General features: G+C 42.4%; 1 protein-coding gene, 3 long non-coding RNA genes and 1 other non-coding gene across 6 annotated transcripts; 3 read left to right on the top strand and 2 right to left on the bottom strand.

Annotated features, from left to right (window-relative positions):
* Window positions 1-39,012: 39,012 nt before the first annotated feature.
* LOC132539870 (uncharacterized) lies at window positions 39,013-60,655 on the bottom strand. Its single transcript, XR_009551136.1, has 4 exons — window positions 60,517-60,655; window positions 46,537-46,644; window positions 45,291-45,337; window positions 39,013-39,424 (listed from the first exon to the last, which is right to left on the bottom strand). It is a non-coding gene; the product is annotated as an uncharacterized LOC132539870 (long non-coding RNA).
* Window positions 59,989-60,070, top strand: TRNAS-AGA (transfer RNA serine (anticodon AGA)). Its single transcript has one exon. It is a non-coding gene; the product is annotated as a tRNA-Ser (tRNA).
* On the top strand, window positions 60,471-89,442 carry CFAP418 (cilia and flagella associated protein 418). The gene is made up of 6 exons (XM_007532211.3): window positions 60,471-60,711; window positions 69,520-69,607; window positions 72,939-73,003; window positions 73,552-73,617; window positions 79,122-79,217; window positions 86,165-89,442. The coding sequence occupies exons 1-6, from the start codon at window positions 60,563-60,565 to the stop codon at window positions 86,316-86,318; spliced, it is 618 nt and encodes a 205-aa protein (XP_007532273.1). The 5' UTR covers window positions 60,471-60,562; the 3' UTR covers window positions 86,319-89,442.
* Window positions 89,443-89,467: 25 nt separating this feature from the next.
* Window positions 89,468-91,080, top strand: LOC132539871 (uncharacterized). Its single transcript, XR_009551137.1, has 2 exons — window positions 89,468-90,249; window positions 90,907-91,080. It is a non-coding gene; the product is annotated as an uncharacterized LOC132539871 (long non-coding RNA).
* Window positions 91,081-117,710: 26,630 nt separating this feature from the next.
* Window positions 117,711-142,525, bottom strand: LOC132539761 (uncharacterized). 2 transcript variants are annotated; one of them, XR_009551060.1, is made up of 4 exons: window positions 142,408-142,525; window positions 132,809-132,959; window positions 127,821-127,897; window positions 117,711-118,333 (listed from the first exon to the last, which is right to left on the bottom strand). It is a non-coding gene; the product is annotated as an uncharacterized LOC132539761 (long non-coding RNA). The 2 variants fall into 2 exon arrangements; XR_009551061.1 differs by lacking the exon at window positions 132,809-132,959.
* Window positions 142,526-144,179: the final 1,654 nt, after the last annotated feature.

The raw sequence follows: 144,179 nt of genomic DNA, 5'->3' as shown, positions 1-144,179 counted from the left end.
TTCACTTATAAAATGTATCTTCTACCTAATTCAAGGAGAACCCTTTCTACATCTCTCCCTCCACCACTCCCTTGGTACATTCTGCATGAGAGATGACTCTTCCTTAGGTATCTGTGGGCATGTGCATTAGGATCATGTCAATGAATTAACAGAACTCATTTACTGAGGACAGAGAAGGTGCCAGGCACTGTACTTCAGTGGACTGGATCATCATCTCACCTAATCTTCCCTACGTATTCCAAGATCTGCGCTATCTCCCAATGAATGGGATGAAAACCGACTTATGGTGAGCCTCATGGAATCATGAAGAATATTCCTTTGTCTTAGGGAATGACTTGAACCAAGTAAAAAAGTAACAAAGAAGGAGATCCAGTAGTGGTGGGGAGCCTCACAAGCGATGAAGCAGTTCTGCAGCTGTCTTTCCTTCTGTTTCTCTTTATCTCTGTCTCTCTCTGGCTCACTCTCTATCAAAACATAAAAGGAAAAAAAGGCTGCCAGAGGGAATCGGGCGGTAGTGCAGCAGGTTAAGCACAGATGGCGCAAAGCACAAGGACCGGCATAAGGATCCTGGTTCTGGCTCCCCACCTGCAGAGGAGTCGCTTCACAGGCAGTGAAGCAGGTCTGCAGGTGTCTATCTTTCTCTCCCCCTCCTGTCTTCCCCTCCTCTCTCCATTGCTCTCTGCCCTATCTAACAGAGACATCAATAACAACAAAAATAACTACAACAATAAAACAAAAGGGAATAAATAAATATTTAAAAAAAAGTTTTAAGGCTGCCAGAAATGGTGGAGTTATGCAGGCACCTCTGCAATAACCTTGGTGGCAGAAAAAGGAAAAAAAAAAAGTTACAGAGTAAGAAGTAAAATGTAAGTTCTCCATGGACAGAATCTTTGCCAAAGATGAGATTCAGAGAGCCAAAAGATATCTGAAAACTGCTCAAAGAAATGTAAATAAGGGAGTCAGGCTGTAGCGCAGCGGGTTAAGCACAGGTGGCGCAAAGCACAAGGACCAGCATAAGGATTCCGGTTCGAACCCCGGCTCCCCACCTGCAGGGGAGTCACTTCACAGGCGGTGAAGCAGGTCTGCAGGTGTCTATCTTTCTCTCCTCCTCTCTGTCTTCCCCTCCTCTCTCCATTTCTCTCTGTCCTATCCAACAACGACAACAACAATAATAACTACAACAATAAAACAACAAGTGCAACAAAAGGGAATAAATAAATAAAATAAATAATTTTTTAAAAAATTAAATTAAAAAATAACAAAAATAAAAAGAAATGTAAATAAAGACAACAATAAAATACCACTTTACATTTGTGAAAATACCATACATTAGAAATGACTAGAACACCAAGAGTTGGTGAAGATATGAGGAAAAAAGAAATCCTTCTATAATGCTGGTGGAAACTGATCTAACCTCTGTGGAAAAATAGTGTAAGATTTCTCAGAACACTATAAATGGCCTATCCAGCAGTTTTTCTTCTATAGATTTATCCACAGGAAACAAAGATACCAGTCCAAAGAGATCTGTGTATACCTACATTCATAATGGACAATTTGCAATAGCTCAGACTTGGAAGCAACCCATATGCCCAACAGCAGATGAGTAACTAAGAAAATTGTGATATGTACGCTATGTAAAATGATGGAATCATCTTCTTCATCTCATCTTAGAAGGAACTTGAAGGAATCATGTTAAGTGAGATAAACCAAAAAGAGGAAGATGAATACTGTATTATCTCACTTATAGATGGAACTTCAGAAACAAAGACAGAAAGGAAAATACAAAGTGAATCTTGGACTCGATGTGGTGTTTTGCACCAAAGCAAAGGACTCCGGGAGAGAAGTATGGAAGAGATGGAGGGATTTGGAGGCTTATAGTGTATGATGATTCAAAAGGATCTTAGTTGGGGGTGAGAGTGTTTGGCAGATACAAATCATGGAGAGGAAGGAATTGTTCCCACATATCAACATACTGTAAACTGTTTTTTTTAAAAAACATTATTGGGGGAAAAATATTGTAAACAACAGAAAAAAATTAAAATGCAGGTCCTCTGGTATTCACCTAATAGCCACCTCCCTTGACACCAGGGTTACTCCTGGAATACTCTCCAACACTGAGGAAATTTTTTCAGAGTGAGAAAATTCTACATGTGTGAGAACAGATTAACACTCAAGGAGGAAAACAATGCCACTAGCCAGCCTTCTCCAGGAAACATGGACAACAATCTCCTCATCCTCCCTTTCAACTCCTCTCCCTCTCCTACCCACATCACAGCATCAAGCATCAGGGAAACCCACCCACCTGAGTTGCCTTCCATAGTGCCATGTGGATTCCAGCCCTGCCTTCTGTAGAAGAATGGGACTCTGTTTGCTTGTGTCACCTAAACACTCCACATATGTGGCTCAGTGTCATCCTGCCTGCCATATTTCCAACTTTTCCCAAGCATCTAAGGGTTGGTTTGGACAAACCTAAAAGACATTTTGCCCTGCGCTTTTCCCCCTAATTTTAAACTCAAATGTATTTTATGAGGAATCTAATCCGTATGTTTCTGATTAATTTGTAAGAGCCATTTGATGTCCAAGGGCCTTTTAAGTTTTTACAAGCCTTTTAAAGACTTTCCCTTGGAGATGCTTTGCCAAGAGAAAATAGACTTAGATTCCCATAGTTCGAGTTCAGCCCCAATCTCAATAGACATTGGACTCTCTACTGAACATCACTGTCTGCTGCTCTAAGGTGATCATCCTCAGTTACCTGTGAGTATGACTCGTCACTTAGACCTTTTCTTGAGGCTACTACTGAGACGTTGTCTCATAAATGATGGCCGTTTCATTGCCAAACACACATCTCACAGTTTATCCTATGTTTACACTCAGTCATCAGGGAGTCTCTTGTATCCGAACTTAATAGTTGATTCAGTGAAGTATTATGTGGAATTATAACCCTGAAATCTTATAATTTTATAAAACTCTGTTAAGCTGCTAATAAAAAAAAAAGGAGAAATAGGGGGCAATGGTGCACTGGGTTAAACGCACATGGCAGGAAGCGCAAGGATCCACACAAGGATCTCGGTTTGAGCCCCTAGCTCCCCACCTGCAGGGGAGACGCTTCACAAGCTGTGAAGCAGGTCTGCAAGCTTCTATCTTTCTCTTCCCCACTCTGTCTTCTCTCTGTCCTCTCTCGCTTTCTCTCTGTCCTATGCAACAACAGCAATAACAACAATACAATAATGACAACAACAACAAAATGGCCTCTAGAAGCAGCAGATTTTTCGTGCAAGCAACAAGCCCCAGTGATAAGCCTGGAGGCAGAGCAAGAGAGAGAGTGAGAGCTAGAGCGAGAGAGAGAGGAAGGGAAATAACCAATGTCAATTTTTTATCAATAGCAATTATTTAAAATAAGTAAATGTAAATAATGTTGTCTTTTAAAACATCAGTTCCCATAGAAAAGCTACCTCCTTCTTCACATAAAGAACTATTTCTGTATTGAAACTAAGGTCTCTACTCTCACCGCTACAGTTTACTAGCTAGAGAAGCAACTTATAGCATCTTGAACCACAGGTCCCAAGCGATAAAGTAGAATTTGTAATTTGTTATCATTTTAAGGATTAAAGAAAAGGTTTGTTAAGTGTCTGGCATGTAGTAGACCAGTAGTGGCTAAATTTTAGTCTGTAGAGAGTCAGATATATAAAAAGTTTCCCCAACAATAAGAATCCAGTCCCGATGGTCTTACAAATTAATTTTACAAGATCTTTAAAGAAGAATTATTACCAATACTCCTCAAACTCTTCCAATATATTGAAGACACCAAAAGTCTTCGGAACACTTTTATAAAGCCAAAATCACACTAATACAAAAACAGAGTCCACAAAAACAAAAAAAAACTACAGACCAATATCCCTGATGAACACAAATGCTACAGTATGCAACAAAATTCTAACCAATCACATAGAGCAGTACGTTAATGTTTCACTTTTGTTCAAATATGCAAACTGATTGAATTCTGAACTGGGCTTAAATTGTTAAAGCATTTCTAAAAGTAACTTTCTCTTTTTTTTTTCCAATACTGAGTTACCTACAACCTTAGACCAGATAGATCAGAATCATCTAGTCTTGTCAATATCTAAGATACAGTTATTTGTAGATAGCAACAAATGGCATAAGTCACTGTATGGTCAAGTATAGTATGGTAAATCCTAGCCATGGGATTTTTTTCAAAGTAAATGAAGCTCCCAAGTAACTTGACGGTAATAATAATTATCTAATGCCTTCTTAAACTCTAAGACTGCAAGGAACCATTCCCATTCTCTTTAAACTCTGTATTTCCCCCAATCCTGGAGCCTCTGGGATTTTGCTTGTATTTCTTGATATCTCTTCTCTTGACACCTGACCCTATTATACTGCCTCTGCTGACCTCAGCTAAATCGATGCATCCAGTGCCACCAGCCATGTTATGCTGCCACTGCCTTTGCACTTGAGATGGTATCCAGAGATGTCAAGTCTAAGATGTCAACCTTTCAACCTCAATAACCTGGTGAGACCTCACCTAACCCATAGGACTATCAAGTTCCATCCCAAATAGCACACCTTCTAACAAAGATGGGGTTTACAGTCAACAATATTTATACTCCTTTCCCATATTAGGAAGCTACTCTCTTCACTGATCCAGTGTCGTTAAAGTTCGGGCTGGCTTCTCGGGTGGGTAACAGAGACTACCAGAGACACACGGCTGAGCTGATAACGCAGTTTAATCTTTATTCATGAGGGGGCAAATCACCACACCATGTGCTTCTCCATCTTTCTCCTCCCCGCAGCTGCAAGGACTCTGGACAACCGTAGGGGCTCCAGGGTGGGGACAAGGGGGCCAGGAGCAGTGCACCGCAAAACTAGCCGGGCTAAACCACAATCTCCCAGAGGTGGGGGGAAGGAGACCAAACCAATATAAGCATACCAACAATCCAGCTTTCTGGTCCTTTTTACAACCATGACATCATCTCCCCAGACAATAACTTGGACCCACCTGCATATCAGCTTTCAGGCTCAGAGGAAAAAAGAAAAAGAAAAAAATAAATTAACTAGTATAGCCAGAGGCCCTTTGTAATATATTAAAATATGCCTACTAGCTATCCACAAAATGGAGGACCGCCCCCAATTCTTCATCTGCACTATATTCCAGCCCTTAGGTCCATGATTGGTCAACAATTTGTTTGGCTTTGTATGTTAACTCTCTCTTCAGCCACCAGGTTCCAGATGCTAGCATGATGCCGACCAGACTTCCCTGAACAGACAACTCCACCAATGTGTCCTGGAGCTCCACTTCCCCAGAGCCCTTCCCCACTAGGGAAAGAGAGAGAGAGGCTGGGAGTATGGATCGACCCATCAACACCCATGTTCAGCAGGCAAGCAATTACAGAATCCAGACCTTCCGCTTTCTGCATCCCACAATGACCCTGGGTCTATACTCCCAGAGGGTTAAAGAATAAGAAAGCTATCAGAAGAGGGAATAGGGGGAGTTGGGCTGTAGCGCGCGGGTTAAGCGCAGGTGACGCAAAGCACAAGGACCAGCATAAGGATCCCGGTTCGAACCCCAGCTCCCCACCTGCAGGGGAGTCCCTTCACAGGCGGTGAAGCAGGTCTGCAGGTGTCTATCTTTCTCTCCTCCTCTCTGTCTTCCCCTCCTCTCTCCATTTCTCTCTGTCCTATCCAACAACGACAACAACAATAATAACTACAACAATAAAACAACAAGGGCAACAAAAGGGAATAAATAAATAAAATAAATATTTTAAAAAAAAAGAAGAGGGGATGGGATACAGAGTTTTGGTGGTGGGAATTGTGTGGAGTTGTGCCCCTCTTACCCTATGGTTTAGTCAATGTTTCTTTTTTATAAATAAAAAATTTAAAAAAAAAAGAAACAGGCTTGGGATATGAATTGACCTACCAACACCCACATCCAGCAGAGAAGCAATTACAGAAGCCAGACCTTCCACTTTCTGTGCCGAATAATGACCCTGGGTCCATACTTCCAAAGGGATAAAAAATAGGAAAGCTTCCAATGGAGGGGATGGGATGTGGAACTCTGGTGGTGGGAATTGTGTGGAAGTGTACCCCTCTTATACAGTGGATTTGTTGGTCATAATTAAATCAATTAAAAAAAAAGAAAGAAAGAAGTGGGGTTAGATGGGAAACTCATCAAATTCATTTAACTTATATATAGCAAACCAACAGTCAACATCATAGTCAATGGTGAGAAACTGAAAACCTTCCCTCTGTAGTCAGGTAAGAGGCAGGGCTTCCCATTTCTTCTTCTAGCGTTTGCCCTTCTTCTGTAGCCAGTCAACAGCGTCAGGTTGAGCCTGATGTCTGCTTGTTGCTGGCTTTGAAAGTGACTGGGATCCATGTGGATTCACTCAGCTAGGAAGGATCGTCAGTTTCCCCAATAAATGGGTACTCACGGGATGCACCAGGTCGATTCAAGGCTTCCCATTATCTTCACTGCTACTCAGCATTACCTTGGAAGTCCTAGCCAAAGCAGTCAGGCATGAACAAGGAACCAAAGGGGTACAGATTGAAAGAGAAGAAGTTAAACTGTCCCTATCTACAGATGACATGAATATATATATATATATATACACATACATATACATATATATCCAAAAGAATTCAGTAAAAAAAAACTCCTGAGTATTATTGAACAATATAGTAAAGAGGCAGGCTATAAAATCAATATACAATAATCAATGACACTCCTCTGTGCAAACACCAAGTCAGAAGAGATACAGAAATTAATCCTCTTCACTATGGCAGCAAAAACAATAAAATATTTGAGAATAAAGTTGACAAAGGAAGTGAAGGAGCTTTGCATGAAAATTATGAATCATCCTTCAAGGAAATAGAAAGATATAAAGAAATGGAAAGACATGCTATGCTCATGGATCAGAAGAATTAACATCATCAAAATGACCATTCTACCCAAAGCTATATACAGATTCAATACCATTCCCATAAAGGTACAAACTTCTTTAAGGTATTAAAACAAAAATTACAAAAAAAAAAAAAAAATCCCTCGGATTACCAAAGCTATATGGAGAAAAAGGAAAAGAGTAGAGGCATTACATTATCTAACCTCAGGCTATACTACAGAGTTACTGTAATAAAAAAATTCCTGGGACTGGAACCAAAACAGACATACACCAGTGGGAAAGATCCAGAAATAGGCCCCCTCATCTAATTTTTGACAGGAAGGCGCAAACTATTAAATGGCAAAAGGAAAATCTCTTCAACAAATAGTGTTGCGGAAACTGGATTGAAACATGCAAGTGGATGAAATTCAACCACCACTTATCAGCATGCACAAAAGTCGATTCTAAATGGATCAAGGACATGGACATTAGGCCAGAAACTATCAAATACATGGAAGGAAACATTGGCAGGACACTTCATGACCTATGCTTCAAAAAAGCCTTCAAGGATTCAAATCCAACAACAAAGGAAACAAAAGCAAAAATTAACCCCTGGGACTACACCCCGAACAGAACACCCTACGGTGTGGGAGAATATCTTTATACAGCACACCTCAAACAGAGGACTAATAAGTTATATATTTATTAATGAGAGAAATAGAAGGATAGAGAGAAAGAGAAAAGCGCACGTGGTGCGAAGCGCAAGGATCTGCGTAAGGATTCCAGTTAGAGACCCCGGCTCCCCACCTGCAGGGGAGTCACTACACAGGCAGTGAAACAGGTCTGCAGGTGTCTATCTTTCTCTCCTCCTCTCTGTCTTCCCCTCCTCTCTCCATTTCTCTCTGTCCTATCTAACGATGACATCAATGGCAACAACAAAAATAACTACAACAAAAGAGAGAGAGAGAGAGAAAGAGAACCAGATATCACTCTGGTACATGTGCTACTAGGGATTGAACTCAGCACCTCAAACTCAAGAGTCCAACACCTTATCCATTCTACCACTTCCCAGATCACTCCAGTTCTGTCTTATATTGGTACTGGGGACTGACCTGGGCCCCTGGTAATTCAAATATAAAAATCTTTTTACATTGATATGCTAAAAAAATAAATAAATAACCAAAATATATATAAAAAACACTAGAAAATGAGGCAAAGATATGGACAGAAATTTCACCAAAGATGAAATTCAGAGGGCCAACAGATATATGAGGAGATGCTCAAAGTCACTGATCATCAGAGAAATGCAAATAAAGATAACAAGAAGATACCACTTTATACCTGTGACAATGTCATTTGCATCAGAAACAACAAATGTTGGAGAGAATATGAAAAAAGGTGGGGGGGGGGACACTGCTGGTGGAGGTATAAATCGTTTCAGCCATTATGAAAAGCAATCTTGGAGACTGATGAGAACACTAAGAATAGACCTACTCTGTGACCCAGCAATTCCTCTCCTGGGGGAGTTACTCATAGGAAACAGAAACACCTATCAGAAAGGGTCTACGTATATCCATGCTCATAGAAGCATAATTTGTAATCACTAGAACCTGGAAGCAACCCAAATGTCCAACATCAGACAAGCGGCTTAAAAAAATAATTAAATAAATAAACCATGGTTAAGAGGGATGAAGTTGTCTCCTTTGTAGCCCCTTGGATGGAACTGGAGGACATCATGCTGAGTGACATAAGCCGGAAAGAGAAAGACCAAATTATCTCATTCATTAGCAGGACTAACAAATAGGAATGAGGAGGGAGAGCAAAAATGAAGCATGGACTAGACATGTTTATTCTGCACGAAGCAAAGGACTCTAGGGAGGGAGAAGGAAGGGAGGAAGAAAATTGGGGGGGGGCTGGTATATAATGAAAGTGTACATATGTTTCAATGACTGCACTGTAAAACATTAACTGACTTAATAAAAAAATAAATCTTTTAAAATAAGCCACCTTTAAAAAATAAGAAACTTAAATTTAGGAAATACTATTTCGCAAAGGAATGATTAGATGTGTATAGTTCATTACACCAAGAAAGCAGTTAAAATTGGAAATATAAATTAAGCACCATAGGATTTGGAGAAATTTATGACTGACCAGTCAGAAATAACCACCAAGAAAACCTAGGTTATAACTACACTTTAAGATCACCATCAGGCCTCTGCATCAGGGAAGTTCAAGCTGGCTGGTGATCCTGTAGGGGTCAGAAGATTATCTACAATCAGAGAGACTGAACACATTATAATAAGTGTATCAAAGAAAACGGCAGCATCCAGGGAGGTTGTTAACTGGGTAAAGCACATGATTTTACAGGTGTGAGTTTGCTAGTTTCTATCACTAGCACTACATACCACATAGCTATGACGCAGTGGTGCTCTGGTGTTTCTCTCTCTCTCTCTCTCTCTCTGTCTCTGTCTCTCTCTCTCCCCATGTTAAATAAATAAATAAACATTAAAAAAAATAAAATAGAAATCAGATTACTTAATATTGGAGAAGGAAACTACAAATACAGAAAAAGGGTAAGTCAGAATGAACCCTGCAGTTTTTGACTGGAGTTGAGGGTAGCAGTATGAATCTTTCTATTTTAATTTTTATTTATAAAAAGGAAACACTGACAAAAACCATAGGATAAGAGGGGTACAACACAATTCCCACCACCAGAACTCTGTATCCCATCCCCTCCCCTGATAGCTTTCCTATTCTTTATCCCTCTGGGAGAATCATTTTTAATATAGAGGGACAGATACAGAAATAAGCGTTAAGTGTGAATATGCACAGCTGTGTCTAAATATACATAGTTTCTAGTTCTGTCTCCTGAGAGGGTCTGGGTACAACCAGTAGCACACTATCCTCTTGAACCTCAGTCTGCATCCACTTTGACTACCACAAAAATCTGGTCCAATGGCCTGATTTCTGAATTCTCTTCCTGTTGGGTGGAGGGATGTTAAGAGTCTATTATAAGTCTATATAATGAATACAGATCTTAAAAATGCAGATTGCACATTGTTTTCCACATTATTATTCAAAAACTTGAAAACCTCTGATAAACAGTATCATTCTTTTACTAGATCACTGAAGACAATGTTTCTGCCAAAAAATTCAAGATTTGTATATGTTACTTCAAATAAGGTGATAGGTGCAATCAAAAGGATGAAACTGTATCATTTGGAACAAAATGGATGGAACTGGAAGTGGTTATGCTACAAAAAATAAGCAGAGGGGGAGAATATAGGTCCTGGAAAAGGATGACAGAGGACTTAGTGGGGGTGTACTGTTATGTGGAAAACTGAGAAATGTTATACATGTACAAACTATTGTATTCACTGTCATCTATAAAACATTAATCTCCCAAAAAATAAATTAAAAAACAAATAAGCAGGGGGTCGGCGGTAGTGCAGCAGGTTAAGCGCAGGTGGCATGAAGTGCAAGGACTGGCATAAGAATCCTGGTTCAAGCCCCCGCTCCCCACCTGCAGGGGGCTAGCTTCACAGGCGGTGAAGCAGGTCTGCAGTTGTCTTTCTCTCCCCCTCTATGTCTTCCCCTTCTCTCTCCATTTCTCTCTGTTCTATCCAACAACAATGACATCAGTAACAATAATAATAACAACAACAAGGGCAACAAAAAGGGGAAAAAAATAGCCTTCAGGAGCAGTAGATTTGTGGTGCAGAACCAAGCCCCATCAATAACCCTGGAAGAAAAAAAATAATAAGCAGAGAGGTAAGGAACAACAAGCTCTTGTTCATATGTGTGATACAAGTAAGTAAAAAGAACTTGCAAAAAATCAGCTAACAACTGTTTCTTAGACTTTGGGGAAACTAAAATAGTTGGGTAGGGGGAGGACACTGAACCTTGGTGAGGGGTGTGGTGACTTACATGCCCTGTGTATGAGTGTGAAAATGCTCCTGAAATCTTACATTTTTATAAAACAATTTAAAAGAACTAATTTTAAATAAATATGGTGCCTTGGAACTTGGACTTTTTATACTAAGATTCTGCGAAGTTCAGAGTCACGAGTCAGAATTCTCTCATGTGGGAAAAAAAAATCTTAGAATGGGATAAGAAATTAAGATAGAGAAATAAAAATAGAGTTTTATGTACCAGTCTCTATGTGAATTGATATATAACTTTATATATAGCAAAATGGATGGCTTAACTAATTTGAGTTTTACCACAGCCCTAGAAAATGGGCAATATCATTCTTTCTTTTTCTTTTTTTTTCTGCCTCCAGGGTTATCTTTGGGGCTTGGTGCCTGCACCATGAATCTATTACTCCTGGTGGCCATTTTTTCCATTTTGTTGTTGTTATTGTTGTTGTCATTATTGTTATTGTTGGATAGGACAGAGAGAACTTGAGAGAGGAATGGAAGACAGAAGGGGGAGACAAAGATAGACAACCTGCAGACCTGCTTCATCGCTTGTGCAGCGACCCCCCCCTGCAGGTGGGGAGCGGGGGGGGGGGGAGGCTCAAACCGGGATCCTTACACTTCGCATTTTGTGCGTTTAACCCAGTACACTACAACCTGGTCCCCACAATATTATTCTTATTGCATTACAAATGAAGAACTGAGGTTTAGGGAAGTTAAGCAATATATTCAAGTCAAATATCTAGAGAGCATGAGATAGTCAGGATCCAGACTCCCATCAGTAGAGATTCCACCAAGAAATTAAAATCAGCCCACTTAATGGAAAAAGGCTCCTCAAAATATTAAAGACAGTAAAACTGTATGTCCCATAAATCTTATTCCTGGGAAACAAAAACATATTCCTTATATAAAATGATTTAACATTCTTTTTTTCTTAGAAACTTAGCAAGAAGAGTATATATTTTACCTATCCTTTCACAGAACCAACTTTGGTTTCATCTTGAACATGCATTGTCACCCTTGTATTTGTTACAGTATTATTTACAATAACAAAGATACAGAAACAACCATCTGTTTGTTAACAGATGGAAGAACAAACATATGTAAGGTGACGTGTCACACATACACAATCGTATTCTATTCAGCACTGAGAAAGAATTCTTCCATTTCTAACAGCATGGATATCCATGGATATTGAGAGCATTAGCCTAAGTGAAATAAGTCATAGAAAGATAAACAATGTACACTTACTTACATGTGGAATCTAGAAAACTTAACTCATAAAAACAAAAGACTGTATAGTGGAGGTTTCCAGGAGCTGAGAAGTAAAATGAATAAGCTGATAATGAACAAATTCTGAGGATTAATGTATGGCACAGTGATTATAGTTAACTTTACTATGCTGTATACTTGAAGATTGTGAAAAGAGTACATCTTAAGAGTTCTTACCATATCAGAAGTCAGGCGGTAACACAGCGGGTTAAGCGCAGGCGGCGCAAAGCACAAGGACCGACCTAAGGATCCCGGTTTGAGCCCCCGGCTTCCCACCTGCAGGGGAGTCGCTTCACAAGCAGTGAAGCAGGTCTGCAGGTTTCTGTCTTTCTCTCCCCCTCTCTGTCTTCCCCTCCTCTCTCCATTTCTCTCTGTCCTATCCAACAACAATGGCATCAATCATAACTACAACAATAAAACAACAAGGGCAACCAAAGGGAATAAATACATAATAAATATTTTTTAAAAGAGTTCTTACCATAAAAATAAGTAAGTAAATAAATAAACAGTGGGTGGGGGAGAGAGCATAAAGGCGATGCAAAACGACTTCCATGGGATCAGGTGGTCATACACCTGTTTGAGTGCACGTCACAATGTGCAAGGACCCGGGTTAAAGTCCCCAGTCCCCAACTGCAGGGTGAAAGCTTTGTGAGTGGAGAAGCAGTGCTGCAGGTGTCTCTCTGTCTCTCTTCTGCTCTATCACACCCTTCCCTCTCAACTGCTGGCTGTCTTCATCCAATAAATAAATAAAGATAATACTAAAAGAAAAAAAAAAAGATGTTCCATGCCCAAAGTTCCAAGTTCCAAAGTCCCAAGTTTAGTTCCCTGTACCACCATAGCACAGAACTGAGCAGTGCTCTGCTATCCATCCATCTATCTATCCCTTTGTATCTCATTAAAGTAAAATATATGAAAAATAAACAGTTACATGATATGAAAAAGCTGTTAGATGGTGCTCTGGTGACCATCACTTAATAATTTTCCAGTTATCTACATAAGAAGTGTATCAGACAAACACACCGCATACCTTACTTAAGCTTATACACTATATATCAAAAGATCTGTACTATCTATCATATGTTATCTCTCAAAAGAGTTGGAAATAGTTTGATTAAAAAGATTGAAATGGAAGGCCAGAGACAGTGCACCTCGTCGAAAGTGCACATGCTTTACCATGTGTGACAGCCCAGGTTTGAATCCCCAGCATCACATGGTCATACCATGTACACCACCAGTGAGGGCTTGAAGAATGGCAGTGCTGTGGTGTCTCTCACTTGCCCTCTATCTCTTTATCTCTTTTTCTGTCTCTTTTACCCTCTCTATAACTGCCTGAAATTGAAGAGGGGGAAGACAGTCCACAATGAGTAGAGTCATCATATAGGTATGAAGCACTGCCCCACATAGGAAAAAGAAAAGACAAAGACAGAAAGGAAAAGAGACTGATATTTCTTGGATTCTCATCTGGATAATCTCTTGGCTTACATTTTCACAAACACCACCTTCCCAAGGCAGGGTGACACTTCAAGGGGATGTGAAAGGTTAGCTCCAAACCCAAACTGTGACCGACATCATGCTTTCATCGTCAAAGGTAAGAGAAGCCATATCTATGATGACCAGACATAATTTTCAGACCCTCTCCCAAACTGAAGACAGGACACACAGAACAAAGAGCTATAGTTTTTTCTTAGAAGACCTGTTACAGCATCTAAGACAACAAAGCCATTTTATTATTGTCAAATAAAAGATGACTGTTTGCACAAGACTTTCATGTAAACAGGCTTTTTGGCTCAGTGGGGTATATACAGTCACTTGGTTTACCTTTGAGTAATATCCTGATGTTAAATGGTAAAAAATAAAAAAAAATTTTTAAATGGAGCAACAGTCAGACAGTGTATGAGTCATATTCTTCTCTCTCTCAGAATTTGGATGATGCTGATTTTCCTGCAGCTTCTTGTAACTGTTTTTTGCAGTCTGAAGAATCTGGTTTTTGCTGCCCTTCTGAGTGTTAAGTCCACTCATGATTAACACATCCCTACCACCCACCGTCTCTGTGCAGGTCCTATGGCTAATAAAAAAAAAAAGTGTACGTTCTTCATTTCATGCTTTCCTGTCCAAGCCCATGTTGGAAAGATGAGAGATGACAGCTAAACGGACAGAAACTCCCCTGCACAGCCGACAGAAATGTGAGTGGAAAGTGTCTAGCAGTGTGTACTAAAACCATCTACACCTCTGACTCCACAGCTCCCCTCCCAAACAGATAACAAGAAGTCAATGCTTTCTTAGCCACTTGTATGTCCTTAGACAACCGGGTTGCTTCGAAGTTTGAGTTTATAAGTTGTGCTGCTATGAATATAGATATTCTGTGAATATCTATATTCATATATAGATATAGATATTTACTATTCTGTAAACCATTATCATCCTCAATAAAGTGATGAAAGTGGATTTTTAAGTCAGTGCTTTTTTAAATATTTACTTATTCTCTTTTGTTGCCCTTGTTTTTTTATTGTTGTTGTAGTTATTGTTGTTGTTATTGATGTCGTTGTTGTTGGATAGGACAGAGAGAAATGGAGAGAGATGGGGAAGACAGAGAGGGGGAGAGAAAGATAGACACCTGCAGACCTGCTTCACCGCTTGTGAAGCGACTCCCCTGCAGGTGGGGAGCCGGTGGCTAGAACCAGGATCCTTATGCTGGTCCTTGCACTCTGTGCCACGTGTGCTTAACCCACTGCGCCACAGCCCAACTCCCTAAGTCAGTGCTTTTGAGTACAAAAGGACTTGTTTAAAAGTGTAATCTGACTTCCCTGGACAGATGACCCGACCAATGTGTCCTGGAGGCCCGCTTCCCCCAGCCCTGCACCACCAGGGAAAGAGAGAGACAGGCTGGGAGTATGGATCAACCTGTCAACACCCATGTTCATCGAGGAAGCAATTACAGAAGCCAGACCTTCCACCTTCTGCACCCCATAATGACCCTAGGGCCATACTCCCAGAGGAATAAGGAATAGGAAAGTTATCAGGGGAGGGGATGGGATACAGGGTTCTGGTGGTGGACCTGCCCCATAGGTTTTATAAATAGTTTCATTATCAATTTTTCTTTTTTAGATATTTATTTATTTATTCCCTTTTGTTGCCCTTGTTGTTTTTTATTGTAGTTGTTGTTGGATAGGACAGAGAAAAATGAAGAGAGATGTGGAAGACAGAGAGGGGGAGAGAAAGATAGACACCTGCAGACCTGCTTCACTGCTTGTGAAGAGACTCCCTGCAGGTGGGGAGCCGGGGGCTCGAACCAGGATCCTGTGCTTAACCCACTGTGCTACTGTCTGACTCGCCATTATCAGCTTTTTAAAGGCTTATTTGGTCATTTTAAAAGGAAAAAAAATAGGGAGTCGGGTGATAGCACAGCGGGTTAAGCACACGTTGTGCAAAGCACAAGGACCAGTGTAAGGATCCCAGTTTGAGCCCCCAGCTCCCCACCTGCAGGGGAGTTGCTTCACAGGCACTGAAGCAGGTCTGCAGGTGTCTATCTTTCTCTCCCCCTCTCTGTCTTCCCCTCCTCTCTCTATTTCTCTCTGACTATCCAACAACAATAATAACTACAACAATAAAACAACAAGGGCAACAAAAGGGAATAAATAAAAAATAAATTTAAAAAAAGGTAAAAAAATAATTTACAAGTTTATTTTAGTCATCTGGTATTTGTAACTTCTTCACTTATTTCATCTAGCACAATCATTTCCAATTCCATTTGTTTTGTCCTAAATAACACAATTTTATCTTTTTTTTTTTTTTTACTGTAGAGTAGTATCCCATTGACTATATTTCCCATAACTTCTTTATTCAGTCATCTGTCCTGAGGCATTTCAGTTGCTTCCATGTTTTGGCTATTGTAAATAGTGTGAATCTGCACCTAGGGTTACATAGTTGCCTATGAGTGGTATTGCTAGATTGGTAAACTATTTCTATTTTTATTTGAGAGTCGCCATATTGATTTCCATGGGAGTTGCACCAGTTTGATAGTCACACACTTTTTCCCCCATCAGTATTATCACTGGGCGGGGGGAGAGGGGCTCAGTACCTGCATGACCGTACCCCATCAGTATTATCACTGGGCGGGGGGAGAGGGGCTCAGTACCTGCGTGACCGTATTATTCCCAGTGGCTTTTTTTTTGGATACATGGTGAGAAACAGAGAAGGGGAAAGATGAGAGAAAAAGAAACACTTGCAGTACAATTCCACTACATGTAAAGGTCCCCACCCAGCCACCCCCACACAGGTGGGGATTGGGGCCTTGAACCTAGGTCCTTACATGTGGTAATATACGTGTTCTTCTGGACCACCATCATGTCATACTAATAGCCACACTTTTTAAAATTTATTTATTTATAAAATGGAAACACTGACAAGACCATAGGATAAGAGGGGTTCAGAGAAAAAAAACCAAGGTAGTTATCAAGGGCATAAAGCAGAAGACTTTGTTTTTCGTGGGGGTTTTTTGTTTGATTGTTTTCTTTTGTTTTATTTTGTTTTGCCTCCAGGATTATTGCTGGGACTTGGTGCCTGCACTACGAATCCACTGCTCCTGGAGGTTATATTTTTTTCCCTTTTTGTTGCCCTGTTGTTTTTTTTTATCATTGGTGTGTTATTATTGTTGTTGTTATTGATGTCATTATTGTTGGATAGGACAGAGAGAAATCGAGAAAGGAGGGGAAGACAGAGAGGAGGAGAGGACAGAAAGACACCTGCAGACCTGCTTCACTGCTTGTGAAGGGACCCCTCTGCAGGTGGGGAGCTGGGAGCTCAGACAGGGATCCTTAGGCTGGTCCTTGCGCTTTGTGCCATGTGCACTTAGCCCACTGCGCTACTGCCGACCCCCAGTAGAAAACTGATGGAGGGCACAGTGGTTTGCACATGCCATGCATGGGTGTGAAACTGTATCTGAAATTAAATGGTTTTGTAAAACACTGTTAAATCACTTTTTTTATTTTGGCTACAGACAGAGAAATTGAAAAAGGAGGAGGAGATTAAGAGGGAAAGAAGAAGCAAGACACCTGCAGCACTGCGTCACCACTTGTGCATCAACATCAGAAGTTATCGCTGGAGCAACCTGAGAACAGTTCTATTGCTTGTGCAAAAACAAAGTCATCTTGGCCCTCTTAAGGACGCTAAGCCCGTCCGTCACTCTGTTCTCATCCCCACTTGAAGCTCTTCATGAAAGGTGTGGCTTGGGTGAGACCTATTTTAAGGACTATTTCCTAAACTGCCAACCAAACCTGTTTTGTGTTTTGTCCTTCCTCTGTGTTTTCCATCTGCCTTACGAAGGTCTCTCTGTTCACATCCTTGTCACAGCACTTCAATACAGGAGCCTGGCAGTAGCACACCTAGCAAAGCACACTAGTTCCCATACACCAGAATGGGTTCAAATCCTGGATCCTCACCTTCAGGAAGGAAGCTTCATGAGTAGAGGAACTGGCCATAGATCAGCCTACCCACCCCCACCCCGTGTGTGTGTGTGTGTGTGTGTGTGTGTGTGTGTGTGTGTGTGTGTGTGTGTGTGTGTGTGTCATAAAAATAAATAAAGGAAAGGTTTGGAGATCAGAGCATTTTGTAGGCACCTGTCATTCAGAGCTGGAAAATTGTGCGCATGTGTAGTCAACTCTGCTATAAACCATTACTCTCTCCCATAAATTAAATAAGAAAGTAAATAGTCACCAGGAGCAGTGGAGCATTCAGGCAGGCACCAAGTCCAAGTAATAACCCTGGTGACAAAAAACAGTAATAATAATTTATGGTAAAATTTGAAAAAGCATTAATATTTGCATACTGCTCTCTCCTGAAGAGTAGTTCCACCTGACTAGTCTTCGATGAAGCCTAAATTCAGACAGAACCATTTGAATTTAAATATATATATTCTTAAAACATTATGAAGTGAAAAAAAAACATTATAGACCCAGCAAGGGTGATGGTGTACCCAGTAGAGTGAACGCACATCTTACAATGTGTAAAGACCTGAGTTCAAGCCCTTTCTCCCCACCTGCAGGGAGGACACTCACAAATGGTGAAAAGCAGGGCTGCTGGTGTCTCTCTCCTCTCTATCTCCCCCTTCTATCTCAATATCTCTGTCTTTATCCAATAAATAAGTAGATACATTAAAACTTTATGGGCCCAGAATACAAAGCTAAAGCTAAAGCAAAAAGCATAGAATATGCACACACGATATCTTTTAGTTGTCCCACTATTCTTTCTTTGCTCAACGTTCTGTTTTTATTTCAAGAGTTCTTTTCCCAAAGCACACATCAAGGCTCTTATCTTATTTGTGATTAGTGTTTGTTACTCAATAAAAAGCCTAAATGGACAAAATATCGAACTTCTTAAGATCGTACAATCTAGAGCAGCCAACATCTGAGGGAACTAGTGCTAACAACGCCAGGCACAGACTCAAAATTTATACAAATATACAGCCTGTTTCTTGTGCTAACGGCTTTCATTCCCTAACTGCAAACCTGACAACCAATTTCATTAGACAGGAAGCAAGAAAAAAAGCTATTGCTTAATTCCCTTCACAGAGTGAGCAGTAGGAAACTGTTGTAAGATCTCTGAAACACAGGTATTCGCGAGCAAAGCATTATCAGCAAGGGTAAGCCCACTTGGCTGCTGAGAAGAGGAGAGGGAGTCTTTGACTGAGGTCAAGTTCATCTGAAAAAGAGAGCCCAGCAAAAGTAAACAAACAGGCAGACATAAAAGTCACTTCTCTGAGTCAAGAAAGAGTTTAGAGAGGGCTGTCAGGTGACACATCAGTAAAAAGCACAGCTTACCATGAGCAAAGACCCAACCAGGTACCAGCCCCATTCAATACAGGGAGGTGTTGGGGGGTTGAGGGGACATGGGAAGGAGCTTCACAAGCAGTGGAGTGGTGCTGTGGTGTGTCTCCTCTCCCTGTTGGTCTCTATCTCTTACTCTCTATCTAAAGAGAAAAAATGGCATCTGGGAGCAGGGGAGTCATGTAGACTCTGAGCCCCAATAATAATCCTGGTGACAAAAAAAAAAAGGCAGAGACGCAAAAGGTTATGTGCAAAGGGCTTTTCATGCATGAGGCTCCAAAGTCCCAGGTTCAATACTCTGCACTACCACAAGCCAGAGCTGAGCTCTGGTAAAATTACATATACGTGTGTGTGTGTGTGTGTGTGTGTGTGTGTGTGTGTGTGTGTGTATGTATATGTATAGACTCTTCAAAAACTAGTAAAGTCATGGGCCCCTTGGAATAGACTTAAATTAGACCTTTTAGCTTTTTCCCAAGTGGAGACCCCAAATCTTCATTTGCAATATTTCAGCCTTTAGGTTCATGATTAGTCAACAATTTGTTCTGCTTTGTATCTTAACTCTTTTTCATCCACCAGGTTCCAGATACTATCATGATGCCAGCCTGGGAAGACAACCCCACTAATGTGTCCTGGAGCCCTGCCTCCCCAGAGCCCTGCCCTACCAGGGAAAGAGAGAGATGGGCTGGGAGTGTGGATCCACCTGCCAATGCCCATGTTCAAAGGCGAAGTAATTACAGAAGCCAGACCTTCTACCTTCTGTACCCCACAATGATCCTGGGTCCATACTCCCAGAGGGATAAAGAATAGGAAACCTATCAAGGGAGGGGATGGGATACAGAGTTCTGGTGGTGGGAACTGTGTGGGCTTGTACCCCTCTTATCCTATGGTCTTGTCAATATTTCCATTTTTATAAATTCTAAAAAAGTTAAAAAGAAAAAAAGAGGGTATTATCAGAGAGCTTCTCACTTTGCTAAAACCATTTTAGCATCTCAAAGCATAAAATGATAAGTGATCATAAATATGGCCAAATGGTTTCTTAACACACACACAAAAAAAATCACAGACATAAAACAATCAAGAAGGGAGTCTTTTTAAATGGACCTGAAGGATATATATCCAATTGTACATAAAGACACTGAAGTTGGTCACACTAACTTAGTTTCTCTACTTTTACTTCTCTCTCTCTCTTTCTCTCCGCCCCCCATTCTCTCTACTCTCGATAGTGAGAAACACTATGTGGTAACTGACTCATTGGTCCAATGATGCCCACCTGTCTTTTTTATTTTTCATTAGTGATTTAAAAAATTATAAGATAATAGGGGTATAATTCCACACCAGAGTTTGTGTCCCCACTCCCCTCCAGCAGAAGCTACAATAGTTCTCTTCAGATATCAGTTGGGATGCATTGGATCGACCTTCTCGTAGTGCATCCCGTGAGTACCCATTCATTGGGGAAACTGACGATCCTTCCTAGCCGACTGAATCCACATGGATCCCAGTCACTTTCAAAGCCAGCAACAAGCAGCTCCTGACAGCTTTCAACCTGACGCTGTTGACTGGTTACGGAAGAAGGGCAAACGCTAGAAGAAGATATCAGTTATATATATATATATATATATATATATATTCCCATTTTATTTACTTCTCTGATCCTACCTTCACTTCCTTTCTAAGTACACCTACGCCTATTACTACTCCCAAGTGTCCTTTCTACATCTTCTCTCCCAGATAAGTGAAATAGTGCCTGGCTTCCTCTCCACCTGTCTTTTTCGATCTTTATTTGATAGGACAGAGAGAAATTGAGGGGGGAGAAGGAGATAGAGAGGGAGAGAGAAAGATATCTGCAGTACCACTTCATGGCTCAAGAAACTTGGCCCCTTCAGTTGAGGACCAGGGACCTGAACCTGATTGCTTGCACATGTACGCTTAGCCAGGTGAACCACAGCCTGGCCCCTTGCCCACCTGTTGTTTCCATTCACTTGGCTTCTCAGCTGTCTTCCCACCTGGAATTACCACTCCTTACGATTTGATCCAAACTAAACTAATCTAAACTCTCTGCTGAAAACATGGTCTCGTAAAGCCTCCCCTTGAGTTTCCACGTACACCGTACCAGCTACCATCTAGACCAACTGTAAGCACATCCCTAGATACTTTATTCATCACATCATCCTTTCTGCCTCCCCCAGAACCCAGGAGGTGAGCACAGTGAATGCCTGAGAACTTCTCGGGTGATTGGAGCTGGTAGAGGTGGGATGAACTAAAGAAAATGTGGCAAGATGGTAACAACTACCTGTTAGACTGACTGTCAGAAGGATTTAGACGTTTTAATGAATGATCTACACTTGGGTAAACATTAGTCATGCTTACCCGAACAACTCAAGAGTAAATAATATATCCCTTGTACTAAATTAAAGACTATAAAACTATTAGGGTAGTTACCCCATAACAAATGCCAGAAAAGTGGATACCTTGACTTAATTTTATAGACACTTTCCAAAGTACATACTCTTGTCTTACACAACAAAACTAATTAAAAAGTATTAACAATGTTTAGACTTAGTAATCCATGACCTTTGGAAAGAAAGCCTTGGGTTTATATAATAATGGTAAATGGCCACTTTTTCTGTGGACATAAAAGGAATTCAGTTTCTCTGGGCACTTTTTTTCCCCCCTCTGCTACCAGTAAGCTCTAGGGACTGGTAAACTCCTAAAGGAAAACCATAAAAAAAAAAATCCAGCTAGTTAAACTAACACCAATAAGAAGCATAAACGGGAACAATTTTCAATTGCTTGGAATCAAAAACTTGATTTTTAAAAGCTTCAAAACAAGAGTTTACTGTTTCCTGGACATCTGCAGTTGAAAAAACACAAAAACAGTTCTGGAAAGTGCTGTGGTCTAGTTTATCTGGAGCGATGTCCAGGTGTGAAGAGGAAGACTGGGGCAGAATAGAAAATAAAACCAGCATGGACCACAGATCTTTTAGGGCATATTAATGGACACTCTAGGAGTATGGATGTAGCACTGTGTGCTACTTGTTTGAAGGAAGCCTTACCTTGGGGACAGTTTGAGGCAGAATTCCTTCTCATCCATGTCATGCAGACTTCTAGATCAGAGATGCTTGAGGAGAAAAAAAAAAAAAAAAAAAAAGGTCTGCCAGGGAATCCATGGATTCCCTCATAGATCAATATGGGCCTAGATCTCTGACAGATCTCTCTCTCTTCCATCACTGGTCACACCCACTGGGATAGGCCCTTTTATAGGCTTCTCCAGGGCCATAACCTCACTATAAAAGAACAATGGTAGGGGCAGTTGCACAGCAGTGCAGTGGGTTAAACGCACATGGCGCAAAGCACAAGGACCAACATAAGGATCCCGGTTCAAGCCCCTGGCTCCCCACCTTCAGGGGAGTTACTTCAGAGGCAGCGAAGCAGGTCTGCAGGTGTCTTTCTCTCCCCCTTTCTGTCTTCCCCTCCTCTCTCCATTTCTCTCTGTCCTATCCAACAACAACAACAACAATAAAACAACAAGGGCAATAAAAGGGAATAAATAAATATTTTAAAAAAAACAATGGTAGGGACTACCCCACTCTCTGAAGGGAGGTTGGATCAGCCTACTCTGCCACTTAAGGAAGATCAGTCTTGAAATGAGTGCAGCCTACAATGCTCCCAACTATGACTGTGGAATGTGAGCTCAGACTGACAGGGTCTTAGAGGCTGTACAGGCTCCTGTGCTAAATATGAACACATCTGGGCCCCAGGTTACATCACTCTGGTAGACATTTAATTGCATTTATAGATCGTCTTCAAGTCTGTGAGCAATTCTCTAATCATGCTCTTTAGTTCTACTTTCAACTCTGACACCATCTTCCCAGACAAGATTTCTAGTCTACCTCTGCATTAGCTATCAATCCCTAAAATAGACTTCCTAACTTCCTTCTACCTTAAGGTACCTATTTTTATCTACTCTATTTCTACTATATGCTTCTTGTTTATTAGATATTTTGTCCTGCTTTCTATCTTACTGTATTTCAGCCACCAAGTTCCAGATACTACTATGATTCCATCATGACTTCCAAGGGCAGGGGACCTCACCAATGCTTCCGGGAACCTCCTCTACTCCATTAGGGAAAAATAAAAACAGGCTGGGGGTATGGACTGACCTGCCAATGCCCATGTCCAGCAGAGAAGAAATTACAGAAGCCAGACCTTCCACCTTCTGCACCCCAAAAATAATTTTAGCCCATACTCCCAGAGGGATAAACAATAGGGAAGTTTCCAACAGAGAGGATAGAACACAGAACTCTGGTGGTAGAAAGTATATGGAATTATACTCCGGTTACAATTATACCCCTTACAATCTTGTAAATCAATGTTTAATCACTCATAAAAATAAAATATAAAAAAAGCAAAAAGGTCCGCTTTAGTATTATTTGCCATCGTCTTTATGTCTGGATCCCAGGCAGAGTCTTTGATGGTGAGTGCCACAGCTTTTGGGACAAAGCTGCCAGGCAGCTGGGTATGCTTCCCAGACTGTGGAATAAGCAATAAAAAGAAAAAAAGAAAAACAAGAACTGCCAACTTTTTACAATATGGAGACATAAGTGTAAGAGCCAAGATGGTCATTTTTCCATCCAGCCAGCCACAAGGTTGGCATTTGACATTGTGGTGAATGACACCAGAGAGTGTCCAACCACCTGCTTCACTGACAGCCTTGCTCAGAAAGTCCATGTAAGCTAGAGATTCAAGAAAGAAAGGGGTGTAGGAGAGAGAACTGATACCACCCAAAAGGCTTTCTCTTTGTTTTTATTTTGTTTTGTTTTACTTTGGCTGGTATTATGATATGAACTGAATGTTTGTGCTACTCCAAAAGCCCTATGTTGAAGTCTAGGATGGCTGCATTGGAAGACTGGAAGGAAGGAAGGAAGGAAGGAAGGAAGGAAGGAAGGAAGGAAGGAAGGAAGGGAGGGAGGGAGACAGGAAGGAAGGAAGACAGGAAGGAAGGAAGGAAGGAAGGAAGGAAGGAAGGAAGGAAGGAAGGAAGGAAGACAGGAAGGAAGGAAGGAAGGAAGGAAGGAAGGAAGGAAGGAAGGAAGGAAGGAAGGAAGACAGGAAGGAAGGAAGGAAGGAAGGAAGGAAGGAAGGAAGGAAGGAAGACAGGAAGGAAGACAGGAAGGAAGGAAGGAAGGAAGGAAGGAAGGAAGATAGGAAGGAAGATAGGAAGGAAGACAGGAAGGAAGGAAGGAAGGAAGGAAGACAGGAAGGAAGGAAGGAAGGAAGGAAGGGAGGGAGGGAGGGAGGGAGGGAGGAAGGAAGGAAGGAAAGAAAAAGAGCAGGTGAGTAAGTTCAGCATCTTTATTTTTTTGTATTGGTGGCTATCTTATTTCTTTTTTAATTTTTATTTATAAAAAGGAAACATTGACTAAACCATAGGATAAGAGGGGTACAACTTCACACAATTCCCACCACCAGAACTCCGTATCCCATCCCCTCCCCTGATAGCTTTCCTATTCTTTAACCCCTCTGGGAGCATGGACCCTGGATCATTGTGGGATGCAGAAGGTGGAAGGTCTGGTTTCTGTAATTGCTTCCCCGCTGAACATGGGCATTGTCAGGTCTATCCATACTCCCAGCCTGCCTCTCTCTTTCCCTAGTGGGGCAGGGATCTGGGGAAGCAGAGCTCCAGGACACATTGGTGGGGTTGTCTGTCCAGGGAAGTCTGGTTGGCATCATGCCAGCATCTGGAACCTGGTGGTTGAAAATAGAGTTAACATACAAAGTCAAACAAACTGTTGACCTATCATGTACCTAAAGGCTGGAATAGTGCAGATGAAGAATTGGGGGGGGGGGGGGGCCTCCATTTTGTAGATAGCTAGTAGGCATATTTTAGTTATATTCCAAAGGGCCTGTGGCTATATTAGTGGGGGGGGGGGGGTTGTTTGTTTGTTTGTTTGTTTTCTTGCCTGAGCCTGAAATCTGTTACACAGTAGGATCCAAGTTATTATCTGGGGAAATGATGCCATAGCTGCATAAAGAACCAGAAAGCTGGATCAGGGAAGAGAGTAGCTCCCTAATATGGGAAAGGGGTATATATATTGTTGGGTCCCATATTCAGCTTAGGAGTCTCTGTGACCTCTGTATCCCTCTAGATCTGAGCTCACATTCTGTCATCAGTAGGAACATTCAAAGCTGCCCCCATATGACCCATCGTCCTCAGGTGTAGCATAGAGTATGTTGTCCATCCTCCCTTCGGAGGATGGAACATTCTCTAACATTGTTGATCCAAATTGAGGGCAAGGTCCTATGGGGGGCCCACAGAGGGATCTATTGTGTTGTTTCTGATAGGAATGACCAGTAACAATGGAGAAAGGGATTTATCTGAGGTCTAAGCCCATCATGTCTGTTTGGGAATCTCAGGACTCCCCAAATAGGGCCCCAGAGTTCAGGATCTTTATAAGAAGAAACCCCAGTATGGATCAACCTTTCAACAACCATGTTCAGTGGGGAAGCAATTAAAGAAGCCAGACCTTCCACTTTCTGCACCCATAATGGCCTTGGGTCCATACTCCCAGGAGGTTAAAGAATAGGAAAGCTATCTGGGGAGGGAATGGGATACGGAGTTCTGGTGGTGAGAATTGTGCAAAGTTGTACCCCTCTTATCCTTTGGTTTTGTTAATATTTTCTTTTTATAAATAAAAAATTTAAAAGAAGAAGAAACCCCAGAGATCAAACTCATTCTGTCTCAGTGGATATACACAAAGGAAATCCTATATGAGACCAAAGCAACTGTCTGCAGAACAAGAAGTTGCACCAGAAATCAAAGCCTGCCAGGGCCTTTGGGTTCTTCTTTTCTTTTCTTTTCTTTCCTTTTCTTTTCTTTTCTTTTCACTCTCAAGATATGTGAGAAGGCAAGTGCTTGTGTAATTCACACAGTTTATGAGATCCTTATGGTAGCCTGAGACCAACACAGTTGGATGACTCCAGCCAAAGGAAATCAGGGGCTTGCTGAGCTGAACGAAGCTAAGATCCAGCCTGGAAACAGACAGGATCTAACTCTGCTCCAAAGATACCACCACTGGGATTAGGAAATTCAAACTGTCTCTTTATTTTTTCCATCCCTCACTCGGAATTCAAAGTTCCAGTAAGATATGTCTAATGATCTAAATCTAGGGTATATGTGTAATTTCTGGTTACACCAGGATAGGGATTAAGAGAATCTTCTTCTTTCCAGTTCAAAAATAGTTTGCCAACAAGTGGTTTATCCCAAGACATCATAGGCCTTAAAAAGTAAGTCAGGTTATTTCTAGAAAGGACAAATGGATGCTGGGCAACCCAAATTTTCTTGACAGAGAGGCCAGAACAGGATTTCACCATTTTATGTGATGCCAAGCATTAAACCAGAGCCTTGCATATTTAATCCTACATTCTACCACGGAACCACCTGCCAATGAACTTGGTAATATTAAAAAAAAATGCTGGAGAGGTTGTGGGGACAAAGGAACCCTCCTGTACTGCTAGTAGGAATGTAAACCCCTGTGGAGAGCAGTCTAGAGAACTCTCACAAGGCTAGAAGTGAACCTACCCTATGATCCTGCAATTCCTCTCCTAGAGATATATCCCAAGAAGTCAAAAAGATCCACCCAAAAAGATCTGTGTATACCTATGTTCATAGCAGCACAATTTGTAATAATTCAAAATTTGGAAGCCACCCAGGTGTCCAACAACAGATGAGCGGCTGAGTAAATTCTAGTCTATATACACAATGGAATACTACTCAGCTATTAAGAACGGTGACTTCATCTTCTTCACCTCATCTTAGATGAAGCTTGAAGAAATCATGTTAAGTGAGGTAAGTCAGAAAGAGAAGGATGTGAATATGGGATGATGTCGCTCACAGATAGAAGTGAAAAACAAGAACAGAAGGGAAAACACAAAACAGAACTTGGACTGGAGTTTGGTGTATTGCACCAAAGTAAAAGACTCTGGGATGGGTGGGCGGGGGGTAGGAACATGATGGTAGAGGAGGACCTAGTGGGGGTTGAATTGTTAAGTGGAAAACTGAGGAATGTTACACATGTACAAACTAGTGTATTTTACTGTTGACTATAAGCCATTAATCCCCCAATAAAGTTTTTTTTTAAGTAACCAAATTGTCTCAGACTTTGTGAGAATTATGATGGTTATGTGGGGAGGGAGACAGAACTTTTGTGGAGGGCATGGTAATTTATGGAAACATACCCCTGAGTGGATTGACCTGTCATTGCCCATGTCCAGCAGAGAAGCAGTTCCAGAAGCCAGCCCTTCCACTTTCTGCTCCCCCTAAAGAATTTTGGTCCATACACCCAGAGGGATAACAACAGGCAGCTTTCAATGGAGGGGATGGGACATGGAACTCTGGTGGCGAAAACTCTATGGAATTATATCCCTGTTATCTTACAATCTTGTTAATCATTATTAAATCACTTATAAAAATTTAAAGGGGGAGAGGGGAAGGGGAAGGCACAGAGATTTGCTGGGTGTATTCTGGAACCATACCCGCCCCCGTAATTTTATATTCTTGTAAACCACTACTAAATCACTAATAAAAAATGTTAAGCCCCCTCGAAAAAGAAAATCTACCCCTGAAATTGTATAATTTTGTAAAATACTCAAGTCATAGGGAAGTTGGGCAGTAGCTCAGCGGGTTAAGCGCACGTGGCACAAAGCGCAAGGACCAGCATAAGGATCTGGGTTCAAGCTCCGGGCTCCCCACCTGCAAGGGAGTCGCTTCACAAGTGGTGAAGCAGGTCTGCAGGTGTCTTTCTCTCCCTCTCTCTGTCTTCCCCTCCTCTCTCCATTTCTCTCTGTCCTATCCAACAATGACGACATCAATAACAACAATAATAACTACAACAATAAAACCACAAGGGCAACAAAAGGAAAAATAAATACTAAAAAAAAAAAAATTCAAATCATTAATAAAAGGAAAGCTTTTTTAATGGACTCTCAACTATATCACATCTCATTACATGTACAAAAGGTGAGTTTCTGTGGCCATGGATCCAGGAATCTTAAAGGAGTACCTGTCCATAGGTAAAGCTAAGAGGTGGGCATCTCTGTACAGGACGTTCTGAATCAGGACTACATTGGGGCGGGGGATAGTGGGGGGACCCATGGTCAAAATGTTGAAGCTAACCATGACACCAAACTGACTTGCACGGGCAGATGACCCCACCAATGTGTCCTGGAGCCCCGCTTCCCCAGAGCCCTGCCCCACTAGGGAAAGAGAGAGACAGGTTGGGAGTATGGATCCACCTGTCAACGCCTATGTTCAGCGGGGAAGCAATTGCAAAAGTCAGACCTTCCACCTTCTGCAACCTATAATGATGCTGGGTCCAATCTCCCAGAGGGATAAAGAATAAGAAAGCTATCATGGAAGGGAAGGGGATGCAGAGTCTGGTGGTGGGACTTGTGTGGAGTTGTACTCCTCTTATTCTATGGTCTTGTCCGATATTTTCATTTTCTAAATTAAAAAAGAAATGTTGAAGCTAGAAAAAAAATTGTATTACTACTCACTCATTGTTCCCAGTGTTCTACCATATCTAAATGCCTCCTGACTTGCCCAATTATGTTTACAGAGCAACTGCTATGTATCACAGCATTTACAAAGGGCTTTATCTATACTGACATATTTTTTCTGCTGCAACACAGAAATAAAAATACAAACAAAAGAATGCATCGAGACAGGACAATATAAAGAATATTAAAATGCCAAAATAAAACATTTGTCCATGTATCAAAAAGATCACATTTTTTAGGGGCTAGGTGGTGGCACACCCGATTGAACTCACATGTTACCAGGCACAAGGACCCAGGTTCAAGACCCCAGTCCCTACCTGAAGAGTGTAACTTCATAAGTGGTGAAACAGTGGTGTGGTTGTCTCTATTTCTTTATCACTCCCTTCCTTCCTCCCCTCCTTTCTCAGTTTCTCTCTGTCCTATGAAATAAATAAATGAGTCACATCTTTTACATAATCAGTCTCGTTTTGTTATAATCCCAGCTATCTACACCCTACTAGATAGCACGTGCTTTATTAGACACAGTGGAGACTGACAGGCCAAGTCAACAGCAGAGGCAGAACTGGAATCAGGTCTCTGCTTCAAGTCAGGGATCCTTCCATCAGGCTAGCTGGATTCATAGCATAGGTCTTTGTCTATTCCAGAATACATCAGAGACCCATGTCCCAAGAAGTTTCAGAGAAATCAAAAAGCTGAAGTGACAGCACAGCATCACAGCCTCCATATATGTCAATTACTATGCTAAAAGGATCACAAATATCTCAAGTTAAAAGTGTCTGTCGGGAGTCAGGCAGGAGTGCAGTGGGTTAAGCACAGGTGGTGCAAAGCCCAAGGACCGGCGTAAGGCTCCCGGTTCAAGCCCCTGGCTCCCCACCTGCAGGGGAGTCACTTCACAAGCGGTGAAGCAGGTCTGCAGGTATCTATCTTTCTCTCCCCCCTCTGTCTTCCCCTCCTCTCTCCATTTCTCTCTGTCCTATCCAACAACAATGACATTAATAACTACAACAATAAAACAATAAGGGCAACACAAAGGAATAAAAAAAAATTAATTAAAAAAAAAGTGTTGGTCAGTATTTGTTAAACAGGGTAGATGGTAGATAGCATAATGGTTATGCAAAGAGACTCTCATGCCTGGGGCTCCAAAGTCCCAGGTTCTATCCCCTGCACCACCATAAGCCAGAGCTGAACAGCACTCTGGTAAAATAAATAAATAAATAAATAAGAATAACTAAAATAAATATATAAATATTTTAATCAAATATTTTATGTTAGTTAATCTAGACAAATAGTCTACATTTCAGGGAGGAGGGAAGTTAATATCAATATAGCTTGTCTACTCAAGGTCTCTAATAAGAATAATCACTGTAGTTTAAATTTGGTGAGCAATTGTGATTGCCAATCTTTATCCTAACTTTTTATGTTAGCTCATTTAAGTCTTCAATACTATACTGTATCTATTTTGCTTCTCCAGTTTTATAGACGAGGAAACTAAAAGACTGAGTTTAAGCAGTTTCCCCGCATTCACACAGTGAAGAGAGTTCAGGGTGATAAAATTGGTCCAGGATCTTTTTTTCTAACCTTTCCAGGAAGCTATTGCCTCTCTTATAAACACTCTCAACATTCTCTACCTCCTTCCAAAATCCACAGCCCCTTAATAACACCATTTTTCATCACCACAGCCTCTTTTCAGATCTTTAAAGACTCATTTTAAATCATAAAAGCCAGAATAACATTTTGTCAGTCACACTTAAGGGTATTCACTCAACCCAAAGAACTATACCTGAGGGATTAAGAGGGCAGGCAAGGTTTTTTCTTTTTAAAGAAGAAAAAGGTAAAGATAAGGCTTTTGCTATTCTAGATACTTAACAAATTAAAGTACATTTTTAAAAGTCAACTTCAGATATTTCACAGTCCTAGAAGAATAAAGAAGTCACTTAGTTCTCTGTTCATCAGGGTTAAACTTCTGTGTGGAGTATGGTCCTTCATAGGCTACCACTGGATATACCAGCCATGCACTTGTCAATGGTCAGATGCATGACTCAAAAGGGATCAAGTACCCTTCTTATACCATGTTTTTGTAAGTGTTACCTTTTTAAAAAAATAATAATATTCTTTCTTTCTTTCTTTATTCATTCCCTTTTGTTGCCCTTGTTGTTTTATTGTTGTAGTTATTATTGTTGTTATTGATGTCATTGTTGGATAGGACAGAGAGAAATGGAGAGAGGAAGGGAAGACAGAGAGGGGGAGAGAAAGATAGACACCTGCAGACCTGCTTCACAGCTTGTGAAGCGACTCCCCTGCAGCTGGGGAGCCCGGGGCTCGAACCAGGATCCTTACACTGGTCCTTGTGCCAGTTTTACCTTTTTTTAAATAAATTTAAAAAAAAAAAAAAGAACATATATCTCCACTCCCAACCCCTACATTGTACCATTCCTATTTTCTATATTATTTTAATAAAATTAATTTCCTAGCATTAAAAAATGTTGATTTTCTTGTTCAAAGTGCTGTAACTATTCTAAGACACTTCTCAACTGAGACACAGTTAATTGGATAAGCCATTTGAACTAGACGTGTCTCATTAACAATAGTATTATGGTGCACCCAGTTAAGCACACATATTACCATGCTGAAGAAAGTGGGTTCAAAATCCCACTCCCTACCTGCAGGGATGGGAAATGCTTCACAAGGAGTGAGGCAGGTCTGCAGGTGTCTATCTTTCTCTCCCTCTCCATTCTCAACTTCTCTATGCCCTCTCTAATAATAATAATAGAAAAAAAGGGGGGATGTCCTCCAGGAGCACTGGATTCACAAGCAGTACAGCAGATCCCACTCCTCTCTCAATTTCTCTCTATCCCATTCAATTAAAAAAAAAAACAGAAAGAAAAAAACAGCCAACAGGAGCAATGGATTCATGGTGCCAACACTGAACCCCAGAGGTAACCCTCATGACAATTCAAAAAAAAAAACAGTATTTTTTGCTTGGACCTAACCTTAATAATAACTTTGACTCAAAAAATTTTTTTAAAAATTGATCCTTCTATTACAACTTCATGGGCCATTGTCCTGTCACTGGCAATGCGCAAACACACACACACACAGTGAAGACACCCACCAGTGATATTCCTCAGAGGAAAATGATACCAGGGTTCCAAGTTAGTATTGATGATTTGATCTGCCTACAACTTAGTAAAAGTATATCCCTGTAGGAAAAAATTAAAAAAAAAAAAAAAAAAAAACTCTGCTGGGCTTCTGCTGAGGGGTTTACATGAAACAGGTTTACTAGGTACATGAAAACCACAATGAGAAAATAGCCCGGAGAACAAGGCTGGCTAGACATGTGGCGAGAGCATGAATCCTTACACTTAGTTCACCAGCATGCAGCTACAACACATTCAGGTCCCTGAGAAACCAGCATCATTGGGTCCAGGGAGAAGACAGAGATGATGAGGTGAAGGGCAAGCAGGAGGCAGTGAAGAGGAGGGGAAAGGCCAAAAGGGCAAACTCCCACCAGACGCTCGCTTAGTCTCTCACACCCACAATTCCTTGTGCATTTACATGGGTCACTCATACACTCTTTTTTCCCCCTTTTTGTTGCCCTTGTTGTTTTATTGTTGTGGTTAGTATTATTCTTGTCATTGATGTCATTGTTGTTGGATAGAACAGAGAGAAATGGAGAGAGGAGGGGAAGACAGAGAAGGGGAGAGAAAGATTGACAACTGCAGACCTGTTTCACCGCTTGTGAAGCGATTCCCCTGCAGGTGGGGCGCTGGGGACTCCAACCGGGATCCTTAACACCGGTCCTTGCGGCTTCACTGTGCACACTTAACCCGCTGAGCTACCACCTGACCCCCTCAAGTCATACACTGTTGACATTAGCCTGGCATCAGCCATATACTAACTACACTCATGTCCATAGTCGAGTTTGCTCATCACAAGTAAAGCAGCAATCATAACATATCCCCTTCATGATTCCTCTTTCATTCATTGCAATATACTCCCACCAATCTAACTAACTACATTATGCTTAAAAATCTACCCAAGCTGACTGAAGTCCAGAGATGGAATTGCATGTATTATTGAAGCATATCAATATCTAAATATTATATTTCAAAGTCTCCTCTGCTTCCTGTGTGTGTTTCCTTTCTATCTCCCACGTCTAGGAATCGGTTCACAAAAGGCACTCGGTGCTCAATGTATAGATCTAACTCCGATACAAGCATCTCCCTTCTATTCCCTTGCTGTTCATTCTCTTTTCTTGCTTTCCTTCTTACCCACCTTCTACCACCAGCCGGACCTACCTTTTATATTCTAAGTCTTTGGTCTTTCCCCTTCTAGATAACCTGTCATATCTCATTTCTATGAAAGCGGGTAGATGGTTAAACCTCAGCAATCTCACATCCTAAGAACTGCAGTCACCACTCAGCATTACAATACTGCTATAAGCACAAATGAGGGGAAAGGCTTCAAAGTGGTTTGTTTCTTTTTTAGATGATAGGTTCCTTCTCAGAGACACTTAGGGAATATTTCACAGAAAACCTATGTAACTATACTTACAGTAACTATGAAGTAATAAAGAACAAAGTAATTATGAAGTCGTATCACTGTTTATTTTTACCTCAGGTATTCATTAGAATTTCTCCTAAATTTCACCTGTTTTTTTTTAACTACTGTGGCTTAAGAAAAAGCTTGAAAATATCTTATAGCTCAGACTTCTTATTTTATAGATGAATAAACTAAGTCCCACAAGACATTACAAAAAAAAAAAAAGATAAAAGTCAGAAGATCCCTCCAAATCTATACAGTAAGGCTATGACCTAAATAAAACCTTAAAGAATATAAATGGTCTTGGACTAGGACAAATGTTACAGATTCATAGACTTCTATCTTGAATTGGTTGGTATGCAAAGATCTTATGAGGTCCTTATCTCCCTGTGAATATACCTGATCCGTGCAGCCCCTTGAAGTGTCCTGAAACTGAACTGCCTGCTGTGGGGAGACCCAATATATACCCTCAGAGTGTCAGCTTCTGCCTAAATGGATGTTCACCGCCTCTTCATCTGTATTAGGGGAAAGCTAACATAACCTAGATGCCTAGCTTCAAGTAACAAAAATTATTTACACCAATAAAATAAGGAAACCTTTAAAGACTACAGTGTAACTATGTCCAAGTCATAGTCCTATTAAAATATAAAATGAAGATGACATATAATTTGTATATGTGCACAAAGTATCTCTAGGGGACAGAAGAGGGGGAAATGGGTGTCTCGTAAAAACAGATAGGAGACTAATCCATTTCGGTACCTCTTTTGTTTGTATCACCCAAATGTTTTCTCCGCCTCAAAGAACAAATAATCTTGTTTCAGGTTTTAAAATCCCAGTTTCAAAATCTGACTTGGGTTTTTTATTTTATTTTAGGATCCGTGACTCTTAAAAAAAAAAAAATCTATGATTTGTTTTCTCTTTACTCTCCATGGGTACCTCAATTTCCCTTCCTTAACAGAAAGAACTACTTGTCCCTCCATTGAATTTTATAGTAAACTTGCTGCTGGCTCTAAATTCAATTGCCCAAGGACACAGCATCCAATAAAGTCAGGCATAGTCGAGTGTTGTTTCCTGAGATCTTAAAACACTCAGCTTTCATGTCTCTGGCCTCATATCCTCCAACCTAAGGCTGCCAGATTCTCCTTTCAATGCCCTATCCAAAGATAACCTGGTCCCCAGGGCTCACGTCTGAACCATTCTTCCAGGTACAGTCATGAGAGCTCAGGAAATTTATGTCCTTCTAACACCTGATCAGAATGCATCCTATATCCTTCAAGCTACACCCCCTTCTTTAGCTAATCACATACTAATAACAACTGATAACCCCACTTTTATAGATTATTTTCAATAAGTATTATTATAACTCAAGATGTACTAATGTAACTAAAATAGGTGCATTAAATTCCATACTTGTTAAAATAATTTTTTTCTCTAAGGGAGAGCGCTGAGAATCTCGCCCTGCAGCGCCCCCTACTGGTCATTTCAATAAGCTATTCAGAATGGGACTGAGAAACTAAGCTATCAGGCTGGGGGTGGGGGGTTGCCACCACATATTCTTACATTGATTATTATTTTGGGACATACACCATCCTGACTACAAGCATACAGAGAATATGAGGCAGACTGGTTATGACCCAGTCTCAATAGAGAGGCACTTGAAGCTCCCTGGGACAAGCAGAAAGGTCTTCTCTAGAGCCAGAAGACTTCAAATCCAGTCGTTTTATTTTTCTTCTAATTGATTTAATAATGACCAGCGAGACCGTAGAATAAGAGGGCTACAATTCCCAACACCAAAGTTCTGCATCCCATCCCCTCCACTGGCAGTTTTCCTGTTTTTTATCCCTCTGGGAACATGGACCCTAGATCATCATGGGGTGCAGAAGGTGAAAGGTCTGGCTTCTGTAATTGCTTCTCCGCTGGGCATGGGCATTGGCAGGTTGATCCATACTATATTTCCAAATCCAGTCTTCTTAAGAGCTCCCCATTCGCTTACTCTGCTCCAAACAGAGTAGCCAGAGCACCATACAATGGGAGTTTCCTCATTTGAGGAAATGACTCATTTGATTCTCAACTCATTTGATTCTCAGCATTATTAGCTTATTATTATTAGCTTATTATTATTAGCTTATTATTCTCAGCATTATTAGCTTCATTTTATAGATGAGAAGACCGAGACACAAAGAGGTGCAGTAACTTCAAGACCGACTGTAGATTAAGCGAAGTGAAAATGAATAAGAAGAGAAAGATCATTTACAGCTGATTTCACTCATATATGGAATAGAAATAAGTCCATGAAGCGGCAAAAAAAAAAAAAAAAAAAACCCAACTCTTGAATTTGGTTGCTACCAGAGAGGGAGGGGACTAAGAGTGGGAAGGATGGGTAGAGGGGTTTTTGATAAAGTGATGACAATGGAACTCCAGTGATGTGGGGGGGGCAGTGTATACACACAGAGCAGTCTAAAGCTGTGCTTCCAAAAGTTTATAGTACCGCAAATCAGTGGTAAATCAATAAGGTGTTTCTTTTAAACCACAGTAAATAAGTAACAGAGTTGAGATACAGCATCAGAATTTAGTTACTCTCCCCCTCTGTCTTCCCCTCCTCTCTCCATTTCTCTCCTGTCTAACAACGATGACATCAATAACAACAACAACAATAACTACAACAACAATTAAAAAACAAGGGCAACAAAAGGGAAAATAAATAAATATAAAAAAATTTTAAAAAAGAGAGAGAGAGAATTCAATTGTCAGAGCTATCTATGGCCAGGGGCAGTTGAACTCTGAGGGTATGTTAGTGGAGAAAGTTGAGAAACCAGAGAGACAGGACAGAGAGATAGCTGAAAGGGTAAGGTACAAGCCTCGCCACACCCACTTCCCAGGTTCATGCTCTGATACCACAGGACAGTACCATGGCACTGGGGAAACTATTATATCTCTGTCTCTGCGTCTCTCTCTCTCTCTCTCTCTCTGGTTTCTGTCTCTCTTTCCTCTTTATCTGAATGAAAAGGGCGGCTGGGAATGGTGAAATCATGTGCTGGTGAAACCGTGGGCTTAGCAAAAAGATGATGATGGTGATAAAACAGAGAGGTGTGTTCTATTCTGTCTGCCCAGAGTTCTTATTGGGCCTGGCCAAAGATTTCCTATATCAAGAAACAGCACGTCTTGAGCAGACCATACCACCTAAGCCACATAGAATTTTTGGTTTTGTTTTGTTTTGTTTTGTTTTGCCTTCAGGGTTATTACTGGGGCTCAGTGTCTGCACTACAGGCACTGTAAAAAGTCCACTGCTCCTGGGTGGCCATTTTTTCCATCTTTTTGTTGCTGCTGCTGCTGTTGAATAGGAGAGAGGAGGGGGAAACAGAGGGGGAGAGAAAGAAAGAAACCTGCAGACATGCTTCACCACTTGTGAAGCAGGCCCCCTTCCCCCACAGATGGGGAGCCAGGGGCTCAAACCAAGAACCTTGCTCCTCCAGTCCTTGTACACTTAACCAGGTAGTTTTCAAGAGATGATGGTCTTGGGTCAGTGGTGGCACACCTGGTTAAGTGTACATGTTACAATGTGCAAGGACCCCGGTTCAAGCCCCCAGTCCCCACCTGCAGGAGGAAAACTAGAGTGGTGAAGCAGTGTTGCAGGTACCTCTCTTTCTCTCTCCCTATCACCCCCTTCCCTCTCAATTTCTGGCTGTTTCTATCCAATAAATAGGTAAAGATAATATCCAAAAAAAATTGTGAAGAGAAGACGGACCCTAAGAGCAGAAACAGTTTTCTCTCAGCGGGCTGGAAAAACTTCCACAAAACCTTCTAAATGAGGCAAACACACTGACCACACCAGAGAGAAAAAACCCATAGGTGTAGATTTGGAGACTATTTTCTCCTTTTACTTGAAACAATTCAAATATGGGAGGAGGGGCAGGGACTGCTGGACAAAAATGAGAAATGGGGGGGGAGGAGATCCTGATGGAGCTCTTGGAGGCAACATATGGAAGAAGTTATTGAAGAAAGTGGCTCTAGCAGTTTTGGAAAGCTGAGGAGGGGCAGTTACGCTGCTCTTAGAGACAGAAGATTGAGGGTGTGGTGAAAAATCGCAAAGTGGGATTAAGATAAACCAAAACAGAGGAGAAATATTGGGCCAGGTGAACTTTCACCTTCCCTAACATGATTTATGTACTTATGACTAGCCAGACTGGACTAGATTTGGGGGGCAAGGGGAGCAGTGAAGAAGGGGGGAAGAGGCAAGGAGGTTGCTGGTGAACCTGTATGAATCTAGTGTTTCTGTGACAGGCCTGGGCAGAGCTAGCTGCACTGCACAGGCAGAGTGGAGCACTGGTCTAGGCAGATGGGCTAGCTTGTGATACAACATACTTGCCCTCAATTTAGTCACATTCACAGTTGTGAGTTTTCAGAATTTAAAGTAGGACAAATGATTCCTAAATGTAAGGGTAGAGCACCTCACTTGGAGAAGAGGAGCAGGGGAAGCAGAGAGAGGAAGAAAGGAAGAGAGGCAAAGGGGACAGGAAGAAAGAAAATAATGGAGAGGATGGAACATGGAACTTTGGTGGTGAGAGCTGTAGGGAATTATACCCTTGTTATCTTACAACTTTGTGAATCATTATTGAATCTTTAGTTAAAAAAAAAAAATTAAAAAGAGAAAAGAGAAGAATCTGGTTGACTAGAAGAAAATATGGAAAGAGGAGGCTTGCTTTCCATAACATACCATCTAGTCTTTTACCTGCCCTAGAAAAGAAGGACCTCTTGGCTCCATTTATGAACGATGGCTACGACAACTCAAATGAGGCCCAACAGTGACTAAAGCCCTATGAAGACCAGAACACGTGGGTTTCATAAAAGCTGACACCAGAGAGGGATGGGCAGAATAAACATGCTGATAAACTAAGTGTTGGTGTGTTTAACTTGACACACTCTCACAGGGACCAGGAGGCAGGAGGCAGGATCACAATGAAATGAAAAAAAGTAAAATGGGGACATTTTACAGGGTGTCAAGTAGCAGAGAAGAGAGTCTAGGAGAAGGCAGGCTTGCAAAGTCTATGGTGTAGTCAAGTTGAAGGTTGATCCTTAATGTTTTACTAAGGTTTGAGATTCACAGAGGGCCGTGAAATCAATCTACTCCACTTTTCTCTCTTTTTTAAAAAAATAAAATAAGGTAGAAAAGGAAAGATTGAGAATGGGGTAAGATATTAAACAGACTACAGTAAATTATAGAGTGCATAACGTTCTGTGCTAAGGATAAATACTATTCAGTAAAACTTGTACTTTGGGAGTGTATATGCACACATGCATATGAATTGGGTCTTTCTTTTTTAAATTTTTTTAAATATTTATTTATTTTCCCTTTTGTTGCCCTTGTTTTTTATTGTTGTTGTAATTATTGTTGTTGTAATTGACATTGTCATTGTTGGATAGGACAGAGAGAAATGGAGAGAGGAGGGGAAGACAGAGAGGGGGAGAGAAAGATAGACACCTGCAGACCTGCTTTACCACTTGTGAAGCGACACCCCTGCAGGTGGGGAGCCGAGGGCTCCACCAGGATCCTTATGCCAGTCCTTGTGCTTTGCGCCACATGCACTTAATCCACTGCGGTACCGCTTGACTCCTCAATTGGGTCTTTCTACAAAATAAACATCTTGCTAGGCACCACATAAGTCTGAATCCACTAATACATAGATAGACAGAGAAGGGCTCCAAGAGAAAAAATACTGGCAGATGGAGGAAAGAGTTGTAAAAATCAAAAGAACAATAAAGGATGTTTTTTGAGCTTTTAAAGTACTAGATTTTACTTTTTTCTCTCATTCTTAGAATTTTTATTAGTGATTTAATAATAGTCCTTCACAAAAAAAAAAAATAGTGCTTCACAAAATTATGAGATAACGGGAGTACAATTCCACACCATTCCCACCACCAGAGTTCTGTGTCCCCGTTCCCTCCACTGGAAACTGCAGTAGTTTTCTCAAGGTCACAGATACGATGATTATTTTTTTCTGTAACTATCTATATTTGTATATGTGTGCCCATTTTTTTCTATGATGCTGCCTTCTCTTCCTTTCTAAGTCACACCTATACTTACTACTACTTCCAAATATCCTTCCTTCTTTCTTCCCTCTTCTCTCTCCAGGTTCTGATGGAGTTGGGAGTTCAGAGCCCTCTGATCATCTTCCCCTAACATTTCTCCCCCTCCAGGAGTATGGGCCAAAGTTCTTTCTGGAGTGCAGAAGGTAGAAGGTCTGGCTTCTGTAATTGCTTCTCCACTGGACACGAACATTGTCTGTCCATACCCGCAGCCTGTTTCTATCTTTCCCTAGTGGGGTAGGGCTCTAGAAAGGTGATCTTCTGGGGCACGTTGGTGAAGTCGTCTGCCCAGCGAGTTCAGTATAAAACCAAAGCGGCATCGGCAACTTGGTGGCTGAAAGGCGGTAAGATAAATAAAGCAGCACAAAGTAATTAATAAACATAAAGTAGGAATTAATAAACCATAAAGTAGGAATAGAGTAGATGGAAATAGGCCTTAAGGCCTTAAGGTGGACAGAAGCTAGGAAGTGTATTTTAGCTAGGTCCCTAGGGGTCCATGACTTTAGTAATTTTTGCTTTAGTAATTTTAGCTAACATGCAGGTGACCTAAAAATATTGTCTGGGAAGATGGTGTCAGTGCTGAGAACAGGATTAGAAAGCTGAATTAGGGCAGAGTAGCTCACAAAAGTGAAGAAAATACATAAATACAATTAGCTGTTTACTAATATGACCCAGGGCCCATAACTACTCATATTTAGTACAGAGGACCTAGCGGGGGTTATATTGTTATAAGGAAAAGTGGGAAATGTTATGTATGTACAAACTATTGTATTTACTGTCGGATGTAAAACATTAATTCCCCAATAAAGAAATTTAAAATATATTTATTTAGCACAGGAGCCTATGGAATCTCCAAGTCCCTATTAGTCTGAGCTCTCATTCCATGATCACAGCTAGGAACATTCTAGACTGCACTCATTTCAAGGCCAGTCTTCCTCAAGTAGAAGGGTAGGATGAAATTAAGGATATTTTGTCTGTTTTTACCCACATGGACGTCACCTGTGTGATTTCACCACTCCCTGCAGACTTTATTTTCCTTTGAATTTCAGAGAGACAGAGATAGAGAGTGGAGGGGAAGGAGAGACACCAAAGCACTATGCTACCATTCCTGGAGCTTCCCTTGATGCTGTGCATGGCTCCCATATGGTACTTGGGGCTCTAATCAGAGTTCCTGAGTATGGTAGAGTAAACCCCCACCTAACTGTGAGATCTTGGGTAGTCATTCAGCCGGCTGACTGACAGATTTGTTTTCAACCTGAGTGGTGAGATGGGTTGTCCCAGTTGCTACTATCAGAGTTCTTGCTACCATGAGGGAAAGCAAGTTTGAATGGAGTTGATGCCCCGGAGGATGGAATAGAAAGACCTGAGTCCTTGACAATCTGCTGGAATAACAACTGAAGAGACCACTCACTCCATGTCTGGAATTAGAGTAAATACAGTTAGAACTTTCCTTATTGTGTGATGCAGACTGAGTCAGATTTTTCAATTGCTTGCTGGGGACTAAACCACACTGCAGCAAGGCTAAAGTCAAGATCCAATTAGATCACCTATGAGAAATATTTTATAAAGAAAAAAAAAGAAAAATATTTTATAAACTGTAGAAACATACAAGTGACAGCTTTTTCCAGAATTATATAGTTTGGACAAACCTGCTAGCTTTTTAGAAAAAAGTTTTTCTGATGATAAGCCTCGCCTTCTTTCATGGGAATAGATTTGCCCTCCCTCTTAACCTCTGAACAGAGACTGTATTCTGTACAACACCTAGTGCATTATCAACACTTAATAAATGCAAACTAATGTTGTGTTAACTACAAATTGCCACCAGATGTTTTTAAGGCTTTAGAACCTTCAGGTGAAACTGATTGCACAAAATAGTAGTTTAATTATTACATCATCCATCTCTGTAATAGAGAACGTCTGTCTGTCTTAGGGCTGAAAACACCAAGCTAGTCTGCTGCTGCTGTGTTTGAGATTAATAAATACTCTCTATGTAATCCCTAAAGACAATTTTTGGGGAAAGGCAGCAATCATCTTCTCTAGACATCACCATCTTGAATTATTTTGCTCAAAGGCAAAACGAAGCATCCAAAACAAGATGTAAAAAAAAAAAAAAGTGTCTGGATGAAACACAATTTTGGAAGACAAGTATCCACAGCAGCTGCAGACCAACTAGAAGCATGTTCTCTAAGCAGTTAATTAATAAGAAGAGAGGATAGCAAGGCCATTTAGAAGAGCTAGAGGGAATGGAGCTAGAAGGAAGTGAACTCGGTCTCTGCGTTCTCAAAAATGTTCCTCCCTTCTATCGATTCTCAAATCCACCTGTTAACTGGAGTTATCTGGGGAGGTTTGCGGGGCTCCTGTCTCTGAATTCCACATCAAATACTTAAGTCTGAATTCCTGAGGGACATGCTGGACCAACACCACTTGGGCGCTTAGGGGTTTAGAAAAACAGGATCTCATGACTTGCCACGCAAGACCGAAAGAGCCAAGATTTGTCATTCTTTTATTCTCAATAGTAGAATGACACTTTTTTTTTACTTTTTTTCTTTTATTGAGGAGTTTAATGGTTTAAAGTACAATTGCTAATACATAGGTACACCACCTTATCTCACCATGACAGGTGTCTGGAAGATTCCGGATGATTCTTTTTTCTATTAAAACTTCAAGCGTACCATCTCAGAGAATGAAAAAAAACCTTTCCCTCTCCTACAATTTCAGGGCAAACAGTTCAGAAAAGCTAAAAATCCTATTTCACACAGTCAGTGGAGATCCAGATACCTTCCTTCGTGTGACTCTGTCATCCCCTAGGTCAGGGTTAACAGCTGCCAGATCAAAGTTAGATTATTAAAGAGCCCACCCAGTGCAGTTTAAGAGCTCTGGAGGATTCTAGTCCTAGCCTCAACTCTGACACCATCTTCCCAGACAATACTCCTAGCCCACCTGTATGTTAGCTGTTGGGCTCAGTCAAAATTAGTAAAGTCATGGGCCCCTTGGAATACGCTTAAAATAGACTTCCTAGCTTCTTCCAAGATGAAGACTCCACTTTTCATCTGCTCTACTTTTACCTTTAGGTTCCTGATTATTAAACATTTTCTTCTTCTTTGTATCTTAATGCTTTTCAGCCACCAAATTGCAGATGCTACCATGATGCCAACCCGACTTCCCTGGGCAGACGATCTCACCAATGTGTCCTGGAACCCCACCTCCACAGGGAAAGACAGAAACAGGCTGGGAATATGGATCCACCTGCCTATGCCCATGTCCAGCAAAGAAGCAATTACAGAAACCAGACCTTCCACTTTCTGCACCCCATAAAGATCTTTGGTCCATACTCCTAGAGGGATAAAGAATAGGGAAGCTTCCAATGGAGGGAAGGGAATATGGCACTCTGGTGGTGGGAATTGTATAGACTTATACCCCTCTTATACCACAATCTTGTCCATCATTATTAAATCATAAATATGAAAAATTGTACAAAAAAAGTTCTGGAGGAAACCCTTCAAAGGTCAGGCCTCCTAAGGCCTAAGGCCAGAAGGACTATATAATACTCAACAGTGCTATCTGGCTAGCTTGCTACACAATATGTCTGCTCTCAATTTAGTCAGAGAACCACATATAACCCAAAGGATGCTGGCTTGAAATCTAGTCTACGCATATTGCTAGGAAGAAGAGGTTAGCTTCTGACAAAGATCAATTGTCACACCAGTAAGGATCCAATAAATGACAACTATTCTTATTAGCCAGAATACATGCTTCACTAGCTTAGAATACAAATAATATTTCACTTATTTTCCTATCAAATTGGTTGAGGCCCAAAACCTTCCAGAAGGAAGCCAAGAATTCCATCCTCAAGGCCTCCTCACTTTTCCATTTTACATGGTTCAATTTTCCTCAGTTCTAAAGGACCTCCTCATGCCAGGTGAAAGAAACTTGTGTTAGCTCATCAGTTACCTTGGCACTGGTTACTACACTGGAGACTCATCAAACACTGGCCCCACCCGTCTAATGACTGATTGCCCCTGCCCCCTGCCATGGAAGAAGTCCTTGCTTCTTCTTGGTCACGGTAGAGCTTCCACTCATATTTTATGTCAAATGCATCTGTTCTGTCATCATTCCCAAGCATGAGATAATGCCCATCTAGTTGAGTACAGAAGGGCCCTTCCTTGGCTATCCATAGCGAAGAAATGATCCCTCTTCCCTGACATCCTGATCCACTTCCAGGGGTTACATGAAACCCTGACCCATACCCTGGATCCAGGTCAGAAAGCTATACCCTGGGTAAAAATGACCCTAGTGTGTCCTTGGTAGTCGTTCTTCCTTGGCAAACAAGATTTTGTGTATCAGTGTCGAGGAACTTCAACCCTCAAAAGTGAAGCATCGGGACTCAGGCGGTAGCGCAGTGGGGTAAGCGCAGGTGGCGCAAAGTACAAGGACTGACCGGTGTAACGATCCCAGTTCGAGACCCTGGGTCCCCACGTGCAGGGGAGACCCTTCATAGGTGATGAAGCAGGTCTGCAAATGTCTTTCTTTCCCCTTCTCTGTCCTCCCCTCCTTTCTCCATTTCTCTCTGTCCTATCCAACAATAACAACATCAATATCAACAATGACAATTAAACAACAAGGGCAACAAAATGGAATAAATAAATAATATTTTTTTAAAAAGAGAGAAGCATCAAAGACTTTATGCCTATTCTGGGGGATTCTGGCCTCTTGACAAAATTACCAATTCCTTCTCAGGGCCAGTTCTATAGCAAAGACCATCATGAAGGGACTATCTTTGTCAGGCCATAAACAAAAATCCCTTAATAAAATTATTCCAGGGTAAGAAATGTCTATTGACCTTACATTTTTACAACATGATTTTTTTTTCCTATTATAATGAAAATCTGTCCCAAGTTTGCTTCTCGAGAGACTTGAAAAGGCACTATTTTTAAAACCTTATCAGTCTTCAAAGACATCTAACCTCTCTCCTCTCTCTAAGAGAAGTATCATTATCTGTTTAGTGTTTTATAAATGGAGCATTTAAGAAACTTATGAGACGCAATGACCACAGTCTCTGAGGTAACTAGTTGATGATTTCACTCATATGTAGAATTTAGAGAAATGAAATGCATGAACGTGGCAAAGAAAGAAAGAGAAAACACAGAATAAGTATCCAAACAGTCCCTAAGACTTAGTGAGAACTATGGTGGTTACCTTCTAGGGAACAGAATGTACAACTTTGGTGGGGGGTATAATTACCAATATTTTTTTTATTCAGGGCCAGGTGGTTGCACAACTGGTTGAGCACACATGTTACAATGAGCAAGGACCCAGGTTTGAGGCCCCTGATCCCCACCTGCAAGGGGAAAGCTTTGTGAGTGGTGAAGCAGTGCTATGAGTATCTCTCTGTCTCTCTCTCTATTACCCCCATCCCTCTTGATTTCTGGTGGTCTCTAGCCAATAAATAAATAATTAATTAAAAAATGAAGAAAGAACTTTTAAAAATATTTATTTATTTATTCCCTTTTGTTGCCCTAGTTGTTTTATTGTTGTAATTATTATTGTTGTCCTCATTGTTGTATAGGACAGAGAGAAATGGAGAGAGGAGGGGAAGACAGAGAGGGGGAGAGAAAGATAGACACCTACAGGCCTGCTTCACAGCCTGTGAAGCAACTCCCCAGCAGGTGGGGAGCCGGAGGCTCGAACCAGGATCCTTAGCCAGTCCTTGCGCTTTGCGCCATGTGCGCTTAACCCACTGCGCTACCACCCAACTCCCAGAAAGAAATTTTTTAAAAAGTACCCAACTCATATATACAAGTATAAATGAGTTTAGTGAATTTTTACAAACTGAACATGCCCACATGCCATTCACAACAACAACAACAACAATAAAAAATACCTTTGCAACACCCCTCAGAACCCCACTTCATATCGCTTTCCAGTCATTCTCCCTAGCTGGGATAATTATTATCCTATTTTCTAGTTTTGCCTGTTGGTTGAATTTCATATGAAAGGGATCATACAGTCTTTAAGTCTGGCTTCTTTCATACAGCTCATTCACTTTCACTGAAGTATAAGTTCTATTGTGTAGTGTATTGCAATTCATTGATCTGTCCGACTGTTAATGAGTATCTTGGTAGCCTCCAATTTGGGGTTGTTATAAATCCTGCATCCAGAAACATGGCATATGGCTTTTGGTAAATTATATTTATTCATACCTGTTGGGTATATATCTCAGGGTAAACTGCTATCAAGCTTCATTCATCTGTGGAAAATAAATAAGTAATTCAAAGAAACTGTCAAAATACAACAAGACCAACCCTTAGAATGTGGGGGGCGGGGGGGAATACTTTCATTGTCAGAGGAAACATGGGAGGGCCAGAAGCTGGCCCCACCAGGTTGTTTTGTAACAGACTACTGAACCAAGCAGAGGAGAGTTAGTGCTGTTTACTAAAAAACAAATAAACAAACAAAACCTAAGCAAACAAACAAAACAAGAAACACACACACACTGTCTTGCTGACCATTAGAGAAAGGTCTTTAACAACTAATTAAACCTGAAAGTGAAGGAAGTATGTGGGTAAGTCTGAAAGAAAGGGCCTTTGGTTGATCTTTTTTGAGGACACAGAACAGGCAATGGCATTTCTGTATAGACCAAATCAAAGAAAAAGGACGCCAACCTGACTTGATTAGATAGATGTGCCCTGGAACCCCACCTCTTCAGAGCCCTGCCCTGCCAGGGAAAGATAGAAATAGGCTGGGAGTATGGATCGACCTGACAACGCTCATGTCCAGCAGAGAAGCAATTATAGAAGCCAGACCTTCCACCTTCTGTACCCCATAATGATGCTGGGTCCATACTCCCAGAGAAATAAAGAACAGGAAAGCTTCCAATGGAGGGGGTGGGATATGGAACTCTGGTGGTGGGAGTTGTATGGAATTATACCCCTCTTAACCTATGGTCTTATTAATCATTATTAAATCAATTCTTAAAAAGATAATGTAAATACAATTAAAAAAACTAAGTGCCTGAGTAAATTTTTCTACCAAGTCCTATAAGTAATTAGAAAGGAAATTCCTCCCTTCACCTCAGTTTTTTTTTTTAATGACAAAATGAAAATGTTGAGACAAATAATAAAAAAGATCTAAAACACAGTGCCTTACTAACAAAGTGGTAAAATATGCACAAGTTTTGTAATTAGGCCCAGCTTCAAAACCCAGGTTGTATGGCCTTGGACAAGTAACTTTATTTCTCTGTTCCTAGTTTTCCAGTTGTAATACATAAAATAAATTACACACAGAGCTCAGGATATATATATAGAGAGAGAGAGAAGTAATGCAGTAGTAGACATGAGAATACCACACCACATACACTCATTGCCAAGAGGCAAAGCTGAGATCTCAATGCCAGGCTGACAAGAAGATGAAAACCATTCCTATATGGCTCGGGTTTAAACAACTGACCTCACCATGGGTTTAATTCTGAGAAAGGAGTCCATTGGGTGAAATCACAGTATTTAAAGGCAAGCTTGGATCTGATCCAGTCTGACACAAGGGGCGAGAAACGGAGACCTGGAAAGGCAGTAAGAATGTGTGAGCTATGGAGATACTCATAGTCAAGTAGGTGACAGAATCTGATTTCAGGCAGACTCACTCATACTGAGGCATTACCCTAGCCAAGACCTCTACACAAAGGGTCCATCTCTAAGGAAAAGGGCCCAGCTCACACTAGTAGTTTGTCATGGCCCCAGGGTAAACTAATGAGTAGACCCCCCAAGATAGCATTAGAGCTCTGAAGAGGAGAACTCAGCAAAAAGGTTTATGTTCAGGGAGGTGTGAAGTTGCACTCCCAAATTATTCTTTTATTTTATTGGGGTTTTTTTTTTTGGGGGGGTTCTTGTTTTTGCCACCAGGGTTATCACTGGGGTTCAGTGCCTGCACTATGAATACAATGTTCCAGGGTATGTAGTCGTGGCCGAGTGGTTAAGACGATGGACTAGAATACAACATTCCTGGTGGCCTTTTTTTTTCCTTCTACTTTTATTTGACAAGACAGAGAGAAATTGAGAGGGGACGGGGGAATAAAAAAGGAAGAGATAAAGATAGACACCTGCAGTCCTGCTTCGCCACTCATGAAGCATCCCCCCTGCAGGGAAGGATTGGGGACTCGAACCTGGGTGTTTACGTATGGTATGGTATGTGCACTCAACCAGGTGCACCACCACCGGGCCCCCCTCTCAAAATTCTTTAGTATTATAAATCAATAATGAATTTTACCTAAATGAAACTTTTAAAAGAATGTCTGAAAATTAAATATAATCCCCCCAAAATCCATTTCTATCTAAGTCCTGGAATTTGTTTGGAAAAGGGATCTTAGCAGATGTGATTAAATCAGGGATTTTGAAATCCCAAACTTAACCTGGATAATCCAAACAGGGCCTAAATGCAATGACATGTATCCTATAAAATAGACACACAGATGTAGGCAGAGATTGGAGTGATGAGGGTCCAAGCAAAGGAATGCTAAAGACACACACACACACACACACACACACACACACACACACACACACACACACACACAGGAAAAGACAAGGAAAAAATTGTCCCTTGAAATCTGCAGACATCTTGATGTTAGACTTCCAGTCTCCAGAACTGAGAAGATAGGTTTCTATTGTTTTAAGTTGCCAAGGTTTTGTGATATGTTATTGGAAACCTTAAAAAATTACTACAGGAATTCGGGCGGTAGCACAGTGGGTTAAGCACAGGTGGTGCAAAGCTCAAGGACCGGCATAAGGATCCCACTTCAAGCCCCCGGCTCCCCACCTGCAGGGGAGTCACTTCACAGGCGGTGAAGCAGGTCTGCAGGTGTCTATCTTTCTCTCCCCCTCTCTGTCTTCCCCTCCTCTCTCTATTTCTCTGTGTCCTATCCAACAACAACGACATCAATAACTACGACAACAATAAAAAAAACAAGGACAACAAAAAGGAAAATAAATAAATATAATTTTAAAAAGTTAAAAAAAAAGAAAGAAAGAAAGAAAGAAAATTACTACAGTCCCGGACAGGAGGTTGGGATTTGGACAAATTTTCAATCTAGGAAATGGAATTCTATATAAAGACAGAATATTCAAAGTAAAGAGATTCAGTTCAGTGTAAAGGGCAGGAAGCAGGTGTTGATTTGGTCCACTGGATATCATGTTTGGGCAGTATAGAGCAATTCCACACCTAACCATAGAGCTCAGCTAGGTGGCTCTGGGCTTGGTAAGTATGTCATCAAATGGGATGTTTCTGCACATATATCTAAGCAAAGGAAACAAGAACCAGCAGTTCATTTATGTTCTGCTGAGAAATGATAAATATCTTGCTGATTCAAGTCTATGTATATAGTCTGAGATGGTGTCAGTTTTAGAAAAAGAAGAAATAAAGGCCAGATGGTGGTGGACCTGGTTGAGCTCACCCATTAGCATGCACAAGGATCCAGGTTCAAGCCCCCTCCTGCAGGGGGAAGTTTCATGAGCAATGAAGAAGTGGTCCTGCTGTCTTTCTTTCTCTCTCTGTCTCTAGCTCTTCTTTCCCACTCAACTTCTGTCTCTATCCAAATTGAACAAATAAAAATATTTTTAGGGGAGTCGAGCAGTAGCGCAGTGGGTTAAGCGCATGTGGCACAAAGCTCCAGGACCGGCACAAGGATCCCGGTTTGAGCCCCCGGCTCCCCACCTGCAGGGGAGTCGCTTCACAGGCGGTGAAGCAGGTCTGCAGGTGTCCGTCTTTCTCTCCCCCTCTCTGTCTCCCCCTCCTCTCTCCATTTCTCTCTGTCCCATCTAACAACGACGAAATCAATAACAACAATAACTACAACAACAATAAAAACCAACAAGGGCAACAAAAGGGAAAATAAATATAAAAAATATATATTGCAGGAGAAGGAGAAGAAGAGGAGGAAGAGGAAATGGGGGTCCAGAAAATATGCTGTCCCTGCTGTGGAAGCAATCTGGTCCATTCCTGAAGAGTCATCCACATGCCAGCGGTGGGGGTACAGATGTGAGTCCAAGTTCTTGCCCTCCCCAAACGCATGGTCTATCCTTGACTCTCCTCTGTAGTTATGACTCTGCTAGAACAGAGACTTCCTCAGCACTCAGGAAGACTCACCCCTTCATCCAAGAGCTTCTGTAACTTGAGAACACTCTGTGCTTACGTTGTTTGGAAAAAAAAAAGTAGAGCTCTGAAGTCAGATAGTGGCTCACCTAGTAGAGCACACAAGCTGCCATGTGCAAGAATGTGTGTTCAAGTCCCCAGTCCCAGACCTGTAGGAGGTGGGAGGTAGCTTCATTCATTAGCAGTGAAGTAGTATTGCAGGTATCTCCATCTCTTTCTGTGTCTCCCTCTCTCACTCTCTATCCAAAAGAAAGAAAAAAGAAAAAAAAGGAGCCAATCAGTGGTGTACCTGGCTAAGCATACACATTACAGTGTGCAAGGGCCTGGCCAGTTCAAGCCCCTGGTCCCCACCTGCAGGGGGAAAGCTTCATGAATGGTGAAGCAGAGCTGCAGACTCTCTCTCTCCCTCTCTCTCTCTCTCTCTATCTCCCTCTCTCCTTCCCTCCCTCCCTCTTTATCTCTCCCACCCTTCTCAGTTTCTCTCTGTCTCTATTGAAATAATAAATGATATTAAAAATAAGACTAAATAAAAGTTTTTAAAAAGAAAAAAAATGGCTGCCAAGAGTGGTGACGTTATACAAGCACTACGTCCTGGCAATAACCCTGTGAAAAGAAAGAGTTCTTTCCAAAGGAAGAATCCACCATCTCTACAAGTTTCTAATTCTCCAGTTCAAACATCAGCCTCATTGTTAAAATAAAATACTGGCCCCAAAAGCAGTAAAAGAATAGGATTTCAACTTAGATGTTATCAAAAAGTACTCATTCTCAGTGCTCTCCTTTCTAGGTCCTATAAGAAAACTGAAATGAATTAGTTATAGTCTCTGTCTTTAGTAGCTTACATCCTCACTTGTAATATAAGGTGTAGACATAGTCATAAACACTACATTTAAAAAAAAAAAAACAGCGGGTACGTTAAAGGGGTACAATCAGAAATAGAGAATTTGAGGTGAGATAGCCTTTAAACAAATATTTATTTATTTATTCCCTTTTGTTGCCCTTGTTCTTTTAGGGTTGTAGTTATTATTGTTGTTGTAATTGTGGTTGACGCCGTTGTTGTTGCATAGACAGAGAGAAATGGAGAAAGGAGGGAGAGACAGAGGGGGAGAGAAAGACAGACACCTGCAGACCTGCTTCACCACCTGTGAAGCGAACCCCCTGCAAGTGGGAAGCTGGGGACTCGAACCAGCATCTTTATGCCAGTCCTTGTGTTTTGCGCCACCTGCGCTTAACCCAACTCCCGAGATAGCCTTTTAATGATATTGCAAACTAGGCCTGAAAGGATTCCAACATGTGGCAATCAGATATAAATTTTACATCATAGGGAGTCAGGCGGTGGCGCAGTGGATTAAGCGCAGGTGGCGCAAAGCTTAAGGACCAGCATAAGGATCCTGGTTCGAGCCCCCAGCTCCCCACCTGCAGGGGTCACTTTCACAGGCGGTGAAGCAGGTCTGCAGGTGTCTGTCTTTCCCTCTCTCTGTCTTCCCCTCCTCTCTCCATTTCTCTCTGTCCTATCCAACAATAACGACATCAACAATAACTACAACAATAAAACAAGGGCAGCAAAAGGGAATATTTTTTTTTAAAAAGTTTACATCATAAATCTTACAGTCACTAGAAAATGTATTATTTAGGGGCTAAGGAAACAGCATAATAGTTCTGCAAAAGACTTTTACACCTGAGGCTCTGAGGTCTCAGGTTTGATCCCCAGCACCACCATAAACCAGAGCTGAGCAGTGCTTTGGTCTCAGGGTCTCTCTGTGTCTCTCTCTCACTCTCGCTCTTTCTCCCTCTGTGTGTGTGTGTGTGTGTGTGTGTGTGTGTGTGTGTGTGTGTGTATCTTTTTCTCTGTATCTCGTTCATTAAAAAGTAAATAAAACATTTTTAAACAATGAAAATAGAATTATCTAGAATATCCAGTGTGACAATGACAAAGAACAAAGTAAGGAATGTTTGCAATGAAAAGCTCTTGACAATCAAACTTTCTAAATTGTTTCATTGCTTTGGACTTATTTCCTCATCTATGATTTTTTTTACTTTACATATAATCACTCTAGTCTCAAATCACCAGACCTCAAATATTGCTTGCACGGTTCATTTTAAGGGAGAAAGACACTGTTGACTTTATCCTTAGGGATGCCCATCCATGAACTTTTCATGTAGGTGGAAAACTTTGGGGTTTCCAGAAACCAACAGATGTCTTTTCTAAAGCCATAAGGACTGGCTGACACACGATAATTTGACTAGAAAAAAATAGAGCAAGCGGGTCTACTTAAAACTGGGTTTTAGAAGAAGTCTGTGAAACAATATGGTTTGTCCTAGGAGATGAAAGATATTTCCACCTGCCTCTGTGGACTTTCAACAAAAGCCATCAGTTATCCCAGTAACAATGTAGATTTACTCAGAAACAACAGAAAAGAGGGAATGTGAAGCATGCACTCAACTATGTTTACTCCTGAATCCAAGGCTAAAGGCCTCTTCTGTGAACCCAGCCCCTCGGTTCTGACAGAAGAGGAAGCAGTGCTAATTCCCATGAGATGGCAATGCAATTTGGAATCGGTAGTTTACTGGATCGCACATGTGTGGGCACTTTTTCAAGCCCCCACCATCCCTCACTCTATTTACTTGTTTGTTTATTGACTTATTGATGGCACCAAGGCTTCATATGTGTGCCCAGGCCAACTTTTTTCATTGTCAAATATACAGTAAATGAATTAATCAGAGGGAGACAAAGAATGGGAGAGACACAGCTGCAATGGAGCCCCTCCTACCTAAAGGTTTGTGGCACTCCCATGTGGTGTCAGGGTTTACACTCAGACCATATGCACTGCAAGGCATGTGCCCAGACAGATAAACTATCTTCCAACCCCAGCCTCAAACCCCCACCTCATCTAAATACAGATTCTGTATATTAATGTTCACTTCTCTATGAATTTGGTTCTGACTTTGTTTTCTTTAAGATTTTATTTATTTATTCATGAGAAAGGTAGGAAGAGAAGAGAGGAAGAACCCGACATCACTCTGGTGGTACCTGTGTTGCCAGGGAACAAACTCAGGACCTCATGCCTAAGAGTCCAATGCTTTATCCACTCTATGCCACCTCCCGAACGGACCACACTCTCACTTGTGGTTTTTGTTTGTTTGTTTGTTTTTGCCTCCAGGGTTATCACTGGAGCTCAGTGCCAGCACTGTGAACCCTCTGCTCCTGGAGGCTATTTTCCCATTTTGTTGTCCTTGTTGTTGCCCTTGTTGTGGTTGTTATTGTTGTTATAGCTGTTGTTGTTGTTGGATAGGACAGAGACAAATTGAGAGAGGAGGGGAAGTGTTGTATGCTTTACATTGGGTTGTTCTAGATCTCCCCCGCCAAGAAAATTGGATCATTCCTGCTAGTTTCGCGGGCTTGGCCCCGCCCCAAGGAACCCAAGAGTTCCAGAGTTCGAGAGTAAGAGAGAGTGCTTGGCGCTGCTGCGGGGGAAGGAGGCAGGAGAGTTCTGTTTGGTGATTAGTTTGTCTTAGTTTATAAATCGTTGATCCTAAATAAAGAAATACAGCTTCCCTGCCCAGCTGTATGTCTCTGGTCGTCTCTGTTACCCGCCCCTGAAGCTAGCCCGGCCAGCTAGAGCCTCCGAATTTTAACAACAGGGAAGACTGAGAGAGGACAAAAAGATAAGACACCTGCAGACCTGCTTCACCGCCTGTGAAGCGACTCCCCCCTCCTTTGCAGGTGGGGAGCCACGGGCTCAAACTGGGATCCTTGTTGCGCTGGTCCTTGCGCTTTGCACCATGTGTGCTTAACCCACTGTGCTACCACCCGACCCCCTTCTCATTAGTTTTCTAACTGCAGAGCTGAGATCCGTACTCCTCTCCTAGAGTTCCAACAGACCAGACCTTCTTACTCTTGTCTCTTCTTTTCTTTTCCTTTCTTTTCTTTTCTCTTCTTTCCTTTCCATTTTCTTTTCTTACCAGAGCACTGCTCAGCTCTGCCTTATGGTGGTGCCAGGGACTGAACAAGGGTACCCCCTGTTTTACTATCTTTAGTGCTACCTCTTGCCTCCCACCTTTTTCTTTTCCTTGAATCAGGTTGAACTTTCTGAAGTTTGAAGATCATAAAGCAAGAACAAAAACAAAAAAAAAGGACCATGAAGTAACACACACTCGCATTAACTGCAGAGCTTGAAAGAACATCCTAATAGTAAAGCCTCAAAAGGAGGAGCAACTACTGAGTCCTCAGAGGGTTAGCTGATTTGAACCACATACATCAACACTTGCCTTCTCAGATGGATCTGTTTGCAGGTTGCTATGCAGACGGTGATAAAATATCCGTTTGGGTGGAGTCAAACATTGTATGACACCCTTACAGCACATCTGTGAACAAATGACTTTGAACAAATGACTGCTTTCACTAGGCCTCTGTGCTGCTGTTGGAGGCTGCTTCCCAAATACCAACCCTGAGCCTAGCCCCACCATATGGACACATGGGGTCAATGAAAAACAGCATGGAGAGGCGGTCGGAGAATGAGACGGTCTGGCAAAAAGTGACAGGCTTTATCCAAGCTGCTGAAAAGAAATGTTCTGAGATGAAAGAGAATGCAGAGGTGCACGCCTTCAGAATGTATCTGTGGCTCAAAATACACCCTAGCAGATTCTTAAGAGCCCCTAGTGGCCGAGTTAACCTTGGCACTGTTATCATCAAAAACTTTATCCTCATTTCTGGCACCTAATATCAGACACATTGACAGCACAGAGGCTGATGGAGGAAGAAAGAATCTGTTTTGCAGTTGAAGAAAAAGAAGAAAAGAAAAAAAAAGCCAAGAAAACCTGTTCTCAGGTGTCTTGGGCCATTTGAAACCGCACCAGAGACATGCTTGCTTTCAGCATTGATGTTGCAAGTGGTGTCCTCCACGTGTGATGATGGATTTCAGCACCAGAGTTTTCTCAAGATGTTCCAAGCCTTCAGGCTCCTGATCCTTTTTCCAATTACAAAGATGATAGGATCCCAGGGAGAGTTGTGATTAGGCTAAACGCTCCACAGCTGTGAGAGATGAGTGTACAAATTCCAATAAAGATTCTGCGTGTTCTGGACTCAATTTACCTGCATGACATCCAAGCCTAACTCAGGGACCACTTTAAAGGACCAGAGGTGCGTCAGTGCTGTTCGGTATCTTCCACAACATCAGCTGGTGACTGTCCTAGGAGGCCGGCTTCCCCTCACACGGCTGTCACTGCCCCCTGGTAGGTGTTTATTTAGAAGTTCTGAGATATATGGGGAGCAAAGCTGGGCTGGGAAATTAAACCCATGAGCCTGGGAATTCAAAGAAACCTTGCTATTCATTATGTGAATAGTCAGGAGAATTATAAAACACCTTGTTACTCAAAGGGTTGGACTGGAGTTGGGACAACATCACCGGCTGTATTACCACCTCAAACTCTGTTTTGTTTTGTTTTTTGGTTTTTTTTTTAATTTTTTATTTAAGAAAGGATTAGTGAACAAAAGCATAAGGTAGGAGGGGTACAACTCCACACAATTCCCAACACCCAATCCCCATAACCCACCCCCTCCCATGGTAGCTTTCCCATTCTCTATCCCTCTGGGAGCATGGACCCAGGGTCGTTGAGGGTTGCAGAAGGTAGAAGGTCTGGCTTCTGTAATTGCTTCCCCGCTGAACATGGGCGTTGACTAGTCGGTCCATACCCCCAGTCTGCCTCTCTAATTCTGGGGTCAGAGAGAGCTCAACCTAGAGGTCAGGCAGTAGCACAGCAGGTTAGATGCACATGGCGCAAAGCACAAGGACTGGCTAAGGACCCCGGTTCAAGCCCCCGGCTCCCTACCTGCAGGGGAGTCGCTTCACAGGCGGTGAAGCAGGTCTGCAGGTGTCTGTCTTTCTCTCCCCCTCTCTGTCTTCCCCTCCTCTCTCCATTTCTTTCTGTCCTATCCAACAACAACAGTAAAGGCAACAATAACAATAACAAGGGCAACAAAAATGGGAAAAATGGCCTCCAGAAGCCCTGGATTAGCAGTGCAGGTACCAAGTCCCAGCAATAACCCTGGAGGCAAAAAGAAAGGGGGGAGGCTCAACCTGTTACAACACACAACTTGCATACCTGAAAACTCAGGAACCACAGATTCAATCCCGACCACCACCACCTGCCCGAGCTAAGCAGTACTCCACTGGTTTTTTTGTTTGTTTGTTTTCTCTTTCATTCTCTCTCATAATAAATTTAAATAGAAAATTTAAATCCCTGTGTCACTGGGTTTTACTTTGAGTTGATAAAATATTTATAAACTAAGCCAAGTTTTTTTTTTTTTTTTTAATTTGGGGATATACAAAAGAACTGTCAACTGAGGGCCGGCATGCAGCTCGCCTGGAGTCTATGGCCTAGTTTACCATGTGTGAGGCCCACGTTCCAGTCAGACCCAACGACACGGAGGGGATCGTCAATGCTGTGTGTCTCCCCCACTCCTCTCTATACCTCTCTCTTTCTATCTAAAAAAAAAAAAAAAAAAACCCTCAGAGTGACAATAACAAAGAATTTCAAAGTTCTTAAACATACTGGGGCAGGGTCAATGCTGGGGCTCAGTGTCTGTATGACTTCACTGTTCCTATTTTTTTTTTTTTTTTTTTTTAGTCCACCTGCATGTTAGCTATCAGGCTAAGGCAAAAATTACTAAAGTTATAGGTCACATGGAACATGCCTAAAATAGACTTCCTAGTTTCTTCCCATAGGAAGACCCCTAGTTTCATGTGCTCTGTTCTGACCTGTGGGTTCATGTTTATTAAACTTGACCTACTGTATATCTTACTGCCTTTCAGCCACCAAATTGCAGATGCTACCATGATGCCATCCTGACCTCCCTGGGCAGATGACCTCACTAATATGTCCCAAAACCTCACCTCCTCAGAGCCCTGCCCCACTAGGGAAAAATAAAAACAGGCTGGGGATATGGATCAACTTTCCAATGTCCATGTCCAGAGGAGAAGCAATTCAAGAAGCCAGACCTCCCACTTTCTGAACCTCCTAAAGAATTTTGGTCCAGTGATCCATGGCACAATGTATAAAGCACTGAACTCTCAAGCATGAGTTCAACCCCCGGCAGCACATGTACCGGTGTGATGTCTGGTTCTTTCTCTCTCTCCTCCTATCATTCTCATTAATAAATAAATAAAATATTTTTTAAAAAAGAATTTTGGTCCATACTCCCAAAGGGATAAAGAATAAGGAACCTTCCAATGAAAGGGATGGGACACGGAATGCTGGTGGCGGGATTTTACAATCTTGTTAATCATTATTAAATCAATAATAAGAATTTTTTTAAATAATGCTATCTTTTTATCTAAGTATTTACTTATTTTTGTCAGCAGGATTATTGCTGGGGGTTGGTGCCCAAATGGCTCTACTGCACTGTTCCCAATGGCCTTCCCTTTTTTTTTTTCTTTCATTTTGATAAAGGATGAGAGACAGACGGAGAGAGAAAAAGTGAAAGAGGAGAGACACCTGCAGCTCTGTTAAGACTACTTATGAACATCCATCCTGCAAGTGAGGGCCAGGAGCTTAAGCTCATGGTAACATGTCAGCTCTGTTGGTCACACCACTACGTGGTCCTAAGAACACTATCTTACATAACTGAAACACTTAGACTCTTGACTCCAGAACACTGCATCATTTAAAACACTTGATTACTGGGGCTGGGTGGTGATAACACATTAAGCAGACACAATGACCCAGGTTCAGGCCCCCAGGTCTCCAGCTGCAGGGGGAAGTGAAGCAGTGCTGTAAGTATCACTATTTTTCTCTCCCTTTCTATCTCCTGCTTCCCTCGCAATTTCTCTCTGTTCTAGCAAATGTAAGGAAAATAAAATAAAGCATCAAAAATATATATATATTGATAACTTAAACTTTGTATTAGGAACTTTTCAATCTTCTCTAAAGTTTGAATGGATAAATCACCACAGATGATTAAAATAAGCCTAAAAATTACTGACATAGCTGAAAAAAATATATATGGATTAACCTAAAGAATGTGATGATTGGGGAGTCGGGCGGTAGCGCAGTGGGTTAAGCATATGTGGCGCAAAGCACAAGAAGAGGCGAAAGGATCCAGTTCGTGCCCCCGGCTCTCCACCTGCAGGGGAGTCACTTCACAGGCAGTGAAGCAGGTCTGCAGGTGTCTATCTTTCTCTCCCCCTCTCTGTCTTCCCCTCCTCTCTCCATTTCTCTCTGTCCTATCCAACCAACAACAATGACATCAAGAACAATAATAATAACTACAACAATAAAACAACAAGGGCAACAAAAGGGAAAATAAATAAATATAAAAAAAGAATGTGATGATTGATATTTATATACATGGTCGTCTAATAAAGTTTATTGTACCTCAGAACTACTTTTCTTCTCAATTGATTATACTAACATCACGACCTTGGGGAGCTAAGAACTTGACATTCTGCAAAGCTAGTAATTTTTCTAAACCAATTTATTTTTTTTTATTGGATACAGAGAGAAATTAAGAGGGAAGGGGGAGATAAAGAGGGAGAGAGAGAGACTTGCAGTGCTGCTTCACAACTTGCAAAATGTTCCCCCTATAGGTATGGATTGAGGACTTGATGCTTCGTCCTTGAGCATTATAAAATATACACTCAACCAAGGGTGTTACCACTTTGTCCCAGTAATGTTTTCTTTCTTTTTATTTTTTAACTTTATTTATTAATGAAAAAATAGGAGAGAGAGAGAGAGAGAAAGAACCAGATATCATGAACTGGTAAATAGCTCCTTTGGATAGTATGCTATCCAAGGGAGCTATTTACCAGTTCATGAATACAAGACCTTGGGGGGGGGGGAATCACATACATCCACCTTCACAATTTAGAATGCACTGGAACACCCCCTGGTATCGCTCCAGACACATGGAGATATTTAACAGTACCCTATTATTTCACAGTTTATCACACAGCCACACAATCTTGTGTCACACTTACGCGACATGTGTACATTTCTCTTTGTAGTCTCTAAACTTGAATTTTCTCTTTAAGGTAAACTAGAAAGACAAATGACTAAAATCAAGGGACTCAATGGAGTTATAAATGAAATTCTCAGAATACCAAGTCTGGAAGTGGAAGTAGAGGAAGAAGCGGGGAAAAGTTACAGCTTTTTATAATACTCGTACAAATGAAACACACAACTAGGAACATTTCCTCCTCTATCTTTTCACTGTCTTTATGCAAATCTCCACACCAATAGATTATCCAATTACTGACAAATACCACTTCAGATTTTCTTTTCTACAGAAAAACCAAATCATTAATTTAAGCCTATCAAACTATGAGTAAACTACTAATAGAACTATAAATGATGCCCCCTGAAGCATGTTGCAAAAGCAACTTCAAAATCAAGTTGTCTTACTGCTGGAAGTCAGTTCCAGGTACAACCACCCAGCAAGGCAATTTCGGGGGGGGGGGGGGCCTGTTTTGACTGATGATTCATCCAATATTTCAGGAGCCTAATGGCTAAATCAAAGCAACAGGGATGGTAACCTGAGCTGCCCTAGAAGTAGCGAAAGTGCTGCCACACTAGAAATACTCACTGATAAACTGATGGTATTAACGTTATAGGTGACCTACTCAACGTTTGACAGTGGTTAAGAGAAGAAGGCATGCTTTGTAGCATTTGCAAATTCCTGCTGTACATAAATACGCTCAGGAAGACTGATTTCAAGCCACCCAGGCAATAACATTGAATGGAAAGTTAAGATACTTACAAAATAGCCGCCCATTACACAGTATGGCATCTGTGTTACCCGTAAATAACCTCTACAGCATCAGCATGGTAAAATAACTAGATTGTAGTAAATTTTGAGTATCACATTTATTTTTTTCACAGAGTCGACTCAGTTCTAAGATCATATAATTTAATTTTTAACGACTGCATTTAACAACTAGCTCCCGAAATTCAATGTAAAAAATAAGTGGGTTCTGGTGATCAGGGACCATATATTACAACACACAAGTACACTTTGCTCTTCAGGGAGCATTAAAGACATTTCAAACAAATAACAAGCCGAATAAATGAAACTGAGAAACCATCCAGCTCATCTCCAGAGCTCCCTAAAATGTCAACTTCTTTGCTTCTCCCACTTCGGACATATTCTAAATTCACCTTTCACCTTGCAGAGTCTTGCAGAATGGGGGGGGGGGGGGGGAATATCATTAAGAGACAATAGTTTCCATCTGTACATAACACTTTCCCAAGGAGGTGTATGCTTTTACATACAATGGGTGCGACGGTTTTGGTCTTGCTCCGTGAGTTCAAATCAATGGGTAAACACATTTTAGAGCCTGGGGGCGGAGGGTAAATAAAATGAAATATAAATAAGTAAACAAGCAAAGAGTCCTGGGAGAATGTTTTGTACAGAAGAGAGATGGAGGCGTGGAGCTGGGAGTCCTCCCCCCACAGAGAGCCGACGCGCTGCAGGCAAGCAGATGCACAAGTCTGCAAAACTTTCCTCTTCAGTCCTGCTTTCCAACTTCAGAGATTACCCTCCCCCCAACATACACCCCCAAATTTTTCACTTTCCCTGATTAAAAAACCAAAAAGCATATGCTGAGTCCTTAATGAAGTTCCTATGATTTGGCTTCATAACATTCAAATGAGCAGCTAAGGAAAGAAGAGCTTCGCTGTGTTTTCCTCCCCTCAGACACACCTGTCAGTGTCACAGACACGTGTTCACAGGCTACATGAGCGTCCTTGCCAAACTTTGCACCAACAGTAGTCGTGGCCGAGTGGTTAAGGCGATGGACTAGAAATCCATTGGGGTCTCCCCGCGCAGGTTCGAATCCTGCCGACTACGGGAAGGCGAACCTTTTGCCATTGATCCCTTGGGACCTGCGCTAATTTTGCAGGGTTCAATTCAGTTTACTGCATTTTTATTAAGCATTTGAAAGTCGGGAGGGTTTTGCATGACGGGGGGCGGGGGGCACCATGGCGACCCCAAAGAGGCCAGAAAAGGATACTGTGTGACTGTGTTTACAACTTGGGCCCAGGAGGGGGAGATGGAGAGAACCGCGCTAGCCTATCGGAAACGCAAAGACACCACACCGCGAAGAAAGGACCGTGCCACAGGGGGCCTTTATCATCCCCTTCCTTCCCGCCGGCAGTGCCGAGGGTCCGAGTCTGGTGAACTCTCCTAGTCCCAGGATTCGGCCAGCCCGGGGGCCACGGACAGACGCGCGCATGCGCGGGACGCCTCCTTGCACGCCCCCCCCCCCCGCCGGCGCCTGCGCGAGAGGCCGTTACCATGGAAACCTCCTAGTGCGGCAGGGAAAGACTCCACGGTTTCAAGATGGCGCAGGACCTGGATGAGCTCTTGGATGAGATCGAGGCCAAGCTTTGCAGACCCGACCCGCTGAAGCTGGGCAAGGCCGAGCAGTCCCGGGGCGGCGACCTCCTCGGCCGCGAGCGGCAGCGAGCTGAGATGATGGAGAATCTCAGGTGCACAGGCGAGAAGGGTGGGCCGACCTGGGAAAAATGGAATCCAGGTGGTCCACGCTGCCCCCCGGGACCCCCCCGTGCCTGACCTCTGACCTCTGCGTCGCCAGGGCCCCCGCGGGGCCGCGCGCCGGCCGCCCAGACCCGACTCCGCCCCTGGGCGGGACCCCGATGCTCCGCCTCCGAGCGCCCCGGCCTCTCGGGGTCCCCGACCACCCCCCGCCCTCAGCGCCCCGGGGTGCTGCAGGGGCGGGGTGAGCAGGGGGGCCCTTCACTTCCGGCGGCCCCGCTTCTTTCGGGGCGCTGTCAGCCCTTGTGGGGCGCCTGCAGGGAACCCCACTTTCCAGGCAGAGAGAGAGAGAGAGAGAGAGAGCGCGTTGGAAAAGAATTGAATTCCATCCTGTTCTGTGTCATCGTGAGAGAGAGAAAGGGAGAGGGGGAGGGGGAGAGGGAGGGAGAGAGAGAGAGGGGGAGAGGGGGGGAGGGGGAGAGGGATGGAGAGAGGGGGGAGGGGGAGGGGGAGGGAGAGAAGGATGGAGAGAGAGAGAAGAGTGGCGCCCAGTGTTGGAGAAGAATTGAGTTCTCTGTCATCATGAGGGAGGTGGGGGTGGGGGGTGGGCTTGGGGTTTTTGCTTTTTTTATTGATCAGCTCCAAAACTGGGCGAGATGAAATCTTCTGAGAAAGGGGCTCGTCATTGTGGACACTGTCCGGGTGTTTGTAACCACCTGCCTTCTCCATGGTCCTCCTCCAAGGACCAGACCCCCCCCCCCCGTATCTCAGGCATTTTTTATTTGTTTGATTGATTGATTGATTGATTGATTTTACATTGAAACACTTAAGTCTTCTGGCTTTGGATCCCAAGAGGGAGAAAAGAAAAAAAGCAAAATAACTTTCAGACTGGTCGATTGCTTTTCTTTCCTGGCATCTTAAAATATATATATTCATCTCATGTTCTTTTCACGCCCACGCACCCTCACCCTGTAAGCAATGTCCTTCAACTTGACGACTCTGGAGCACCTGCAATAACTTTTGCTGCAATGTTGGCAGCTTTGGGGGTGGGGGGGTTGGAGGGGGAGTTGGGCATTACACAGGCAGCTTTGGAACAAGCCCAGAAAGTCATCCTTGTGGATGTGTGTGGGGATTTTGTTCTGCACGTTTGTGATTTCCCACAAGTATTTCCCAACTTTGTTGCTACCCCAGTTTACCTCTAATGACATTTGAATGTAAGAATCACCCTCAGAAGATTTAAAAAGCAAAAAAGAAACACTGGAAATTTCTAGGAATCGGAAGCAGAAGTTATAAAAATGACTGAGCAGCTTTCTAAAAAAATGAAGAGCCAACTAAAGTTACCGCTTTGAATGACCATTGGAATGTTGCAGCAAATATCACTCTAATGTGGATATTCTTATCTCGTGTACTGGACTTTAAAAAAAAAAACTTGTATTATCTTTATTTATTTATGTATTGGATAGAGACAGCCAGAGATCGAGAGGAAGGGGGAGACAAAGAGGAAAAGAGACAGACACCTGCAGCACTGCTTCACCACTTACAAAGCTTTGCCTCTGTGGGTGGGGACCGGGGGCTTGAACCCGGGGCCTTGAGCATTGCAACATATGTGCTCAACCAGGTGCACCACCACCTGGCCCCCCAGGATGTTCTTATATAGTCCCTCCTATCAACCATCCTACCCCCAAAGCTATGCAATTTCTTTTATTCTTTCTGTTGTTCTTCCAGGGGATGAAGAGAATTTACCCAGACCCTTCCAAGGCCTATTCTTCTTAGGATAACTAGCTTGTTGAGGGATAGGGGATTTTAGAGGTTACTCAGATTGGAAATGGATCAACGAGTGTTACTTCTTTTGTGCCTCTCTCCATTACCTGTTGTTGTACTACTAAAATCCACCCATGATTCCATGATTCTGGCACCCTATCACGCTTAAGCAGATTTTTTTTCAGTAGTATGTCGTCGTAAAAGGTACATTATGAAAAAAGAGGGGAGGAGCTTTGAATCTAATACCTAATACCAAATACAGTCCTGCCTAGTCTATATTGTCAAGCATTAAAATTTACCGTGAGAGGGCAGGGCACTGGCACACCCGATTAAGTGCAGGTATTTCCACGCCCAGCTCCCCACCTGTTGTTAAAATTCGGCGGGCTCTGGCCGGGCGGGCTAGCTTCACAGCGGGTAACAGAGACGCGGAGACAACGGCTGGGCAGGGAAGCTGTATTTCTTTATTCAGGAACAACGATTCATAAACTAAGACAAACTAATCACCAAACAGAACTCTGCTGTCTCTTTGCAGCGGCACAAACACTCTCTCTTACTCTTGAACTCAGGAACTCTCCAACTCTGGAACTCTGGAACTCTGGAACTCTCATACTGGGGAACCCTCTGAAACTCTGGCCCTCTCGAACTCAGGAACCCTCTCCTGGGGTTCCTTGGGGTGGGGCCAAGCAGGCCGCGAAATTAACTGGACTGATCCAATTCTCTTGGCGGGGGAAGGCTAGAACAAACCAATGTAAAGCATATGACAATTCCCCCTTTTCTTTTTAACTAAATGACTATAGTATCAAGGGTGTGGGGTGAACAGAAATATATATAACAAAAACCAGCATGTTGCCAAGGGAAGGCCTGAGGGGGCCATATCTGAAAAAAAAACATTTTTTGCCTCTGGGGGGCTACTTGCCTCGACGGGCAATTGCATGGGGGCGGGGAACGGCCTAGAGTCCCAAAGGCAGCTGGCTGCAATTTACTTACTATGAAACAAAACTTGTTGTTAGCATATCTACTGCACGATCCAACGTTTCTAATAGAGAAGGAATTTGAGACTTTTACATATCAACAACGTCTTATAACCTTTTGTTACACCCATTCAAGATGGAGACACACCCTAGGTGTGGGCCGGAGAGGAAACCTCAGGCATGAGAATAATTAGCATAGCCATTGTGCAATCTACCATTTCTAATAGAGAAGGTAGTGGAGAGTTTTACATATCAACAAGTCTATTTAACCTTTTGTTTAGACCAACTTAGTGAAAATATATTGATTGTTAACTAATTTTTACCTCAGACTTTAAATGTAAGTTAATTTTATCTTTATGAGAATTACGTTGAAAACCTTTTTCATTTAACTTTGTCTAGTAAGAATTTAGCCTTAAAGTTACTGTTTACCAAACTTTAAACATACACATAAACATGGTCATTAATACACAAGGAGAGAAACCTTTGTTACGAAGACATGTCATTTTAAACACGAATTTATATCTGCACTGTCTTAGTTGTTGGGGGGGGTTCACCATCCGGAGGCGGCTTCCCGCACAGCTTTACTTCTAGGAATTGCAGGTTGCGATCTCTGCACAAATCTCTGCGTACTCCAGCTTGTCTGCCTTCAGACCGGACCGGCGGCTGGAGATCTCGTGTGCCCAGTTTCAGCAGGGAGCCCGGGATTCCGGGAGGCCCGGGATGGTTCCAGAATTTATAGCAAGAGGGCAGGCAGGCCAGTTTTGTAGAAGGCGTGGGCCTAGGTGCCCAGGGGTGGCGGCCATGATAGGCCGCCGCAGCCCTGCCCCATGGCCCTGCCATTTCTGCTGCCCTGTTCGCAGTGGCCGAGCAGCGTGGAGGGATCACGCGTCCAGTGCCCTGCGCCATGCGGTGGAGAGCCGGCTCCTGTGGGCTGGCCTCGGGCTCTTGCATGTTGGCCTCAGGCTCCAGGGGCTCTTGTGTGCTGGCGACGGCCTCCTGCGGGCTGCGGGGCTGCGGGCGCGGTGCGCGGGGTTGTCTGGGCGCAGCCGGCTGGCTGGCTGTTTAACCAGGTGGAAATGGCAGCTCCGCGCCTCGCCTCCCGCCTGCTGGCTCTTCCCGCTGGCTGTTCTGAGTTCGCCCGAGCGAGTGGAAACCACAGAGTGGTCCAGAGATAAATGTTCCAGAAACAGCAAAACAGTCTCATGAAGAAAGAGCAGAGGCCTTTGGAGATCTCTTCACAAGCAGAAGAGAAGGCCATAGTACATAGGTAGCCAAATTGTCTTTACTTATCTGAGAGATGCGCAGGTCAGGTCCACGTGGGCGCCATTTGTTGTTAAAATTTTCGGTGGGGGAGGGCTAGAACAAACCAATGTAAAGCATACAACACCCACCTGCAGGGGGTTTCAAGAGCAGGTTTCTCTCTTTCTGTCTCCCTCCCCTCCCAATTTCTCTCTGTTCTATCAAGTATGATAGCTAGGTAGACAGATAAATAGATAGATGATAGATAGGAAGGGAGGGAGGAGTCACAGGGAGCAGTGGATTCAGTAATGCTGACACCGAGCTCCACCGAACCCTGGTGGCAGTAAGTGAATAAAAATATAAATTTTAGGGAGTCAGGCGGTAGCACAATGGGTTAAGCACAAGTAGCGCAAAGCACAAGGACCAGCATAAAGGATCCCCATTCAAGGCCCTGGCTCCCCACCAGCAGGGGAGTCACTTCACAGGTGGTAAAGCAGGTCTGCAGGTGTCTTATCTTTCTCTCCCCTTTCTGTCTTCTCCTCTCTCCATTTCTCTCTGTCCTATCTAACAACAACATCAATAACAACAATAATAGGTACAACAACTAAACAACAAGGGCAACAATAGGGAAATAAATATTTTTTTTAATTTAAAATATATAATGTATATATATATTACCAGGAGCCAAGATTATTATTTTAAATTTAAGAGCCCATTTACAATATCACTTTATTAGTAAGAAACTACCTGCCAATTATAAAGCAAAATAGCCCATGCTTTTTTATTGTTATTTTTTAAGATTTATTTACTTACTATGAGAGAGAAAGAATGAGAAGAAAAAAGAGGCGCCTCAGAGCACTACTCAGCTCTGAACTCCAGGATCTCAGCCATACAAGTTGGTGTTCTCACAGGCTGAGCTATAGCCTCAGTCCCACTTTCACAGAAGAGTTAAAATACGGGAGTCGGGCAGTAGCGCAGCAAGTTAAGCACAGGTGGCCCAAAGCACAAGGACAGGCGTAAGGGTCCCAGTTCGAGCCCCACCACCACCCCACCTGCAGGGGAGTCCCTTCAGAAGTGGTGAAGCAGGTCTGCAGGTGTCTGTCTTTCTCTCCCTTCTCTGTCTTCCCCTCCTCTCTCCATTTCTTTCTGTCCTAACAATGACAATAATAACCACAACCACAATTAAAAAAGGGCAACAAAGGGAATAAATATTTTTTAAAAAGAGCTAAAATACCAACGTTGACTCTTGCAATGATAGCTCTGCCCATAATAAGATAGATAACCATGCTATATCTAGATACCATGAACAACTGCTCATCTAAGTGGTTGAAACATGCAATTTGTTCAAAAGAGAAATGTGTGATTATTATTTGGTTTTTTTTTTTAGAAAAAAAGGATAGAACTCGTGCAAGTTGACGATCACAGCAATAGAAATAAAATGGCTCAGGATAATACAGATGGAAGTATTTACAGATAACAGTTCTAATATAGCCAACATTTACTTAAGCCTTTTTGTGTGATGATTGTTTTGTTTCATCTAGTCTCAGTAGCCTCATGAGGTTAATACTGTTACCCCATTTCACTGACCAAACCAAGGCTTGGGAAAATAGTTACTTGCCCAAGGTCATATTTTCAAGTTTACCAAGACTTTTTTTCCTAGAAATTGCATATTTCTTTCACATTTAATGTGAATTTCAAGCTTTATATTCCTTTTATGTGGAGTATGGCTTTTATTTTGTATCTTCACATTAAAAGTTAGAAGCAAATTAAGGAGGGAAACAATTTTATATTAACCTTTAAGATTATTGTATTTTAACATCAAAAGAAAAAAATGCTTTCTGTTTAAATTTGTCCAAGTTCTCGATTAATGAAAACACTCTTTTTCCCCTTTATTTCTATAGAAAAGCATAATGGGGGGGGGGGGGTCGGGCAGTAGCACAGCGGGTTAAGTGCACATGATGCAAAGTACAAGGACTGGACAAAGGATCCCAGTTCGAGCCCCCAGCTCTCCACCTGCAGGGAGTCACAAACGGTAAAGCAGGTCTGCAGGTGTCTTATCTTTCTCTCCCCGTCTTCCCTTCCTCTCTGACCTATCCAGCAACAATAACAATAATAATAATAACAACAACAATGATAAACAAGTGCAACAAAAAGGAAAAAATAACCTCCATGAGCAGTGGATTCATAGTGCAGGCACCAAGCCCCAGCAATAACCCTGGAGGCTAAATAAATAAATAAATATAAAGGAAGTCGGGCTGTAGCGCAGTGGGTTAAGCGCAGGTGGCTCAAAGCGCAAGGACCAGTGTAAGGATCACGGCTCAAGCCCCCGGCGCACCACCTCCCTCTCTGTCTTCCCCTCCTCTCTCCATTTCTCTCTGCCCTATCCGACAACAATAATAACTGCAACAATAAAACAAAAAGGGAATAAATAAATATTTAAAAATAAATAAGTAAAATAAATAAAATGAAAAAGCACAATAGGGAAGTGTAGATATTTTATTAGGGAAGGCATTAAGGATAAAAGATAACAAAAAGCTGAATAAGGGCTGTATTCCTGGTTTTAAGGATTTTCAGAGGCATGGTAGTGACTCGGGCCCCCAGTCTCTATTTACTTCACAAGTAGTGAAGCAGTGCTATAGGTGTCACTCCTTCTGTCTTTCTCCTTCTCTATCTTTTATCTCTCACCTTTTATAAAAATAGTAATAGTAAAGGGGCCAGGTGGTGGCACAGCTACTTAAATGCACACATTACAGTGCACAAGGATCCACCTGCAGGGGGAGAGCTTCAGGAGTGGTGAAGCAAGGCTGTCTCTCTGTCTCTCCCTCTCCTTTCAATTTCTCTCTGTCTCTATCCAATAATAAATAAACAAAAATACTCAAAACTATGTTTTTAAAAAGACAGCATACATTAAAAAATAATAATAGCCACTGGGAGTATTGAGTCATGAAAGCACCACACCCCAGTGATAACCTTGCTGACAAATGAGGGGAGAAGAAGGAATTTTCAGAGGGCTAGCAAGATAGCTCAGCTGGGGTCATGCCTGTTTTTCCCTGTAGACAACCAGGGTTTCAGCCCTGGCCTTCACAGCACTGGGGGATGCTTTGGTACAGTGGCGTCTTTATCTCGCTGTCTCCCTGTGCCTGTTTGCATCTGAAAAAAGTCAACCCATTTGGTGGTGAGTGTGGTGTGAAACTACACCTTTTAATCTTAGAATCTTGCAAACCATGATTAGTCACAAATATGAAAAAATGGCTTGTGATCTTGGATGGACCTTAAAAAATTCATGTCAAGTGAAATAAGTCAGAAACAGAAGGATGAATATGGGATGATCTCACTCTCAGGCAGAAGCTGAAAAACAAGATCAAAAGAGCAAACACAAGTAGAACCGGAACTGGAATTGGCGTATTGCACCAAAATAAAAGACTCTGGGGTGTGTGTGTGTGGGGGGAGAATACGGGTCCTTCAGAGGACCTAGTGGGGGTTGTATTGTGGAAAACTGAGAAATGTTATGCATGTACAAACTATTGTATTTACTATTGAATGTAAAACTAATTCCCCAATAAAGAAATTAAAAATAAGAATGGCTTGTGAAAACAAAACCAAAGTAGTGAAGCCTTCCTTAGCAATTAAAAAAATTTTTTTCAGAATAAATACATTTAAAAGATTAGTGTGGGGAGTCGGGCTGTAGCGCAGCGGGTTAAGCGCAGGTGGCGCAAAGCACAAGGACCAGCATAAGGATCCCGGTTCGAATCCCGGCTCCCCACCTGCAGGGGAGTCGCTTCACAGGCGGTGAAGCAGGTCTGCAGGTGTCTATCTTTCTCTCCTCCTCTCTGTCTTCCCCTCCTCTCTCCATTTCTCTCTGTCCTATCCAACAACGACTACAACAATAAAACAACAAGGGCAACAAAAGGGAATAAATAAATAAAATAAATATTTTTTTAAAAAGATTAGTGTGATAAAGAAGCCTATTAAAACAATTCAATGGTAAAATGAAGTTATGAAATTAGTTAATTACAGCATCTGTAACTTGTAGTTTATAAAGAGAATTAAACTTGTTAGTGTTAAGGTACACAGATTGTCCTGGAGTTAATTCCAAACCTCTGTCACTCCTTGTACAAACTGGTTGAGTTTTTGAATTTCTCAGTCCCTGTTTCTTCATCTCTATTTTATTACCATTAATACTATTAAACAGAACTTCCCTGCAGTGACAGTTTGTATCAACAATATAGTAGCTTTACCTGCATAAGGTAGAAAGGTAATTGAGATCATCTATGAGGAATATCCTTTTTTCCTGTTGATCATTTGATTATGTATAAACTTGACACCTCTAATAAAGAGATAATAGACATCTCTAATAAAGAGATTTAACTCAATGGAACCCTTAGGGGAAAAATTATAGTAGGGACTGGGCAGCGTCTCACCCAGTTGAACACATTACAATGCACAAGAACCAGGTTCAAGCCCCTGGCCCCCATCTGCAGGGGAGAAGCTTCACAAGCAGTGAACAGAGAAGCAATACTGCAGGTATCTCCCCCCCCCCACCCCCCAAGATGCAAGATGCAAGAACTGGCGTCAAGATCCCTGTTCAAGCCCCCGGCTCCCCACCTGCAGGGGAGTTGCTTCACAAGTGGTGAAGCAGGTCTACAAGTGTCTTTCTCTCCCCCTCTCTGTCTTCCCCTCCTCTCTCCATTTCTCTCTGTCCTATCTAACAATGACGACAGTAATAACAACAACAACAATAATAACCAACAATAAAAAACAAGGGCAACAAAAGGGGAAGTAAATAGAAAAAAAAATTTTTTAAGTTCAGCCTTTTTGGTTTGGTTTCAGATCAACAGAGACAATTAAAAAAGAAGATGATATTGACAGTCTTATCAATGAAATATTTGAAGAAACCAACTTTGACCAAAAACCCTTGGTAAGTTGAATGTTATCAAAGTGCAGCAATTCTGCATTTGTTTCAAAACATGTTCAGAATTGCCTGAAAATTTAGACTGAGCAACTAGACAGTCCATTGAATTCCGAGAAACACATGTTTTAAAGAAATTATTATACCTTTGAGTTTTTTTTATTATTGATAGAGACAGTCGGAAATCGAGTGGAAGGGATAGACTGAGAGGGAGAGAGACAGAAAGATACCTGCAACCCTGCTTTACCACTCACAAAACTTTCCCCCTGCAGGTGGGAACCGGGGGCTCGAACCTGGGTCCTTGCGCATTGCAACATGTGCACTCAACCAGGTGTGCCACCACCCAGCCCCTACCTTTGAGTTTTATAACAAGTACAATATTATAAACTTTCAGAGGCTGGAGAGGTGCCTCAGCGGTAGAGCACAGGGCTTGCCTGAGTCAACTTCCAAATTTGACCCCTGGCATCATATATATGTGCTGCCTGGTGATGCTCTGGTTTGTTCTCTGTTTCTCCCTTACTCCTTCCCCCTCTCCATCCCTGTCTCTCTTTCTCTTTCTTAATAACTTAGTAAATCTTTAGGAAAAAAAAAAAAAGAACTGGATACTGTCAAAATAGCTCACCCACAGGACACCTGCTTTCCATGGGAGCCACTTAGGTAGAAGCCCCATATACCACGTGGGAGTACTAGACCACTGAGGGAAGCTCCAGTCCTGTGGTGTCTCTCACTATATGTTTCTGAAAAGAATTAATCTGAAACAGTGAAGCCCTGATGATGACAAAGGAAAAAAAAAAATTCTCAGCAAGAAATTAGAAAAACATTTCTATTTAGAGCCAAAGTCAACCCAGGATAAAGGTGGTTGCTGGTATTTTTTTTTGTGGACTCTGAAGATACTTTTTTAAAAAACTAAAACAACTTTTGATAGAGCAATATGCTTAATAACTCAGATGCAGTGACGCTTCTACTACCCTATAAACCAGTGAGTTATTTATAACATTTTTATTTTTTGATGCATTGTATCTATATTGACTTGTTACCAAGGCCGGGCAGTAGCACAGCAGGTTAAGTGCACAGTGTGAAGTGCAAGGACTGGTGCAAAAGATCCCAATTGGAACCCCCAGCTCCCCACCTGCAGTGGGGTTGCTTCACAAGTGGTGAAGCAGGTCTGCAGGTATCTATCTTTCTCTCCTCCTCTCTGTCTTCCCCTCCTCTCTCACTTTCTATCCTTTGCAACAATGGAAAAAAGATGACTTCCAGGAGCAGTGGATTCATAGTGCAGGCACCAAGCCTGGAGGCAATAATAATCATCATCATTATCTATGTTCTCACCACCCACACTGAACATAACATTTTGCCATACTTGTGTGTCTGGATTTTATTTTTTTTATTAGTGATTTAATATTGGTTTACAAAATTACAAGATAATGGCTACAATTCCACACCATACCCACCACCAGAGTTCTGTGTCCCCATTCTCTCCACTGGAAACTGCAGTGATTCTCTAAAGGTCACAGATATAGGCTGACTATTACTCCTATAACATCTATCTATATATCTATATTGTTGCCCATTTTTTTTTCTATGATCCTGCCTTTCCTCATTCTTCTCCATTTTCTTCATCTCCTTCTCCTCCATTTCCGTCTCCTCCTCCTCCTCCCCCTCCTCCCCCTCCTCTTTTTCCTTCTTCTTTTTTGACTATTGGGGATTGGTGCCAGCCAAGGATTTCTGAGCAGATCACTGAGTAACAGGAATATCACCCTTTTCCTATACACCGCACACTCTTTTCCTATACATTAAAATAATACTGCTGTTCAGTATTCAGTATTTGTGACACAGTTGTAAAGCAGGCAACACTACTGTTATCCTTAATACCGCCACTGTCTTCTGTCTATTGTATTATTATTTGTTTAACCTTTAGAAAAGATCACTTTGGCATTATTTCTATTTTCCTAGTTTTTTGTTTTTTTGTGACCCTTGTAATTTTAACTTCTATTTAGCCTCTTTTAGATCCACATTTTGGGTCTACCAAACTGGCAAAAAGTAAAGAACATGCATTTTTATGTAGACTTTTTTTTTATGTATGCTCCCCCCCATTCTTAAAGGCTGGATTGTGCTTCTGTAAAAGCTGCTCCCTCCCCCAGTGTTCTGTTTGTGTTTCTAAAGTGCTCTCAGAGACACACACCAAAAAAAGCCCAGAAATAGGAACACGTGTCACAGTATACTGACTTAGAGTCATAAGTATCCGTTTGGATAATACATGAAACACATTCCCAAATAGTGAAGAGAGATCCATGTTGTTGTTCTTATTACTATTATTATTCTGCTTCAGGGGGAGGGGTGGCTTAATGGTTTGCATTACAGTTATTGATGCATAGGTACAATTTATCTTCTCCCTATGGTCGATGTCTGCAAAATACTCTCACCCCAATTAGATCCCTTTAGACCATCAGGCACAAGGATCCCAACATCCTCTTCACCCCTCCCATCCCCTCCTTCCCCAAAGCCCCCTGGAATCAAGATGGAATACTACTCAGCTGTACATTATTATTTTTCAGACAGCTTGAATGTTTCCAGTTCTGTTTCACATTCAACGAGCTAAGAGAAAATTAAATATAATAGTTTTGCCTCCATTAAATTCCTCAGCTACCAGGTTAAATGAAGGCATGGCTGTGCACAGTTGAAAGTCGTTGCTCCAGCTCACTTCCTCTCCTTGGTGGTGGTCTGAGTATGTAGTCGGTTTCTGTTATTTGGTACCATATACCATTTAGCACTTAATAAATGCTTGCTAATGCATATAGGAACTACTGTGCAGTTGTGATTAGGAAGCTTTACCTGTTCCTTGAATATCCATTCGTTGACACCATACTATTTAATCAAAATTAATATTTCTGAAGTTATCCAGGAGTTTGGGTGTTTTAATTTTAGTTCAGGTCAGTACCATTCACAGCCTTTAAAAGCCAGTCTGAGGTTTTTTTCCTCTTCACTTGAATTTTTCCAGGATGAAGTTATAAATAGCAGGTCTTTCATATTAAATCATTGAGCTATAGTATTAATTGAAGAGTTACAATGTGAGTCTAAATCTGAGCATGTTAATAATGGCAGTATGTCAGTTTCCTAGACTAAAAGCAGTGTAATTTGCAAATTCCTCAGGGAGTTCCACTTCCCTTTTGCCTTTAAAGGATTTTGATCATTGTTTTTATTTCAGAAACTTTAAAATGATAGAAAATTTGTACTCTAAGTCATTTCAAAAGTACTCATTATAAAATAAATTATATGAGCTGTCATGTTAACAGTTCTTTAAGTTACCCTTGGTCTTCTATTGTTTTTATATTTTTAACAGAAATTAACGGCTAAATCTTCAGTTAACACACCTATCAGAGCCTCCATTGAAGGCCATGGTAAAAGGTAAGTTGAGATTGCTTTGATAAATTGTACACACCAGCAAGCAAACACTACACTATCAGCATAGTCCAGTAGATTTTATTTTGCCATTTAAATAATAGTGGCATTGAGAGGGAAATAAAAGAAGCACCAGTTGACTTTCAAGTGAAAATCCAATAGCCATATCTCTAGTATTCTGTGACTCCTTAGTTTAAAGGAACTTGAATGGGGGATTATTACTATTGTAAATAATTTTTTCTGCCATGTGAAAAAAAAAAACTGCATGAACAGTTTCTCAAAATTAATGTAGTGTTATAATCAGCGTTTACTTTGTCTCTTCCATTTATTTGGCAGACACATTTCTCTGTGACTCGTGTTAACCCTTTGAATGTTCAGGTTACTATCCAATAAAGCAGTGATGCTCAAATAAATATCAGTTCTTTGAAATAGTTAGCTTGCTCAGGAAAATATGTGGTTTGATTACAGGAACAGAGTCTAGAAGACCAAATTAACTTCTCACATTTCCTTTGTGTTCTAATTTTATTTTTCTCCCATCTGTTGACCATATCTAGTTGCAGTCCAGTATATCTTGGTGGAACCACTGCTCCATGTGGAGTTGGAACAAATACTACACAGAGGTAGGATATCAGAAATACATTTCATCTTCTTACTGTGTTTGTCCAACTTTACATGTTGCAGCTGCTTAATACCCAGTCGTTGCCCAAATGGATAAGATTCTCTTATCCATGGTGTGGGTCTGAGACCTCAGAGTCTGCGCAGAAGACTATATTGGGAGTAAAAATTTGAGGTTTGAATTCTGGTTTTTTGGTTTGAGTTTGCTGTCATCTCCAGGGCTTTGCTGCTCTGGGATGACTTTCTGAGATGGAAAGAGACAGGGAAAGGAGGAAAGAAATTGTACGCCAGTTTGCTTCAGGGCAGTGGGGGCCAGATTTGCACCTGGGTCAGATATGTGGCAAAGCAGTGCACTGAGCGAGCTATTCTGCTGGCCTGGCCTAGGGAGTAAAGATGTGAGTCTTTCACTTTACCCTGTTATGGAAAAGAGAAAGAGTAGTGTGAAGAAGCATGATGGCATTAATAAAATGTACATAAAACCTAGGCATTTTACTTTTGAGCCAAATCAAATTTTACTCTCCTGATTGTTTTTCAAACTACTTGTAGGACTGAATTATTCCACAGACTGTTACTAATTATGATCTAATACAGTTAATTGTAGCCACAGAATGATTTCTTAGCTGTAATTTTACTTTATTTTTCTCAAAGGACAATGTTTTTAGGAAAATGTGGTGGTGTGAATAGATTTGAATAAACTACTAAATTTTAAATTAAATTAAATGGCTGCATTTACTATTATGGTTAAGATTTACACACGTAAAATGTCAGGAAATTCTAAATTATAGTTCCCACAACAGCAACAATTCAGCCAAATTACACATATGTATTAAGGCATTAAAGTTATCACTCTGTGCAGTCATGCAATAAACTGCATACACATAAGAAAGCAAGTTATAGCAGCTGTGAGAATGGTATTTTGCATTACCTGACTGGTATATTCAGAATTCAAGTGCAAATTATACCGATGGAACTGTATTGGTTACCATGTATACAACTACAGCTTCATAAATGGTGAACAGTTTGAAAGAAAATACAGAGTTTCTATGGGCCAGGAATTGGTGCACTTGGTTAAGCACACACATTACTGTGAGCAAGGACCCAGGCTCAAGCCCCTGGTCCCCACCTTCCAGGGGAAAGCTTCATAAATGCTGAAGCAGGGCTGCAGGTGTCTCTCTTGCCTCTTTCCCTCTCTACCTCCTCCTCCCTGTTCAATTTCTCTCTATTTTTATTCAATAATATATATGTATATTTTTAAAAATAAAATATAAATCTGCTTATGAAATGTGTATTGATTTGAAATATTTAATTATTATTATGATTTATATCCTTAGAAATAGAAGCATTCATTCTCAAGGTGACTTTTCAAACAGAAAATATTTGCAACTTTGAAGTTTATATTTCTGGGCTTTAGAGTGAAATAAATGAGATGATATTTTTATTATTTTTAATTGCAGAAGTATTATTTATTGTGAAAATTTAAAGAAATTGAAAACCATATAAGGAAAAAAGATAGTAATCTTTCCTATTCTTTATAGTAATCTATCCTATCCTAATCTTTCCCCATTCTCACCACCTGTGAGGTAAACAGTATTAGTTGCATGGTATATAACTGTCTACACTTTTCTTTGTTATTTTTAATTTAATTTTATTTTCTTTTTAAAAATATTTTATTTATTTTTTCATAAAAACAGGGAAGAATCCAGAAAGAAATGGGAGATAGAGAGGGGGAGAGAGAGACAACTGTTTCACACTGCTTCACTGCTCATGAAATTCCCCCCTGCAGATGAAGACCAGGGTTTTGACCAGGTCCTTGCTCATTGTAACATGTATGTTCTATGTAACATATGTGCATGACAGCCAGCTTTTTTATGTCCTTAACAAACCTGTAGGTACCTATACAGGAATTTATTTGATTACTTTTATAAAAATGGAACCGTGTTAACTTATTATGATATGCCTTGCTTTAGCTATTTCTTCAGATCAATGGGTAAATCTAATTCTTTCATCAGCTGCCTAATATCTCATAGTGTAAATATGCCACATTTTATTCAGTATTTTCAACAGTATGGCATTAAAGAGACTTGAAGTAGATATGCTCATCCATGTATATGCATAGTGGGCAGTCGGAAAAGTCATGATTGAACCTGGGACTTCAGAGCCTCAGGCATGACAGTCTGTTTGTATAACCATTATGCTATCTACCCCTGCCCTAAGTTTTCATTTTAATAGATACTACATGGCAGGTAGTATTATTATACTTTATCAGTACCAACTCATTAATCCTCAATAATTCTTTTTTTATTATTTTTTAAATATTTTTTATTTATTCCCTTTTGTTGTCCTTGTTGTTTTATTGTTGTAGTTATTATTGATGTTGTTGTTAGATAGGACAGAGAGAAATGGAGAGAAGAGGAGAAGACAGAGGGGGAGAGAAAGATAGACACCTGCAGACCTGCTTCACTGCCTGTGAATGGACTCCCCTGCAGGTGGGGAGCTGGGGGCTCGAACCAGGATCCTTACACAGGTCCTTGCGCTTTGTGCCATGTGCGCTTAACCCGCTGTGTTATTGCCCGACTCCCCGTCCTCAATAATTCTATATGGTGTCCGAGTAGTATTATTATTCCATTTCACTGGTAGGGAAACTGAATCACAAAAGTATATTACTTTATTATGGTTACATAGCCAGTAAATAATAATGGAATAAACATTTGAACCCAGGCAATCTATATGCAAAATCCGTGCTTTGAACTGTTTTATGACACCTGGATTAGTGAGGTTAGGCATTTTTTTTACCCTTTTTTTTCTTTCTTTTTTTGTCACCTGTAAAAAGGCACAGTATAACTATTTGACCATGTGTTAGAGATGTCTTATTTCACTCTACTGGCCTTTTTATTTTATTTTTAGCATGCTAAAACACTCTTAAATTTTAAGTGATCAAATATGCTTACATTGCTTCTGCGTTTTTAAATACCTGCAAACAGTGGGGGAGGTTGGTTTCTTCAGGACTGGTAAGAGAAAGCACAGGATTTGCAGGCCTGAGACCCGAGGGTCAGTCCCCTACACTGCATTTGCCAGAGCTGTGTAGTAATCTGGTCTGTGTCTCTCACTCTCTTTCTCTTTCATAAGGATGAATAAATAAAGTAATATTAAAAAAAAAAATCCTTATTGTGCAAGTCAAATTGTTTGCAGCAGCAATTCATAAGTTTTACCGTCCTCATCTTACTCCAGAGTTGTTATGTAAATATAAATTATGAGAATTGCTTGACTTTTTCATTTCTTATCAACATAGCCATTAAGTGCCTGTCGTCATTCATTATTTTAAGATCCATCTTATGACGTATGAGAGAGAGGCTGCAATATTACTCTGCTCCGGCATAAGTGACACTGTAGTGATTGAACCTGAACTGCGACCTGAACTGTGTGCTTGAAAGTCCTGCACTCCACCTGCTAGGCCGCCTCCCTGGCTTCTGAGTATCGCTCTTGGAGTTCTGCCCTCACTTTCCCATGACATCGCCTCTTCTCTCTTCACAGCATCTTTCCCATCAGCATACGAACATGCCCCCTTTCCTTCACTCTTACATATGACCTCCTCCAACCCCACTTTCTCTACCAGCTACCACCCCTTTTATTCTTTTAATTTTCAAAATTTTATTTTTTCTTCATTTTACTGGACAGAGAAATAGAGAGGAGAGGGGAGGAAAGAGAGGGTCAGAAAAGAAAAGACACCTGCGGCACTGCTTCACTACTCGTGAAACTTCCTGCCCTCTCCCCTTGCCTTCTTCAGCCGAGGACTGAGGGCTTGAACCCAGATCTTTACACATGGTGACATGTGCCTTCAGCCAAGTGTGCTGGTACCCAGCCTCCTGCTACTTCCTCTAAAGAAGCTGTGCAGACAGGCCTCTCAGAGAGGCCTGTGCAGAGCATGCCTATGTAAAAATCCAACCCACTACCTCCTAATTTCACTCTCTATCATTCATTCAAAGCTCTTTTTTACTTTCTAACGTATTTTATAATTCAGCTGTTACTGTGTTGTTGGCTTCTTTCATTAGCATCTGGATTCTGTGAGAATATAATCTCATTAGCTCTTTGGGTACATGTTGCTCTTTTTGTTTGTTTGTTTGTTTGTTTCCAGCTTCAATATCACTTTAGTGAGGAAATGTTGTTTAACAGAATTGTTGTTATCAGGAGAGTACATTTCCACATTTCCCCAAGAGAGGTGTCGGGATGTCTCAGCCTCCACCATCATCCTGCTCCACTTGAGATGGCCCGCCTCCCTCTAGTGGGCCTGCCTCTTCTCTCTGAGCCCTTTAGTCTGCTGCAATAAGCCACATTCCATTGAGGTTTCAACCTGTATTGTCCCTTGTAAATATTTTTGAGTGAGTACATGAATTTGTCTTCCTCATGAACTACTTAAGTGCTGGGATAATATCGTGTTTCCGTTTTCCTACTGCTAAACAGAAACACAGTATTATTCACGGTATTATTCCAGCACTTAAGTAGTTAATGAGGGAGACAAATTCATTTGACTATAATGTCCCAAGATTTGTGACAAAAAACATCCTTAAACCTTTCAGTAGGAAACAAAGCACTTAGAAAAGTTGACTTAGAAGAAGATCTCTTGGGAGTCGGGCAGTAGTGCAGCGGGTTAAGCACAGGTGGCGCTAAGCACAAGGACCAGCAGAAGGATCCCGGTTGGAGCCCTGGCTCCCCACCTGCAGCAGAGTCACTTCACAGGCGGTGAAGCAGGTCTGCAGGTGTCTGTCTTTCTCTCCCCTTCTCTGTCTTCCCCTCCTCTCTCCATTTCTCTCTGTCCTATCCAACAATGACAACAATAATAACTACAACAATAAAAACAACAAGGGCAACAAAAGGAATAAATAAATTTAAAAAAAGAAGAAGAAGATCTCTTTCAGACACAATTTGAAACCATTAAATCAGAATAGCTATGCATTCACTTTATTTATATCTAGTGAATATATAGGTTTGAAGACCAGGAGAAGCTCACTTGATAGGGTGCATATTTTACCATGATTAAGGACCTGGGTTCGTACCCCCCAGTCACCACGTAAGAGGAGCACCGTGCAAGAAATAGAAGCTTAATTAATTGTGGAGTGACTCTGTGGTCTCCTTCCTCGTGTGTGTGTGTGTGTGTGTGTGTGTGTGTGTGTGTGTGTGTGTGTGTGTGTGTGTCCCTCTGTCTCTCACCCTCTATGGGGGGTAAAAAAACTGTCAAGAGCAGTGTAGTCATACAGATGCAAAATCCCAGAAAACCCTGGCAGAAATAAGTAAACTTAACAAAATAAGTAGATTTGCACAGAAATTTAACTTGAAAATGTAGGATGTAATCAGTTCTTTAATATAAAAGTCTCATATTTTTATAAAGTTTAATCTTTTTCTGTTTTATTTTTGATAACCTTGAATAAGTGAGGTAGTGTATAATAAACTCATATTATTTTAAACTGTCATCTTTCTCTACAACTTCTAATGATAATGTTTTTTCTCTAAACAGAGTGTGTAACAATCTGCGTTGTATAGCCTGTGATTTCTTGGTTGTAACTTATGATGATTATATTTGGGATAAATCATGCGACTACCTATTTTTCAGGTATGTTTCTAAAAGAATTTCAATCTGAAAAATGTGCCTCATATAACTTTATATTTTATATTTTGCCACAGTGTCTCTTGGTGACATGGTCAAAGTATGTAAACTCCTCTTAATATTTTTCTGACCCACCTACTCCTGTCTACTGTCAGTGTAGGTAAAGACATGGAACTTGTGGACAAGTACAGAAGTAGCATCAATACTGACTTTTCTGCCTATATTATTTCAGAATACCCTTTCCTGCTTGAGAATTAACTCTGGGTACGTCATCCTCCTGCTTACAGAATAATGTCTTAACTCTATCACATGGCAGTCAAGAACTTCCACAGCCCAACAACCACCTATCATTCAGAGTTTTTTCACAGTGTTTTCTTCACCTTAACAAGATTATAGTTACATGTTCATACTTCCATTCCCTGGCTATGCAAGATCCTTCACAGGATACTTTCCCACCATTTTTCTTTTTATTTATAAAATGGAAATATTGACAAGACTATAGGATAGGAGGGGTACAATTCCACACAATTCCAACCCCCAGAGTTCCATTTCCAATTCCCTCCCTTGATAGCTTCCCTGTTCTTTATCCCTCTGGGAGTATGGACCCAAGGTCATTGTGGGGTGCAGAAGGTGGAAGGTCTGGCTTCTGTAATTGCTTCTCCGATGAACATGGGCATTGGAAGGTGGATCCATATGCCCAGTCTGTCTCTCTCTTTCCCTAGTGGGGCAGGGGTCTGGGGAGGAGAGCTCCAGGACACATCCCACCATTTTTCTGCCCTGACTCTGTCTGTCCCTCCTGAAACAATTCATTGCATTTTCCATGACTCCCACCCATACTCTCGACTTCAAAGTGTTCTCCTTTTCTCTGTGTCCTCAGCATTCACACTTACTGTAATACTTGTTGGAATACAAGTTTAAAATTTTTGATTGGTCTATGTCTGTATCTCTCCTTGGGGCCAGGATTGTGTCTTATATATATATTTTTTATAAATTTTAAATACCTGCAGAACACCTAAACATTTTAAGATGTTATAAGCTATAAACATGCATTTACTATGTATTTTGACCCCCAAACAGTACCTAAACGAAAGTGTATTTTCAGATGCAAATAATCAGAATAGACTACAACACAGAGACAAGGGTAAGAGGTTTTTTTCAGTGCCTCTTCCGGCAGCCCTTCTGATTAAACCTAATAGAGTCTCTACAAAGGTTAATAGTGTTTCCAACTCTTTCACTTCAAGAACCCCTTTTTTCATTTGAAAACATTATGATAATTTTGAATCTTCCCCACAACATACACACACAATTCAAATATGCAAATAATAGAAAAGTTACTTGTGAGGGGGGTTCAGAGTCCCCAACCCAAGTAAGTGTAATCAGTCTCTCAGCTTGGGAGGTGGTGCAGCGGCTAAAGCACTGGTCTCTCCAGCATGAGGTCAGTCTTCAGATCCCAGGTCAGGATCCCTAACTCTAGGTTCATAGTAGCCCTCATTTTAATCCCTAGTTGAAATGATAGATAGGCTTTCATTTCAGGTCCATTTTGCCTTTTCTGACTTCTCCAAACCTTCTGCTACACGCTTCCGGTGAACCTAATGATCAATTAACAATCTCCATGTCACCAAGATGAACCAACAGTTCTTTTGTTTGGTTTTCTTTCTATTTATTTATATTTATTTCTTTATTGAGGAATTTACGGTTGACAATAAAATATAATAGTTTTTACATGTGTAACATTTCCCAGTTTTCCATATAACAATTCAACCCCCAACTTAGGTCCTCCTCTGCCATCATGTTCTAGGACATGAACCCTCTCCACCCCCACCCCAGACTCCTTTACCTTGGGGCAGTACATCAATATTTTCTTTATTAGTAATTTAATGGTAGGGAAGAAAAAGGGCCAGAGTGAGTGAGATGGAGAAGGGAAAACACCTGAAAGGTGTGATTGGAAGCAGGAAATGGGTCCTTGTAGGCTTTCATGAGGTCGTCTGTCCAGGGAAGTCAGGTTGGCATCCTGGTAGCATCTGCAACTTGGTGGCTGAAAATCAATAAGATATAAAGAAGAACTAGTTGTTTAATAATCAGGAGCCTAAAGGTAAGTGTATAATAGTTGAAATTGGGATCTTCATTATTGAAGAAACTAAGGAAGTCTACGTTAGGTATATTCCAAGGGGCCTAGGACTTTACTAATTTTTGCTGAGCCCAACCCTGACAGCTAACATGAAGGTGGGCTGAGAGCATTGTTTGGGTCTCTATCTAACCATTAATAAATTTAAAAAATAAATAAATAAACAGAGGGCAGGAGATGGCACACCAGGTTAAATGCTCACATTACAGTGTACAAGGACACTGTATGTTGACCTGGCCTCTCTTCAGAGCGTGGGGCAGTTCCTACCACTGCTGTTCTACATTGAGGGCAAGGTCCTGTGGAGGACCTTGGCCACAGGATGGTTTAAGATGTTGTTCCTGATGGAGATGACCAGTGATGGTGGAGAGAGGGATCTGTTAGAAGGTTAGGCCCATCATGTCTATGTGGGAATCCCAGGATTCCCTGACTCGAGCCCCAGATGGTGGGGTGGTCTGGTAGTGACCAGAAGGGCCATCATTAGAGTATGCCTGAACCAACAATTGTTAGGAGTCTAGTATAAGGTAATGAAATACAAGGAGTATCAATGCTGTGGTCAGCACAGGCAACAATTACACTAATTGCTTATTTCACTGATATTTAAGGAACTTTCAGCAAGTCATGGACTTCTCTAGAAATCAGTTGGCAGCTGGGGCAACAACTCAGCTGCAAGCGCTCAGGTCTCGCATGCCTGAGGCTCTTGGTTAAATCCCTACTGCCACATGTACCAGAGTGCGCTCTGACTTCTCTCTCTCATATGAAATAAATAAAATACATCTTTTAAAAAGAATGATACCTCAATTTTTAAAATGTACACTTTACTATAAAACAGAAAAACTTACTGTACTACTAAAACTAATCAAAACTGTCTTTCTGCAATATACTAAGTACAGTTTGAAAAATAGTGCCTCATTAATTAATTAAATTAAAAATAAATACATGTAAATCAGTAAAAAAAAAAAAAAACTTTCCAAACCCTCAAGATGTTTAGGAATATGTTTATGAGGTAAGAGAATGGAGCCAAATAAAAAACAGACCATCACCACGAGAGTATAATCATTAGCATATGTGTTTTTTATTTTGAAGACTTACTGTTACTTCTTTTTTAAAAATATTTTATTTATGAGAAAGATAGGAAGAGAAAGAACTAGACATCACTCTGGCACATGTGCTGCCGGGGATCAAACTCGGGACCTCATGCTTGAAAGTCCAAAGCTTTATCACTGCGCCACCTCTCAGACCACAATTTACTGTTACTTCTTTATCAAGCAGACATTATTTGACTTCTAATCTAGTGTGGCATCCTTAGATACTGAGCTCACAGTGAAGAAGGACTCAGTTTATGTTCTCAAGTAATACATAGTTTTGGCTGGGAATAATGTCGTCATGTGATAAACCTAACAGTTAAGATTAAAAGGAGAGGTTATCATACCACCGGGCAAGGTGAGTGCTCTCCATCCTGAGATGTCAGGGAGAGCCTCAAAGTTTTAAAAAACAATTAGAAGTTTTAATAGCAAATAAAATAGACTCTATTATTATTTGGAGAGGTGTGTTTAGGGGCTTGCAAATAGTTTGAACTGTGCAAAGCACTGGAAATAAGCAAAAGAGGTGAAGTAGGCAAGAGATTTTTTTTTAAAAAAAGAGTAGAACTGAGGAAGTAGCACTATGGAATTTAGAATTTAGACATAATAATTCTTCAGGCAGTGGGTAACATTGTAGTCTTTTATCATGGAGGAGATGTGAAAGATGGTTTGGTTTTTTGTTTTTTTTTTTCAAAGATAATGGGAGACAGTCCAGTTTGGAATCATGGGGGTGAATGAAGAAATAAGAAAGGAATTTCAGATCTGAATTATGGCAGTGAGGAAGGTGAGAGAAGCCAGTGTATTTGAGAGCTATTTTAGAGGTAATTCTAGCTATGGTGGATGAGAGGTAGATAGGATGAGTCATTGTCATCTGTTTCCATTTGCATAGAGGAACAATGATACTGTCCAATGGCATAAAAAAAAAAATGAAGAAGAAGGAGAACCAATATGAAGTAAGAGGCTATATATCCACTCTAAGGAAGCTAGTAAAGCTATGAGTCTAAATCACTGATAGGAAACAATGTGTGAAATTATCACTAAACCCATGAGATTGGGGAGTATTAGCCAGGAGATCAACATGGAAGCCTGTCAGTGAAGGCAGAATTAAAGTCTCATTTAGTCAAGACAGAAGACTTTTTTAAATTGATCTAATAATGATTGAAAAGACTGTAGGATAAGAGGGTTAATATGTTCAGGGAGGGAGCCGGGCAGTAGCACATCGGGTTAAGCACACATGACGCGAAGCCCAAGGACCTGCGTAAGGATCCCAGTTTAAGCCCCCGGTTCTGGTTCTCTACGTGTAGGACGGTCACTTTACAAATGGTGAAGCAGGTCTGCAGGTATCTATCTTTCTCTACCCCTCTCTGTCTTCCCCTCCTCTCTCAATTGCTCTCTGTCCTATCCAGCAACAATAACAGCAACAACAATAATAATAACAAGGGCAATAAAAGGGGGAGAAATAGCCTCCAGGAGCAGTGGATTCATAGTGCAGGCACTGAGCCCCAGAAATAACCCTGGAGGCAAAAAAAAAAAAAAAAAAAAAAAAAACACCAAGGAGGATAGGGAATAGTTACTGAGGGCCACTGGAAGTAGGCAGGCAGAGCCCAAATGCAATAGGTTTGCAGAATGCTACTGAATGCCCAGCAGAATTAGGGGAGCCTCTATTCTCAGTAATAACACTCGGCACATTGACTCTACAGAGAAATGCTGGAGGTGGTTTGATTGTTCTTATTTTACAGATGCAGACAGTGATTTGTAGCTTAGACAAGTTCTAGAACTTCCTTGTAAAAAGTATAAGCTACATGTCACCATGCTGTCGTAGTAGCTCTTATTTTCCTAGTAAATCATTTGTTTTACTTATGGTGCACAGTGAAATTGTTTAAGATTTTAAAATGTGCTCTTATACAGAGCTTGCATGCTTGAGACTCTGGGCTTCATCCCATCAATGCATGTGTCAAAGTAGAGTGGTGCTCTGGTCTTTTTCTCACTGTCTTCCATGAAATAAATAAGTATAGACATTTTAATTCGCCTCTTAAAAACATTTTAATGCATTCATTAGTTTCATGATTATTCATGATTCCTCTTCCTAAAAATCTCTTAAAAATTCAATCAAGTATCAAATGAGAACTTCTGGGAGGCGTGCCCATGGTATACCATCAAATGTTAAGTTTGTCAAAATACATTGCAGACTGAATAAAGAACATTTGCCTTCATTTATCTAGTTTTAAACACATTTAGTGGGGCGGGGCGGGGGTTCTTTCTGATAAAATTTAAATTATTCATTTCTTCCTCTAGTTCACTATAAGCTTAGAAAGTCAATTAGCTAGTCAAATCTCAGTTCTCTGAGATCAGATAGCTGGCCTGAATAGAACTCACAGATTTTATTCGTTAATGACTTTGTAAATTGTCCCTGATTTATGTGTGCAATACTGAATGTGGTGTCCACTGACCACCAGAGGGCACCTTATAACCTGTTTTCAATTGCTGTTACATCAAATAACTACACTGTTTCTTTTTATATTTTTATGCTACATTTTTATCTTTTATTACTTTACTTCATGGAATAATCACTTCATTTACTTCATGGAATAAATTAAGTACTTAGATTACAAAAATGAAATTGACTTTAAATTTGTTTCTGTAGACTTTAATAGTGGCATCAAATCAGATGGTTATCACTTTTATGATGGTCTCATTGATCAGTTTAATTACTTTAAACATCATTGATCACAATTTGAAACATTACTGTTTCTATCATAAATGTTTTTTTTAAACATAACTCACAGTGATTCCATGCTAGACATTTACTTCTTGCTTATAGTACAATAATCAGATCACTGAATCAAATGAGGTACACTGTGGGCCCATCAAAATAGCTTACTTGAATAGTGTGCTGCATGGCCTGGACATGACCCAAGTCTGAGCCCAGCTCCCACCGCATGAATTAAGCTTTGGTGCTGTGGCCTCTTTCCCTCTCTGACTATCTAAAGAGAGGAAAGGAGGTGGAGGGTAAATGAATGAGTTGAACACAAATAATGGGCAGATACTTTCTTATGAGTAGAAACATCTATAGTCAATCCATACAGGCCTTTTTTTTAAAAAAAAAAAAAAAAAAACATTAATATGTGTTGGAGAGAGAGTCACATACGACAGAAGCCAGAGTGCAGCTCTGATACATGCAGTTCTGGGAGTGGAACCAGGAGCCTCAAGCATGCAAGTCCTGTGCTCTCTCAGCTGAGCTATTACCCCTAGACGCCCATTAGCTTTCTTTAATTCAATATTATTGGTCTACAGTATTATACAAGAAGCCTATTGTATTTATCATATATGTCCTCTACTTGCCGTATTGACAGCTTTTAATATATGATCAAGTCATACACCTGCAGTATGTGGCACACCATCCTTCCCACTCTGTTTCATCGTGTTATCTCTGAGAGGGTAGGGCATATCATAATTCATCTGCCCTCTGGGTTCCGCAACAGTCTTAATAAAGAGGCCTAGAGGATTGGCACTTAAAGATACTGAGTATCATGTAAACGAGATCACCAAGGCATGTATTCTGTTGTTTGTGTTAAGAGTCCAAAGTAGTTCAGTGTAGTGAAATAAAGAGTTAGAGATGTTAGGTTGTTTTGGGTTTGGATTGGTTTGTTGTTGTTGTTGTTTGTTTGTTTGTTTGATTGATTCATTCATTAACCACTGAACAAAGCCACTATATTGAGACCTTCCTCTTTTACTATTCTACTTAATAGGAACAATATGCCGGAATCCCGCAAATTAAAAACAAAGCTGATGAAGCAGAAAGGAGCACGGGCATATGCCTGTCAGTGTAGCTGGAGGAATATTGAAGAAGTGACTCCTCTTCAGAGTGATCGCCAGCTTCGTTGGGTTTGTGGTAAACACTAAGAATTCAAACTTTACACTCCCGACAAATGCATCCATGATGCAGTCACTTTTAATCATCATCATACTTCAAGATACACCACAGTATACTGGGAAAAGGCAAGAAACTTTATTTAATGACTGTATAGCCTCAAAGACCAATAGCCATGGGAAGGCAATGTACTTTAACATTTTGCAATTTCTGCTTTTTGATACATGGGCTTTTCACATGACAAGCTATCTAAATTCCCTCTCTTTTTTTTTCTTTCTTTTTTTTTTTTTTTACTAATTTATCCCCGTTAAATGGAAGTTTAATTTGGTGTTTCATAAATAATCAATTACAGTATTACTGGTTGTTAATACACTTGGCACAAACGTTTGTAGCACTTAAAAGCTTGCCAGTGCAGAGAGATCATTGGGCGATGTGTCTGTCACCTTCTCTAGCTAGATTTGTTGTTGCCCCAGTTCATAATTTAGACATGGGGGAGTTGGGCGGTAGCGCAGCAGGTTAAGCACACATGACACAAAGTGCAAGGACCAGCATCAGGATCCCGGTTCAAGCCCCCAGCTCCTCACCTGGAGGGGAGTCGCTTCACAAGCGGTGAAGCAGGTCTGCAGGTGTTTATCTTTCTCTCTCTTCTGTCTTCCCCTCCTCTCTCCATTTCTCTCTGTCCTATCTAACAATGACGACATCAATAACAACAATAATAACTACAACAATAAAACAACAAGGGCAAAAAAAGGGAAAAATAGATAAATAAAATATATTAAAAAAAGAATTTAGGCATGGCAGAAGCATCTCATCAATAGCTAGTTGAAGGGTTTCAGGAGTACAGGCGTGTTACGAAAACACAGCCTACACTGGATCTTACCCTCACACTGATTCAAAGCATCACTATATACAGTCATATACTTACAGTTTTCAGTTGATTCTCCTTTTGTCCATTTAGGTATCAAAAGCTTAGTTCTCTGCCACCCAGAAAGTGGCACAATGGGGAAAAGAAAAAAAAATAGCCTGCTATTTTAACAAGTATCCACTTGTACATAATTTTTCTTTGATGTACCTAAAGCACAAAGAAAAAAATCTATTACATACAGTTTATTATTAGACTTTCAACTTTTTTTAGCCTTTTAATAATGCCTTTAACTTCACTGGATGAAGCAGACAGCAAGATTTTTTTTTTTTCAATCAGCCTGTTGATTTTTCTGATAGTATCAGATTAATATACTGTCTACTAGATTAGTGCATGAAAAGAAAAGGTTTGGCTGAACTCTGTTGGCTCCTCCCCGACATCACTGAAACTTGAGGAATCCTGGAGTTGCAGCACGTTCAGGAACTTAGTTATGTCAGAATTAACTAGCCCCATCATAATAAATCTGGGAAGCTTCCAATCTGCCAAAAGCACTGCCACATGGTAAAGTTAGTAAATAGCTCAAATGTGTGATACCAGACATACCACAAGGGAGTAGTTGAAGCACAGTCATGATGTCTTGTTAACCTTATACTGAATCTTATCTACTCATCATATTTAAGCAGGGAAGAAAGAAAAGGTTTGTATCCCAGACCTGGTATATCTGCCTATATGTATAGCATATTCTAATAAATTTAACATTGCAACTGAACACATCTCACAGTAGCAGATGCTCACTTTTTTTTTTTTTTCAGATTTCCATATCAAATTCTTTCTGCCACCAGGGTTAAATATATGCCTTCACAACTCCACTGTTCCTGGCAATCATTTTTTTTTCTTTCTTTTTTGAGAGAGAGACTGGCAGCACTCCTCCCCAGCTTATGAAGTTTCACCCCTACAGGAGGGGACCAGGAGCTGGAGCCCCAGTCTTTGATGCTCACATTTTTGTATTAAGAATATGTTAACAGGCCAGCTGGTGGCATACCCAGTAGAGCAGACACCTGCCCCACCAGAAATCCTAGTGGCAAAAAAAAAAAAGAGAGAAATGTTTTCACTTTAGTGAAAGATGTACAGAGAAAGGGAAGCCAGAGCACTACTCAGCTCTGGCTTCTGGTGGTGCTAGGGATTAAGCCTACAATCTCAGAGCCTCAGGCATGAAAAATCTTTTGCATAACATTATGCTGTCTCCCTAGGCCCGCTTTCTAAAAAAAATATATGTCTGTAATTGCATCAGAAACTGAGACTGGAGGATCCACTGAAATCACCTATTCAAAAATAATAATAAAATAAAATAAGACTTACATTCAGAAGCTCATAGAATTTGGCACTTTGGTCATAATGGTGATGTTTTCTTTTTATTCAAATGAGCAAATTCACTAAATGACTATTGTGAAAAAATGTCTGATTTCATGAAGCTTTCCTGAAACTAGATGCATTGCCTGTTTTAGGTATATGCTACAACATAATTATAACAATAGTTCCTCAGTGTGAGAAATGTTTATATGAGTTCAGATTGGGTGGGGAGGGGGGAGTTTTGTTTGTAAACTTTTTAATAGTACAATATTAAATATTAATTTTTATCTAAAATGTAGATAGAGTTATTTTTATATGCAAGTGGGTAAATTATTACGTTACAATTTAAGCCAAAATTCAACTGTTGTTATGTTTTAGTGTTTAGAAGAAAAACATACCATATACAAGGACCTAAGTTCAAACCCCGGGTCCCTACCTATAAGTCTACAGGTGTCCCTTTTTCTCCCTCACTATCTTCCCTTCACCTTCTCTATCTTCCCTTCCATCTCAATTTCTGTCTGTCCTACCAAATTTTTTAAAAAGGGGAAAAAAACATATATAAGAAATGATGGGTTCATCATGCAGGTACTGAGGCCCAGCAATAACCCTGGTGGCAGTTTGGGGGGGGGGGAATACTTCCCATATGTTTTGCTTACAATATGCATAATAATTTATTACCATTAGCAAGTAACTACTTTTTGCCAAACCAGATAGCTGCTTGCTTGAATAATAGTCTCAAACCCTGCATGATGGTTATGCAAAAAGACTCTCATTCCTGTGGCTCCAAAGTCCCAGGTTCAATCTCCCACACCACCATAAGCCAGAGCTGAGCAGTGCTCTGGTAAAAAGGAAAAAAAAAAAAAAAAGTACTTACTCAAACTAAAGAAGAGAAGCCTGCTGTAAATGTATGTGTGTGTGCGTGTGTGTGCACGTGTGTGCGTGTGCGTGTGTATGTATGAAAGAAAGGAAGTATTCCAAGAACAGGGCAGGAAGGATAAACCCTGTGAACATGGTAGTTTAGATGCAAGCCGTAGTTTGTTGATGTCAGTCCCCTTGGCATCCTTCCCTTATCTAAAGGAGATGGCATCAGACTATGAATTGTATTACTTCTCCTGCTTTTCTTATTGAACTAATGGTTTTTAAGTCTAACTCCCCATAAAGGGTCTTTGTATCAATAATCACTGTAATGAAGCTTAACAGCAACTTTCAAATGCTGATTTTTCTGTTACAGTTTAACAAAATCTCTACCAACCGGTTTAATGCAACTCACCTTACATGCTGTCAAAAGAGGTTCTTATAAATTTCAACATTACCATCACTTTAGAAGTCTCACATCTTATTTATTTGTGTTTGTAACAACATTTAGTGACATTTTAAATATGACATGGATTATAAAGATGCACATGGTTGATAATTTAACATGTTTTCAGGTGTTCCTGAGATTATGAGTGCCAATGAAATGTTTCCAAATCAGAACTGAGTATCATGTCCCTTAATAAACTACTTAACTTTCCTGGCATATTTGCCTCGTGATAGGAGTGATACCTGCTTTGTAAAGTTGTTACAAAGATCACATTGTATGAGAAGTCGGGGCTAGGAGATGGCTCCACACAGGGATGGAGCACTTACTATTTTTGAGGTCCTGGGTTTGATCTCTGCCAACATGAGAATATCATCAGCAGCACCAGGGGAGGAATCTTCACGGCTAATGGATAGTGCTTCGTGCCCCTGCCTCTTCTCTGTCTCCTGCTGTATCCTTTCAGGGAAAAAAAAAAAAAAAAAAAAAAAAAAGGGTGGGGGTTGGGAGGATGAGAGAGAAAATGAGAACTGAGCCCAGAATTACATAGGCACCAAAACTATGGGTTCATTCCCTGACACTACAATGAATTAACTATATGAGAACAATTCTCTAATTACCCCTGAGGAGAAAAGCATCAGCATCATTTTATTTTATAAATTCATGTAAACATGGCCAGATTTTTTAGACAAAAGTTAAAACTATGTCTTTCCTTGAGAAAAAAAGACAACCAAACATTCTAGGCTGCCTTATTTATTTATTTATTTTTTTTTGCTTCACCGCCTGTGAAGTGACTCTCCTGCAGGTGGGAAGCCAGGAATTTGAACCGAGATCCTTATGCCAGTCCTTGCGCTTCACGCCATGTGTGCTTAAAGCACTGCACCACTGCCCAACTATTTTTAATAGTCATTTATAAGATAATAGGGGTATAGTTCTACCACTCCCACCACTAAGTTTCATGCCACAGCTCCCCCAGTGATAACCATCACAGTTCTCCCAAGGTCTTAGATATTAGTGGCTATATATTTTTTTCAAATTCATGTATTGCAGTTCTCTCTATTCCGGATATTAATGAAATCATCTGGCAGTTGTCCTTGACTTCCTTCCCTAGTTTATTAAGCATAGTCACCACCAGTCCCACCCATTTTGGCCCAGAGGACACAATATGGTCTTTGAATTGCTAAGTAGTACTCCATTGAATATATGTTCCGCAACAACTACTACTTTTTGTATTGATGAGACTCGAGCGATTTTTATTTGATTATTAAAGACTTTTTCCTCCTTACTCTGTCAATGTGTTTCTCACAATTTGCTTTGTTTTCTTTTCTAGATATTTTAACCATTTAATCAGGAAAAGTAAAAGCCATGTGCCAAAGAAGCACATGGGCCCTTCAGGCAAATATATATTATCACCCCATGCAGAAGCTTATCCCATTTTTATTCACTCTACTTCCTTTCTAAGCTACTCCTATAACTACTACAACTTCTACATGTCCTTCCTTAATTATCTTCCCTCTCAGAGATGGGACAAAAACAAAGATTTCTGGTCACAAACATTCTGGGCCCAAATAGAACTGGGGTTCAGGGCCCTCTGGTTATCTTCTCCTAACATTTCCTCCTCTGGGACCATAGTCCAAAATTCTTAGGCAGTACAGAAGGAAGGAGTTCTGACTTCTGTAATTGCTTCTCTTCGGGACATGGACTGAGCAGTAATGTCAAATCTGACTCATTTTTCGGACTCTCTCCCTGGTACAACTGTGATTCTCAGAGTGCTCTCCACTCTCAGGGAAATACCCAGGAGTCTTTTGGGGTCCTTGAAATTAAGTCTGTTATTTAAACGTATTACTTTCTTTTTTTAGAGGTTTTATTAATTAGAGGAGAGGGAGAACTAGGGCATCATTGTGATACATGTGATTCAGGGGATCAAATTTGGGACCACATGTTCAAGACTTCAGTGCCCTATCTGCACCACCATCTGGGCTACTGTCAAATTTATTTTTGTAACAACCAAATTGCAAGGAAGACTGACCTCAGGGACAGAACTGAAACTGATACCAACTAGATGTGGCAGCTTCCATCGATGGTGTAGACTCAAGACCCTGGGTGGTAGGTAGCCCAGGCTACCTGGCAGGATCCAAGTAAGCAAGCTACATCCTTTGACCTCTGCTTTTAATGGACTTTATTCTAATAAAATCCAAATGTTAGAAGATGACAAAGCTCTGGCTAGTGCAGCACAAGGTGGGGGGGAGCTGGAATCAAGTCAGTTGTCAGAAAGCACTTAAAAGTATTCTGAGTATTGGAAAGTGAAGCCCAAGGACTAGTCTTACCGAGGATTTGTTCTTTAGAACATGTTATCAGGAGGCTTAGAAGACTGGAGTACCTCTGGGGGGCGGGCTTCACAAGCAGTGAAGCAGTGCTGTGGGAGTTCTCTCTCTACTCCTCTGTCTACCCTTTCCCATTTAGTTTCATTCTGTTTCTATCCAAAGTTAACTAACTAATTAAATTTTTAAAAAGACTGGAGTAAAGACTGCTTTTACTAGAGATCAATTCCAGAGAAAAGCAAGAAGGGTGGTCCCGTCTCATGAGATAATTGCATCATTATTTAGAGAGAAGGAAACTGAGGTAGAATGAACTTCCCCCAAATCACATGGGTTATAAATAGAGCAGGATTTAACTTTCAGTCCCCTTGCCTCCTCTATGCATGTATAAAGAGAAAGGAGAAGTTGCCTCTGCAAGATGAACTAGAGCAGAAATCAGTTGGGCAACCCAGGGCTCCTGCCTTGGTATTCCCCAGTAGAGAGAACCCCGATGGGCTAATAGATAAAAGCCCCAGACTGAGACTAGACCATCCCATTCTTGCCAAAGTGGTGCTTTCAGATAGCATCTGATTTTGTTTAGAGAAAGTTGTGGTGCCCAGCCACAGGTATTCTCTCTGTCCCAGTGCTGGTGATAGCTCCAGCAGTCCGAGTGGATGTCACTTGGCATTACAAAAAAGTTCAGGTTAAGGTTCAACAGAAGAGTTCCACAGTCCTTGGTAGCCAAGTCTGCCATGGGTTCATGGATAAGGATAAAACAAACCTAGGACTCAAACATAGGTTCTCATCTGGCTCAAGAGTTCTCAACTCTAGCTTCAGACTGAAACATGAGAGGAGCTTTAAGACATTCCAGGGCATACATTCCAGGAACATAAAATCTGACTGATTTGTCATCAGTGAGGTCTAAGCACCATATCTTTTAAAAGTCATTTCCCCAGTTCCTCCTGTGTGTAACCAGGGCCAATATCCACACGTAACAGTTCAGTCTTAAGCATATCACATCCTCTGGGGTTTCGAGTCTTCACTTGAAAAAAAAAAATTTTTTTTAAGGATTTGAGAAATAACCAGACTGGTACATGTGCTACTGGGGACTAAACTCGGGACCTCACGTTTAAAAGAGTCCAATGCTTTATCCACTGCACCATCTCCCAGACTATGAAAAAAACAAACAAAAAAAAATCTTTGAAGATTTCTTACTGGCAATCTAAAAAAATATGAGACTATACTGAATGGTTTTGATTGTCTGAAGATTAGACTGTGATGGATCTCCAGAATGTAATTATTCTGAGATAATGATTTTATTTAAGGTTCAGAGTGTATTGCCACCAATGTTTATCTTTATCCCTTAAAGCAGTGTAGTTCAATGTCAAGTTCAAGGTTTTGAGTCCTGTCATGAAACATTAACCTTACCCAGAAAATAACAGAAACTTCCAAATGTGGGAAATGCAGTTCCTTCCCCACTAAAAGGAGGCATAAGAGCAAGCAGCCTTCCAGGAAGCAAGTCAGGCCATCCATCTTCCACTGCAAAGAATAGCAAGACTCTAAAAAGGTGATGGAGGACAGCTTTATGTTACTAGAGACACTTAATGGATCCTAGACGCCTATGGGAATTTGTTCAGAATCCTCTGGATTCATGGTGTGTGTAGGGAAAATTATAAAAGATTCTGGAAGTCGGGCAGTAGCACAGTGGGTTAAGCACACGTGGCACAAAGTGCAAGGACCAGCATTAAGGATCCCGGTTCAAGCCCCAGGCTCCCCACCTGCAGGGGGGGTCACTTCACAAGTGGTGAAGCAGGTCAGCAGGTGTCTATCTTTCTCTCCCCCTTTCTGTCTTCCCCTCCTCTCTCCATTTCTCTCCTATCCAACAATGATGACATGAATAACAATAAAACAACAAGGGCAACAAAAGGGAATAAATAAATATTTTTTTAAAAGATTCTAAGAACACGATCTCTAGTCTTACATTTTTTCTCGAGGTATAGAGAATCCAACAAGATCTTCCCTAATTCACCGAGGCACAGCCTAGTCTAAGCATCAGTCACCTGGAGGGATCCAGCAAGTGCATCCCAAGTCACTTTGCTCTACCCTCTTGTTTCCTCTGCAACTAGATAGGCACTTCAGATCACTTAGTCTGTGTTTGCACTCATCTTTGAAAGAACAGAAGATGTTTAGTTAAATAGTATAAATTCATTCTGAGCTCTCCTAGACCCAGAGATAAGCCCAGGGGATGAGACAGAAAATACAGAGCAGTGCTTGAAAAGATACAGATGATATGTGTCTACATGAAGCTCACAGAGGGAGGGAGTGCCCTGCCCCCCTGTCTTGCCTCTAACCTGTTAGCAGAATCTCCCCTTAAGTAGTGGGTGGGAATAGGAGCCTCCATCCAGAGTCAAATGGCCTGAATTTCGTGGTCCAGGAGGTGGCGCTGTGACTAAGGCAATAGACTCTCAAACATGAGGTCCAGAGTTTGATCCCCGGCAGCACATGTACCAGAGTGATGGCTGGTTCTTTCTCTCCTCCTATCTTTCTCATGAATAAATAAATTCTAAAAAAAAAAAAAAAATGGCCTGAATTTGAATGCTGATTTTGTAACTTACTCAGGAAGCACTGTTCTTCAGCTTTCTTAACTCCCTTGAGCCTCTTCATCCCAGCAGTGGGACAGAGATGGTAAGAATGCTTACGGTACAAAACTCTGGGAGAAAGTGCATGGACCAACTCATGTAGCATTTAGCATGGCTCCTGGCACTTCCTTGCTAAAATCTCTGTCAATATCAAAAGTTACAGAATCCAGACCTCCCACCTTCTTTCTGTACCCCATAAAGAATTTTGGTCCTTACTCCCAGAGGGGGAGAAATGTTACAGGAAGATGACCAGAGGGCTCTGAACTCCACTTCCATCAGGATCCAGAGAGAGAGAAGAGGAAAAAAAGCAAAGACATTCAAAAGTAGTAATACGTATAGCTGTAACTTAGGAAGAGAAGACAGGACCATGGGGGGGGGGTGGGCAAAAAGATAAATAGATGATTATAGAAATGATGGCAAAAAGATAATTATAGAAATAATAGTCAACCCATACTTGTGACCTTGGAAGAACACTCCAGTGAAGGGAATAAGGACATGGAACTCCAGTGGTGAGAACAGTGTGAAATTGTTCCCATTATCTTGTAATTTTATAAGCCAATATTAAATCACTAACAAAATATTTAAAATGTACCTTTTATTAGAAAAAATTCATATTCTAGACAGTGTTTCACCACAGTCCTAGATGGGTTTCCTTCTTTAGCATTCTTCCTACTTTTCCTTAAATAGTTTTTGTCCCATGTTTAAACAGATTTTACTGTTTTGTCTAATAGCAGGCCCTCCAATATGATCTATTCAATGGGAGCTTCAGATCACAGATATGTTTCACTCAAAATACCCAATATTTGTTGCAATGGAGCCCAAAGGGAGCAGAGTTGATCAGACAAATCCTTTCCTAAGGAACTAACAATCAGCATTTTCATGTGAAGTGTCTTTGCCTCTGGTCAAATGCTGAACGTCAAAATACCTACTATCTAACAACAACGACAGCAATAACAACAGCAATAACAACTACAAGAACAATAAAGAACAACAAGGGCAACAAAAGGGAAAATAAATATTTAAAAATAAAATAAATAATCTATGTCTACAGACAGCACCAGTGCCTGTAGTGTTATTTCATGCCCTAGTGAAATGCAGTGCCGAGCATTCCCCATTTGCTCATCATTGTTTATGGTGCAACTCAGTGGAAACTGCAAATCCATATGCCAGTGTGTGTGCCAGAACGGTGCACACACACACACACACACACACACCCTTTGCTTAAACCTCTTCCATAATCTAAAACTCCTACTGCATCTTCAGGTCAGCCGTTGAGTTACTGACTCACACTGTGAGCCCAGTGCCAGCCACCACTGAGACCCAAGGGACCAGCAAAGCAAGAGGTGCTGAAGAAGGCCATTTGGGTCCGGGCTGGTTATTGTGGTGAACTGACAGTTTGCTCCAAGAACTTGAAGATTCGTAAAAATGCTGGGGGCCGGGCGGTGACGCACCAGGTAAAGTGCACATAGTACGAAGTGCAAAGACCCGCTCAAACATCCGGGTTTGAGTTCTGGTTCCCCACCTGCGGGGACGGTGGGAGGGGTCGCTTCACAGGCGGTGAAGCAGGTCTGCAGGTGGCTTTCTCTCTCCCTATCTTTCCCTCCTCCGTCAATTTCTCTCTGTCCTACCCAAAAAAAAAAAAAAAAAGATTTTAAAAGCCCATCTTGGTGAAACTAATTGCAGATATGGCCCATAGGGGGCAGACCTGCACTGATAACTAGCTTGCATTTCTTTGTTGCGATCTGATATCAAAAAAACATCCAGTTGTTTCTTTCAAACATCATCTGTTGGGCTTTTCATCAAAATGTGCCTGTCACTGTTAAGGATATGCCAGGAGTAGCGGAGTTAAATGTTTCTCTCTGTCTGAAAACAGAAATCCCCCTAGTCCAAACCACCTGCCCTTTGTTTTTAGGAAAAAAGATGGGCCTTGAATCTGTCAGTCTTACCAAGGAAGTTTTGTTGAGGGAAAATTCAGGACACAGAGGGTCCTGGAGAGTACATTTTGTTTTCCCTGAGTTTGCACACAGTCAGTGGCACAAAACTTCCAGGTTGAAGTGATGTGGATATCTTTCAGTGCGGTCACTGTGTCCCTGTGCCTGGATTTATTGTCTCACTCACTGGAATGGCAAAGCCTATGCCTCAACCCTAGATGAGCATTCCCAACAGGTCTCTTGTTGTCTTCCCACCTCTGGATAGACCTTGCGCCACTCCACAGCCCGCCCCAGTGTGCCACAATCACCCTCCTGTCATCCATAAGCTGCCTGATGCCCTAGTACCACCACCTCCTGGCTGCTGCTGGCCACAGCGAGTGTCTTCCTAAGGGAGAACCTTGACTGCTCACAGCTGTGCTCTCAGAGGTGAGGGTGTGCAGCCAGACCAGCATCAGGATCACTAGCATGGTGTTTAGCTCTGTGCCAGTCCAGTGGCCTCTGAGGGTTCATGCTGCATCAGGAGGGTATCAGAAGACCTGTCTGGGAGCTCCAGAGGGCGCAGGTGAGCAGGCCAGGAGATGTAGTTCATTGCCTGCTTATCCACTTAACCTTGATGGGTGACTCTCAAACACAAGCAGGAGCTGTGGACGTCTTGGCTCTGACTTCAAAGCTCTTGTCAGGGTTCAAGCTTGGTACTGTTTGCTTCCAGATTAGAACTTGTCTGAGCAAAGATGGGACTTCAGGACCGAGGGCTCCAGAAAAGAACACAGCATTTCAGAACAAGAACATCCAGACTGGGAAGGACATTGCAGTAGACCAACAGCCCAACTTCTTTGTTGCTGTTTTAAATATTGACTGATTTATTTATGAGAAAAATAAGGAGAGAGAACCAGAGCATCACGCTAGTACATAGGATGCCAAGACCCAGACTCAGCACCTCATGCTTGAGAGTCCACATCTTTATCCATTGTACCACCTCCTGGACCCCTCAGACCCTTTATTGTTTTTGTTTGTTTATAATTGATCACATTTTCTTCTATTTTTCAGCACTATAGGAAGTACATGATACAGTGATTCTATTTTCCTGTTTTTTATTTTTATTAGTGATTTGATAATAATTAACAAGACTGTAAGATGACAAGGGTATAATTCCATACAGTTCCCACCACCAGAGTTCTGTATCCCCTCCCCTCCATTGGAAGCTTCTCTATTCTTTATCCCTCTAGGAGTATGGCCCAAAATTCTTTATGGGATGCAGAAAGTGGAAGGTCTAGCTTCTGTAATTGCCTCTATTCTAGACATGGATGTTGATAGGTCAATCCATACCCCCAGCCTGCTTCTATCTTTCCCTAGTGGGGTAGGGATCTGGGGAGGTGAGACTTTCAAACACACTGGTAAGGTCATCTGCCCAGGGAAGTCAGGATGCCATCATTGCAACATCTACAATTTGGTGTCTGAAAATTTGTAAGACAGAACAAATTGTTTATTAAGCAGAAACCCAAACGTATGAATAGAGCAGATGAAATTAGGGGTCTTTAGGTAACCCTTAGTTTTATACAAATGATTCCACAAGTCCTAAGTTTTGACAGTGAAGCCAAACAAGGGTTCATTTCCCAGAGCTACAGGAAGGCAAACTCTGTCACACAGCTCATGCAAGAAGGAGATCTTTCTTTATTAATGTTCTCACTTGCAGTCAGAGACTGGAAAGCCATGAACTGGATTTGGGTGCAGCCAGGAAAAGGTCAAAGACCCCCTGGCCCTCCCACCAGCCAGACCAAAGGCTTCTCCAACTTCCTTCTAGAACAAAACCCATAATTGATTTTAACTATTCTTTTTTTTTGTTTGTTTCAAGAAGACAAGATTTGCAAGATTTTAGTCCCTAGAGCAGTCCTTTTGTTTTCAGGTTTGGGCTCTAAAATATTAGCTGCTGGAGTTAAAGTCAACTTAATGCGTGGATCTCAGGTCACTTCCTCCTGCAGACCCCCATCAGACTGCCAATCCTTTGGGCGACTGGTTTCCACAGAGCATCCCTACACTACAGAGAATTGGTGTCAGCAACCTTTGTAGATAAACAAAGTTCTGGAAACTAAGTCCAGTCAAAAGGCAGGTGGGCCCCTGAGAAAGTGTGTTTTAGGGGCTGAGGAGAGAGCTAAGTGATAGAACAGATAATTCACATATATGAGGCCTTAGATTCAACCCTTGGTGCAATAATAAAAACAATAGCCAAACAACAATTACGGCAACAATAATAGAAATCTCTGATGTTCAACCCCTCCACTTAACCTGTCTAATTCTCCTTCTCACTTTGTTTGCAATGTGACCTGCCCAGGTCAAACCTCTACAGATGATTCCTTGATTTCTATATTCCTCTTTATTTGTTTATTTATTGGCTAGAGACAGATATTGAGAGGGAAGTGTGAGGTTAAGAGGGAGAGAAACAGAGGAGACTCCTGCAGCATTGTTTCACTGCTTGTGAAGCTTCTCCCCTGCAGGTGGGGAATGGGGGCTTGAACCCCAGTCCTGGTTCACTGTAATGTGCTCACTCAAATAGGTGTGCCAACACCTAGGCCCTGGATCCCTCTTCATACCTTCCCTTCCTCAATTAAAACAAGCCACACCTGTCCGGTCTACCAGGGTCTGATGACACCAGCTTTCCTAACTGAGGGGAAAAAGAAATGGTAAGTAAACAACAGCCTCTCCCTCCAGCTGGTAAGATCTGGTAATGACTCCTAATGGTTCTGTCCTCACATGGATATTCTTTTTAAATAATTGGTTTTAATTTTGTGTTATCTTTATTTATTGGTTAGAGGCAGCCAGAAACCTAGAGGGTAGGGGAAGATAATGAGGGAGACAGACACCTGCAGCATTACTTCACCACTCACAAAGCTTTCCCCCTGCAGGTGGGGACCGGGGGCTTGAACCTGGGTCCTTGAGCACTGTAACATGTGCGCTCAACCATGGATAATCTTCTTTTGAAAAGATAATGTATTAATAAGACTCAAAATTAAAACAGTGTAAAAATCCTTATTCCTAAGCATTTTCCATTGAGTCAACCACCACCCCAACTCTCTGCTAGTAACCTTTTGTATTTTGTTTTGTTTTGTGCATCTTCTCACTTTCCTGATACTCATATAAGCCAGGAGAGCTATATATTTGCAGCGAACTCTTGAAAGGGTTCTCAGGCAAAAAGAAAACAAGGGCCCAGGCTATCATTTGGATTATTTCAGTTGCACCTAACAGAAAAAAATCCATCTTAAACAGGATTATGACAGAAAGCGGGGGGGGGGGGGCGGCAGAGGGGAGGAATGGCCTCCCATAACTGCAATATGCAAAGTTAAGTTGGCATTAGCTCTAGCTTTCTTCAGTGCTGAAATGATGTCACTAACACTCCAGTCCGAGGTCTATTCTCACTGTGTTGGTTCAATTCTTAAGACCATTCATGGAAGCTCAGCACTTTAGGGCTCATATCATTATCGCCTGGGGGACCCACTGTCTTGAGGCCACGCAAGGAACAACGAGCGGATGAAACCCCAATTGTAGCAAATAATCTGAGAGGGTGCGCCCTTAGCCCTGATTGGTTTATTTGGTCCATCCCTGAACCAATCATTGGAACCAAGGCCAATGTGCCGATTGGTCTAACCTAGGTCACATGCTTCTTTCTCAACTCCCAGGGGCAAGGTCAGCTTGACCCAGGGCACTTGGGTTGTGAGTGGAGGCTGGGTGGTGCCTCAAGTCAGAGAAAGATGCTGCAGACGAAAGGTCTCCCCCAAGATGGTAGCTGCACTGACTAGCAGGTGGCCCAGATTGGAGCCGAGGGGGAGAGGGGTGCACTTTGGTTTCAGTCACACTTCTAAGTCTCTGTCTCTATCTGAATGAAAAAAGTGACCTTGAGTATTGAAATTGCCTGATGCACCAGATGTTATGATCATACATGTAAAATAGGATGCCAAAGACAAAATCGCTTACTCGGACAGTGCACTGCTTTGCCATATGCACGACACAGGTTCCAGGCGGGTCCCCACTGCATCTAAGAAAGCATAGGTGTGCTCTCTCTCTCTCTCTCTCTCTCTCTCTTTCCCCCTCCTCCCTCCCTCCCTATCTTTCTTTGTCTTTCTGAAATAATATTAACAACAAAATAAACTGCCATCCCACAAAAATAGGGCATCCACCTGCGTGCTAGCTGCCAAGCTCAGGCAAAAATGAGTAAAGTCGTGGACCCCTTAGAATATACCTATAATAGGGGGTCGAGCGGTGGCGCAGTGGGTTAAGCGCATGTGGCGCAAAGCACAGGGACCAGCGTAAGGATTCCGGTTGGAGCCCCGGCTCCCCACCTGCAGGGAGTCGCTTAACAGGCCGTGAAGCAGGTCTGCAAGTGTCTATCTTTCTCTCCCCCTCTCTGTCTTCCCCTCCTCCTTCCATTTCTCTCTGTCCTGTCCAACAATGAACAACATCAACAATGGCAATAATAATAACCACAATGAGGCTACAACAAGGGCAACAAAAAGGGGGAAAAATGGCCTCCAGGAGCGGTGGATTCATGGTGCAAGCACCAAGACCAGCAATAACCCTGAAGGGAAAAAAAAAAAAAAGAATATACCTATAATAGACTTCCCAGCATTTTCCAAAATGGAGACACCAAACTTTAGCTACTATATTCTTGCCTTTAGGTTCCTGATTAGTCAACAATTTGTTCTGCTTTATATCTTAATACTTTTCAGCCACCAAGTTGCAGATGCTACCATGACACCAACCTGACTTCCCTGGGCAGACAACCTCACCTCCACAGATCCCTGCCCCACTAGGGAAAGATAGAAACAGGCTGGGAGTATGGATCCAATGCCCACATGCAAGGAGAAGCAATTACAGAAGCCAGACCTCCCACCTTCTGCACCTCATAATGATCCTGGGTCCATGCTCCCAGAGGGATAAAGAATAGGAAAGCATCCAATGGCTGGGATATGGAACTCTGGTGGTGGGAATTGTGTGGAATTGTACTCCTCTTATCCTACGGTCTTGTCAATCATTATTAAATCAATTTAAAAATAAATAATTAAATAAATAAAAGGGGCATCCACTCCATCCCTTCAATAACAAACTAGGTGAATATTTGGGAAGGGAGAGCAATAAAGCCAAAATCATGAGTTTATATCCTTGGAATAAAAAGAAAAAAAAAATAGTGGTGTCACCAGGGCTTCATGTCACCAAGGCTTCACCACTGCAACATGACTTTTTCAGGTAGAAAAGGGGTAGGGAGACAGAGGGATAACCCACAACAGAAGATTCCTCAGTGGTGGGGACCAGACTCCAACCTAGGTTGCACACATGGCAAAGCAAGTAAGCTTTTAATAAAAAAAATTAAACAAAAGGCATTTTTCTTTAATTGCCCCGCCCCCTTTGAAAGAGGAAGTTATCAGACAAAGGGAGAGTAACAGTACAACTGAACTCAAGAAGCAGGCATGGTGAATGAATGAGAGGCCAGGGAATGTGACAAAAGCAAAGTTATTGACTCCAATGGAGAAGGAACTGTGTTACAAACTTGCCACTTCAAAACCAAGTCAGAATCTGATGGCACATTTCTCAGGTCCTGGGCCCCTTAGTGGATTCAGTCCCCAGGTGCTGCCTCTGTAGTCCCAGTGCCATATATGAGGATCATATCTTATCCTGTCATTTCCATGAGCAAAACAGACTCCTGGGTACCACATGGTTTCTCAGAACCTGCCTTCTCTCTAGCTTCTTACCTCTTTCCATTCTTAGCTTCACCATGTTCTGTTAGCCCCACAGTCCTCACTTCAGAGGAGAATTGAGCCATGTGTAGAACCCAACTGGAGACCTATCCTTGGAAACTGTTTTCAAGCACAGCCTATAGTCCCATGGAAATCATTGAAGCCACCTCGCCCCTAGAAGCTAACTGTGTGAGCTGAGGCCCAAACAGGAACCGTCAGAGCACCCAAGGTCAATAACAAATGGGAAACTCAATGACCTCCCAGGAAGAGAGACCATCCTTTTTGGTTTTGTGGCCTGTGACTCTATACTCTTCCTCCAGAGCTGTGTTGTGAGAGCTGCCAAGAGCTAATGCAGACTCCCGCTTTGAACTTTCAGGAAAGTGGTTCACAGTTTCTTTCAGGGGAGACATGGGAAATGGGACCACTTCTAGATCACATGCAGAGGAGGATGGAAAAATACAGACAGGTTAGAAGGATAGTTAATGCCCAGTGTTCTGAGCAGGAGTTTCTCTTCCCTTCATCTCTGGTTTCTGACCTCTTTCTGTATTTGTATTTAAGCTGTCCAGTTTCTATTTGTGTATGGTGGTTTTGGGGGCACGGCAAGGGGGGAGGGTAAACATTTGTTTACAAGACTGCATATGTTTTAGTACAAGTTCAAATGTATGTTATCACACCGCATCCACTGATAAGATACCAATAGCCCCACAGCATGAACCACTGGACCCCTATTTCTACTGTATGAACTCTGTTTTACAGTCAGAATCCAAGGGTTGGTTAGGGCTTTGTTTTGTCTATCTTTTTTGCTTTGCTTCTCTCTGGTTTTTTGTTTGTTTGTTTCTTTGTTTGTTTGGATGGTTGGTTTTTGCCTCCAGGGTTATCACTGGGGCTCAGTGCCAGCACTACAAATCCACTGCTCCTAGAAGCTATTTTTTTTTCCATTTTTTTTTGGATAGGACAGAGAAATTGAGAGATGAGGGATAGAAAGACACCTGCAGACCTGCTTCACCACTTGTGAAGTGCCCCCCCCCATAGATGGGGAGCTGGAGGCTCAAACCAGAATCCTTGCACAGGTCCTTATGTGTGTTTCACCTGGTGCGCTACCGTCTGGCCCTCTGCTTTGCTTCTTTCTAGCCCACGTATTAATGATATCATTCATTATTTGTCTCCTTTCTAATTTGTTTCACATCCTACTGTTACAGATGACAAGATTTCATCCTCTCCTATAGCTGAGTATAGTATTCCATTTGTATATCTGCAATATCTTCCTTATCCAACCCTCTGTCACTGGGCATACAAGGCCTAAGGTCCTACATTCAGCGCCCCCTGGCATCACTATAATCCAGGGCTGAGTAGTGCCTGGTCTTTTTCTATCTCTCACTCTTTCTCTCTTTCCCTGTATCTCTCTCATTAAAATAGAGAAAATATTGAAATGAGGGAGAGAGAGAGACTTGCCAGAGCACTGCTCCAACATACACAGTACTAGGAATGGGACGCAGGCCTCACACATACAACACCTGTGCTCTAGTGCTAAAATATTTCCCCCACTACTGTGTTTTAACCTGTAGCTTGCCTAAATGACTTCTTTTTTGTTTCATTTTTTTTTACTAGTGTTTTAACAGATCGGGGTATGTTCACACCCATAATGACACGTATGCAATACCACATCCTCCATCAAAGTTCTGTGCCCCTGTGCCCCTGTCCCCATAACCACCAAAGTTCTCACAAAGTCCATGAGACATTTTGGTTATATTTTTATTTGTTTGTTTCTGTCTCCATATTTCACATATGAACAGAACCATCCAGAGTTTGTCCTTTAGCTCTTTACTTATTTCATTTAGCATAATCACCTCCGATTTCATCTACTTTCTTCTAAATATCCATGACTTTCTGATAGTAGACTAGTAAACAAGGGAAAGAAGATTTGAATGTGGTTTTGCTTTCTCCTAGTTTTGTTTTTAATTCCACAAGTCACCATAAGTGCAAAATAATTTGTATAACTCCAGCCCCCACCACTCCCACTTCCCCCGGACACCATCTTTAAAAGTCATTTCCTTATAGCGTTTTCTCTGCTGCATGAAATCACAGCCACCAATGATAGAAAGTCAGCATCCCCTACTTAAGCACTTCCTCATTAAAACACGATGTACAAGTTCCTCCCAATAGCCCACAAAGTGTAAGCACAGTTGTGTAAGCATAACTGTGTTCAACAAATAGGTCCTCTGGGATGTGTCTATTTGATGCAAAAATAAGTAAATAAAAATAAGTGAATAAGGACTAGCAGTGACCCAAGTGTTTGAAGAGTATAGTTTATGCAATTTTGATTCATACTCCCAGTGGGGGAGAAATGATAGGAGGAAGATGATAAGAGGGCTGTGAACTCCAGCTTCACTGGGACCTGGGACGAGAGGAGGAAAATGGGAGGGACATTTGGATGTAGTAATAGTGATTTGGAGGGAAAGAGAGGGATAGACCTGGAAGGAAAAAAGGGCAGTTATGTATAAATGTAGACAGATAGTTGTAGAGATGATGGTTAACCCATGTCTGCAACCTTAGAGAGAACTGCGGTGACTGCAGTGGAGGGATCAGGGATTCAGAACTCTGGGGGTGGGAATGGTGTAGAATTATACCCCTGTTGACATGTAATTTTGTAAATCAATATTAAATTACTAATAAAATTTAAAAAGAGGGTATCATTTATGTGCAGTCTTTCTTTATCAGCTAGAAAAAAAAAAATCACAGTCCTCCAGATCCACTCTGAAAATCCTACCCTGAGATCCACCTACCCAACTGCTGCAAATGGATCCCAAACTGAGACTCTGGCTTCCTCGAGTTCCCCAGTTTTGAAGTTTAGCAAGTTTTTGTTTTGTCTCTCTCTTTTTTTTTTAATGTTTCGTGTGTTGCTGGGGGATGAACCCAGGGCATTGTACATACATGATATCACGAAGCTAGCTCCCTGACTCAATATTGACTCTAGACATTTTGAGGGGAGTGAGAGAGAAAGAAAGGAGATGAGAGATAAAGTAGGAGAGAGGGAAAGACACAAATGCACCTCCCACCATACCTGGAGTTCACTTGGTGCTGTCCATGATGCTCCAATATAGTGCTTGAGATCAAACCCTACCTGCTAAGATACCTTCCAGCTCTGTAAAATTCAATTCTATGTTTTTTTGACAATAGAATTATGTGAAGCCAGTACAGGTCATTGGCAGACTTAAGGGCTTTCAGAAAACAGTAGGAGCAACCTGCCCCAGGGAGGAAACCCCACACAGCATCCGGACCCTGGCAAGGCTGGGAGTCAGTCAGCTGGAACACATCCTGAGGTCTAACCCTACCTTTCTCTTCCTCCTTTCTCTTTCTTCTTCTGAGCAGAGATGAATGTCAACTCTTCATCTGTCTGGATGTCCAGTGGGCCTTTGCTTTTCACAAGGTCAAGGGACTGAAAAAGAGTCTGAAAACAATATATACTTAAACTAAATGATAATACATAACTGTTGGTAAGGAAAAACAACAGTAAAACTTGATTAAAGCAAAAAATAGAAAAGCATTGTCCAATGGAGGGGGTTAGAGATAAACTTCTCAAATCTTTTCTCGCCTACCCTCCTTGTTTTTCTCAATTCCATAGTTTTTATTTTCTTGTCTATGTGTAGAATTTCAGGTTCTCCTATGTAAAAAATAAATAAATAAATAAATAAGCCAGGTGTTCTGTTTGTTTTAATTTTCTGTACATATTTTTAAATATTTTGTTTATTCATTTATTTGGATAGAGACAGAAATCTAGAAGAAAGGGAAAGATAAAGAGGAAGACAGAGAGACACTCGCAGCACTAGTTCACCACTTATGAAACTTCTCCCCTGCACACAGGGACCAGGAGCTTGGATCCGGGTCCTTACAACTGTAATGTGTGCACTTCACCAGGTGCACCATCACCCAGCCCCCAAAGCCAGGGGTTTTAATGGCTAACTATTGCTTTCTTCTAATAGATATTCAAACTACTGTAAACACCAATAGATAGTCAAATTACAGCTAACACCAATAAATATTCCTTTCCCACCACTAACGTTAACAGGTATCAATTAAAATCTCCCTCTTGGGAGTTGGGCGGTAGTGCAGCAGGTTAAGCACACGTGGTGCAAAGCACAAGGACCAGTATAAGGATCCCAGTTTGAGGTCCTTGCTCCCCACCTGCAGGGGAGTCACTTCACAAGCGGTGAAGCAGGTCTGCAGGTGTCTATCTTTCCCTCCCCCTCTCTGTCTTTCCCTCCTCTATCCATTTCTCTCTGTCCTGTCTAACAATGACATCAATAACAACAACAATAGTAACTACAACAACAATAAATTTAAAAAAGACAAGGGCAACACCAGGGAAAATAAATAAATTAAATTTAAAAAAAAAAGAATCGCAAGAATTGTGGCAACTGTGTTTTGCTCTCCTGGTCAACTAGGAATAGCAAAGAGGATCACCTGAGAACGCAACAAGCTAAGACTAGGATCACTCTGAGAACACCCCCCCCCAAGCCATAGGTGAACGGAAACACGTGTGGCTCAAGGACAGAGAGCTTATCTTCTTAAGATGAAGATGCGTGGGGCTAGAGGTTCGTATCTACTCCGGGAGCAGCTGGTACCAGTCTGCCAGTTGAAGCACCACCTCCAATCTGTTTTATCAACAAAAAGACTGCTAAAGGGAGAAGACCTTCTAAACCTCATCAATTTACAACTGTGGGTCTCCATCGCTGTTGCCCCCTCATGGGCTGGAAAAACAGCAAGGAAACTCTATACTGCCGTGGGGGTGGGGAGGTGGGCAGAGAGCTGGCCCAGTGACTCAGGAGAAAACCTACAACTTCCGGTGGTCCAGAGGTGTGGCTATATAGGAGGAGCCTTTTCATATCGTTCTCATGATAAATTAGGAAAAAGGTGAATAATTCCCTCAGAAATCAGGATTTATTCAGAAACACAGGGCCACAGCGCACTGCTTGGTTCAGCTCTAGCTAAGGGAGGGAGTGGGGATTGGGCCTGGGACTCTGGACACTTGGGGAGTGGGAGTCTCTTTATATAACCACTGTGCCATCTATCCCCCACCCTGTTTTATTTTTTTGTCATATGAGTGAGTGATTAAACTTTAAAAAAAAAATCTACTTATAAGGGATGGGGCGGTAGCACAGTGAGTTAATCACACATAGCGTAAAGCGCAAGGACCAGCATAAGGATCCCGGTTCCAGCCCCTGGCTCCCCACCTGCAGGGGAGTCGCTTCACAGGTAGTGAAGCAGGTCTGCAGGTGTCTGTCTTTCTCTCCCCCCTCTGTCTTCCCCTCCTCTCTCCATTTCTCTCTGTCTTATCCAGCAACAGCAATAGCAAGGGCAACAAAAATGAGGGAAAAAAATGGCCTCCAGGAGCAGCGGATTCATAGTGCAGGCACTGAGCCCCAGCAACAACCTTGGAGGCAAAAAAAAAAAAACTGCTTATAGCCAAATCAGTGTCTTGGACGCTTATCACCCACATACCCCAGGGGCAGGCTAAACTCTCTCTCAACAGAGGCATTGGGTTGCAGGAAAGAACCTCACAGCCAGCATGACCTACAAGGAGGGAAGTCAGGTCTACAGTAACACCTTCCTTGCTAAGCCTCACAACACCCAAGGTCTCTTTAGAAATAAGCCTCGTCTCAGAAGTTGAAAAACAAGATCAGAAGAGAAAACACAAGTAGAACCTGAACTGGAATTAGAGTACTGCACCAAAGTAAAAGATTCTGGGGTGGTGGTGGGGGAGAATACAGATCCAAGAAGGATGACAGAGGACCTAGTGGAGGTTGTATTGTTATATGGAAAACTGAGAAATGTTATGCATGCACAAACTACTGTATTTACTGTCAAATGTAAAACATTAATTCCCCAGTGAAGAAAATTTTTTAAAAAAAAGAAGCCTCAGCTGACTCGCCTTTCTTTTTTTTTAAAGTTTTTTTTAAAGTTTTTTGTTTTGTTTTGTTTTTAATCTTTATTTACTTGATAGAGACAGCCAGAAATCGAAAGGGAAGGGGTAGATAGAGAGGGAGAGAGACAGAGAGACACTTGCAGCACTGTTTCACCACTCGCAAAGCTTTCCCCCTGCAAGTGGGGACTGGACTCGAACTTGGGTCCTTGCGCATTGCAATGTATGCGCCACCACCCGGCCCCACTGACTCACCTCTCAACCCCCAAGTGTTGGTTAGATGAAAGGCCACCCACTCCTCAGTGGCTGTTTCCTATCCCATCTCTCCCTCAGCAAAAGCAACCAACCCTGTGATAGTTGGTGAAAACAATTCAGCAGTTTTTCTCCTCCAGCTCCAGAAGTTGCCTCTTGTCACTCTGAGCAGCCTGCTTGGAGTTGGGGACAAGCCCTGAGGATGAAAGCTGTTGCAAGAGGCCCTTCCTCTTAGATAGAGGAGGAAAGAGACCTGCAGAGAGTGGGGAGCACGAGGGGGGCCAGTGGGGGGCAGGCAGGGAGGAATGGCCATCACCTTGGAGCCAGCACAACTTCCACCCCAGTCCTGTGGGGGGAGCACCTGTGTTTTACAGATTCTGGGGGAACAACACCTGAAAGAGCAAGAAGCACTGATCTCTGCTCCACTATTGAAAACACAAGACTTGCAATATCACACGCTGGGTATGACATATTGTCCACATGAATCTGACTAAACTTTACCGAGCTATTAATATTACAGGATATTGTGGCCAGGGAAGTGGTTCAGTGGATAAAGTTCAGGACTTGTGTGTATAATGCCAGAGTTCCATTCCATGCACTGCAGATGCCAGAGTGGAGCAATGCTGTAGTCAGTTCTCTTTCTCTTTCTCTCTCTCTCTCTCTCTCTCTCTCCTCTCCCCTCCTCTCCTCTCCTCTCCTCTCCTCTCCTCTCCTCTCCTCTTCTCTTCTCTCTCTCTCTCTCCCTCCCTCCCTCCCTTTTCCCTCTCTCTCTTTTGAAAAATAAATTAGGGCTAGTAAGATAGCTCATACTTTACCATGCCTGCAATTTAGGTTTGAACTTAGCCCACACTGCATTTGGGATGTTTCAGTGTGGTGTTGCCTCTCTCTCTCTCACTCCCTCTCTCTCTCTCTCTCTCTTTTTCTTCCCCCCCCCCCTTGCCCATCTGAAAGTTTACCTCAAAGCAGTAAGGCCCTGGCAATGGTAAAAGAAAAAAAAATAGTTTGCTGAATAATTCAGTGCAAGTTACCAAGTTATAGGAGAAGTTCTACACTCAAAATGTTAAGGATGCGAGAACTGCTGGATCTGGTGACCTGGGAGGTGACACCATGGGATGAAATCTCAAGTTCAGTCCTGGCATCCATCTTGCATGTCAGCGTGATGTTCTGCTTCCACCTCTTTCTCACTCTCTCATCAATAAAGAAGCCTTTGGGGGGGGGGGGGGGAGGCTGAATCTGGAGATCCAGATTCAAACCTTAGTGAACCTTTAGTTCCACAGCTTGTTAGCCTCTACTTGATAGTTGTGAAGTGATAACAATCACACTTTTCTAAATGGATTATGAATCAAATGATATTGAGAGCACACTGCATGGTTTCTGGGCACATCATCTATGCCCAGTTGACGTTCACAAAATTGTTGTACTGCATGCACAGGGGCCTAGGGATAGTGGGGAGATTTCAGAGGTGGGGCACCAATTTTGGATTCAGAGACAGCCAGTTGCCAGTTGTGTTTCTTGAAGGGAATGGGGGGGGGCAGGAGTGCTAAACTCATTGAGGCTGCAGGTGAGATGAACTCAGTCTGGAAAGACGCTGGTGTGGCGGTGTCCCCACCCACCCACCGCTGCTAAACCAGGCCCAGGCTAAATAGACTTTGTTTTACTCCAAGGGAACTGGAATTGGAGAACAGGCCTAGGCAAAGCCCAGTGCTGGTACTTACTGTTTGGCTCTGTTTCCCAGGAGCAGTTGGGAGACTACCCTACAAGGAGTCTGGGCGTAGATTCCTAAATGAGTTCCAGTTCAGAGTTAGAATGGGGATAAGATTATGTAGAGTCCTTTCAAATGCAGTTCTGAAATAAAGGATTCCTGTCTCCTGCCCCTAGTGGCAGATTCGCAGTATAGCAGCCCTGAGGTGAAACCTCCGCTCTGAGTTTTGTAAACTTAGGCCAGCTGTCTAACCTCTTTAAGACAAGTCCCTTTTCTGTAAACCTCTATCTCCAACAGTGACAGTCAGAATGAAGAAAATGTGCATTTATCCCCTTCGCACTTGGTGGATGTAGGGAAAGTTCAAGGACTCATCTTGGAGACCCACCTCTGATGGAACTGGTCTTGGGAGTCCTGTGGAATTCAGTGCTATTCATGTGAACAATATGTGAAGTTTAATATATAGCACTATGTATTCTGTAAGTTTCTGTGTCATTCTCAGGCTTCACTGCTGAGAGAGAGAGAGGGAGAGGGAGAGAGACTGCTACACTGAAGTTTCTCTATTCAGCAATTTTTTTTTTGAGATTTTGGAATATTGTGAGTCAATTTGTGTGTTGGAACAGGACCATGAAGGTAAGATGGAGGGCAGAGGCCACATTAGACATGCAGATGCTGCCATAGAACTCGGCACTTGTGAGAACAAAGGAACATGGTGGAAGTATCAGAAGAAGCAGAGGAATATTTATAGGGAAGGAAAGGAGGAAGGAAGGAAGGAAGGTAGGAAGGAAGGAAGGAAGGAAGGAAATAGTACAGCAAGGAGTCCCTGTTTTGGTTTCCTCCCAGTCTCGGGGAATGCCCACTCTTTCCAAACACAGGGGACCTAAAGTATGTTATTGGGGAGGGTGGGTGTGTCCTGCATGAGTTTGTGTCTTGAGCTACACCTCTACCTCACTGTGTGATTCACAGTCTCGCCCCTCACTGTGGATCACCAAGGACACCAGCAGCCGCCAGGGTCCCACATGCCTCCCAAGAGCCAGACTCCAGCTTAGCCTCCACCCAGTGCCCACCATCAAGCACATTCATGGTTGCGCTGGAAAGTATCAAACATACAGAGTCCCTGTCTAGGGCCTGGTCTGCCTCCAGATCAGGACTAACTCATTGTCTCTTCAACAATGTCCTCTGTGAGTCCACCATTAGCACACTCTGTTGTACCTAGCCTCTAAATCCACATTCTAAATATTTCCCAGCCTCCTTTGCTCCCAGCCCAGGCTCAGCCTAATTTGAGTCTTTATTTAGCCGGCTGGCAACTACACTCACAGCTAAAGCGCTGCTCAGTGTGCAGTCCCGAGCTCAGTGTAGCACAATCATTTATAGGGGTAGGAGCAGGAAGCAAGCTATGTTACAGAAGCCAAACATGCAGTGGTTAGGGTGTTCTGTTACTGCGGTCAAGACAACACGTTAGGAAAATAATCAACAATCAACGATTAGTCAATAACTTCAGAACACTAATATCTACTTCTTGGCAAGTAAAGCGGTTGTACAGGTTCAGGTCAAGATGGAGTCAATTATGCTAAGGATCCTGTTACAGCATCAGTGCTGTGTTTCCCTTTCTCTCTCTTTCTCTCTCTCTCTCTCTCTCTCTCTCTGTCTCAATTACTTACTAAACATGAGAACTTCACATGAGACAGAGTCAGAAGTCAGAGTATTATTCCAGTACATGCAGTGCAGGGGATCTAATTGGGAATGTCAGTTAAGTTCCCAGTCTCCCCTTTTCTCTCCTCTCCCTATCCTCTCTCAATAGAATACTGCTCAGCTCTGATTTATGGTGGTGCCAGAGTCTGAATCTAAAATCTCAGAACTTCAGGCCTGAACGTCTGTTATGTAAACAGTTATGCTATCTGCCTATCCTTATCTATCTAACTATCTATTTACTTACCTACCTCTCTAAAAAAGTCAGTGCAGAGAAATGAAGCCCCAGCAATGACAAACAAAAGCACTCCTTACTCCATAGTACTTCTCTACTCAAAATCCTCTGCCATCTTCCCACTTAGAGGTCTTCGCAAAGGATGATGATATCAAGCTCAATACCCACTCCCTACCCCACGCATATACCTCATGACACTTGCACCTCTTCTCTATATGCCTTATTCGCACCCTCCCTTCAGCCCTCAGCAAAGGCCTTTTGTGGACCTCTCAGGACCTTGGCACACACTCTTCTCCCAACCTGGAACACTCTAAGCATATGGCCACACATCACCTCTTCAGTCTTTGCTCACCATCTCAGTGATCACTATTCTCAAGTGTCCACATGCCTAAATATGCCACACACACACACACCTCCTCCTCACCCTGCTTAGTTTTCTCCTTAGTGATTCTTGTGATTTATTTTATCTGTCTTGTGTATGCCTGTCTCTCTAAAGACCAGGATTGGGTCTGTTGGTGTTTTTTTTTTTAATATTTATTGATTTATTTGTTCCTTTTTGTTGCCCTTGTTGTTTTATTATTGTTATTGATGTCGTCCTTGTTGGATAGGACAGAGAGGAATAGAGAAAGGAGGGGAAGATGGGGTGGGGGGGAGAGAGAAAGATAGACACCTGCAGACCTGCTTCACTGCCTGTGAAGCGACTCCCTTGCAGGTGGGGAGCTGGGGGGGGGCTCAAACCGGGATCCTTATGCGGGTCCTTGTGCTTTGTGCTACATGTGCTTAACCCGCTGCGTTACGGCCCAACTCCGCGGGTCTGTTTTTTTTTTTTCCATGCTGGCCCTCTAGTCCCTAAAGGAGTGCTCACTGAGGTCTACTAAATATGTTGACTTAATTCAATCTGTTGTGACTCACAGAGAGAAATAATAGTGGGGTTCTTCCCCTTGGAGACTCCTAGCTCCTTCACAAATAGACCTGGATCCTTCACATCCACTAGGCTGCCATGCATGCCCAAACATGCCTAAGGACTGGCTGAACCTACCTTTGTTCAAAGCAGAATGCCTTGCTGGGCTAAAGAGAGCAGCTGAAACCTTGGGCAAGTAGAAATCACCCAGGAATATGAACCCTGAGGAGATCACTAGGAGATACACAGTAAATATTTCCAAGATACTATCAAATGACAGAAAACTAAACAACTTAGTAATGAGTTTGAGTTTCCTGTGTGGAAGCTAAAATAGTTCATGGACTAAGGGAATGTGGGGACATTAGAGTGGGGTGACCCCTCTTCCCTGAGGTTGTTGGGCTGAAAGGGAGCTCCCTAGAATGTTAGAAGAGGCAGTGGTGGGAATGCCATATTGAATAGGAAGTTGTGATTTCTTTAGAAGGATGGTAGTTGCTGTGTTCTAAGGGAAAGTATGCTGGCTTGCAGAAAAGTGAGTGGTGTATGTTAGATCTCCTCAACAGTGAGGAGTTGCCTGCCTCTAACTCAAGACTAACAGGGGCCAGGCCATTTTGTGGGATGTGCCTTCTCTACCCTGGTGAAAGGAAATGGGCATGGGAGAGAAAGAGAGAGAGAATAAGGAAGGATACCAAGAAAGCTGAGGAGGTGAACATCTTTAGAAGCAGACGGCATAATGAATAAACCAGTCTCCAAAGAAAGACCTGAAAACGCCGTATCATTTGGTGCTTCAACCCAGTTTCTGGAAAAGAGTTGTATCAGGAGCAAGACAGGAAGGGTGGGAGCTTGGATGGAAGGAGGAAGTGGAGAAAGGCAGCAGAGGAAGTGGAGAAAGGGAATGTAGGCAACATTTTGACAGATTTGGCTATAAAAGGATCTCTATAAGCCTAATGCCGGGAGTCGGGCTGTAGCACAGCGGGTTAAGCGCAGGTGACGCAAAGCGCAAGGACTGGCGTAAGGATCCCGGTTCGAACCCTGGCTCCCCACCTGCAGGGGAGTCACCTGCAGGGGAGTCGCTTCACAGGCGGTGAAGCAGGTCTGCAGGTGTCTGTCTTTCTCTCCTCCTCTCTGTCTTCCCCTACTCTCTCCATTTCTCTCTGTCCTATCCAACAACGACAACAACAATAATAACTACAACAATAAAACAACAAGGGCAACAAAAGGGAATCAATAAATAAAATAAATATTAAAAAAAAACATTTAAAAAAAGCCTAATGCCAGGACAAGGACAGGAGTTTTCACCTTGGGAAGAAGAGATTTTTTTTTTTGGGGGGGGGGGCTACACTGGGGCTCAGTGTATGAATCCACTGCTCCTGGAAGACTTTTTTTTTCCCTTCTCTTGTCCTTGCTGTTTATCATTGTTATTACTATTATTGTTCTTATTGCTATAGTTGTTGGTGATAGGACAAAGAGAAATGGAGGAGGGGAAGACAGAGAGGGGGAGAGAAAGACAGACACCTGTAGACCTGCCTTACCACCTGTGAAGTGACCGCCCTGCAGGTGGGGAGCTGGGGGCTCGAACTAGGATCCTTACTCTGGTCCTCGTGCTTCACTTAACCCGCTGTGCTACTGCCTGGCCCCAATCTTCATCTTTTTATCTAGGGAGAAAAAGTCAGTGAAGAAGAGGCTGAAAGTAAAGGAGGTCCAGCAAGTCCTCAGGGGAGTAACAGAAATCCAGAGAAGCGTAACTGCCTGTAGTCAGTTAGTCCCAACTCAGCAAGGAGGCCTCTCCTCCAGAGCAGAAGGGAAAGACTGGATGGTGCTGGGGGAGAAGAGATGACATAAGTAGAGGGAGACACACCTGAGGATAGTGAAAAAGGAAGAGGAGAAGGAAGAGGAGAAAAAGAAGGAAAAGGAGAAGTGGCATACCTTTAGTGGGGGTGGGGGATCGCTCTCTTCCCAAGGTGTAAAAGTTGGATCAGGGAAGAGAGTATATACATACCGTTAACTGTAAACCCCACTGATCTGATCTGGAGCCCATATTCAGCACAGGAGCCTGTGTAACCTCTGCATCCCTGTAGGTCTGAGCTCACATTCTGGGGTCATAGCTAGGAAACAGACTCGGAGTATAGATCCACCTGCCAATGCCCACGTCCAGTAGGGAAGCAGTTACAGAAGCCAGACCTTCCACCTTCTGTACCCCATAATGACCCTGGGTCCATTCTCCCAGAGGGATAAAGAATAGGAAAGCGGGAGTGGGGCGGTAGCTCAACGGGTTAAGCGCATGTGGCGCAAAGCACAAGAACCCACAGGCGTAAGGATCTCAGTTTGAGCCTCTGGCTCCCCACCTGCAGGGGAGTCGCTTCACAGGCGGTGAAGCAGGTCTGCAGGTGTCTATCTTTCTCTCCTCCTCTCTGTCTTCCCCTCCCTCTCTCCATTTCTCTCTGTCCTATCCAACAACGACAACAACAATAAAACAACAAGGGCAACAAAAGGGAATAAATAAATAAAATAAATATTTAAAAAATTTTTAAAAATTTTAAAAAAAGAATAGGGAAGCTTCCAATGGAGGGAATGGGATACGGAACTCTGGTTGTGGGAATTATGTAGAATTGTGTCCCTCTTATCCTACAGTCTTGTTGATCATTATTAAATCAATAAAAAAAGAAAGAAAAGAAAATATAGCACAAAACTAAACAGATTGCATTTCCACCTGCTCAAGAAAGCCGGTGGTGGAGAAGGACTTAAAACTGTTTGCAGAACTCCCAGGTCCACTTTAAATGTTGAGAAAGGGGGGAGGTGGTAAGAGAGGGTGGGACACCTTAGCATCACTTCACCATCCGTGGACTTTCCCTCCATCTGGTGGTGTTCCCTTGGGGCGCCAGGGTCAGTCCTAGGGCCTCACACATGGTAAGGCATGTAATCTACAAGCTATTTTCCTGTTCCAGAACAGGGGTTCATTTTTAAAATAAATTTGTTTTTGACATCTTCTTTTTTTATTTATTGGATAGAGACAGAAACAGCTTGAGAGGGAAAATGAAGATAGAAAAGGAGAGAGAACGGTCCAGGTGGGTGGTACACGTGGTTGAGCGCACACATTACAGTGCACAAGGAACCGGGTTCAAGACACTGCTCCCCACCTGCAGGGGGAAAGCTTTGCAAGTGGTGAAGCAGGGCTGCAGGTGTCTCTCTGTCTCTCTCCCTCTCTCCCTTCTCCCCTCTCAATTTCTCTGTTTCTCTCCAATAATAATTAATTAATTAATTTAAAAATAAAGGAAAAGAGGAAGAGAGATGCCCACAGCCCTGCTTCACCATTCATGACGCTTCCCCTGCAGGTGAGGAGTGGGGACCTGAACCCAGGTCCTTGTGTATTGTGACATGTATACTCTACCAGTGTGCCAACACCCAGTGTCTGCCTCCCCCACTACCCCCCACACACACCAGAACTGGAATTCTAAAGGAATAACTACAGTGCTCCAGGACTGAAAAGAAACTCATTATTCCCTGAGTGAAATGAGAGACCCCACATGACAAGGGAATAGTGGACTTCCCAGAGAAACAGAGCAAACGTGTAATTGCCTTGACTGGTCTCGCCCTGCAGACCCAGCACAAAGGTCAAACGCTGGTGAGAGGATTCTGGTACAGGACTGAATGGATTATAGGAACTCTTTTTTTCCTTTTTTTTTTTAATTAATCTATTTATTTAAAAAATGAGACATTAACAAAACCGTAGGATAGGAGGGGTACAACTCCACACAATTGCCACCACCAGATCTCCGTATCCCATCCCCTCCCCCTGATAGCTTTCCTATTCTCTATCCATCTGGGAGTATGGACCCAAGGTCATTGTGGGTGGCAGAAGGTGGAAGGTCTGGCTTCTGTAATTGCTTCCATGCTGAACATGGGCGTTGACTGGTCGATCCATACTCCCAGTCTGCCTCTCTCTTTCCCTAGTAGAGTGGGTCTCTAGGGAAGCAGAGCTCCAGGACACATTGCTGGGGTCATCTGTCCAGGGAAATCTGGTCAGCATCATGCTAGCATCTGGAACCTGGTGGCTGAAAAGAGAGTTAACATACAAAGCTATAGGAACTCTTCATGCTGGTGCACTCTCTTGAACTGAAGCTTCCTGGAAGCCTTCCTTCTCCCCTAGGGTGAGACGTGAGCAGCAGATTCAACATGGGTGTGTCTGGATTTGTGAATGGTGTTACGGTTTCCAGTTTTAGAGAGGAGAGGTAACGCAAGCCAAAGATCAGGAAGGGCCTGATGCGTTCCAAGAACGTAGCCGCAGCCACTGTCCCACAATCCTTCTCCTTCTTTTATTAACCTCCAATGAAAGTCTATCTCTGCTGCCATCATATATCTATATGATGATATGATGATTTTGGTACCAGGAAAGGAGAGGGGGGAAAACTCTTTCCATAGATCTTAGACTCTGGGATCACCTGGCATACTGTCAACACAATTAAAGAGCCTGGTGCTCGGGCCACACCCCAGGTCAATAAAGTCAGGCCCTCCAGGGGCAAGAAGCAGGTGGCAGGGAGTTGTAAAAGTTCTCCAGATGTTTCCAGTGTGCAGCCAAGGTTAGAACCTGACACTGAACTCTGGCTCAGCCGTTGACCAGCTGTGTGGATTTGGCCTCCAGCTCCTTCATGTGTGAACTGCACAGGCAAGAGGGGTTCATCTGAGGGTTGCTGTGCTTAGGTCATATTTGGCACAGAATAAATCATCACTAAGTCCTGGCTACAAATATTAATAGTAGTCAAGATCCAGTTTGCAAACCTGAGAAGTGACGGCAAGGCTCTATTGAGATTTGCTAGACTTCATCTTCTTCGACAGTTTTGTGCTTTGGGGGGAGGGGGTGACAAGTGGAAATGGGTCAGGTTCTTTTTTATTTTTTTTTTATTTATTTAAAAAAGGAGACATTAACAAAACTATAGGATAAGAGGGGTACAACTCCACACAATTGCCACCACCAGATCTCCGTATCCCATCTCCTCCCCTGATAGCTTTCCTATTCTTTATCCCACTGGGAGGATGGACCCAAGGTCATTGTGGGATACAGAAGGTGGAAGGTCTGGCTTCTGTCATTGCTTCCCCTCTGAACATGGGCGTTGACAGGTCGATCCATACTCCCAGCCTGCCTCTCTCTTTCCCTAGTAGGGTAGGGCTCAGGGGAAGTGGAGCTCCAGTACACATTGGTGGGGTCGTCTGTCCAGGGAAGTCTGGTGGGCATCATGCTGGCATCTGGAACCTGGTGGCTGAAAAGAGAGTTAACATATAAAGCCAAACAAATTGTTGAACAACCATGGACCTAAAGGCTAGAATAGTGCAGATGAAGTGTTGGGGGGGCCTCCATTTTGTAGATAGCTAGTAGGCATATTTTAATTAGATGGGTCAGGTTCTATCATCACACAGTGGTATAATTTCCCCCCACCAAGGTTATTATTAGGGTTTACTACATGACTTCACCACTCCCAGTGTTTTTGTTTGCTTGTTTTGATAGAGAATGAGAGACAGAAAGGAGAAAGAGAGACAGGGAGAAAGAGAGAGACTACATAGAGCAATGCTCCTCTGGAGTGAACCCTGCAAATACTCCCATGTGGTGACTGGAGGCTCTCGCATGGCAACATCTGCACTCTACCAAGTTGAGCTACCACACGTCCCTGCACCACCTTCTGCTGCCTGCCCCCACCCCTCAACCCAAACACAGTTATATTTCTAAACAGGATAGAGTAAGAGAGAAAACCAAGTTGTCCTATCCTAATATGTGTAACTACCTTTCCAGCAACCATCTGCTTTTCAGCATCTAGTTTGGGGGCTTTGTTTCTGGTAAATATATTCTTGAGATATAATTCACATGACGCACAATTCACTCATTTTAAGTGTACAAGATGGGGCTGGGCGGTGGCTCACTGGGTTAAGTGCCCATAGTACAAAGCACAAGGACCACCCAGGATCCCGGTTCAAGCTCCCTGGCTCCCCACCTGCAGGGTGGTCGCTTCACAAATGGTGAAGCAGGTCTGCAGGTGTCTGTCTTTCTCTCCCCTTCTCTATCTTCCCCTCCCCTCTCAATTTCTCTCTATCCTATCTAATAAAATGGAAAAAAATGGCCTCCAGGAGCAGTGGATTTGTAGTGCAGGCAACAAGCCCCAGCAATAACCCTGGTGACAAAAAAAATTAATTAAGGATGAATACGGGTTGATCTTACTCTCAGGCAGAAGTTGAAAAACAAGATCAGAAGGGTAAAAAAAAAAAAAAAAAAAAAACCACAAGTAGAACCTGAAATGGAATTGGCGTATTGCACCAAAGTAAAAGACTCTGGGGTGGGGGTGGGTGGGTGGGGAGAATACAGGTCCAAGCAGGATGACAGAGGACCTAGTGGGGGTTGTATTGTTATATGGGAAACTGGGGAATGTTATGCATGTACAAACTATTGTATTTACCTTTGAATATAAAACATTAATTCCCCAATAAAGAAATTAAAAAATTCAAAAAAAGATTAAATAAATAAATAAATAAACAAACAATGGGGCTAGGTGATGGTGCACCTGGTTGAGCATACATGCCACAATGCTCAAGAATCTGAGTTTGAGGCCCCAGCCCCCACCTGCAAGAGGAAAGCTTTGCGCGTGGTGAAAAAGGGCTATAGGTGTCTCTCTTTCTCTCTCCCTCTCTATTACCCAGTTCCCTCTCAATTTCTGGCTGTCTCTACCCAATAAATAAATAAATAGATAATACAAAAAAAATAAAGTAAATAAAATATTTTTAGAAAATCATCCCATACCCTTCTGGGCTCTTCAGACACTTGGCCAATAATCAAATAAGTATGAGGCTGATTGATATGAGAAAAGTAAAGAGAAATTTATTAATAGCCTGTATATCAATGTGCATAGGAGAGATCCAGGAATTCTGAGTAACTCACCATATAGTGCTAGATACCAGCTTACTTCAGACTGGGGAGCCAGCATGATAGTTACACAAAAAAGACTTTCATGACTGAGATACTGAGACCCCAGGTGAAAGCCACAGCACCACCAGTAGCCAGTGGTTTATTTTTCTTATTTTTCTTTGTTCATTCATCACCTTTCTATCCTTATATTGCAGGCATGGTGCAAAGAATCCAATGTTTCTTTTTCCTTTTTTTTTTTTTTAAGATTTTATTTATTTATGAGAAAGATAGGGGAGAGAGAGAAAGAGCCAGACATCACATGTGCTGCCAGGGATTGAACTCAGGACCTCATGCTTGAGAGTCTAGTGCCTTAGCCACTGCGCCACCTCCTGGACCACGTTCTTTTTTAAAAATTTTATTTTTATTTTATTTTTGAGAGAGATGGAGAGAGAGAGAGAGAGAGAGAGAGAGAGAGAGAGAAACACCAGAGCACTACTCAGCTCTGGTTTATGGTGGTGCAGGGGATTGAACCTGGGACTTTGGAGCCTCAGGAATGAGAGTCTCTTTGCATAACCATTATGCTGTCTCCCCCTGCCCTGTTTCTTTTTTTTCCATCTGACTTATTTCATTGCATATAATCCTTTGTGTTCCCTCTCATTTTCTAAGATGGTAAAGATCACAACTGTTTCATAACTGAGTAGTTCTTGTTTGTGTATGCTTGCCGATTCATCTTTAGTCAATCATCAAACGGTGCTTCAGTCGTTTCCATGGGTTTTTGTTTGTTTGTCTTGTTTGCTATTGTCAACACTGACTCAATAAACGCGGGGGGTAGATATACCTTTTCACATTACTGTTTCCCCATTCTTGAGATAGATTCTCAGAAGTGGGATTCTGCATGTTTCTATATCATCCTTAGCAAGCAGAGAATTTCCTTAGTTGCAAAGACCACACCGATCCCATCTTTGATTCCCTGTGAAGCAGTCACACAGCTTGTGGAAGTGCATTATGGTTACAAGGTGCTTCCCACTCGAGTTCTGTTTTTAGAAGGAAAATGCAAAGAGCAGCAGCCAAGTGGATAAAGCGCTTGGCTCTCAAGTGTGAGGTCCTGAGTTCAAGCCCCGGCAGCACATGTACCAGGGTGATGTCTGGTTCTTTTGCTCTCACCTCCTATCTTTCTCATCAATAAATAAAATCTTTAAGAAAGAGAGAGGTAGGTGTGCTAAACCAGAATAACTCCAAGAATACATACACTGAGAAGACCTTGCTGGAAACACAGATGATACTGCCACACTGGGCAGCCCCTACTCCCTGTTCCAGTAACCCTGTGTCCTCAGAAGACAGAGGTCAAGATGGCTACATGCTTTCAGGACCTGGGGGTCACTCCTGCAAACTGCCTCGCTGCCCCTGCCTACTTTCCAGAGAGCAGGGATGAACATAGAGTTTCTCAGAGGCACCGAGGGTGGAGCACTGGCAGTATTCACCAGGGTCATGGAGCACAAGAAGAGGAGAACTTAGTGTGGGCCGCTAGGAAGACATTCAGTCACCAGGGCATGTGTGAGTGCCGGGTCCAGACTGCCAGGGTAGAATCCCAACTTTGCCACTTACCAGCTATACAAACCTGGACAAGCGACTGAGTCTCTCTGCACCTTATTTCCTCCTCAACAAACCAGAGGTGATAGTGGAGCCTGTTCTTGAGACTGTAGGATGGAGTGAAGCCACCTGGGACAGTGTTGGGCACACGGTGTGTGACAGTCATCAGCATCACCCTTGTACTTGTCACCACCGTGGAGGGAACTCAGACTGCAGAATCCTTTGAGCAATAAATAGGTGGAGCAAACAAACCCATTGTCCAGATGATAGAGGCTGAGGCCCACAGGGAAGCCAGAGAGACAGAACCTATCCCTCTAACATCTTGGTTCTGGCCCGTGTGTCTGCTGTCTTCACTGGTGTACAGAGTTCTGCCTTAGCTCTAGCAGGGCTCCTGGGCTGCAGAAGAAATTGACCCCAGGGGAGATAAGAGCTGTCACCACCTCCTCTGTGAGTGAATTTTCAGGAATCAAGACCAGGAGTCAAATTTCTCAGGGTACTCTCTGCTGTCCAGCCCTCAGCATGCTCTTGACCCCATCTGACTCCAAAGAGCTGTGACTTTCCTGACCAGCTAGAGATCCAAGGCCACAGGATGCAGGAGCTGTGGGAAGTGGGGACAGGAAGATGTTTGGGTGTGAGCTGATAAAAGCAGAAGCAGATATGCTGTGACACTGTGAGCAGGTGTTTATAGAGGAAGCGATGTAAATGAGAAAACAGAAAGTGCATGACTGGGCCATGTCAGAGCACAGGTGCTCACGTCTGAAAAAGGTCAGGCTGTGTGTGTGTGTGTGTGTGTGTGTGTGTGTGTGTGTGTGTGTATACAAGTCATAGAAAAAGGAAGGATGGGTGATCCAGCAGGTGGTGCAGTGGATAAGGCATTGGACTCTCAAGCATGAGGTCCCGAGTTCAATCCCTGTCAGCACATATACCAGAGTGATGTCTGATTCTTTCTCTCTCTCCTATCATTTCTCATGAATGAATAAATAAATATAATATTGAAAAGAAAGAAAGAGAGAAATAAAAAGAAAGAAAAAGAAAGAAAGAAAGAAGGAAGGAAGGAAGGAAGGAAAGAAAGAAAGAGGAATGTTGGAGGGAGAAAAGAGACTCACCAGAACAGAGAAGAAGAGATCAGAGAGGAAAGAGAGTCATATAGCACCACATGCAGTGCCATCTCTCCCCCTGAGAGACTTCTTCATTAGGGAAGGTTTAGAATGGAGGGCCAGGTTGTGCACCAGGTAGAGTATCACATTGCCCTGCACAAGGACCACATTTCAAGTCCCTGGTTCCCCCTCATCCACACTTTCATGGGGGAAGCTTCATGAGCAGTGAAGTAGTGCTGCAGGTGTCTCTCTTTCTCTCTCCCTCCTTATTTCTTACTTCCTTCTTAGTTTTTCTCGGTCCCTATAGATACATAAATAAACAGATAAATAAATGTTACAGGAGTCTCAGGAAATGAATACAGTGAGTGGCCTCACTACATTCATCTCTATTATCCATTTAGGGACCATCCACAGGTGACCACGGTAGGCCACATGATGAGTGCTGAGGGCAGGTTTGAGCAGCACAGACAGGCCTTGCCCTATAGAGCAGCAATCTAGGTGAGTATGACATGCTGGTCACCTGAACAAGCTTCGGCACCAAAAATTACAGACTAATATGGCAGATGAGAAGGATAAGGTTTTTGTTTGTTTTTGCCACCAAGGTTATTGCTGAGAGTCAGCACCTACACTGTAACTCATTGTTCCTGGTGGCCTTTTCTTTTCTGATAGAGAGAGAAAGCAATAGAAAAAAAAAAACAGAGAAGGAGAGATACTTCTTACGCCGGGTCCTTGTGATTTGCCTCATGTGTGTTTAACTCGCCGTGCTACCGCCCAGGCCTCCATGAGAAATACTTCTTTTTTTTTTATTTTCCATTTCGTTGCCCTTGTTGTCTTTTTATTGTTGTAGTTATTATTGTTGTTGTTACTGATGTCATCATTGTTAGATAGGACAGAGAGAAATGGAGAGAGGAGGGGAAGACAGAGAGGAGAGAGAAAGATAGACACCTACAGACCTGCTGCACCACTTGTGAAGCGACTCCCCTGCAGGTGGGGAGCCAGGGGTTCGAACCGTGATCTTTACTCCGGTCCCTGCACTGAGAAATACTTCTTAAAGCTTCCCCCCTGCAGATGGGGACTGGAAGCCTGAACCTAGGTCCTCTCACATGGTAACATGTGTGCTCTACAGAGTATGTCACCGTACAGCCCTGACAATGATCATTTTAAAATTGCTTTTCAAACACACACACACACACACACACACACCAGTGAGATAGGGTGGGTACCTGCTTTGCCATGTAGTGACCCAGGTTTGAGCTTCAGTGTACCACATGCAAGAACTACATATCTGGAGGAAGTTTCAGTTCTGTGGTCAAGATCTCTCTCTTTCTACCTCTCTCTCCAGGGTTATTTCTGGGTCTCAGTGCTGCAACCACAGATCCATAGATCCCAGTGCCCACTTTTTTTTCTTTTTAAAATATTTTATTTATTAATAAGAAAGGAGGGGAGAGAGAGAGAGAACCAGACATCACTCTGGTACATGTGCTGCTGGGGATTGAATTAAGGACCTCATGCTTAAGAGTCCAATGCTTTGTCCACTGTGCTACCTCCCAGACCACCTTTTTATTCTTCTTTCTTTTCTTTCCTTTTCTTTTCTTTCCCCCCCCCTCTTCTCTTTATTTCTCTCTATTTTATAGCACAGAGAGAAACTGAGAGGGAAGGAAGAGATAGAGAAGGAGAGAGAAAGACAGACGCCTGCAGGCCGGCTTCACTGCTCATGGAAACCTGGAGGAGAGGGAGTATAAGGGCTAAGGAGGGGCTCATACTCAGGTCTTTGCACATGGTAGCGTGTGTGCTAACCAGGTGTACCATTGCCAGACCCTCTTCCCTCTCTTTCTAGCTGAAAAAAAATGGCCTGGAACAGTGAAGCTACAGCGACAACATACACACACACACACACACACACACACACACACACCCTTCCATAAATTAGTCACAGTTCCGCATATTGATGAGTGCAGTTGTGCTCTTCATAGAAAATACATCTCTCTAGTTTTCAAAAAGTCTTTTGTCCCTACAGGCTAGTGCAGAACAGAAACAGACTGGTGGGAACCCACCCTCACAGTCTCCTCTTCCCTTAAGACACCAAATGGGAAGGGCTGTGAAAGAGTAGCCTTTCAAGGGAACACAGAGCTTGACTACACATAATTTGCACCCAACCTCAGGGTGAGGTCGTGACTCCTGGGCTTGTTGTAAATGAGTCAAGACCTGTTGGGTCTGGGAGCCTCCAGGCCCTGGCAAACAGTCTTTCTTCCTCCCACGTGTTAGTCGGTCACATCAGGTAGACAATGACCTCATGCAACCAACCACCCGTGCTCTGGAATGGGCCATCTGCAAAGCTGGTTATGTTTCGAGCACCACCCTGACATTACCACTTATTTTTGCAAAATATTTGCTGAACTCTTGGCCACAGGATTTATTCTGCAGCACCGAGAGCAAGCAGTTGGGGGCAGTGAGGAGAAAAGAAGCCAAGACAAGTCACATTCTGCTCCAACCACCAGCCTGGGCTAACCGGTGCTCCAAGGCCAGACAATACAACTTCTTTTCACATCTTTTGAGGGTGAACTCTACAATGAATAGAAATCTGCTTTGGAAAGCACTAGATGTGAGGCCGCGCATATGTTACAATGCACAAGGACTCAGGTTCGAGCCCCCGATCCCCACCTGCAGGGGGAAAGCTTTGCGAGTGATGAAGCAGGGCTGCAGGTGTCTCTCTGTCTCTCTTCCTCCCTATCTCCCCCTTCCCTCTTGACTTCTGGCTGTCTCTACCCAATAAATAAAGATAAAAAATTAAATGTACATAAAAAGAGCATCGATGCTATCTATGCCAAGGTCTTCTGACTTTTCTCTTTACTCATTGGCAATATTCAGTTGGTTCTGGAAACTAATACACTCTGCACTGTATTTACAAGACTCAGGAAAGAAAAGTTGCCTCCCTTATGTTTCAGTTCTTTTAACTGTGCCTTAGTTAATCCCCGGTCTTGAACATACCCGGTCCATCCACTCACCTCCAAGAGGCTGCTTGCTAGTTCTATTCCAGCAAAGAGTCTTCCTCTTGGATATTTTATTTATTTATTTATTTATTTATTTATTCCCTTTTGTTGCCCTTGTTGTTTTATTGTTGTAGTTATTATTGTTGTCGTCGTTGTTAGATAGGACAGAGAAAAATGCAGAGAGGAGGGGAAGACAGAGGGGGGTAGAGAAAGATAGACACCTGCAGACCTGCTTCACCACCTGTGAAGCGACTCCGCTGCAGGTGGGGAGCCGGGGCTCGAACTGGGGTCCTTACGCCGGTCCTTGAGCTTGGCGCCGCCGGACTCCCAGATACATATTTTTTTAAAATCAAACATTAAATGTTCATCAGATAGCAGTTTCCAGAGTGGGGCACTTTAGTAAGGAATAATCCTTACCCAGTGGGAAGTCTGATCCTTGCCTTTAGCTCCTGTAAAATACCTATAAATTCCTGGAATGCCCTGCCTGATAGGATAGGAAGTGTCTTTGTTTGCCTAGGGCCTTGCTCAAACAATGTGGCCTATACTGCCCACACCTTTTGTGAGAGAGAGCAGAGTCACTAAGCTAAGTCACCTGAAGATAAACACCTGACCTACAGGCTCACCTCTCAGCCCTGAGAATTTATAGCCAGCCCTGAGGTAGGTGGGGTTGGAATGACTCAAGGGGCAAAAATGCCTCTTTTCCCATGCCAAATGCTTTCAAAGCATTCTTCATCTAGGCTTCACCACCACCCAGTGCAGTGCTTTGTAGAACCTCATGTAAAATACTTCCCATTTCACAGATAGGAAGAGCAAGGCTGAAAGGTCTAAAACACCTTCAAGTGATTTTGCTGGAATAACTGGAATAACAAAGAACTCTTTGATTCAAGAAAGAGCACAACTAACACAGATTGGCAAGAGGATCTTTGCAGACAAAGGTGTGCTGGACAGACAGACAGACCCACTGGATGGAAACAGAGCTCAGTCAGTCTCCATGGATTAGCAAGATGGTCAGAGACAGGCAGGAAGTTCCTGTGCTAATCATCAGTGATGTTTCCAGAATACCAGGGCTCACAGAAAGTGAAGCTGCTCATTAAATTTTCTGCCCCACTGAGCTAGCAGTGTCCTTTATACCAGGTCGTATGGCCTCTGCTTTCTCCAAAGAGCAGGGAGGCGGGGAATATCATGAGAGTTTCCAATCTGGAATGGACTTTGGATCCTACAGAGTAGTTATTGTTAGGAAAATTATTCCAAGGGCCAGGATACTTTGCTGAGACAATAGCAGGAAAGAAATGTTGTGGGGGGGGGGGGGCGGGGGGAGATGGGGAGACAAACTGTATGGTCCCAGTCCACAGACCCCCTATTACTTCACCTATGACTGTCTTCATAATGGAACATTTTAATTCCCTCTAAAATCCAATCAATTCAAAAAATAAAAACAAAACAGACAAAAAAAAAAAATCCAAATCTAATATGAAGTCCCAGCTCTTACCATGAATGATATTTACTTTTTTTTAATTTATAATTTATTTATTTTTTACCAGAGCACTGCTCAGCTCTGGTTTATAGTTCTGCAGAAGATTAAACTTGGAACTTGGAGGCCTCAGGCATGAGAGTTTTTTTGCATAATCACTTTGCTACCCTCTCCTCCCACATATGGGAGCTTTTTTTTTTTTTTTTTCTTGAGTGAGGTCAAAGTTTTCAGGTCTCAAACATAAAGTATGGAATTCAATCCTAAACACCGCATAGACCAGAGTGATGCTCTGTATGGGAGCTATTTTTAAGCCAGCTCACCAAAGTGCTGATACCTCAAGAGCCAATCAACTCACTATAGGGAGTTTCTGGTGGACCACCAAGTAGAGGCAACATTAGAGATGAAGCCCATGGGTGGCACTGTGGATAGAACTTAAGAACATGAGGCCTGAGATCAATCCCCAGCATCACATAGGCCAGAATGCACGTTCTCTCCCCCCACTCCATCCTCTCCTGTTACCTCCCTCATTCCTCCACCTCACCCCAACCCCCAGTTCCTGCAAGAGTGATTGTATGAGGCCATTAAACATTCGCCATTGTCTGCTTGGCCCTCACCTCCCATTGGCAAAGCAGGAAAAGCAGCTAAAATGAGAGGGTTTGGCCATCCTGTCTCTACTGGGATTATACATGTCTAATTCTTGGCACTTACCTAAAGCTTTTTTGTAGAGAAAGCATTTCACAAATAGGTCAAGCTTGGGATGAGTCAAACAGAAGCCGTATTCACATCTGCAAGAAAACCCAGGTACAGAGAAATGTTCTAAGTCATTCCCTGCTGCCAACACACTTGTTCGGTGTGATTCTGGCAGGGAACCTGACTTGGGAGATTTTTATAGCAGCTTCAATTTATTTTCCTTTTTGATGGTAGGATTTAGGGGCTAGTACACCCAAGTCCCTGGGGCTTGAGATGGCCAAGTCCCCAAAGATCATCAAGTTCATAGTTGTCCCTTTGTCCCTAAACTCTCCTCTGGAATTCCTTCAGCTCATCCCTGGCCTACATGCAACCTAATGAAATGATGGCCAAGAAAGGAGAAGGTGTCACTCAGAAATGACTGCCCTTTGACAGAGGAGAGAGACGTGTCGGGAAGGAAGACCATAACTGGTTTCTTGGCGAGGCTGGACTGGGCTCCTTGTGTAATTGGCTATTGTCTTTCTTATTTCCACCCTTAGCTTTCATTTTTTTCTCTCTTTCCTTCCTTCCTTTCTTTCTTTCTTTCTTTCTTTCTTTCTTCCTTTCTTTCTTTCTTAACCAGACCACTGCTCAGCTCTGGCTTATGCAGGGGATTGAACCTGGGACTTTGGAGCCTCAGGCATGAGAGCTTCCTTGTATAACCATTATGCTATCTATCCTCCATCCTCTTGGCTTTCTAAGCTTTGCTCTTTATCCTCTCCTCTCTGCCTGGGACAATAACTTGGGAAGATTTCAAAACCATGTTGTACTTTCAAATACTGATCAATTAAAATAGTAACCAATTATTTTCATAGATTTAAAAGGTCAGGTTGGTCTAGGAGAAAACTCCACCTTCCAGCCAAGTTCAGGTTCATTCTTTCTCCTTCATCTTCTACTTCCATAATGTACCGAATTGCCGGCCAGACACAGAAATTCAAGGAGGCTCAGCCTCCTATCTGCTCCTCCTTCCACTCTCTCTGCCTGCTCTATGCTCCCCTGTTGGGGGTAAAAAGGAGAAATGAAAAGGAAAAGGACAAAGTGTTTTTTTTTAATTAGCTAGTAGGTTTTTGTACTCCTCAGTGGCCAGAATAGCAAATAAAAATATAGGGTGTCCAGTTCAGTTTAAATAATAGATAAACCATTACTCATTTGGGAATATAAAAATGATGCCATATTTTGCCATATTGTATATTAGCTGACAGTGATATCCTGCCCACTAAATACCTCCAAGTCATGGTGTTATGGTAGTTTTCTTTTTGTTGCTGCTGTAACAAGTTGCCAATCAACAAGAAGCTTAAATAACAAGGCTATAATTTGTTATGTTTTATCTATTTTTACCTTATACTTATTTTTTTTAAAGATTTTATTTACTTATTCATGAGAATGATAGGAGAGAGAAAGAACCAGACATCATCTGGTACATGTGCTGCTGGGGATTGAACTCAGAACCCCATGCTTGAGAGTCCAATCCTTTACCCACTGTGCCACCTCCCAGACCATTTATCACTGATTCTCTTACTTCTCTGGACAACTGATGTCCATAACGAGTTATCACAGTTGCATGCCTCCTGGGAGCACTAGAGAATTCATCTTCTTTCCTCTTCCTGTTTCTAGGAGCCACCCTGTGGCCCTCTCCTTCTTCAAAATCATCACCATAACATCACCTTTCCTCTCTGGCCTCTGCTTCCATTCCTGAAGTGTCTCTCTTTTAACAGACCTTGTGATGGCATTGGACTCACCTGAACAATCCAGAATATTCTTCACAGGTTCTGGGGGTTAAGATATGGACATCTGGGTCCAGGCAGTGGCACACCTGATTAAGTGTACACATTACAGTGCACAAGGACACGTTTCAAACCTCTAGTCCCCACCTGCAGGGGGAAAGCTTCACTAGTGGTAAAGCAGGTCTGCAGGTGTCTTTCTCCCTTTCTATCTCCCCCACCCCTCTCAACTTATCTATTTATTTATAAATTACCTATAATTTATCTCAAATCTGTCTCTGTGTCTCTATCCAATAATAAATAAATATATTTTAGAAGTTTTTTTAAAAAGCTGTGGACATCTTTTGAGGGATGTCATTTATTTGGCAACAGGCAGACTCTCCCTTCCCCTAAAGGGACCTTTAGTAGGCTCTCTGAAGATCCTCCAGCTTCCCCCCCACCCCCCACATCCCCTCACACACACACACACACACACCAAACTAACTCCCTTTTTGAACCAGGTAACATAGGCAATGTACTCCTCAACTTTCTTTTTTCTTATCTTTTTGTCTCCAGGCTTATCGCTGGGTCTCAGTGCCAGCTCTACTAATCCACTGTTCCTGGAGGCTATTTTTCCCATTTTGTTGCCCTTGTTGTTGTCTTTGTTGTGGTTGTTATTGTTATTGTTGTTATAGCTGTTGTTTGTTGTTGTTGCTGGATAAGACAGAGAGAAATCGAGAAAGAGGAGGAAGACAGAGACAGGGAGAGAAAGATAGACATCTGCAGACCTGCTTCACCGCCTGTGAAGTGACTCCCCTGCAGGTGGGGAGCCGGGGTCTCAAACCAGGATCCTCACGCTGGTCCTTGCGCTTTACGCCACGTGCGCTTAACCCGCTGTGCTACCACCTAGCCCCCTCTTTTTTCTTTTTATTAATTAATTAAGTAATAGAGACAGAGCAGAATCAAGAGGAGGGGTAGACCTACAGCACTGCTCATGAAGCTTCCCCCTTGAAGGTGGGGACCAGAGGCTTGAGCCTAAATGCTCTTTGTAGCATTAATCTCAACCAGATAGATGTGGACCTCCTCCTCCTCCTCCTCCTCCTCCTCCTCTTCCTCCTCCTCCTCCTCCTCCTCCTCCTCCTCCTTCTCTTCCTCTTTCTTCTCCTCCTCCTCCTCCTCCTCCTCCTCCTCCTTCTCTTCCTCTTTCTTCTCCTCCTCCTCCTCCTCCTCCTCTTCCTCCTCCTCCTCCTCCTCCTTCTCTTCCTCTTTCTTCTCCTCCTCCTCCTCCTCCTCCTCCTCCTCCTTCTCTTCCTCTTTCTTCTCCTCCTCCTCCTCCTCCTCCTCCTCCTCTTCCTCCTCCTCCTCCTCCTCTTCCTCCTCCTCCTCCTCCTCCTCCTCCTCCTTCTCTTCCTCTTTCTTCTCCTCCTCCTCCTCCTCCTCCTCCTCCTCCTTCTCTTCCTCTTTCTTCTCCTCCTTCTTTTCTTTTTCAGATAGAGGTAGAAAGACAAGGACAGAGAGAAAGGGACCGCAGCACTAAAGCCTACTGTGAGGGCAGGTTCAAATCTAAGTCAAGCACATAAGCAAAGCAGCACACTACCCAAGTGAGATATTGTGCCCACCTGTCCTCTCCGACTTGCTATAAAACTCTTTAACTCTGACATATACAGTCCTCAGAAGCACTTTCTCCTGGGGTCTCTTCTTCCAAGCAGAAAAAATCTTGGGTAGGTTGCTTTCAAGACGGCCTAGCTAACTCCCAAAGTGACAGGTCACCTTGGAACCCCAAGGAGACAGACATTCCAACCCTGGCCTCAACAAAGTCCAGAAATGCATGCCACTCATAAGGAAGATTTAATGTTGCCACCTGGGTGGCCTGCAGGTTTATTCTCACTAATGAAAATAATAATAATAATAATTACAATAATAGTAATAACCCTCAACTTCTAAGCAATCTCTAGTCCTTTCTCAGATCTAGACTGGAGGTGAGTGATATGTCATGATATGGAGTTGCCTCGGGGCCAGGTGTTGGTGCATTTAGTAACATGCACATGTTACAGTGCACAAGGACTGGGGTTCAAGCCTCTGGCCCCCACCTGCAGGGACAAAACTTCCCAAGTGGTGAAGCAGTGTTATAGGTGTCTCTCTTCCTCTCTCTCACTCCATCTCCCCCTTTTATCTCGATTTCTGGTTGTCTCTATCCAATAAATAAAGATTTAAAAAGAGAAAGAGAGAGAGGTCTAGAGTTGCAGGACAAGTTTGGACACTTCTCAGCAATTTTATTTTATTTTATTTTATTTACACCAGAGTGCTGCTCCATGTTGGGTAATGGTGGTACAGGGATTGAACCAGCGCCTTAGGCAAGAAAGTCATTTGCATAAAGTCTTTTGCAAACTCCTCATGTATAGTCTAGCTCTGTTCTTTAAAATTGTTAGGGTTGGGGGTGGGAAGTAGGAAATTATCTGTCCCTTTTTCCTCTCTTTCTCTTTTTTTTATTTTTTAAATTTTTAATATTTATTTTCCCTTTTGTTGCCCTTGTTGTTTTTCATTGTTCTTGTAGTTATTATTGTTGTTGCTGATGTTGTCGTTGTTAGTCAGGACAGAAAGAAATTGAGAGAGGAGGGGAGACATAGAGGGGGAGAGAAAGATAGACAGCTGCAGACCTGCTTCATCGCCTGTGAAGTGACTCCCCTGCAGATGGGGAGCCAGAGGCTCGAACCGGGATCCTTAAGCTGGTCCTTGCGCTTTGCGCCACGTGTGCTTAACCCGCTGCGCCACCGCCACTCCCTCTCTCTTTCTCTTTTAATGAGTTAATATTTGTTTGATACAAAATAAACTCAGGGATAGTTAGCATAATGATTATGCAAAGAGACTGGTGCCTGAAGCTCCAAAGTCCCAGGTTCAATCCCCTGCACCACCATAAGCTAGAGCTGAGCAGTGCTCTGGTGGGAAAAAAAAAAAAAAAAAAAGAGAGAGAGAGAGAGAAAAAATAATATGGGAAGGAAAATACAAAAGGAGAAGAGACACCTGTAGCACTGCTAGACCACTCTGAAGGTTACACACACACACACACAGGTGGAGGCTGGGGGCTTGAACTCAGGTCCTTGGGCTTAGTAACATGTGCCCTCAACTGAGTGCACCACCACCTCACCCCTGGAGATCATCCATTCTAAGTTTTAATTTTCCAGAAATATGAGAAGAGAATATATATATATATTTCCAGACAAAGAAAGCAGTGACCCAGAAAATACATTTGCAGTATAGGGCTGGTGTTACCTTCTCCAGAGCTTTGGGTTAACAGAGGAGAGGGCGTGGTTGACTCAGATGCTCGCGCTGTGAGTGCAAAAGTGGCGCCCCCATCAATGACCAATCTTCATAGGAAGCCCGTCACAGCTGGGCCTGCCTGCCGGAGTCCGGCATCAGCATTCTCCAAAGAGATGGTGCTGAGACATACTTGAACTGACCGGCATCCAGAGGCTGGAGTGGCCAGTTGGAAGGAGTTCAGTTCGTACCCATGGCCCACCAGCATAGGTCAGTTGTGTTGGGAAGGAGTCTGGGCTTGCCCTGGTTGCTCAGTGAGGAAGGGTCCCATAGTGTCTGCCAAGAGGGCAGAGAATGGAGGGTGGTCAGAGCAACCTCACTGATACATCAGAAATGTGACTACACTGGAGAACGGTCAGGAGGCCAGAAGTGGACCTACTCCATGACCTTGCAATTCCTCTCCTGGGGACATAGCCTAAGGACTTTCCTCCTGCTTTTTTTTGGGGGGGAGCAGGGAGGAGGTTGGAGTGAGGCAGAGGATTGGGTAAAGCTGTGTGTGTATGTTGGGGGGGGGGGAATCCTGAATTCCAAGCTTTTTTTTTTTTTAATTTATGTATTTATTTACTATTGGATAGACACAGAGAGAAATTAGGAAGGGAAGAGGAGACAGAGAAGGAAAGAGACAGAAAGAGATCAGCTTCACTATTTGTGAAGCTTTCTCCCTGAAGGTGGGACCAAGGGCTTGAACCCAGGGCCTTGTGCACTATAATGTGTGTGCTTAAACAGGTGTGCCACCACTTGGCCCCAATTCCAAGCTTTTTCTGAACTTTACAGGGTCTGGCGACTTACTGGTGGCTGAGTTGAGATGCTCTCACCCAAGGGGAGGACAGAGGCTGGTGTCTCTGTGCAAACCCTGTCCCCTCAGTTACACTGACCTCATCAAACAGTGGAGTACTTTGGTAGGTAACCTGATTTGCATAGTGTAACACAGTGCAGAAAAAGCAGGTGAGAAGGGAACCTGGAAACCAGGCCTCCCCTTCAAGGGCTGCTTTCCATACTCTACTCTTTGGTGGGCTGAGTGCTATAGGGTGAGGCCCATGGGGCTACAAGCTGTGGGAGCTCATACACTGCTAAGCTTGGAGTCTCAACAGAGCCTCAGAGGGAGAGTGGAAGCTCCTACCCAAGCTCCCAGGATTCCTGTGGGTGGTGTCATGCAGAGTCACCTGCTACCAAAGGTCATAATTAATGTCTTTGCACCAAGCCACTCAGGGTCATGTGTGGACACATGCACACATGTGAATAATAGGAAGCCTAGGAATAATAGCAATTCTGTGACAACAATCGCTACAGCTAGTAGGTGTCAGAAATTGTGATGGTTCTTTTTTATCTTTATTTATTGGATAGAGAGAGCCAGAAATAGAGAGGATGGGGGGAGAGAGAGAGAGAGAAAGGGACCTACAGCCCTGCTTCACCACTTGCAAAGCTTTTTCCCCCACAGGTAGGACCCAGGGGCTTGAACATGAGTCCTTGCACACTGTTACATGTGCGCTCAACCAGACGTACCATCACCTGGCCTCCATTGTGATGACTCATTACATTTTTTTGTATTTCCCCTACTATTAAAAAAAAAAAAAAAGGCGGGGGTAGATAGCATAATGGTTATGCAAAGAGACTCTCATACCTGAGGCTCCGAAGTCCCAGGTTCAATCCCCCATGCCACCAGAAGCCAGAGCTGGGCAGTGCTCTGGTGTCTCTCTCTCTCTCTTTTTCTTTCTCTCTCTCTCTCTCTGCATCTCTCAAAATTAAATAAATAAAATATTTTTTTAAAAGTAATTTTATGATTGTTACTGAATAACCAGCATTTGTTGAATAGTATTCATGTGTCACTCGTGTACAGATAGCCATATCATCATCATCATCATCATCATCTTATTCTACATTAAAATCAAATAATCAAAACTTGGTATAAATCTATGTGCATTTATCTTCTTGTCAAAATTGACATAGATTTGGGCTGGTAAGATTTTGATAGTTTACTCGAGAGTGTTGCCAAGCTCACAACCCAGGTTCAAGTCTGGCCTCCACTGGTTTTCTTTCACCTCTCTCTTTCTCTCCCCCCTCCATCCCTCCCTCATCCCCTCCCTCCCTCTCTGATTCTATCTATCTGAAAAAAATCAGCCTGGAACAGTGAAACCCCAGAAACAAGAACAATAAAAACTGGCATGAATGAGCAGGAGTAGAAAGTATAATGGTTATTCAAAGAGACTCTCATGCCTGAGGCTCCAAAGTCCCAGGTTCAATTCCCTGCACCACGATTAGACAGAGCTCAACAGTGCTCTGGTAAAAAAATAAATAAATAAAATAAATAAAAAATAAAAAACCTGACATGAATTCTCTAGGATTAAGGACTGTAAACAAAATACACTCACTTGCCAGAGGCAATCTGACACTCGCTCTCATATATATATATGTGTGTGTGTGTGTGTGTATTTTTTTATTTTCCCTTTTGTTGCCCTTGTTGTTTTTCATTGTTGTTGTAGTTATTGTTGTTGTTATTGATGTCTTTGTTGTTTGATAGGACAGAGAGAAATGGAGAGAGATGGGGAAGTCAGAGAGGGGAGAGAAAGATAGACACCTGTAGACCTGCCTATGAAGCAACTCCCCTGCAAGTGGGGAGCCAGGGGCTCGAATCAGGATCCTTACTCTGGTCCTTGCACTTCGCACCATGTGCACTTAACCCACTGCACTACCGCCCGACTCCCAACACTCCCTGTCTTAGGAGATATTATTTCGACTTTGACAAGACAAAGAAATATATGTATACCAATAAAGACCCCAGACCTCTGGAACTCTTCTTGACCAAGAGTTATTTATCTCCTCATTATCATACTAGCAAAAATAAAAAGATACCCCATCTCTGGAAGTTCATAAACCTTGAATAATTCCCAAGGAGTGCATCCAGCCTGTATGGAGGGTCCCAGCACTATTCTCTGCTCCAGCTGACAGTCTCGTCTCATTCTGCCTCTTTTCTCCATGCCTCGCCTCACCCTGTAGCTCCCAACATCATTCCAGCCCCAGCAGGGACCTCAGACATCTGCCCCCACTCGTCTTTTCCCCGGACCCAGTCCTCAGCCTCAGCAAGCTCAGAGCAGACTCACAAGTGGGGTCTCCACTTTGGTTTCAAAGGTAATGTGTACAGATGCATATTATGTGTATTCCGTATAGGTGAATTATGTGTATTTCATACAAAGAATAAATATTATATATACTTTACCAAGAATATAAGAGTATTGCTTTCTACTGCCTATGGTCTTCTGCCAAATACTCCAGCTGGTGTCAGGAGTCCATTCCCGACCCTACTGATGTCCTCGCCCAGATATCCCAACCCTCTGCCTACTTCTCCATCCATTGTTCACCTGGGCTGGACAACAGTTCAAAGGTCTATTTCCCACTCTTTGGTCAGTCCCACACTGTAACCATAGAAAGCTCAGCTTTCACTGGAGTTGGTGTACTACACCAAAGTACACGTGGGTGGGGGGTGTCCTGGAACATGATGGCAGAGAAGGACCTAGGAGTGGTTAGAGTGTTACGTGGAAAACTGAGAAATGTTTGTTACACATGTGACATCTACTGTATTTTCCTGTCCACTGTAAACCATTAATCCCCCCAATAAAGAAAAAAAAAAAGATACTCCAGTGACATTTCTCCATTACTTTACGTGCGTGTGCTATTAGATCATTGTTCTTTAACTGCATATCCCCAGTTTTCTCCCCACAAGTATGCATGATTTCTCCAGAAAAACTCTTAGGTGTAGACTATCATATTATTCTTTTGTTGCCCTTGTTGTTTTTTGTTGTTGTTGTAGTTATTATTGTTGTTATTGATGTCATTGTTGGATAGGACAGAAAGAAATGGAGAGAGGAAAGGCAGAGGGGAGGAGAGAAAGACAGACACCTGCAGACCTGCTTCACCACCTGTGAAGCGACTCACCTGCAGGTGGGGAGCTGGGGCCTCGAACCAGGATTCTTATGCCGGTCCTTGTGCTTTGTGCCACCTGTGCTTAACTCACTGCGCTACCGCCGACTCCGACTATTATATTATTCTAACTCTACGTAAAGTCAGACCCCCAAGAGCTCTTTTTTGAAGCTTGCTCTGCAACTTGTATGGCCAGACTGGTTTCCCAACTTATGAATTCACTTCTTGCCAACAAAAGCTTTATTTTTTTGTATAGTTCTTCCTTTAGTTTTTTTTTTTGAAATTTTTATTTATAAAAAGGAAACATTGACAAAACCGTAGGATAAGAGAGGTGCAACTCCACACCCTTCGTGTTTTTGTTTGTTTGTTTGTTTGTTTAATGGCAATACAAACAACAACCCTACTGGCTGAGGGACACATTGCAGATTCACATTACTTGTAATTATCCACATTGCTGATCAGGATCAGAGAAGTTAGGGAGCAGGCCCAAGACCACAGAGCTGTGAAAATTCATACCTAAGGCCTAGAGATAGTTCAGTGAATAGATCAGGCATTTTATCATGTGTGGGGTCCTAGGTTCGTGTCCTAGCCCTGTGGACACCACTAAAAAGAGCCCAAGTAGATGGTGGGGCCATGTTAGGTGTCTCTCTCTTTCCCTCAAAAAAAAAATTAAGTAGGGAGTCAGGCGGTAGCACAGCAGGTTAAGTGTACGTGGCACAAAGTACAAGGACTGGCATAAGGATCCCGGTTCCAGCCCCAGCTCCCCACCTGCAGGGGAGTTGCTTCACAGGCGGTGAAGCAGATCTGCAGGTGTCTATCTTCCTCTCCCCCTTTCTATCTTCCCCTCCTCTCTCCCTCTCTCCATTTCTCTCCGTCCTATCCAACAACGATGACATCAACAATAATAACTACAACAACAATAAAAAGGGGCAAAAAAAGGAAATAAATAAATATTTTTTAAATTAAGTAGTAAATTAGACCAGGAAGACTGTGGGGTGACTAAAAGTCTTGGGTGCAGGAACAATGAATAGTTACTCAAGACTCCTCTGGTCTTAAGAAGCCCAGGTTGACTGACACTGGCCCACAGCCTGAAGGAGCAGTCTTTGGGTTTCTTGTTTTATTATTTTTTAAAAAAACTTTATTTATTTAATCTGATAGAACAGAGAGAGATTGAGAAGGAGAGGAAGATAGAGAGAAAGAGAAAGAGAAAGAGAGACACCTGCAGCTCTGCTTCACCACTCATGAAGCTTTCCTGCTGCAGGTGGGAACTGGGAGCTTAAAACTAGGTCCTTGTGCCCTTAACAATACATGCACTTAACCAGGTGTGTCACCACCCGGCCCCTAGATTTCCTGTCTTTTTATTAGTTCATATCAATATAAATCAGTTTCTATCAGAAAAAAAAAAAAAGCAGAACAGTTTGATATGAGAAACAAGTGGAGTGGGGAAAATCTACATAGAATGACTTTACCAGCACTGGGAGGTAGACCCAGAAGTCTTCTCTAAGTAACATTCAAGGTCTCTCCTAACTAGCACTCTAAAAGAGACCTCAGTAGTTTATAGCTGCAGTGGTTAGCAAATAAAGTGCCCCTTAACTCACATCAGGTGTCAGCTAGGGTGTGGCCTGGCACTACGGAAGAGCTTTGGCTCCATAGACACCTATCTGTTTTTGAGGAGTTGCCAATCTTTGCTGGTCATGCAGAATAATCAGGCCATGGGTTGTACAAATCTGTAGCCAGTACAAACCCGGCATGCTGAGATATCTATTCTGGGCATTCACCCACAGAAGACCAGCAGCATTCATGCAGGTGTTCTTCAGTGCATTGTCCTGCGCCATATAAAGGAGGAGGAGGGGGATGGGAGAGGGAAGGGGAGGATGAAAAATGAAAGAAAGAAAGAGAGAGAGAAAGAAAGAAAGAAAGAAAGAAAGGGAAAAAAGAAAGAAAGAAAAGAAAGAAAGAAAGAAAGAAAGAAAGAAAGAAAGAAAGAAAGAAAGAAAGAAAGAAAGAGACTGAAAGGAGGAGGGTAGCATACCCAGCTGAGTACACATGTCTGCAAGGACCTGGGTTTAAGCCCTCAGTCCCTACTACAGGGGAGAGCTTCACAAGGGTGAAACAGTGGGCCCCTTCCCTCTCAATTTCTCTCTGCCTCTATATAAAAAGTAAATAAAGTATTTTTTTATTTATTTATGAGAAAGATAGGAGGAGAGAGAAAGAACCAGACATCACTCTGGCATATGTGCTGCCGGGGATCAAACTCGCAACCTCATGCTTGAGAGTCCAAAGCTTTGCCACTGCTCCACCTCCTGGGCCACAAAGAAGTATTGTTTTAAAGGAAGATAGACAACAAATTCAAACCCACACCTGCCTCATCCTAAAGCCCTTCTGCTTTCAAGTACTCCTGCCCCACTCACCACCACCCCCAACTGTGGAAGGCTAGAAAACAACACCCAGCTATGCCAGTTCCCTCTAGCTGTCCCACAGGCCTCTGCCCAAACAAAGAAATCTATGTCAAAGCACAGATCTCACTTCCCCTGGGGCTAATCCAGCCTGGAAGAAAAAAAAGAAGGAAATTAAAAAGAAAAAACCAAACCAAACAAACAAACAAACAAAAAAAACCCACAACAACAAAACCTGGGATTCATTATGCCTATGAAATTCTCACAGGGAGGGGACACCCTGTGATCCCCACAATTTCTGACCAATCCCTTACGTAAGTCACTCTTAGGGAAGGTCTAACAAGGTCCTGTGTTCCCCTAACTGTTGAGGTCACTTTCCAGTTCTGTGACTTTTGGTCTGGTTCAGTTAATGAGCAAAGCAATACAACCCAGAGACCCACTGGGCTCCTTTACATGAGAAGCCAATCTTCCCCAATTAACTTAATTTCTTTATCCCTTTCTTAAATCCTTTCAAAACTCTTGTGGAACTTAATGAACTTCACAAATTTGAAAAAATGAAGAGGTCAAGAACACAACCCTCTTGCCACACACACACACACGAAATTTAAAGATTTGTTTTGATGAGAGAGGGACAGAAAATAAGGAGGAGGAGGAGGAGGAGGAGGAGAAGAAGAAGACAGAAAGACCAGAGGAGTACTTAACTCTGCTTTATGGTGATGCTGGGGATTGAGTCTGTGATCTCTGAGCCTCGGGCATATAAATCTAGTGTGTAACCACTGTCCTTTCTCTCCAGTCAGAACCAAGAAATCTAAAGGGGGAAAAAATTAGTAATGATTAGAGACTAGTGCTTTTTTATTTTACTAATTATTTTAAAATTTAATTGGGGGCTGGTAAAATAGCTCACTTGGGTAGTGTGCTGCTCTGCCCCATGAGCAACCCAAGTTTGAGCCCAGAACTACTGTGTTGAAGAAACCTTTGGTGCTGTGGTCTCTCTCTCTCTCTCTCTTCCTCCCCCCCCTCTCTCTCTCTTTCTCTCCCTCTCTTTCCCTCTCAGTCTCTATCTAAAAATAAGAGCAAAGAAAAAATTAAATGGCACCACATACAAGCCATAGGCAGGGACTCACACAAGAATCCAGAAAAGAATCTTATGTAAGGAGTGTGACATATGATAAAAGACGTGCCTTCAAATCAAAATCTGAAGAGATGAACTGCTTAAAATGTCAGTGCCAAATGGTCAGGTGCTGGAGACGAAAAAGGAAACAACACTACATCAGAAGCCCTGGCCCTTGAAGCTCACTTTCTAGTAAAAAAAAAAAGGGGGGGGGGGGCAAGGGGACTGGGTTGGGGAGTGATAAACCAAATAGTGTGTATTGGAGATGTGACTTTAAATGTTAATATATTAATGGTCTACAGTCCTTGGCCGCAATAGTTGAAAGTAGAAAAAAATATATAGGAGAAATATGAAGGCGTAAGTGGCAGGTGTTGGTCCTTGGTGAATAGAAAGTTTTTCCAGAACCAGGTGGTGGCGCACCTGGTTAAGTGCACACATCACAGTGCACAAAGACCCAGGTTCAAGCCCTTGCTCCCCACCTGCAGGGGATAGCTTCAAGAGTGGTGAAGCAGGGCTGCAGGTATCTCTCTTTCTTTCTCCCTCTCTGTCTCCCCTTCCCTCTGGATTTCTTTCTGTCTCTATTCACTAAATAAAATGTAAAAGAAAAAAGGATAGATAGTTTTTCCTAAAAGGGGCCCTGAGTTTGACTATGCTGGGATCTGCCAATGCAGAAGACCCCACCTCGCTCACCACCACCCGCCCATAGGGCGCCTGCACAGAGCTTCCTGTCATTCACAGTCAAACTGGTCTCCTCTGTGTAAGGGAAATCAGGGTTCATTAAAAGCAACTTTTCCTAAATGTAAGAGCTGAACAAAGGATGAGTTTCTTTGGAGGCCACATTTAAGTCGGCTTTTCAATCAAAGCTTTCAGTGCTCATGGTTAAATGAACCATCTGACTAAGCACTGTAACTAAAGCCAAAATGGGGTTGTTCTCCCCATCTCCAGCCTTGTGTCAGATGTCCAATTTGTCTAAGTGTGAGGGTAAGGTGTCTACTGACAGGGCTGCCTCCTGCCAGCTGAACACAAACCAACACCAGACCTCTAGAGAGCTGTACTTAATAGTCATTTTAAACAGCGCCAAAAGCCATTCAAGTCACTCTCCAAAGGATCACTAGTTTTTGATGAAACTTGGGTTTTTTTTTTAAAGGTTTTTTTGAAAATATTTATTCCCTTTTGTTGCTCTGGTTGTTTTATTGTTGTATTTATTATTGTTGTTGTTATTGATGTTGTTATTGTTGAATAGAATAGAGAGAAATGGAGAGAGGAGGGGAAGACAAAGGGGGATTGAAAGACAGACACCCGCAGACCTGCTTCACCGCTTGTGAAGTAAGGTTAAGTGCAGGTAGGGAGCTGGGGGCTCAAACTGGAATCCTTATGCCGGTCCTTGCGCTTTGTACCACCTGCACTTAACCTGCTACACTACCGCCCAACTCCCTCTGATGAAATTTGAAAGGAAGTTATCATGCCTTTCTTGACAAATAGAATATTTGACACTAGACATTAAGATAAAACAATTTAGAGGGAAAAAAAAGCAAAGATTTCCTCTTTAATTCTGGTTTCCCCCCACTTGCAGTAAATCAATAGACAAAGAATATCCAGGAGGCTCTCTGGGAACTTGTCCTTGAGTCATTTTCACTTCCCAGGCTCAAATTTCACTTCTATTAATTAATTTTTTTTTTTTTTCCTCCAGGGTTATTGCTGGGCTCGGTGCCTGCACCATGAATCCACCGCTTCTGGAGGCCATTTTTCCCCCCTTTTGTTGCCCTAGTTGTTGCTATTAATTTTTTTATAAGACATCTGCTTGTCTGGGGAAAAGAAATTCTATCTTATGTAACAAAAACATGGTGGCTTTGAAAAAAAAAATCAGCACCTGGTATGTTAATTATGCAGACACAGAGCCCCCAATGTGCTGTTGTCACCTTGTCCCCGCTTTAATTTGGGTAGAGCTAAGCCGGAACAGAACTGTTTCAACAAACCTTCCTGCCCAGTTCTCCCAGCTTGTCCCTGCGGCCTGCCAAGAGGAAATAATTGTCAGCTGGGGACAGGGTGGGTAACTGTCCCCACAGAGTTTATTTTGTGCCCTCCGCAGAATGGAAAGGGCTGGCTGGCAGAGAGGCTTGTTCCTGACTTACCATTGCCACTGGAATCTGAACTGAACGGGCTCTGGTGCCCTAGTCTGTTGGTGGATTCTGCCCGTGTCCTTCAGTGACAACACTGGCGTCTCTGAAGCTAGCTTTGTCTCCCCGCCCATTGTCAGGACAGGGTTTCGTTTCTGCATTTGGAAGCCTTTATAGAACTTCATGAAGTAGATGGGACCAAAAAAAAAGTAGTCAGTCTGACAGGTTGTCTTTTTTTTGGCCAAACTAACACTTTAAAAAACTTTTTTTTATATTTATTCACAAGAGAACTAGAACATCACTCTGGTATATGCAATGCTGAGGATCAAACTGGGGACTCCATGACCAAGAGTCCAAAGCTTTCTCCACCATGCCACTTCTATGGCCACTCAAGCAACGTTTCCAGATAGAGAAAAAGAGATAGAAGGAGCGAAGGAAAGAAGCCACAGCCCCAAAGCTTTCCCCAGTGCAGTGAGGGCTGGCCTCAAACCTGAGCTGAGTGCCTGGTAAAGCAGGTGCATTACCCAGGAGAGCTAACTTACTGGCCCCGGTTGTACTCTTCTTACCAGACCGTCCAATTCTGAGGCACTATCTTGAGATGAGGAAAAGTCAGCGCACAGCTGGTTCCGAATGACCCGAGACCTGATCCTCACAGGAAGGATAAGAAGAACTGGAGCACGACTCATGGATGGAGCATGTTTAGGAACAATTGAGACTCACAATAACTACATTAGCAGAATAAACTGCTAATGAGTTTACTGCCCGTGACAAATGTACCACTTAGCTGCTGCATGCAGGGTGGGGGGAGGGGGGAGGGAGGGAGGGGCATGTGGGAACCATGCCCTTATCCACACAACATGTCTCAAAGTAAAACACTGAAAAACTCAAGTCAAGGGGGCGGTGGTAGCCCAGCAGGTTAAGCGCACATGGCGCGAAGCCAAGTGACCAAAGTAAGGATCCCAGTTCTAGCTCCAGCTCCCCACCTGCAGGGGCGTCGCTTCACAAATGTTGAAGCGGGTCTGCAGGTATCTATCTTTCTCTCACCCTCTCTGTCTTCCCTCTCTTTCTGTCCTCTCTCGATTTCTCTCTGTCTTGTCCAACAACGACAGCAATAACAACAATAATAATAACAACAATAAACAAAAAGGCAGCAAAAGGGAAAAATAGCACTGAGCCCCAGCAATAACCCTGGATGCAAAAAAAAAAAAAAAGAAAGAAAGAAAGAAAGAAAGAGAAAAGGAGAGGAAAAAAAAGAAAAAGAAAAACTCAAGTCAAAAGTTCAAAGCTCTCAGGAGAACTATTCAAAAGCAGTTTTCATAGTTCAGGTACTAGTCATGTGTGCTCTGGGCATGGAGTGAGATGAAAACTAGCAAGAAAAAGTCTTTATCCTTGCATCAAAGTAAAAGACTCTGGGGTGGGTGGGGAGAGAATACACGTCCTGGAAAAAGCTGACAAAGGACTTAGTAGGGGTTGCATTGTTATGTGGAAAACTGAGAAATGTTATGCATGTACAAACTATTATATTTACTGTCAAATGTAAAACATTAATCCCTCAATAAAGGGAAAAAAAGTCTGTCCTTGCACCAAAGTAACAGACTCTGGGGTTGAGGGGGGGAGTTCAGATCCTGGAACAGGATGGCCGAGGACTTAGTGGGGGCATTCAACTGACACTCACTAAGCAATTGTCATGCCTTTCCTTTTGTAAAGATTGTAATTTCACATTCCAATAAAAACTGTTGGCTTTAAGCGCACGTGGCACGAAGCACAAGGACTGGTGTAAGGATCCC

This window comes from Erinaceus europaeus, chromosome 8 (genome assembly GCF_950295315.1).
Source record: "Erinaceus europaeus chromosome 8, mEriEur2.1, whole genome shotgun sequence".
Taxonomy (NCBI): domain Eukaryota; kingdom Metazoa; phylum Chordata; class Mammalia; order Eulipotyphla; family Erinaceidae; genus Erinaceus; species Erinaceus europaeus.
This window is presented reverse-complemented; position numbering and strand designations above follow the sequence as displayed.

Bases quoted from the DNA above. Each gene is read 5' to 3' on its own strand.
- CFAP418 (XM_007532211.3), top strand. From the start codon at position 60,563: ATGGCGCAGGACCTGGATGAGCTCTTGGATGAGATCGAGGCCAAGCTT. The intron at 69,608-72,938 runs GTAAGTTGAATG...TATTTTTAACAG, and splicing joins ACTTTGACCAAAAACCCTTG to AAATTAACGGCTAAATCTTC. The intron at 73,004-73,551 runs GTAAGTTGAGAT...GACCATATCTAG, and splicing joins ATTGAAGGCCATGGTAAAAG to TTGCAGTCCAGTATATCTTG.